This window comes from Acomys russatus, chromosome 29 (genome assembly GCF_903995435.1).
Source record: "Acomys russatus chromosome 29, mAcoRus1.1, whole genome shotgun sequence".
NCBI lineage: Eukaryota > Metazoa > Chordata > Mammalia > Rodentia > Muridae > Acomys > Acomys russatus.
In genome coordinates this window covers 39,013,431-39,153,255 of record NC_067165.1, presented here as the reverse complement: position 1 = coordinate 39,153,255, position 139,825 = coordinate 39,013,431, and the positions used below count along the sequence as shown (strand labels likewise).

Sequence of the window (139,825 nt, the reverse complement as noted above, 5' to 3'; positions counted from 1 at the left end):
CCTGTGAAAGGGTCATTTAACCCGGCCCGCAAAGGACCCATAGGTGAGAACCATTGCCATATGGGACTATGGCAAAGAATGTTAAAGCAGGCCAGTTAATGTGTTCCTCTGGCCTCCCTGTGCATGCTGGGTACACACACATGCACGTGTACCACATACACATAAGAAATAAAAATTAAATTCAAAATGAAAAGTAGCAGACATGGAAAGCCCCACACTCTTGGGCCTGAAGCCTTTCCACCATCTTAGGGAAGACATCATCTCAGCCAATGGTGGGTTGAACGAACCTTGTAAGTGGGAAACCAGGATCCAGAATTTGGGTCTGTACAGTTTGTAGTCTGGGATTTGATTTCATAACTATCCCTAGGGACACTGTGTGCTGCTGCAGGAGGTTTGGTGTCCCCAAAGCCACACATCCGAAAGGCTGGCATGGCAGTGATATGACTCTCAGGCTGGTCAGATAGGATATTGTGGAATGTTTAGGGATGGCTGTTTCTAATGTTTTTGCTGGGCTTTGTGGCACACACCTGAGGCAGAAGAATTGGGAGTTCAAGGCCATCACCAGCTACATATCAAGTCCAAGGCCAGCCAGCCTATATGAGACACTGTCTCCAAAATAAGAACCAGGGCTGGAGAGAAATCTCAGCCAGTGACACGCCTATTTTGAAAGCATCCACATAAAAGCCAGATTCATTGAGAGATCTTTTCTCAAAAAATAAAGGAGAAGCTGGTGAGATGGCTCACAAGGGAAATGCGCTTGCCACATGAACCTGGCAGCATGAGTTTGAGCCGTTGGCTCCATGTAACGGTGGAGAGAGGTGAATTCACAAGGTTGTCCTCTGACCTCTACTCAAGCACGTGCATGCATACATATATATGTCATGTACACAGCAATATTATTATATAAGAATTGAGTTTTGGGGGGGTTTTTTTTTTGTCGTTTTGTTTTTTGAGACAGGGTCTCACTATATAGACCTGGTTAGCTTGCAACTCACTATGTAGACCTCATTGGACTTGAATCCATAGAGGTCTACCTGCCTCTGCCTCCCAAGTACTGGGATAAAAGGCACATGGGTGCCACCGCCAGCGGTGGAGCATGGTGGCACAGGCTTTTAATCCCAGCACTCCAGAGGCAGAGGCAGAGGCAGGTGGATCTCTGTGAGTTCAAGGGCAGCCTGGTCTTGAGTTCCAGGAGAGCCAGGGCTACATAGTGAGACCTGTCTTAAAAACATCAAAGGGGGGCAGTATGCACCACCATGCTGAGATGCAATAATAGTTTTGGGTTTTTGTTTTGTTTTGTTTTTTTGAGACAGGGTTTCTTTGTGTAGCTAGCCTTGGCTGTCCTGTACTCACTTTGTAGTCCAGGCTGGCCTCGAACTCACAGCAATCTGCCTGCTTCTGCCTCCAGAGTGCTGGGATTAAAGGTGTGCGCCACCACACCCAGCTGCAATAATAGTTAAAAAGAAACAATAAGATGGACAGTAATCAAGTCAACCTCTGACCTCCATGCACATGTGCACATGCACCCACACAAAGGAAGGAAGGAAGGAAGAAGGAAGAAAGGCAATATTTTCTTTCTTTGTTAGAATATTCAGGTAACTGGAAGTTGGTAGTGGGGACAAGTTCCCAGGGCAGGAGTTGACTTGGGTCAGCTTTGCAGCAGTCTTGCTTCCATGAGGCAAGAGTGAGGGGGAAAGGAAGTGATGGTGAGCTAGTTTACATTGGTATGTAACAAGTCTCTAAGCTAAGGAGCTGAGTCTGCACTGCATGGCTGGGTGTCTGTGGCTTAGATACTGCTACAGTCATTGCAAGCCTGCTAGGGGGAATGTCCCTTCTCAAACTCTGGCCTGTGGCCCTTGAGGCCTCAGGTCCTTGCTGTCCTCTGGCAGTAGCCTGGAATGCCAGCGCCCTGCTCCCTAGCCTCTTTGTAGAAAAGCAATGGGCCCCCTTTAAGTTAAGCAAGAGAGCGAAAAGACGGAGGAGGGCAGAGTCCTGGAAGATACAGTCCTTTCACAACCTCATCCCGGAAGTGGCACCTGTCACCTTGTGCTGCGTTCCGCTGGTGTCTTTTGCCTCTGTTGAGGGTCTAAGGGAAGAGGAACTAAAACAAGGCCTGAGTACCAGAAGGGAAGAAAGAATACATGTAAAATAGTATGTGATCCAACTGACTCTAGCCTTGAAAAGTCTCCTTAGTGGCTGCATAGACAACATGCTGGCCATCTCCTGAGTCCACAGAGAGAAGCACCTTGGAGGAGACCCCTGGGAGAGAATGGGAGGCCAGTGCTGCCTCAGTTTCCTCAGGATTAGCCAACAGAGCATCATAAAGCACGGGGGGGCTGAAAATCACAGAAAGCTATCATCTCCGTCCCAGAGGCTGGAAACCTGAAATGAAGGTGCTCCCTCTGAAACACGTAAGAGAAGCACACGTCTTCCAGTTGCAAACTGTCCTTGGCTTCTGGCTGTACCGCGCCAACCTCTGATCTCTGACACTGCCACCTTCCCTCCGTGTCTTCTTCCTCTTTCCCTTACAAAGCCACCAGCAACACTGTGGCGCTCAAGAGCGTGTGTGTGTGTGTGTGTGCGCGCGCGCGCGCGTGCATGTGTGTGTGTGCATTGCGTGTGTGTGTGTGTGTGTGTGTGTGTGTGTGCGTGTGTGTGTGTGTGTGTGTGTGTGTAAAGGGGATAAGGTTTCACTGGACTTTCAGCTTCTGAACTCCTTGCTCCCTTGCTTCTACCACCCCAGTGCTAAGTTACAGGCTCACTTTATTTGGTGCTAGGAATGGAACCCAAGGCTTTCTTCATGTTAGGCAAGCAATCTACCCTCTGGGCAGCTTTCCCAGTCAGAAACCAGTCATAGTACATTGGGACCCCGCCCTGTGCCAGTAGTGATACCTATGGCGAGCTCTTTGCCTAATATGGCCTCATGCAGAGGCTCAGAGTATTAAGCTTTCCATGTGTCTTGGGGGTTATAATTAACCCCTAATGGGCACTATATAGGGAGGGCCCTTCCCATCTTCTGTCTCTTGCTGGAATAAACCTCGTCTTGACCAATGGCCATGGACTTTGCCGTGTCCTGCTCTGTGCCATCCAGGTGGTGGCTGGGTCTGGTCTTTTTGTAAGCCGGCTTGTCAATTTCTCCTCCCCTGGCAGGGCCAACTGAGAGGCGTCTCTGGTATGTGGGGTGGGGTGGATAGCAGCGGAAGTGCCACATCAGCCACAGCGGTTTGCTAGACAACCAGCAGGTGGGCAGGCAAAGCAGGTAGGAGTCAGCTTGAAGACACCGCCGTGTCCTAGCACCGAGTACACAGTGGGTACACACTGAGTCTTTAGAAAAATACTTTCTGGATGACTGCTTGCTCTCTGTAACTCTCCTGCCCAGCCCCCACTCCTTCTATACCCAAATGCCTCCCTACGGGTGGAGTCTCTCTCTGGATGAAGTGTGGAGGTTGTGACCTTCCCCTTCCCCCCCCTCCCCCCCCCATGTCTCCCCCCCCACACACACCTCCCTGTTTGCCCATAGAACCAGATCAGGAGCCCAGGGAGAAGAGGACTTGTGGGAAACTGGTACAGCTAAACAGTCCTACTGTGTAAACCAGGGCCACATCTGAAAGGTCCTGGCAGGAGGAAGAGAAGAGCCACTGGGCATGGTACCTGCTTGGGTGGTCCAGCCAAGGAGGATTCTAAGGGCTGCCTCATCGAGGGTGTGGTCCCTAGCAAAGGCTTAGTCACTAGGGAGTATCTCACTTTAGGCTTTCCTAAAGAGGAAATGGACTCAAACACAAGTGGGTTATTTTGGAGCTGAGGACAGGCGATGGCAACCAGGAGAGGGGGCCTGTGCAGGAAGGAAAGCGGGAAGTCAAAGACTGCTGCGGACAGCAGCTGCTCCTGTCCCCTCCCCACAGAGAACTCCAGACACTAGGAAAACCCGTGCTGCCTATGATGTTGGGAGGTTACCTGCCGTGGCTCCTAGAAGAGGTCACTTCCCAGTGCTTCCTGCTGCTGCTGGGGGAACCCTGTGTGCTCTGAACACCAGGGGGGGGTCCTTCCCCAAAAAGTGCAAGGCCAAGGCCGGGACTAGAGATGTGATTCAGCCTTTGTTCCATTCATCTAGCATGCAGACTGTCCTGGCTCAGTCTCAACTGCAGCACAAGCCAGGCGGGGTGGCCCACACTTATAATCACAGCACGCAAAGGTGGGGAGGCAGGAAAGTTAGAAGTTCAAAGTCATCCCCAGCTACGTAGGGAGTTTGAGACCAGCCTGGGCTACGTGAACCCTTGTACGCCTCCCCCACCCCACCCACACACACCGAATGGGCTTGGGACAGTAGCTTGGTTGATAAAGTGTTTGTGGCACAAAGATCTGAGTTTGACTAGAAGCACCCACATCACCCACATGTGCACACACTTACATACACACCATACACGCGCGCGCGCACACGCACACACACACCCACATACACAGACTTACACCCACACCACAGACAAGCTCAGGGTCCGCATCCAGCACACACAGCAGGAGAGGGGGAGCCACGGTCTCGTGATACCCACAGATCTGGGTTTGCTTTTAGGCATCTCCTGACATCCATCTCTATAGGATGGTTGGTCACTAGTGGACGGGACTGACGGGCTAAAGTCCGTGGATGGAAAGACCTCCAAGACAGAAAGAAGAGTTCCACAGTGACTTGAGACCAGAGGCCACGCTATTGCTTTGGCTCTGCTTTGGTGAGAAGAGAAACACCTTATATGTTTCCTTGCCACGCTCCATCCTCAGATAAAACTGTCACAGGGGACACAAAAAGAGGGACTCTGTGTCCTTGAGAGTCACATTCAGGGCAGGTGCATTCCAGCCAGTGCTGTGTACCTTTACCACTCAAGGCTGGGCAAAGCTGGCTTGCATTGCACATCCTCTTTAAGCGGTCCTCAGCTCTGAAGCCGTGGACTGAGCCTCCTCCAGTCTCTTCCACGAACACCTCTCTTCTAGAAGGATTCAGATGATAAGCATTGGTGGTGACAGAGTGCATGACAGCTTTTTTTTTGGGGGGGGGGGCTAAGGTTAATGACAAGCCAGAGGAAACTGAGGCCTGGTTCAGCTCGAAGAAGCATTAGGGAGGCTGGAGGTGTGTGTGTGTGTGTGTGTGTGTGTGTGTGTGTGTGTGTGTGTGTGTGTGTGTGATTTTTAAACATGTCCTGATTAGGAAGCTTTTTATCTGCTCACTCTGTTTTTTTTATTCATCTTTAAAAAGGGGTCACTACATCACGCTGGCCTTACACTCACCATCTTGTTTACCATCTTGTTTGCTTTCTGTTGCTATGCTAAAACACCATGACTGAAAGCCCTGGGGAGGGAAGAGCTTACATGGCTTATGTATCCCAAGGCAGGAACCGCGGGAGGCAGAGACTGAAGTACAGGTCACGGAGGGGTGCTGTTCACCGGCCTGCTCTCCTGCACCTTGCTTAGCTAGCTTTCCTATACAACCCAGAGCCACCAGGGGTGGCACCACCCTCAGTGGGCTGGGCCCTGCACAGCAATCACTACTCAAGAAAATGCCCCCCCCTTTGCCTACAGGCCAATTTGACTGAGTCAGTTTCTCAGTTAATGTCCCGTCTTCCCAGTCAATCCTGACCAACTCAAACTGCAGGTACAAAGACACAAGAAATCGACAGCTACCACGATGGACCCCTTGTCAGCTTGACACACAAATACATCACTATTAAATCATAACCTTTCTTTTCTCATTTATCTCCAAGATTATGTTAATACCACAGTATAAAACAGTCCCAATCTTTCAGATCCTTCAGAAGTTCAAGTTCCCTTTAAAAGCCCCAAATCTACCACTTACCAACTATATCTATTGACTTTTTTTTTTTTTTTTTTTTTTTTTTTTGGTTTTTCAAGACAGGGTTTCTCTGTGTAGCCTCGGCTGTCCTGGACTCCCTTTGTAGACCAGGCTGGCCTTGAACTCACAGCAATCTGCCTGCCTCTGCCTCCCGAGTGCTGGGATTAAAGGCGTGTGTTACCACGCCCGGCCTCAACCATTTTTTTTTTAATGTTACATACTTCTTATTCCAAGAGAGAAGAACTAGGGCACAGTTACAAGCAGATCAAAGCAAATTTTAAAAATTCAACAGTCTAAATAACTGTGTCTGATATCTGGGACTCACTCATGCTCTTCTGAGCTCCACAGGGCTTGGGCACCTCTGTTTCTCCGGCTGCATCATCTCTGGCTGCTCTTTTTTTTTTTTTTTTTAATTTTTAAAAATATTTTTATTTAATTTTAATTTATGTGTGTTGGTGTGAGGATGTCAGATCTTGGAGTTACAGACAGTTATGAGCTGCCATGTGGGTGCTGGGAGTTGAACCCGGGTCCTTTGGAAGAGCAGGCAGGGCTCTTAACCGCTGAGCCATCTCTCCAGCCTTCTGGCTGCTCTTATAATGGCTTCTCCATCCAAAGTTGTGAACGCTTTCTCAGCCTTCCCCAGGATGACACAGTCAAATCTGTCACAGAAGTGTTCCATTCCTGGTACCAACACTATGGCCAAAAGCAACATGAGGAGAGAAGGTTTTTATTTCACCTTACGACCCTCAGGTCACACTCCATCACTGAGGGGCATTAGGGCAGGAGCTGATGCGGAGGCCATGGAGGCATACTGCTTATTGGCTTGCTCCCCATGATTTGCTTTCTTATAACACCCAGAACCACCTGTCCAGGAGTGGCACAGCCCACAGTGGGCTAGGGCCTCCCCACATGAATTATTAATCAAGAAAATACTTCCCAGACTTGACTGCAAGTGAATTTGATGGAGACATTTTCTTGATTGAAGTCCTACTTCCCAGATGACCCTGTCCCAGGTCAAATTGACAAAAACAAAACAAAAACAAAAAACAAAAAACAAAAAAACGAAAAACAAAAAAAACCCCAACCAACCAAACAACAACAACAAAACCTAACCAGCATGCTCGCCATGTAACTGAGGAAGCCCAGAACTTCTGATCCTCTACCACCTGAGTTCTGGAAAGATAGGCACATGTAGCAAACCAGGTTCACATGGCATCAGGCATGAAACTCAGGGCTTCTGCACACTGGACAAGCATTTCAGCGACAGCCAGGTCCCCAGGCCCCATTCCAATTATTTTTATTATTTTTATTTATTTATTGTATTTATTTATTTGGTTTTTCGAGACAGGGTTTCTCTGTGTAGTCTTGGCTGTCCTGGACTCGCTTTGTAGACCAGGCTGGCCTCGAACTCACAGCAATCCACCTGCCTCTGCCTCCCGAGTGCTGGGATTAAAGGTGTGCGCCACCACAGCCCGGCTTTTTAAATTATTTTTATGAGTGTGTGTGTACATGTATGTGCACATGTGGGAGGGGCTGTGTGTCTGCCTGTATGTACATGTGTGTGAAGACGTGAAGACACTGCTCCAATTATTTTTTGTTTTATTAGTGTGCTGTGTATGTATATATGTATGTATATGGCAGGGGGGCTGTGTGTTTGGGTGTGTGTACATGTGTGTGAAGACCAGAGGTCGATGTTAGGTGCCTTCCTCAGGTGCTCTCTCGCTGAACATGGATCTCACCACTTCAGTTGGACTGGCTGGCTGGGAAGGAATATGTCTCCTGCCTCTGCCTCCTCAAAGCAGCCGCGTGCTGCTGGGAACCCAAACCCAGATCCTCGTGTAAATACCATCTGAGCTGTCTGTCTCTTCAGCCGCCCTGCTATGATTTTTTGGTGGTTTTTTTTTTTTTTTTTTGAGACAGACTTTCTCTGTGTGGCCCTGGCTGTCCTGGAACTCACTCTGTCGATTTGTAGGTTGGCCCCATATGCAGAGATCTGCCAGCCTCTGACTTCTGAATCTTCTGAAATTAAAGGCATGTGCCACCATCACCCAGCTCATTTTTTTTGTTGTTGTTGTTTTTTGTTTGTTTGTTTTTGTTTTTCGAGACAGGGTTTCTCTGTGTAGCCTTGACTGTCCTGGACTCACTTTGTAGTCCAGGCTGGCCTTGAACCTACAGTGATCTGCCTGCCTCTGCCTCCCGAGTGCTGGGATTAAAGGCGTGTGCCACCACGCCCGGCTCCACCCAGCTCATTTTTAATTTGTTTTTTTTTAATGTAGTTAGTGTTATTGGTGGGAGGGTGGGAGAGTGCTGGGCATTAAAACCCATGCAAGGCAAGTGCTCTGCAGCTGAGCCTCATGCCCAGCCCAGCCAAGAGGCTGGTTTTAAAGGATGTGCCCTGCAGTCCTTCCTTCTGGGAGCTCCGTGAGATGTCCCTCTAGGGTCATCTTTCCAGCAGGGCATTTGCTTAGAAAAAGCCAAGTACTGGGTGTAGCATGACCCACAGCCAAACAACTGATCCCTATTTACGGATGTGCCCTGTCTCCTGGAAAAACTCTGAAATCCCAGCTCTGTTTGGGAGCCTGAGTATTCTAGAATAAGTGTGCACACCTGAGCAGAGGATCGGGCTGCTGGCAAACATTGTCCTGAATGTGGATTTGCATGTGGGTTAGTGTACCCACTTGCTCCACCAGCAAGCCTAAGTCCTGGCTAGGAAGAGCACACTCGGGCTGTGGATAAGAGCCTGAGTCAGAACGTGGCTTTGCTGCTCACTAACTTCACGACTCTGAGCAAGGCACCACCTCTCTGTGCCTTGGTTTCCCTGCCTGCCAAAGAAAGGGTGCTCAGCTTCTCCTCAGAGTCACGACGATGGTCCCAGCTGAGGGAACTGCGTTAATGAAGTCTTTATCCACAACTGTTCTGGCTACTCATAGTCTCTCTGCAGCAGAGGCATTAGATGACTCACAGATGCTTGGAAAATAAGCTGCTCTTTAGACCTCACTTTAAAAAAAAATCGACATTACTCTCACTAGATATCCACAGCCACGAGTGCTCACAGGATTAAAAGGAGAAAGCACATGAAGAGCCATCTCCCAGCCCTCGCTCACTCCAGGAGACACTCTCCAGAGCCTAATGTGGCATCCACTCAGCTGTCCTCTCACGTCCCAGGACACCTGGCTTTTCTGAGTTTTCGTTTTCTCACCCAGAAAATGGAGGTGATCATAATCATGACAATACAGGTCATGGGGACCTTTGTCCCCATCACGTTCAAAGGACACGGGAACTCTGTGAGGGCGAGGCCAGCCTGGTCTACAAAGTGAGTTCCATGAGAGCCAGGTCTATGTAGAGAGACCCCCTGCCTCAAACCAAAATAACAAAACCAAAGTAAAATAAACATGACGGACTGATTGAAACTCGCAGAGACAATTTCTTTTCTAAAGCGAGGAGTATGCTGTGTTTATTAAACCGTGGAAAGTTTGTGCTCAAAGATAAGAGACAGTCTTGTAGAAAACAACAAAATAAAAATAAATAAATAAATAAATAAATAGGATCACTTCAAAAAAAGGGGTCCCAGAGTTGGGGAAAGAGCCCCAGGTGGAGTCAGAAGCCCATGTCTGCAGCCAGCTCTTCCTAAAACCGCTTCAGCACTGTGGAGGGAGAAGAGATTGGGGGGGATTTCAGACTTCTGAGTGAAACTGAGGCAAGATCTGGGCTTCCCTCACCACACCACACCCCCATCTATGGTGCCCAGATCATATTGACCTCTAAGGCTCTGGGAAAAGCTGTCTCCCTGGGCCTCAGTTTCTACTGTAAAGTGGGTTGGTTGTCCTCTTTGCCTTTGACGATCCAGTTTGGAGAAAATGGAGGGGAAATGCTCTGAACTCTTTGTGCCTTGGGAAGGGGTAGTCAGCAACAGGCAGTCTGCTCCTTGAGGAGGAACACATGGCCCCTCCAGTGGAAGGCAGGTGGTGGCTGTGAGGATGTGTACCATGTGGTAGTTCCTGACAGGCTGCCTTGGTCTTAAAGACTGTCAGCAAGGTGGAGGAGGCCATGCAAGTGTTTGGAGAGCAAACCTAGGGACCTCTAGCGGGGACCACGCATGGGGATGGGAGATGCTGTCTGCACGGAAGTGGCAAGGTAAGCACTCACCGTTACAGCCCAGACGACTGACGGAGCCGATCCGGTCTATCCTCTGCCCAAAGCAGCCTGAATTGTGCATCGCCTTGGAGTTTCGAAGTCTCTGCAGGACCTGGAGGGCTCTATCTTGAGACCCAAGGACTCCTTTGGGGGGAGCTTTTGTGGGGCCTTGCTTCTTCGGGAGCTGCACCTGAGCCATCTCCTCTGACTTTTCCCTCATTAGGTCCAGCAGTTTCTATGATGAAGTGGGGAGCCCAGACCTCAGAAACACGCGTCTGGGTCCCTCACCCCTCCATGGTGCCCATTGATTGGTTTAAGGGGATCTGGTACCCAATCTTGTTACTTTCTGATTTTTGCATGGTCGATTCCCAAAGAACATCGGGCCTTTTCATTGCAGTTGCCCCAAACCCTTCAGGCAGACCCCATCTATCCATGCAGACCCCCGGTGCTCACCTGCATCTTCAATTGTTCCGGAGACTGGCTAGGACTGCCCAGAGGGTGAGAGCCACCTCCCAGGGGTGACAGAGAAAGGAAGAGCAGGAGCAGAATCATCTGGGACAGCATCTTCCGGAGATCCATGCTGCAGAAGTGATGGGCCCCGGCCGCTGCTGCTACTGCTTGCTTGCTTCTGCACCTTGCTGTTCTTTCTCTCGTTCCACCTCCTGAAGCAGCGAGTGGTCTGACTTCTCCAGCAACGGTGCCTCTCTGCCTTTTATCCTGGGGCTGGGTGTCCAGCCAGCCCTTCTCATGGGGTAGGGGTGGGGCTATCTCTGATTTATCAGCCACATTCCTGCCTGCTGAGCTCAGGACCCGAGAATTCACCCCTCTGTGCCTCTGTGGAGTATTCGTTGTGGGTGGAGGCTGTGCAGAGCAGGCCTTGTATAGAAATGGGCTGGGCTAGGGTGGGAGTGTGCGGGGGACACTAACTCCCGTCCCTGTTTCCTGTTCCCTTCTTTTCATGCAACAAAACCTGAGGGCCTTTAACATCCTGCCCCACCCCTATGGGAAATGGCAGGAGAACCCCTGCTTTCCCAGCCTCCTTCTAGTGTGGGGCTTATGGGGTGACTCATTGAAAACACTCCCAGACAACACCCACCATCACCAGCCTCCCTGGGGAAGAGTGTCCTCAGAACGTGTAATAATCCAGAACCTGCCTGGCTTCCTAGCACCTAGCTGAAGTTTTGATTGCACCCTGGTAGCTGTCCGTGGTTCTGATCTCTACGAGGGACCTCCTCACAAACTCTCCGGCTCTCTCCTCAACTTATTTCCAGGCCAGAAGGATGGATATGGCTCACACAGCCCTCTGATACCCAACCTCCGCCCTCAAGACCTTGTGAAGAAGATTTCAGCGCAAGGATGCTCACTCTCCAACGCCAACTGATTGAAAGCTGGCACATGACAAGCAACTGCTGGAATTTTGACCCTCCTCCCACCCCTTCGGGAGGAGAGCTGATTAGGGTAGAATTTTGAGAGCCTGGCCCAGAGATGAGGTCATGTAGGAATGTGTCCTGGGGCATCTTCAGGTGCCAAAGTCTCTCCAACCGCTAGAGGAAAAGAAAGGGTACCTAGACACTAGAGGTGAGGGAAGGGTCTCTCCCCGGGGCTCTAATAGGATCACCCATGAATGACTTCTCCCTAACACACTAGCCTTTCATCTCAGATGATAACTCAGAGTCCAAGGACAGGAGGCCATGGCATACACACCCACGTGTGTGGCCAATGTCACTATCCTTTCTGCAGAATCTGTTAACAAGTGTCAGGATGGTTGAGGACGATGACCAGGAGTGGCAGTGGGTTAAGGTCGAGATGGAGGAAGGGGGCAGTTAGAAGATCATGACTCACATTTAGAGAAAACTGTCAAGCTTGGAGTGGAGTCTGGGCCTCTGGGACCCACGTTTGAATGCGCTTCCGTGATCTGACCCTGGGGAAACAGACTCCTAAGCAATTGCTTTTGAGGGCCAGAGATCCCTTCAGCTCAGCCTTCTTCCTTTTACATGCATTTGAGACATTGTCTCTCAGTGTTAGCCTTGGCTGTCCTGGACTTGCTTTATAGACCGGGCTGGCCTAGAACTCACAGCGATCCGCCTGCCTCTGCCTCCCAAGTGCTGGGATTAAAGGTGTGACCCACCACGCCTCACTCCAAAAAAGTCTTTAAGAGACTCCATCAGCTGGCACCTGGCCAACCTCTGGAAACCAAGTGGGAACCACACAACAGAGGCCTGCCAAACATCACATCTGGAGGATGTCTTCCTGATGAACTCTGTTCCTTTTGTTCTCTTTGTATGTAAAGATGCACTTACTGTTTTGTTTTGTATGTTTGTTTTGCCTGCATGTGTCTATGCGTACTGCGTGTGTGCCAGATGGTGAATTTTCTTTTGTTCTTTCTCTCTTTTTTTGGAGACAGGGTCTCATGTAGCCCAGGCTGGCCTTGAACTCACTGCATAGCTAAGGATAAACTTTACTTCCTACCCTCCTGCCTCTATCTCCCAAATGCTGAGATTACGGGTGTGCACCACCAAACTCAGTTTAATGCAGTGCTGGGCATGGACGCCAAGACATGTACATGTGAGGCAAGCACTCTATCACCTACAGGCCCCAGTCTGAGTGTCAAGTGCAGGGCCTCACACTGGCTGGACAAGCACACAGTGAGCTTCTGGACTTTGCTCTGAGTCTTTTTTTAATGTGTGTGAATGTTTTGCCTGCATGTAATGTTTGTGTACCACATATATGCTCGGTGCCTCCAGAGGTCAGAGAGGGTATTGGATCCCCTGGGCTGCAGTTACAGGTAGTTGTGAGCCATGATGCTGTGCTTGGAATTGACCCTGGGTCCTCAAGAAGAACAAACAGTGCTGAGCCATCTCTCCTGACCTCCACTGAGTCTTAACCCTGCCCTCTGTGGCTGTCTGTACCCATAGACGACAGTGGCAGCAGGCAGTGCCCAGACAATGCTTTTATGTGTTCTCTGCCCCCTAAAACGGTGTCTTGTTTTCTTTTTTGGGGGGTGGGCTTTGAGACAGGGTCTCTCTGTGTAGACCAGGCTGGCCTTTAACTCACAGCCTTCCACCAGCCTCTGCCTCCCGAGTGCTGGGGTTAAAGGCATGCGCCATCACTCCTGGCTTCTTCTTCTTCTTCTTCTTCTTCTTCTTCTTCTTCTTCTTCTTCTTCTTCTTCTTCTTCTCCTTCTCCTTCTTCTTCTCTTTTCTTTTTAAAAATTATTTTTATTTATTTTTATGTGCATTGGTGTTTTGCCTACATGCATGTCATGAGATCCCCTGCAACTGGAGTTACAAGCAATTGTGAGCTGCCATGTGGGTGCTGGGAATTGAACTGGGGTCCTCTGGAAGAGCAGCCAGTGCTCTTAACTGCTGAGCCATTTTTCCTTCCCCCTACCTATCTTTTTTGTTGTTGTTTTCAAGACATGGTTTCTCTGTTTTCTGTGTAGCTCTAGCTGTCCTGGAATTATTTCTGTAGACCAGGCTAGCCTTGAACTCACAGAGATCCACCTGCCTCTGCCTCCTGAGTGCTGGGGTTACAGTTGTGCACCTCCGTGCTTGGCTTAGAAAGCTTACTCTTCTAATCAAACTCCTGCAGAAAATAAGGCATTCACCAATGAATGGATTAACCTCCCAAGACCCTCCCTTCATTAGCATGTGCGTTTGGGGCTAAGCCTCTAACATATGGGGAGCACATTTAAACAGAATAGCCTATGCCATATGTTGGGGAAAACTTCATTTATTTACCCTCATTCCTTCCCTCTCTTCCCTCCCTCCCTTTCTTCCCATAGGATCTTATGTAACCCAGGCTGGCCTTGAACTTTCTATGCAGCCAAAGATGACTTTGAATGTCCAATCCTCAGGCTCTACCTTCCCTGTGCTGGGACTACAGACATACACTGTTACTCTTGGTTTATGTAGTACAGGGGATCTGATGCCCTGCATTTGACACTCAGGCTGGGGCTCTAGCTTAGTTAGTAGAGTGCTTACCTAGCATATTAAAGTCTTGGGTTCCATCCCCAGGGTGTTTTGTATGGCACGCAAGCACTCTGCCAACTGAGCCACGTCCTTGAACTTCAATGCCCCTCTTGTTACAGCTGCCACGCCTACTACCCCTGAGAAAATTCTCTTACTAGCCCCCAGAACAGAGCAGCTGAGATGGCCCTCCACCTGGGGGAAGACGAGAGTGTTTCAGGACATGGAGGTGGGGCAAAAAAGAACCAAGACAGTCACATGATCCCTCCAGGGACTCATCTCAGGGACTTATCACACATCCTCTGCTATGATGCAGAAGCGTGAGGGGTGACTCACGTGTGACTGTCTTCAGTTCTTGTGTCTGGTCGGAAGAGTCTGGCTGTGGCACTGGGTCAGGCTATGAGGAGCCCGCAACCCCTTTCCACTGGAGAGGCCGGAGGGGATTTGGAGGCTGTAAAAGGACCTGGGACAGGAAGCATCTGTCTGGCCTCCAGGTCCCTCCAGTTCAAACTCCAGCAGCTTGTCTCCCTGCAGGGTCAGGGAAGGTAGACATGGTCACTCAGAAATGAGCACTCCACAGGACATCTCTAGTAACTGTATGTATACTAGAAAGTTTCTCTCGACAAACATATATGAAAGCTTGCTCTATTGCCGGGCTATGAAGCAGCAGTGTACAAAAGAGAGGAAATCCCCATCTCGAGTGGCTTGCATTCCAGGAGTGAGGAAACAGCAACTGGCTAAATGCTGAAGTAGGTTCTTGCTGCGGCTGGGCTTGATAGCGCACGCCTTTAATCCCAGCACTTGGGAGGCAGAGGCAGGCGGATCGCTGCGAGTTCGAGGCCAGCCTGGTCTACAAAGCGAGTCCAAGGCAGGCAAGGCTACACAGAGAGACCCTGTCTCAAAAAACCAAAAAAAAAAAAAAAAAAAAAAAAAAAAGAAAAAGAAAAAGAAAAAAGAAACGATGCTGTGGGCTGGAGAGATGGCTCAGCGGTTAAGAGCACTGACTGCTCTTCCAGAGGCCCTGAGTTCAATTCCCAGCACCACATGGCAGCTTACATACACTGTAACTCCACGATCTGACATGCTCACAGAGACATACATGCAGGCAAAACATCAATGCACATAAAGAGAAAAGAAAGAAAGAAAGAATTGCTGCTGCTAAAAAACAAACAAACCAATAAAGCAGAAGAGAGAGTGCTGCCAGGGGTATGTGGAGGTAAGAATGGGAAAATCAGGCAGCACCTGACTAGGGTGGTGTTCAACCACTGTTTGCTGGAGATGAGGAGAAAGTGTCTCCAACAGAGAGAGTGATCAGTGCAAAGGCTCTGGGATGTGCCAAAAGCCCAAAGCCAAGGCGTTGGCCAGCTGTCCCCACCTCTCCAGCTCTGGAGGACACTTCCTTGCCTCCTCCAGGCTCTGGTAGCTCCAAGTGGTTCTTGGATTGGAGACACCTCACTCCCATCTCCGTCTTCATGTGGCCTTCTCTGTCTGTGTCTCCAAACGCCCTCTGTTTCTTTCATAAGCACACTCATACTGAGCTAGCTATAGAGTCACATGCCTACAATCTCAACACTCAAGAGGCTGAGGCAGGGGGGTTGCTGCCACACTGAGGCTAGCTTGGGCCACAAAGCAGGTTCAAGGTCAGCCTGGGCTACATAGTGAGATTGTCTCGACCCTTCAACCCACAAGGGCTGGTGCTGTAACTTAGTTGGCAGAGTGCTTACTGAGTGCAGAGTACTTACTGAGTACATGAGGCACTAGATTTGGTCCCTAGTGAGCAAATCCCAGGAATGGTAGTGCACAGCGGTGATCCCAGTACTTGGGATGTAGAGACTGAGCAATCAGGAGTTCAAGATCATTTTTGGCTACATAATGAGGCCAGCCTAGGCTATATTAAATTCTCTCAGGGGGAAAAAAAAGACAACTTTAATCAGATTTAGGGTCCACCTTATATCCAGGGTGACCTTACCTTCTGGTGCATTATTTTATTATATCTGCAAAGATAGTTCTTTCAAACGCAGTTCCATGTTCAAGTTCCATGGGTTAAGACATGCCTATATCTCAATGCAAGTGTGCACGACATGATGGCAAGCCAAACACGAGTGTTGGGAAGGAAGGAGAAAAACAGAGAGGGGGTACAGGAGAGAAGGAGAAAGCCAGCCAAGGAAGGGCCACATTCATGAATTACATGGGGGCACATGTGAGGACAGAGATGGTGAGTGGCTTACACATGAGAGATATTAATAGAGCCCTTGGAGGGAGGACACGCTGTGCTGGAAAGGGACCGCATAGAAACAGGGCTGGGTGTACCGGAAGGGGCCCTGTGGCAGCCCCATTATGGGAATAGGAGGTGCTGGCAGGGCGCCAATGGCCTTCTAAGCTGGCTCTTCTCCCACAGCCTTACTTCCCTATGAAGGCAGGACTTACGGCTCAGAGCAGGAACTCAAGTGTCTCTTACCCACCTGGCTGTGTCTTCCTGAGCAGTTGGTATCTGAAGGTGGACCTACCCACTCCCCATTTAAAGGGATATGTGGGGACAATGTAAGGGGCTGGGAAGGTGGCGCACGCCTTTAATCCCAGCACTTGGGAGGCAGAAGCAGGAGGATCCCTGTGAGTTTGAGGCCAGCCTGGTCTACAAAATGTGTCCAGGATAGCTTAGGCTAAACAGAGAGACCTTGTCTCAAAAAAAAAAAAAAAAAAAAAAAAAAAAAAAAAAAAAAGACTGCTTACTGCTAGCTGAACATGGTGGTGCACCCTTTTAATCCCAGCACTTGGGAGGCAGAAGCAGGAGGATCCCTGTGAGTTCAAGGCCAGCTTTGTCTACAAAGTGGATCTACGACAGCCAGGGCTGTTACACAGAGAAACCCTGCACCAAAACCGCAACAACAAAGAAAGAATGCTTACTGCTTTTCCAGATGACCTAAATTAGGTTCCCAGAATTCCCTGAATTATATTGGTTGGCTCAGAATCACTTGTAACTCTAGCTCCAGGGAATCTGGCACCTCCAGACTTTGCAGACATCTGTGCTCATATGTACATACTCACATGCATGTACATAATTTAAAATAATAAAATAAAATGTTAAAAAAAAAAAGAGTGTGGTGGTGCATGCCTTTAATCCCAGCACTTAGGAGGCAGAGGCAGATCTCTGTGAGTTCGAGGCCAGCCTGGTCTACAGAGTCCAGGACAGCCAAGATAACATAGATCAAAGGCATGTGCCATCACATCCAACTCTAAAATTATTTTATTTTAATTAACTCACACACACACACACACACACACAAAATCACACTGCCAAGTAGTGGTGCCACAGGCCTTTAATCCTGGCACTCGAGAGGCAGAGGCAGGCAGATCTCTGTGAATATGAGGCCAGCCTGGTCTACAGAGAGAATTCCAGAACAGCAGGGCTACACAAAGAAATGCTCTCTGTCTCTGTCTCTGTCTCTGTCTCTGTCTCTGTCTCTCTCTCTGTCTCTCTCTCTCTCTCTCTCATCACACACACACACATACATACACTAAGAAAACCACTCAAACACTTGTGCAATCATGAGCTGAATATATTTCAGTGAACTTCACCTAGGGTTTTACACTTATACCATCAGTTATGTTTTTATTCACCTATCAGTCATACGCACAAAACAGAAAAACTGACAGGAGCTGAAGCTAAAAAAAATACCCAGTTAACTTCATATGTTTTTTCATGACTCATGTCCTTCGGCTAATACCCCACGTTTCCTCGTCACCTAACCTTCTTCTTGCTTGGTCTCCTTCCTAAGTATTGCACTGTACCCACACCAAGCCCACTTAAATATATTTAATTAAAATAATTCTATACATAGGGGTGCTTTGTCTGCATGAATGTATGTGGACTATGTGAGTGCCAGGCTGGAGAGCACATCAGATCCCTGGGACTGGAGTGACACAGTTGTGAGCTGCCAATGAGGGCTTATGCTGGAAATCAAACTCAGGTTGCCTAGAGCAGCAGCCAGTGCTCCTAACTACTGAGCCATTTCTCTACTCCCCTGTTGTCTTAGGATTTTATTGTTGTGAAGAGATACCATGTCCAAGGCAAGCCTTTTTTTTTTTTTTTTTTTTTTAGACAGGGTTTCTCTGTGTAGCCTTGGCTGTCCTGGACTCATTTTGTAGACAAGCCTGGCCTTGAACTCAGAGATCCGCTGGTCTCTGCCTCCCGAGTGCTGGAATTAAAGGCGTGTGCTACCACGCCCAGCCAGCAAGTCTTATAAAACATTTTATTGGGGCTGGCCTACAGTTTTGGAGGTTTAGTCCATTATCATCAAGGCAGGAAGCATGGCAGCATCCAGACAGACACGTTGCTGGAGAGGGAGCGGAGAGTCCTACATCTTGATCTGCAGGCAGCAGAAGGAGACCGCGCATCACGCTAGGCATAGCTTGAACATATATGACCTCAAAGCCCTCCCCCACAGTGACACACTTCCTCCATCAAGGCCACGCCTCCTAATAGTGCCACTCTCTACAGCCAAGCATTCAAACACATGAGTCTATTGGGGCCTATACCACACCTATTTACATATGCTTTTAATAAAAGGGGAAAAAAAAAAAAAAGACAAAAGCAAACAAGCAAAAGTGAAGGGGATTTTAAAACTCATTCAGACAAAGAGCTCTTTTTAAAGCCCAAGGAGGCAAACATCTCTTCCACATTGTGTAGGCGGATTGCATCTCTTCCTCTCCTCATCCTTCCCTGGTGCAGATCAACACCAAGATTGTTCAGAAAAGCTCCAGAAACAAGCTAACATACCTGACATCTGGTGGCCGCTCACTTCCTGCAGGATTAAAGGACCAGTACCCAGATAGCATTCTTAGTTTGTATTATACTGGGACAGAGTAAAGCAGTTCCTTCCCCCCAAGGCCTCTCACAGCTGGCTTGGCACTCTGGCCCAATATCTAGGCTCAGAGCAGGGACATGACAGGCAGATGGCCCTGAGCTGGGAGGCTCTGCTGGCAGCTGCCTTTGGTAATGTCTCCCACCCAGGGAGTCAGTGAAGCCTGGATACATAGCTTGAATGAGATTTGCCCCCACAGGTTCTAACATGTGAAAGTTGGTGGAATTGCTTGGGAAGGATTAGAAATGATGGAGAAAGTATATTTCAGTTCTCTCTCTCTCTCTCTCCCCTCTCTCTCTCTCTCTCCCCTCTCTCTCTCTGTCTCTGCCTCATGGTTGTTCTCTCAACATGGAAGCTCTCGGCTGCTGCTCTAGCACCATGCTGCCATTCTTCCCACCATAATGGCCATAGACTAATTTTCTGAAACTGTAAGCAAGGCCTCAATGAACACTCTCTTTTATAAGTTGCCTTGGGAGCTGAGCGGTGGTGGCACACGCCTTTAATCCCAGCACTTGGGAGGCAGAGGCAAGTGGATCGCTGTGAGTTCGAGGCCAGCCTGTTCTACAAAGTGAGTCTAGGACAGCCAAGGCTACACAGAGAGACCCTGTCTTGAAGAAAGAAAAAAAGAAAGAAAGAAGGAAAGAAAGAAAGAAAGAAAGAAAGAGAAAAAATAAGTTGCCTTGGTCATGGTGTCTCTTCAGAGAAATAGAAAAGTAACTAAGAAGTTGGTACCAGGAGTGGGGTGTTGCTGTGACAGGTCTGATTATGCTGGGGGTTTGTTTTGTTTTGTTTTGTTTTGTTTGAAGAAATGTGGAAGACTTTGGAATTCTGGACTAGGAAAGCTGTTGAATGCTATAAACAAGGATTAATGAACCATCTCAGTAGAAGCTTTAAAGACAGCTGTTCTGAGGGCAATGTGGACTATGCAGGTCCAGCTCAAGATGTTTCAGAGGGAAACAACATTAGCAACTGGGTTACGGGCCATTTTTGTGACATTTTGGAAAGGAATATGGCTGGGTTTTGTCCTAAGAATATGCCTGTAGCTAAATTGAAGAATTTTGGACAAATTTTGTTGGAAGAACAGATTTCAAAAGTTGACTCTTTCTCGTGGTTGTTAGTCATCACTCTTATGCTGGCCTACAATGAAAATGAGCAAATAGAGCAAAAAGACATTTAAAATTTACAGTTTGAGGGAAAAATAAGCACCAAGAAATTTAATGTTGGAGCCAAGTCTTATCCTCAAAGAGACAATAAAGAAAGGCCAGCCGATGTGACATCAGTATCAGATCCCAAGCTTCCAACTTCCTAAAGGAATATGTTGCTCCTAAAACAAAAGAAAACGTAGTTAGCAACAAGAAAAATGTCAACAAATCAAAGCTTTTAAAATATAAGTCAAGGAGAGCATCCACGTGCTGCATGTGGATGGCAGCAGCATCCACGTGGTTCTGATTTTACAGTCATAAAAGCTACAAGAGGGAAAAGGTCGCAGTTAAAGAAAGATGCTGAGACCAGGTGTGTGACAGGAGAGTCCTTGCATCAAGGCCCCAGAAGGCTATTGCATGAAGCTGTGAAGGTGAAGCTTGGATTGTACTGGCCACCCAGGATGCTGGACATGCTAGAACCATAGGGACACCATACCTGCCAAGGAGAGCTGCAGACAAAGAGTGGAACCAGCCTGATAGAGAAATGTGTGGCAGTCAGCAAAGCCAGAAGGGAAGATCCGTCTAAGCCGTTGGACCTCAGAAATAGAGCTCCAAGATTTGGTATTTGCCTTGTGCATTTTTGCCTTGCTTTTGGACCAGCATTTCCTCACTATGCCCATTCTCCTCCCTTTCGGAATGATAATGTATTTTTGTGCCACTGTATGTTAGAAGTATATAATTTGCTTTTTGATTTTATAGGGGGTAACAAGCCTATGGGTGTCGGGGCAGGGGTTAGAATATGGTGGTTTGAATGAGAAAGGCCCCGTGGGCTCACATGTTTAAATGCTTGATTGGAAGTTGGTGAAACTGTTTGGGAAGGATTAGGAGGTATGGACCTGTTGGAATAAGTATATCATTGGGAGCTTGTTCGCTCCCTCTTTCTCTTCTTCTCCCTCTCCTTCTCCCTCTCCATCTCCCCCCCCTCTGCTTCATGGCTGTTGTATCAAAATCTAAGCTCTCAGATACTGTTCCAGCACCATGCCTGCCTGCCACCTGCTGTGCTCCCCACATTGAGGTCTTGAACAAATCCTCTGAAAGTGTAAGCAAGTCTCCAATATCTATCTATCTATCTTTCTTTCTTTTTTGAGACACTATCTCTCTGTGTAGCTTTAGCTGTCCTGGAACTCGATCTGTAGACCAGGCTGGCCTCAAACTCACAGAGATCCACCTGCCTCTGTCTACCAAGTGCTGGGATTTCAGGCATGCACCACCACCACAGTCTCTCTTTTATAAGTTGCCTTGTGTCCTTGTGTCTCTTCACAAAAAGAGATAAGTAACTAAGACACATGTGGCCCTGATTAACCTCTCACCTCTCTGTCCAGACCATGCCGTCTCCGACTTGAGTGGAGAAAAGGCCAGATCCTTTCTTCCTAGAGAGACACTGAGACAGTACCTTGGCCTGTGATCACACAGATGGTATGTCATCTGTGTCTTAAAAGCTGGAGGCCATCTGTCCAGACTAGAAAGATTAAAGGCAGGAAATGACTCTGAGAATGTTGTCTGTCCCATCGCAAGGAAGTCCTGCCTCCCCTCAAACCTGGCAGAGGCTCAGGGGTTGCCTTATCCAACTTCCTAAGAACCACTGGGGAGATGCGTTAGATATAGCCACCAAAGAGGCACCAAAATGCATCAGCGTCACACAAGAAAAGAAACCACGGGCTTTCTCTTGGAGTATTTTGACCAAGAGCAAGGCCAAGTCCAAATTCTCCACCTCTCTCCCTGTCTCTTCTATTTGCTTAGGTTGTATAGCTTCTGACTCATTTGTAGTCTGGGTCTAAATCTGTGCCCGTTGGGATGCCATCTCATCTGAATGCGTCTGTCCCTAACAAAGAGCTCTGCTCAACACGGAAAGCATCATGGGGGAAGGGATGGGGACATTGTACAGAAATCTTTAACAGTACTAGGAGGGATGGAACTTACTGACTCCAACTGACCCAGATGACAAACTCTGTGTGCTTTCAGCACTCATGGTGGGTGTCTATTGTACAAGGTTGCTTTCAAGTTGTTTGGTGTTTCCAGGAAGTTATTGGCATAGCACACACATATACACACATGCATTTCCACTCTAGGTCAGGGTAAGGAGGAGTGTAGAATTTAAGACTAAAGCTGTGGGGCCTGGAGAGATGGCTCAGAGGTTAAGAACACTGTCTGCTCTTTCAGAGGTCCTGAGTTCAATTCCCAGCAACTACATGGTGGCTCACAACCATCTATAATGAGATCTGGTGCCCTCTTCTAGCCTGCAGGCATAGATGCAGGCAGAACACTGTACACATAATAAATCTTTTTTAAAAAAAAGATTAAAGCTATGAATTACCTTAGATTGATTGCATGGGGAGACAAGGCAAGTAGGGTTGGCTGTTACATCGTTTTAAAGGCAGGTTAAGCAAACAGGTTGAGTACACAGCCGCACATCAGTCTTGCGTCTTAAGAAGCCTCTAGCTACGTTGGTATTTTGGCTGGGAGGTCCCTCTCCTAGAATCTCAGAAATATTTTCATAATAATGAACACCCGTGTTGAGACAGAGTGGCGACAAGGAAGATGAAAGAGACGTGAGGAGGAAAAGAAGCCCCTTCTCTCCAGGTGACTGGAGCAAAAACCATATTCCTGCCATCCCAGTACTCAGGGTGCTGAGACAAGAGGCTGCAAGTTCGAGGCCTGGATGACATAAGAGGCTCAAGACCAACCAGGCTATATAGTGAGACACTGTCCTTAAATAGTTAAGCATTTAAAATAAATATTTGTGATGTTTCAACCACCACATTTTGGGCAATTAGTCATAGCACCTAATCCAGAGAGTGGAGGAGAGAGACAGTGATGGAGAGGGCAGTGAAATGGGGGGGGGGGGGGAGTTTTTATTCCTTTGCCTGTCTAGCCACACTTCTTTTCTTTGCTCCCCAGCTGTTGGCAAGCATTGCTCACCCCTTTGTGGTTTGTGTATTTTCTTGCTTGTGAGAAAGGGTCTCATGTAGCCCAGGCTAGTCTCGAACTCCCTATGTAGTCCAGGATAACCTCCTGCTCCCACCTCCTAAGTGCTGGCATCATGGAGGGTACTATCATGTCTGGTTTTAAATTTGTCAGCTTTGTGAAACTGTGAACATGTTACAAAATCTCTGAAAAAAAAAAAAAAAAAAAAAAAAAAGGAGAATCACCAGCCCCTTCAGCTCATGATCACAGCCTCAGCCACCCAACCCTACTTTGTGAACGTTGGTTCTCCTCCGGTGTCCCTGGGGTATACACCTCCTTCTTGGGACCGGCTGGCCTTGCCTCCCTGGCAGTTGGGAGCTGGTGGTGTGGAGACCTTGTCTTCCCGGAGCTCCTGGCTGTCAACACCCGTGGAAGGCACAGCATTGCTGTGAACTCTGTCACTATAGCAGCTGATAAAGCACCACAGCCTGCAGGTCTGGAGCCTGGGCCTCCCACCCTGATAAGTCTGAGTTGTCAGCAAGTGTCAGCAAATGTCCACGCTGCTGTGTTCTTGCAGCCTCTCCTGCTACCCATTCTGCAGTCCAAGCTGCCTGTTTATGGCCAGTGCTGGACACCTTGAGGTGACCCTAGGGAGCCAGCAACAAGAGCAGGAAGAAGGCGGGAGAGAGTTTTCTTCTGCACTTCTTTTTTTTTAAGATTTATTATTTATACAGTATTCTGCCTCCATGTCACCAGATCTCATTATAGATGTTTGTGAGTCGCCATGTGGCTGCTGGGAATTGGACTCAGGACCTTTGGAAGAACAGCCAGTGCTCTTAACCTCTGAGTCATCTCTCCAGCCCCTCTTCTGCACTTCTTGCAAGGGTACACAATGGTGGAGACCCTGACATCCAGAGCCCCCCCCATTTCCTCTGTTCTCAGTAGGTACTCTTGTTGACTGTAGGGGGGGGGCTCAGCAGCCTTGGAGCAGCATGCCCACCCATTACTCCTATCACTACAGAAGAGGGGTCCTACCTATACCTACTAGGTAGAGGCCAAGGAAGTTGCTAAACACCTTACTCTGTATAGGGTAACCCCGCACTATAAGATAACAATCCAGCTCCCACTCTCTCTGCTCAGATAGAAACCTCCTGAGCTGCTTACAGGGGCTGGAGACTCGAAGCCACACTAGGGAGCCTGGCATGGATCAGGGTCAGGCTCTTTCCCCACCTGCAGGAGCAAAGGCAGGAACTTCTGAACCCTGTCGCCTTGAGGCCATGATCACTGGAGGAGAGATGCTGATTCTCTCTTGTGCTTCCTTAAGATGCTCCTGCTTAGCGTTCTGGGAGGAAAGTGAGTCTCAGAGCTGTTGCCTGGATCCCCCAATCCCTGTTACAGGTTGAACTGTGTCCCTTAGAAAAGAAGCTGGTGGGGCTAGAGAGATGGCTCAGTGGTTAAGAGCACTGTCTGCTCCTCCAAAGGACCCGGGTTCAATTCCCAGCACCCACACAGCAGCTCACGGCTGTCTGTAACTCCAGTTCCAAGGCATCTGACACCTACATACCAATGCACATAAAATAAAACTAAATAAAAAGTGAAAAAAGAAAAGAAAAGAAGCTTGTAGGCCGAGTGGTGGTGGTGGCGCACGCCTTTAATCCCAGCACTCGGGAGGCAGAGGCAGGTGGATCACTGTGAGTTCAAGGCCAGCCTGGACTACAAAACGAGTCCAGGACAGCCAAGATAACACAGAGAAATCCTGTCTGGGGTGGGGGTGGGGGTGAGAAGAAAAAAGAAAGAAAGAAAGAAAGAAAGAAAGAAAGAAAAAGAAAGAAGCTTGTCTTTAAAAAAAAAAAAAAAAAAAAAAAAAAGCCTGGCAATAGTAGCACATGCTTTTAATCCCAGCACTTGGGAGGCAGAGGTAAGTGGATCACTGTGAGTTCGAGGCCAGCCTGGTCTACAAAGTGAATCCAGGACAGTCAAGGCTACACAGAGAAACCCTGTCTCAAAAAACAAAAAACAATATATATATATATATATCATAAGAAAAGAAGCTCGTTGAAGTCCCACGCTGCAGTGCCATAGGATGTGACTTCATTTAGAGGCAAGGTCTGTAGAGAATTATCAAGGTAAAAGCGCAGTCATTAGAGGTGACCCCAATCGGACGTGACTGGCATTCTATAAGAGGGACATTTGGGGTCTGGGTGTGGTGACACACAGTTGTAATCAAAAGCTGTCCCTCAGCCTTTCAGGGATCAGAAAAGGCCAGCCAGCCTTTGTGGGGCTTCAGTGTAGCAAGAGCTGTGCCAAGCAATTTGCAGGTTTTTTGGTTTTTTGTTTTGTTTTGTTTTGTTTTTGTCTCATTTAATGTTCCTTTTTTTAAACTCCATGACTTCAGAGCTAGGGAGATGGCTCAGTGGGCAACTTGCTTACTGCATGGGGACCTGAGTTTGGATCCCCAGAACGAATATAAACAATCAGGCATGCCACTGTATGCCCCAGTACTCCAGAACCTGCCACAGGTGGGTCCCCAACGTTGCTGGCTTGACAGTCTAGCCAACCTGTGAACTCCCATTTCAGTGAAAGACCCTGAAGGCAGAGATTGATAGAGAAAGACAGGCGGTGTCGATGCATGGTCTTCACACGCACACAAATGGACTCAGACAGGTAGGCACACGGATATGTACACACATATCCACACACACAAACACTTGCCGGGCAGAGGTGGGAGGGTTAGGAGTTCAAGGTCAGCCTCTGCTAACATAGGACAGTTTGAGACCAGCTTAGATTACGTGAGGCACTGTCTGACAGACAAGGGGCTGGAGAGATGGCTCACTGCTTAAGACCACCGGCTGCTTTTCCAGAGGCCCCACGTTCAATTCCTAAAACCCACATGACAGCTCACAACCATCTGTAACTCTTGTCCCAGGGAAGCTGATGTCCTTTTCTGGGATCCAAGGGCACCTGCATTCACACATGCGCACAACTGCCTCCCCACATATATATGATTTTAAAAATTAAAATGAAGCTGGGCATGGTGGCTCCCGCCTGTAATCTCAGCACTCGGGAGGCAGAGGTAGGCAGATCTCTGTGAGTTCGAGGCCAGCCTGGTCTACAAATAGTGAGTCCAGGACAGCCAAAGCTACACAGAGAAACCCTGTCTCGAAAAAAAAAAACAAAACAAAAGGTTGAAATAAGACTGGAGAGATGGCTCAGAGGTTAAGAACACTGGCTGCTCTTCCAAAGGTCCTGAGTTCAATTCCCAGCAATCACATGGTGGCTCACAACCATCTAGAATGAGATCTGGTGCCCTTTTCTGGCCTGCAGGTATACATGCAGGCAGAACCACTTATACATAATTAATAAATAAATCTTTAAAACATTAAAATAAATATTTAAACAACAAGAGTATAAAAAGATAAAATAAAACAATTTGAAGGAAACATTTGGACATAAAGAAATGCAAGTAAACAGGAACAAGTCTGTGACAGTGACAGCAGAGGTCAGGTTGAGGTATCAGAGGCAGTGAAATGTTCTTCCTGATGTCGTTGGGGCAAACAGACTTCAGCCAACAGCAGAACCGGACAGCTACCAGGGTGGCCTAGGGCACAACCAGCTCCCCAGATGTCTCTCATTCTTTCTGGACTGGATGCCCCTACCCCAATTTGACAGGTCCTTTTACGCAAGGCTGTTGGCTTCCTGCTGAGGTCGCTGGGCACTGTTGGGGCTTCCCTTTGTACCTGCACAAATCTGTTCAACTGTAAGCCAGGCCAGTGAAGCAAGCACCCGCCAAGGCTAGGAGAAGGGGCAACTCCTGTGGCCCTGCAGCCAGTGGAGCCCAGAAGCGCTTGATTAAGGACACGACTCAGCCTCTAAGTAAGCCAGAATTCACATCCTGCCTCTACCGCACGCCAGCTGTGTATTTCTGGGTGGATCCCTCAGGGGCTTCTTGTTTCAAGCATCCCCGTTGGTAAGATAGAAATAAAAGCTATGGATGGTGTGGGTTCTGTTTTTGAGACTAGGTTTCATATAGCCCAGGCTGGCCTTCAACTTATATGTAGCTGAGGATGGCTTTGAACTTCTGATCCTACTGCCTCTCTACCCTCTAAGAACTGGGGTTACAGGCATGGGCCATCACACCCAGTTTGAGGTGCTGAGGATGCAACACAGAGCTTTGTTAGTGGTAGGCAAGCACGCTGCATGCTGAGGTACATTGCCCACCCCCCAGCCCCAAGTCATGGTTAAATGACATGAAACATGTGAACTTCTCAGAACATGCAGTAGTTCCCACTGTGCATTGCTATGTTGATGCCTTTACAGGTCACTGGGAGCCTCTGAGGGGCTTGGCTATTGATAGCCAGCTGTGACCCCTGGCTTCCACCTGTGCCCCACCCCCCACCATAGTGCTTCTCAGGACCATAGCTGGAGCCCAGAAGTCTTCAGCTACTGAGTCGGGGTGTTGCTGTCCACCCACAATGCTCCTCTTCACATAATTCTGGAGGAAGTCACATGGACAGGTCCCAGGCAGAAAGTGAAGTGTTGTCAGCAGCTGGGACACGTTCCTGGAATTCTTCAGCCCACCACCCACGGGAGACCCAGAGGAGCCTGCAAGTACTTGGACAAAAGCCAGAGAGTTGCAGCCATCATCAGGCAGGAAGGAAAGAACAGCAAATGGCCCAGTGCAGGTGACAGGTACGTGAGCACACAGGCGCCATCACTCTCCCATGTCTTGCCCAGATAGACACCACTCATCAAGCCTGGGGTATTCCTCTACCCACCCCATGTGTGTTCGCCAGCCTTGGTAGGGAAACAGTGCCATTGGGGAGGAAGGTCCCTGTGAGATGACAGGGAAGGGCTGAGCTCAGCCAAAGCCTACAGACACTACAGGAGTTCTGTACCCTATTGGAAGAAGGGGACTGAGGCCGGGCGTGGTGATGCATGCCTTTAATCCCAGCACTCGGGAGGCAGAGGCAGGTGGATCTCTGTGAGTTTGAAGCTAGCCTGGTCTACAAAGTGAGTCCAGGACAGCCAAGGCTAACACAGAGAGACCCTGTCTTGAAAAACCAAAAATAAAAAAAAGAAGGGGACTGTAGGCTCAATTTTCTTAACCAATATATTTTATTAACAACTTAGTGACCGAGCATATGTCACTTATAATCCAACTAACCAAAACAGTGGGAAATGAGGATTAATGGACACAATAACAAAACCTTAAGAATATCAGTTCCGAGGAACGATTCTCTGAGCGTGAGCCATAAGATTTCTTCCGCTGGAACCTGGGGTAACTAGAACCCAGAGCCTCAGCAGGAGCCAGAGCCCCAAAGCCTTCCCTCGAGCGGTTTTCTCTAGGAGCGTCTTAAAGTGCAGTGATGAACAGCCAAATCTATCCCAAGTCTTCAAAAGGCCCCTCCTCCACTTCTGGGCTCATTTATATATTTCCTCCCAGAGTCTGTTCATGGGATCTTTTCAGCTGGCAACAATTAAGCTCCTGCACGAGGTGGTTTGTCTTCTAGTGAATTAACCTCACCTGTTCTCTCACGAGACCGTTCCAATCCCGCACTTGGAATCCTAAAAGACAGGTTTATCTCTCCTTCAGGGGACCCAAAAGATTATTGTTTCCCAGAGTCTGTAAGTCAGGAAAGACCAGCAGGTACGGCAGCTCAAGCTGTGATCCCTGCACTCAGGAGCAGAAAGAGGAGCGACTGGCCAGCTCGGGCTACACGGTGAGTCCAAGCATGGATCACAGACCCTGTCTCACCCGAGCACACAGAAAGGACCAGATACTTTTTGTTGGTGGTATTTTGTTACTATGCTGATAACGAAAGTTGGCTCTCACAGTTAACTACCCAAACCCAGAAACCTGTGGTAAAGGGGGGCTGGGGGAGTTAAAAAGGCCCAAGGCATGCAACAAAGAAAACACGAAGTCATGTCTAGAAGAGTGACGCTATTTGCAGAGAACTGGCTTCTATTTATTGTAATGAAAAAGGAACTTGAACTTTAAAAAGACATATTTATAGCCGGGTGGTGGTGGCGCACACCTTTAATCCCAGCACTGGGGAGGCAGAGGCAGGCAGATAGCTGTGAGTTCGAGGTGAGCCTGGTCTACAAAGCGAGTCCAGGATAGTCAAGGCCACACAGAGAAACCCTGTCTCGAAAAAAACAAAACAAAACAAAACAAAACAAGACATATTTATTTTCATTTTATGTGTATGAGAGTTTTACCTGCATGTATGTAAGTATGTACCACATGCATTCAGTGGCCATAAGGGCCGGCAGGGTATACTAGAACCCTGGAACCATATAAAACTAGGGTTTCAGACAATTATAAGCATCCATGTGGGTGCTGGGAACCAAAGCCAGGTCCTTTGCAAGGGCAGCCAGTGCTCTTAAGCACAGAACCACCACTCCAGGCCCCTAAAAGGTATACTTTAGTTGAGTAATATAGTGTAAGAGGGGAGGGGGAGGGGGCTACAGGCATGTCCTGGTCAAAGGTGGGCTGGTATTCAAAATTGTCTGTGGTTCTGGGCCCTGGGAAGCTGAAAAGAGCCGTTTCTGGTATCGGGGCTGAGAGCTCTTGGTGTCTCACCCTGGAAGGTGACTTCATAAGGACTTCTCCACTGTCCTTTGCAGCCGGATCCCTGAGGTGACTGTGCCACAAGCCTTAATGGAGAGGATATGAACAAAGGACCCTTGTGTGACCGAGGTGAAGACGTAGGCCAGCCAGCCTCGGGATCCCAAACCCCTCCTGGTTCATCTCTAAGGCCAAAACGCCAGGTTCCAAGATGGCTGCCTCTTCCAAGCATCCGCCCCTCCTACTCGTTTACCCAGAATGGACCAGAAAGCACAAAGGACAGTCAAAAAAGGAAAAGCGCAGCCCGGAAGGTCAGTCCTGCACCCCCGCCTGCAGCTCTGCCCCCTTGCCTTTCCTGGCAGGGTGCACAGGGGAAGTGGTTGGAAACAGCCCCAGGGCTGGCCAGCGGAGACAGCCCCGTGACCACCACGTGACCGCAGGGAGGTGGATGGTCCCATTGGTCTTACAGGCTGACCTCATTGCCCAGGATCGCCAGAGAGCTTCCTGGGGTCACATTCCGCGCTGAAGAGCCCCTCTCTTAGACCTTGGTTGGCGCCAATGTCTTTTTAGGAACCAAGACTCTAATTTTAGTGTTCCGGCCTTTGACACCTTCTCGAAATAGCTCCCTGGTTTCACTCCTGTCCCTGCCTTTTCCTTGGAGGAGGTGAACCCCTTCATCCCCGTGATCCGAGCTGCTGTGTGGGCCCCAGGCCTTGTATGGGTCCCTCCTGTGTTATGTAGCTGGATGAAGAAGACCTGTCTTTGGCCAAGGGCAACAACTGGTACCATCTGGAGACCCGCTTCAGCCATCTTGGCCTGGCCTCAGTGAGTGCCCCCTCCCTCTTCCTCCCTGCCAGTCTCCCATTGTAAGGCAAATCACAAATTCAGGTCCCCAGAATCTAGACTTCAGGGCATCTGCCTGTAGGAGTTAGGGGTGAGTGGACCACTTGAGCTTGGGGAAAGGTACCTCCCCACCCCCTTTTTTTCCCAACACCCATATAGTGTCTCACCTGCCCTGAACAGTTGTTTTGGTATCAACTGCTTCCTGTTCATGGTTTAGTTTGATTCTCTCAACCCCCTAGAATTGTCCTCAAGGTCACTCGGCAGCCAAGGACGGAAGAAAGAATCTGAATTCAGGAAATATGAGCCCAGCCATTGTGGGTCACATGGAACTGATTTTATTCTATTTTATTTGGCTTTTTGAGACAGGGTCCTGGAACTCCCTTTGTAGACACGGCTGGCCTGGAACTCACAGCAATCTGCTTGCCTCTGCCTCCCGAGTGCTGGGGTTAAAGGTGTGGGTCACCATGCCTGGCCTGATTTTATTTTATTTTTATTTTTATTATTATTGTTGTTGTTGTTGTTTGGGTTTTCGAGACAAGGTCTCTGTGTAGCCTTGGCTGTCCTGGACTCACTTTGAAGACCAGGCTGGCCTCAAACTCACAGCGATCCACCTGCCTCTGCCTCCCGAGTACTGGGATTAAAGGTGTAGGCCACTAAAAAAAAAAAAAAAAAAAAGGTGTAGGCCACCATGCCCAGCTTGGCTTTATTTTATTTTATTTTTAATCTTTGTAATTTCCTTCCAATTTTCTTTGTCTCAGTCCCTTCACAAAGCACTTTCTAGCACAGAGCAGGCCAGAGGGGTGGCCTGAGATCTTAGCCCACTCAGCTGTACAGTTCTAATCTGGGGTGCATTCCCAGAAGGCTGTGGCTTAGCCAGGAAGTGGTGGGACTGAGAGAGAATCACTTGCAAGTCCGGCTACATGCAGGCAAAGGAGGTACATCCAGGAAACAGCGGGTTGGGGGGCTTCCCAGGCAGCAGCCCTGTTCCCTAGGTAATCAATGTCAGAACCCCGACCTCCTGACCCTCCTCGCTTTCGCAGTCCTGACGATAGAAACAGACACTCTGAGCAGGCTAGGCAAATGCTCAGCCACTGAGCCTCATACATAGCCCAGGAAAGGCTCCCTAAAGGGTATCCATCTGATGGAGTGATTGGTGGCTGGAAAAACGTGATTCAGCAGCTCCCAGGAACACAACTTGTTAGGAATCAAGTTCCGGATGATGGACACATCAGAAAGAGTAAAAGCTAGAGTGGGCCGTGCAGGCTCTTATTCTGCAGAGTCCAAACCCTTCAAGGGGCTCCCCCAGAAGACAGTGGGCAGTGGAGCAACCCCCTGGGGCCCCTCCAGTAGCGCTCTCTGTCTTGCCATCCAAGAGACTGACCACAGGGATCATGACAAGCAGAGTAGGGAGAGACAGAGGGGAAGTGGAGACGAGAAGAGGGCCAGGAAAGGTCAGCACCCTGTCCCTGCTATCCCACTTGACTCAGCCAAAGAAGAGCGTAACTCGGGACTTTGGGAAGCGTCTTCAAAAGTCTGGATTTTGTTTCCCATGTGGTTTGTTGTTTTTGTTTTGTTTTGTTTTTTTCAAGACAGGGTCTCTCTGTATAGCCTTGGCTGTCCTAGACTTGCTTTGTAGACCAGGCTGACCAGCCATGTGGTTTATTATCAGAGAGGATAATACTCTTCTGCAAAAAGTCCCGGCCCAACAGCTCCACAAGTGTTTCCCCACTTTCCTAAGCTGGTTCTTAGTGCCAGGAAGAGATCAAGCCAACACAGAGGGAGGAAAGCCTGGGAGCCACAGCAGGGCAAAACCGTAATTCTGTGGGATTGCAGCTCCAACATGCCTGCAGCACTCCTGCATTGAGAAATGCCAGCCAGTGACAAAGAGCACCTGACGCTCAATTGGGGGTTTTTGCAGGCATATCAAGGACACTGGGGCCCAGACGTGTGAGTAGCTCAGTGTGCTGGAGGGAGTGTCTCTCAGGAGAACGGGCCCATTTTGCCAGACACAGAAGTAGAACTAAGGAATTATGGAACACTTAAAAACAGTCTTATAGAAAAAATCTGATTTTGAAATGTTACTACAAGCCGGGTGTGGTGGTGCATGCCTTTAATCCCAGCACTCGGGAGGCAGAGGCAGGTGAATTGCTGTGAGTTTGAGGCCAGCCTGGACTACAAAGCAAGTCTAGGACAGCCAAGGCTACACAGAGAAACCTTGTCTTGAAAAACCAAAAACCAAAACAACAACAACAACAAAAAACCCAAAAACGAAATGTTACTGCAAAGGTTGAGGTCTGGGTGTGGATCCAGCATACTCAAGGCCCAAGGTTCCATCTCCATCACTAGAAAGATGAAAACAACTACAAACTTTAAAGCATTAAGTTTTCCAAATGAAACGTGTCTTCAGCTGCGCCCATCTGTGGCAAGAGATGAGAAGTAGCCTAAAGGAACATTATGCTTTTCTTGTTTAAAGAGCACATTGTCGGGCCGGGCGTGGTGGCACATGCCTTTAATCCCAGCACTTGGGAGGCAGAGTCAGGTGGATCACTGTGAGTTTGAGGCCAGCCTGGTCTACAAAGCGAGTCCAGGACAGCCAAGGCTAACACAGAGAAACCCTGTCTCAAAAACCAAAACCAAAACCAAAATCAATCTGGTTTCTCTCAGCTTCTGACTGAATTGCTCTGCTTGGCCTCAAACTAACTCCAGCAGTCTGTTCTAATCTTCTGGCTCCTTCTCATTCTCTGGCTCGCTCTCTCTTCAGTCTGTCTCTGTACAACTAGTCTGGCAAAAACTGCCTCCTCCCTCCCTCTCCCTCTGCACTGCTTTCTTCTACGTCCTCTCCGTTCTCTTGAGAGTTGGCCATATCCTATTCTGTCAAATCTTTCACCTTGTCTGCCTCTCAGTTAGACATCACTTTCAAACATGGCTGCTTCCCTCTACCAACTAACTTTACCTTCTCTGTTTGGGATTAAAGGTGTGTACCGAGGGCATGTCTGTATCCCAGCAGGATCACATAGACTTAGGTCTTCAGATGTGATCCCTTGCCCCAACAGCTATGTTCTGAATTTGAATTCCTCTACAAGCTAGGATGTCTTTTATTCCAAAGGGGGATGCTCCCTTCAGTCTATGCTGCCAAAGCCATTGGGTGAGGAGTGGCGTGGGTCCGCCTTCAGCACCAAACCCGACTTTTCCTCATCATCCTTGCTCCCTGCTTCAGCATCGTCACAAAAGCTGAGGGGAGATAAAGTTACTGAGGTGCTGATGGAGCACGTGACAGATGTCTCTGCAGCTCTGTAGATGGCCCCCATCCTGCAGGGCCACTGTGGAATGCAGAGAGGAATGGTGTCAATGGTGGATAGATTCCAGTGTCCAGCCTGCGGCTGCCTGCCTCTGAGGTCACACTCCATTCACAAGATTCCTGTGGCCCCTTGCCCCGTCCACATCCACAAGCTCCCTAGCCCTCCAAACCATACTCTCTCCACTGTCCTTGGGGTCCTGATACCCTCCCTTCCTGGACCGTAAGTTGGTTTACTGCAGACCTTATCTGTGAGCCAAATGTACCCCTTAATGTGGCCCCAAAAGAAGTGCAGTGGAACCATAGACAGCATTTGCCCACTTAGCCGTGGGTGGGGGTGGGGGGGAGTGGGCGGGGGCACAGCATCTCATTTCTCCATACCCAAGAAGGCGTGGGATGTCTGTTCAATGTCATCTGGAAAGGAACAGGACATGTCAACCAGGTAAGGAAAAGGCCTTCAGCGCCACCTGCTGGAGGTACAGTAGCAGCACTCTATAGGGGACGTCCCAAGGCTGTCCTGTGAGATGTGAGTAGGGACAGGGAGGGGACCAGGGGCTTCTCTGGAGGCCTATACTTGATTCTATAACTAGGCACGAATATTCTTCTTGTAGTAACCTCAGGAAGCTGAAGCTGGGAAGCTCAAAGCTTGAGCCTGGCCTTATAAATGTACTCGGCTTAGACTGGACAGCTGGTCATGGCAGCCACCTGCCACAATCATCTGCACCCATAGAATTTTGTATTACAAAAAATATTAGGGCCTGAGACTATAGCACAGTTGGTAGAGTGTTTGCCCCACATGCAGGAGACCCTGTGTCATAGTTTTATTTCTGTTGCTGTGGGAAAAAAAGTGCTCTTGGGGGTCGGGGGAAGCAGTCTGAGAGAGAAAAGACTTGCTTTAACTGAAACTTTCATCTTGAGCCCATTGTTACAGGGGAATCCAGAAAGGTGAACCAGCAAAGTCTCATCATATCCACAGTCAAGAGCAGAGAGAGACGGAGGCATGCGCACTGGGATCCCTTCCTCCGCACGTGTACAGTCCAGGGCCACACACCAGGGCGTGGTGCAGCCCACTTTCAAACTCAGTCCTCCCACATCAGGTAAGGCAGTCAAAGCTGTCCCCTGCCGACATGCCCCCAGGCCAGCCTGATTTAGACATCCCTCACTGAGATTCTTTCCCCCTTAACAGCTAGCAAACATACCCTGGGGTTGGAGACCACCAAGTGCAACCTCCACGTTTCACATGACAGGAAGGAGGTTCTACTTCCTATAGAAGACTCGGGTTTGATCCCTTGCACCTATGTTATAGGTAAGAACCATCCATAATCCCAGTTCCAGGGTCTGACACCCTTTTCTGGACTCTACAGGTACCAGATATCCATGTGGTGCACAGATATATGTGCAGGCAAAACACCCATACACACCTGGTGGTGGTGCACGCCTTTAATCCTGACACTTGGGAGGCAGAGGCAGGCAGATCTTTGTGAATTCAAGGCCAGCCTGGTCTACAGAGTGAGTTCCAGGACAGCCAAAGCTACACAGAGAAACCCTGTCTCAGCATACACACACACACACACACACACACACACACACACACACCACTCATATACATAAAATAAAAATAAATCATTAAAGAAGAAAACTACATTTCATTTTTCCTCCAAGGACCCTATCCCTCTATCTCTGCTCCTGTCTCTGTGGTTTAAGTGTGTGGTTCCATTCACACTACAGCAATAGATGTTTTCTAACTTATTCTGGGCTCAGAGACTCTCTGGGAGCCATTCTTTCCTCTTGTAGAGGAACCTGAAAAATGGAAGTGTATCTCTCAAGATGGAGAGAAATTGACTCGCAATGACAGCATTTGAGACCTTGGATCCAGCCCATGCCTGGAGTTGCATAGCGTTTTTCAGGAGCAGTGGCTAAAATGTCCTCTTTTCCGTGTAAGCGAAGTTGAACTGGGGTCCTCTTACTAGAACTGTGGTGCCTATAAATGGCAGGTACCACCTCTTCCTGCCCACAGCCTCAGGGTTGGGATGTGTCTTACACTAATGTGGCCATGCTTGCTTCTCTTCTTCAAAGTCAAAGGCAGCTCGTACACCTCTCCACCTTCTGTCTGTTTCATGGTGGCAGCTCCTGGCTGCCCTGGAAGGGATATAGTCTGGGCTTGGACTGGCCACCTGCAGCATACCAGGCTGCCCTTTGGACACTGGAATGCCTGCTCTGAAGGATCCAAAATGTTTTCCTAGTCCCCGTTGAAGAAAAGTAAGCCCACACTACTCACTCCTGAGAGTGGGGATCCTGAGGGGCTTCGGGCGTGAGAATGGAGTCAACACTAAAGAAGTATTTCTAGAATCAGTGAACAAGCCTTATCAGCCCCTACCTTACATATAGACAGAAGTCAGGATGACTCAGGGTCATAGAGAGCTCAAGAGCTTTTGAGATGCTTCTCTCTGGGAGCTGCATGGCTCTCTGTGTGAAGCCCATGGCCCCCTCTTAACACATCCCCATTTTAGCTTATGAACCTGACATAATTAAATATATATGAGGCCAAGGATGTAGCTCACTGTTAGAACATGGTCCAGATGAGGGCAATTGGAAGGATGCCCTGGGTGGGAGGCCAGCCCTGTCCTTGGTGCTGAAAACCATTGTTCACAAAGGTAGTCAGCTCCTAGCCCTGGGAGAACATTATAGGAAGCAACCTCTTGGCAGGATTTGTTTCGGTGGCTCAGTGGTTCCAGAATCTCTACCCACAGCCTCTGTACTTTCATGTTCAAATACTGCCTTCTGCCCCTTCTAGTGCATTCTGGGTGCTTCTCTGAGTAGCATTTGGGGGTCTCCCTTCGGGTTTAATAATAAAGACACAGGAAAAAAGAAAAAAGAGAGAGAGACAGCTGTATAGTACAAGGCTGTTAACCTGTTTGTGGAACAGTGTAGTGGAGGTAAACATGTTTTTGTTTTGATCCCAAGTGTGGGGCGTGAAACAGACTTGTGTGAGAGTGTGCGGTGTTTGTCTGCTGGAAACAGGCTTGTGAGAGGACAAGTGATGTTTTTGTACATGTTTTTTGTCAACTGATCAACATTCTAGCATGGACTCTGAGAGCATATATCTATCTCCAAAACAAGAGGCTTGGTTTTTTTAGTCTTGGCATCGTTTCCTATTGTTTGGATGTTCCCCCATCCACTTTGAGACGCTCCTAGAGAGAACTGCTCCAGAGACTGCTTCAAGGTTCCAGGTTCTGGCTGCTGCAGTTGCAGTCCCCTTTGCTGAATTGCTGGTTTGCTATTTAACAGGCCTACTGGAATCCCGACAATGAAGAGTGGAATAGTTCCAAGGAACTGAGTCTAAAAAAGTCTACTTCTCCTGTTCCCATAAGCCTCTTTTCTCTCCTATCGAAGGTAGGTGGGCTGGAAGGGAACCTCAAATAAAGTAGGTTTGGAAAAGATCGAAGCCTACAGCTACCCAACTAGCTCCACCCAAATCCCCAGCCCTGGTCCTGTCCTGCTTCCATCCCTCTGCCCCAGCTCAAGCCACCAGCTCTTTATTTAACAAAAGACAAATTCTTCTCATACAAATGCTATTAGCACAGTGGGTGATGTTCCACAGCTTACTCACTTTGAGCCAATTAGCAGCAGGACTTCACCCCATCCAACTCATAGTGTTTTTTGGCTAGATTGAGGGCTATGTGGTGACCTACCCCATGGCAGATTTTATTTATTTATTTATTTATTTATTTACTTACTTACTTATTTAAACTGTGATGGTCTCAGAGAATCCCCTGGCAGGTGAGGGAGTGACAAGGATTTATATATCCCTGCCAGCACAGCAGTTAACCATTGAGAATACAGGGACACACTTTCATAGTCATTTGATACAATATGTGTGGGAGTCGGTTATCACACCATCTCCCCTTTCGGTCCATGAAATGGCTCTATCCCTAATATCAGTAAACTATATACAATAAAAACAAATACAAGAACGATCAGGGTAAGAATCATATTTACAATGTCCTGTCCGTTTGTATTGGGCCACTTTGGAGAAAGTCCTCCACTACCTATTTTACCTTGGTGAGTCCAAAGTTGTGTAGAGGGTTGTGTCAAGTGAGCACGATGAGAGGTCCCTTCTAAGTTTGTGCTAGAAAACAACCAAAGGAAATTTAAGATCCTGAGCGTGTGACTATGATAATATTATCAAAACTCCACTGATTAAAATGTTAAGGCTCTGAACTTTTGAAATATTTTTTTGTTTTGTTTTGTTTTCGAAATAGGGTTTCTCTGTGTGGCCTTGTGTTGGCTCTGTTTTATTTTTAACAATTAGACTTTATTATACAATCTAACAATTTCATACAAGAAGGGAAAAGGGTGAAAGGGAAACAAGAGTAACCCTTTTGGGGTCTGTTTCAGGGGATGGATCCCCAGGTGTCTCTGGCCTGTATGTTGGTCTGGCTTGTAGGCTGGTCTCTCCTCAAATCTATGCCACTTGTTTTTAAAATTATCTATATTACCTGTAGGCCCAGCTAATAAGTAGTCAAGACACAGACACTTGTTATATTTTAAAATAGCCTTAGTTAACCTGGGGCAGGGCAGATATCAATCCTCTAAACTACCTCCCATAGTGGGGCAGGCATGGGATCCCTGCCTCAATCCTATGCCATCTGCTTCCAATAACTTTTATCAAATTACCTCCCATCCACAATCCCAAATACTTGTTAGTATTTTTTTTTTTTTTTATCTGGGCTGGATTCTCCATCCACGTCAGCCATGTGCTTCTCCACCACCTAACCCTTGGTGGCCTTCCTCTCTTCCCTTTGGGTTTTTCTTTTTCTTGGCTGTCTTTTTTTTTTTTTTTAGAATTCCTCTCTCTCCCCTCTGGCTTTTTTTTTTTGTTTGTTTGTTTTGGTTTTGGTTTTGGTTTTTTGAGACAGGGTTTCTCTGTGATAGCCTTGGATGTCCTGGATTCTAGACCAGGCTGGCCTCGAACTCACAGTGATCCGCCTGCCTCTGCCTCCCAAGTGCTGGGATTACAGGCGTGCGCTACCATGCCTGGTTAGGATGGCATTTTATTAAGCAAAAGGTTCCTTCACAGAGACAGCAGGTTGTAATTAGCATCAAAATACATCAAACAACCCCCCCCCCCAACAGCCTTGGCTGTCCTGGAACTAGCTCTGTAGACTAGGTTGGCCTCCAACTCACAAAGGTCCACCTGCCTCTGCCTCCTGAGTGCTGGGATTAAAGGTGTTTTTGTTAATCTGAGCAGATCTTCATCACCTTAAAACTGCATTATCATATACAATATAGGTTAAACAAGAGTTGAATCACAGCCGAGCATGGTGGCGCAAGCCTTTAATCCCAGCACTCGGGAGGCAGAGGCAGGCGGATCGCTTTGAGTTCCAGGCCAGCCTGGTCTACAAAGTGAGTCCAGGACAGCCAAGGCTACACAGAGAAACCCTGTCTTGAAAAACCAAACCAAAACAAAACAAAAAAAGAATTGAATCACATATACAGTATATTGTAACAAATATAACCTTACATTTGGATCATCACAGGCTACCCAGACAAACTCTGTCTCAAAAAACATTTTTTTGGATCATCATGTAAAAGTCTATACCAATCAAAAATATTTGAGGGGGCTGGAGAGATGGCTCAGCAGTTAAAAGCACTGTCTGCTCCTCTTCCTCCTCTTCTTCTCCCCCCCCCCCCACTCTACTTTCCACTTTTTGCCCAGATTTTGACTGTCAGAACTTTTTTTTTTTCAAGACAGGATTTCTCTGTGTAGCCTTGGCTGTCCTGGACTTGCTTTGTAGATCAGGCTGGCCTGGAGCTCACAGAGCTCCACCTGTCTCTGCCTCCCAAGTGCTCAGATTAAAGGTGTGTACCACTATGCCTGGTGCATTTCCTGTTTTTTAACATGGAAAAAAAATTCTTTTTTGTTTTAATCAATTAATAATTTATTTATTTTTGGTTTTTCGAGACAGGGTTTGTTTCTCTGTGTAGCCTTGGCTGTCCTGGACTTGTAGACCAGGCTGGCCTCAAACTCACAGTGATCCGCCTGCCTCTGCCTCCCAAGAAAATTTTCTTTTTTAATCTTGCATAGCTTGATCTTTCCTTCGGAGACTTCACTTTATTATATTCAAACTTAATAATTTTTCTTTCTATGACTGTCTATACTGAGTTTCCGTTCTTCATTGTCTATGCACATTGACAAAACATTTCTGCTTATTTTTGTTTCACTGCTTTCAAACTTACTACCTTATTTCTGCACTTAAGTTTCCCTAAACTCTGTTCTCTGCGGACTGCCCACTCTGAGCATACGAGGTCTGGGATTTCAGCTTCTCCTTCTTCAGCCCCCGTCTCCACTCCATGCTCCTGTATTGCGATCCTCTTGTCCCTTCGGAACTCATGTCTGGGTGCTCTCTTGGCTAGGGTGGTGATGTCCGCCCTTTGCCTGGATCTCGTGCCCTGGGTTAGTGTGCCAGATGTTTTGGGAGCTTCTGGGGGTCCTGCTGAGGGATTAATAATAAAGACGAGGGGGACATCTGTATAGTACAGGACTGTTGGCTTGTTTGCCGGGCAGTCCCTCAGCTACCCATGTAGCTCCACCCCACTTCCTTTCCTGCTCCTGTTCTGCTTCCATCCCACTGTCCCAGCTCCAGCAGCATCTTTTTTTAAATTTATTTTTATTATTATGTATACAGTGTTCTGCTTGCATGTATACCTACCGGCAAGACAGAAGAGGGCACCTGTAGGTGTATGTGTAGGCAGAGTACTGTATACATAATAATAAATAAATATTTTGAGAAAGCTGCATGGACTTGGTATTTTTGCTGAGGCCTAATTCCTTGACACCTGAGGGGTTTTGTTGTCCCCCAACTCCCGTTCCCCAAGACAGGGTTTCTCTGTAGCTCTGGATGTCCTGGAACTCACTCTGTAGACCAAGCTGGCCTCGAACTTAAGAGATCTACTTTACCTCTGCTGGGATGAAAGGCATCTATCACCACCACCACCAGGCTAATTGAGGGCTTTTGTTGCTGGAAACAGGGTTCTATGCTGTCCTGGCTATGCTGGAACTCAGGGTTAGGGTTAGATGTGTAGGCTGCAATTGCAATTGAGTTTTAAAACCATCTTGCTACACAGCCGGTGCTAGTTTGAACCACCGTCCATACCCCTTTCTCAGTTACCGAGTGCCAGGATTTCAGGCGTCCACTACTCTGCTTGTTTGCATTTGAGATCTTAACCTCCCAGCACCCTCTTCCCACATGAAGCCATTTTGGCGTAAACACCTGGGTGTGGGGACAGAGGATGTCTGGCTCTGGAACCTTGGGTGGTCTGGTACTTAAGTAGCAGAGCCTGGCTTCCAACTTGCTTCAGTCCTCCTGCATCTGTATCCTCAGAGTGCTACAGTTACAAGCGTGCCACCATAGGTGACATCTGTAAACGAGAGCTGTAATTTACAGGTACTAGTTTAATTTGAAGCCAACTCAAAATTTGTCATGTGTGTTTTATGTGTAATGGCTCAAATGGGCCACAGTAATTATACGGGTTCAGAGGATAACTTTTGAGAGTTGGTTCTCTTCTTCTGTCAAGTCATGAGGTTTGCAGGCCTCAAGCTCTCTATATGTAGGCACATATAAGAACACCCTTGGGTTTCCTGCCACTACTCCCCCAAGGCTGGGATTCCAGGCCTGCATCTAGCTACTAGCAGCTTCCACAACAGAACTTGCAGGGTTCATCACACTATAAACAACACCCTCCCTGTGTAGTCCCTGTTCTCTGCAAGAGGCAAGCTGGCCTGTATTCATGTCTCTGCACCCCTCAGTGCTGTGGACTGAAGCAATAAAAACCAGGGCTACCCACAACAGCCCTATCCCCTCATTTACTCTGGAGCAGCTGTTGTGGTACAGACACACAGATCCTTGGCAAGCAGGCCAGGCATCCTGGTGAGTCACAGAGTCAGGGAACCCGGGAAAACCACCAAACCCCAAGGATGGCAGCCCTCAGGAGAACGCCGCTGTCCCTGGGGTAACACTTCCCTCTCCTCCCACCCATCACCGACTCTTCTCTCCAGGTAGAAAACCCCGGGCTGGAGGCTCCAGACCCTTAGGACAGGACACCAGGGCAGGGAAGATGCTCCAGGCTCCATAGCAGCAGTCAACAGCCACATGAGAAAGCAGCTCACTGAGTGTACCCTGGAGACCACCCCAAAAATCTAGTGACGGGGAGGGTGTGATGAATGTGCCCAAGGGTTTAACCACACACAAACCAGTCATGGGAGTTTGAAAGACGTTTATTTAAAAAAGAACAAAAAGCTTTGGTATTTCAAAACCCAACAACCATCATCACTAGAAAGTTAACCACCTCTCCCAGGGACCCGAAGTAAAAAGCACAGACCCCAGTGGCTCAAATAGGAAAGAGGCAATGTGCAAACCAGGAGGGAGGGCAGGGGACTGCACCACACCAGGAGGGAGGGCAGGGGAACCGCACCACACCAGGAGGGAGGGCAGGGGAACCGCACCACACCAGGCAGGGCGGCCAGCTGGGTCGCAGGCCCAGCCTCCAGCCTGTGTGGGGCCTCTGGGTGCCAATGAGGTGGCAGGGATCGGTTGTTGTCACCAACAGTCCTGATCTAGGGTGGATGAAAAGCCACCCAGCAAAACTTCAACAAAAATAAATTAGAAATCCATTCAAGAAAGAACATGTTAAATTAGGGAAAGAACACAATTCTTCCTAACCAAGTCTTTAAAGAGGATCTATCTCCTGGACAGGAGAAAGGGGGGTGGAAGGAGCGGGCTCAACATCAAGTCTTCTCCTACAGGTTTGTTTTATTGACGGGAAAACTTACACAAGTCCTCGGCCCTCCTTCCCCTCCGGTGCAGACTCTTGTACCCACAAGCGCTTCTGAGTCACATCCCCCACAAGGCACAAAGGGTTGGTGCTTCCAAAGGCTCCCTGTTCATGCGGCAGCAGGATGCTCAGTGCTGGGTGTCTTGTGCAAACGGCGGCCGAGAGCGGGACTCGAGGTTCACTCAGACACTGGGATCTTCCTGCTCAACGAAACAAGAGGTCACTATTCACCACCGACCCACTGCCCAGCTACAGGAAAAGTCAGGCATGGCAGTGCACCCCATGATCCCAGCAGTTGGGACGTTGAGGCAAGAGGATCAGAGTTCAAGCCAGCCTCTACTACACAGCAAATTCAAGACCAGCCTAGGCTACATGAGGCCGGCTCAAAATAAACAAATATACTCACTGGCAGGGGAGCAGACCACAGGGACAATGTCTCAGAGCCAGCTAAACACACAGCTCCCGGCCCAGGGCTAGGCTAGAATTACTGTGTAGCGGCCCATGAACCTCCTTGGGTTGATGTGGCATGCTGCCTGGGGCTCTCTGGCATGGCAGTGAGGGACATGGGCAGTTCCTCAGGGAGGCAGTATGAGTTGTCTTCCCAAATGTATGTCGAACATATAAGAACATAGATGCCAAGCAAGAGCATGGGCAATAGCCTGCAGGACCCACCTTTTCTATCATAGCTGGCCAAAAGCTGGCTGCCCGGACGGCCTTCTCCACACTGCTTTCCGACCCAAGTCTCCATTGGTTCCCCCATCGTGAGGAACTCAGACCTGCCTCTGTCTGCTGCCTGCTCCTGAGGGCCAAGCACTGCTTTCCCTGAAAGCCTGGCCTTAAACCAGAGACCACAGAGCTTCTTGGTGGAGGAGGCGGTCCCATCTCCTGTGTGGGATCAGGGTTTCCTAAATGCTGGGGCACAGGTCCTGCCTGGTCTACTTCTCTGTCGCAATTGAGAAGAGGAGAGGGGGCAGGGAGGGCCTGGCTCTCCTGCTGCTGTAGGCTGACAAAATAACTGCATCACCCAAACCCACGACCTCTGACAGCAATGAACTTTGTTTTGTTTTTTTAAGTCTGTTTTGCCATGTAGCTCAGGTTGGTCTCAAATGCACAACCTTCATCCTTCAGCATCTGAATGCTGGGCCGGCAGGAGTACACCACCACAACCAGCTTGCTGTCAGGTGGACTCCTATTTTGATATTGGCAGCTGGGGGCACTGGCTTGGAAAGACTACCTAGCCTGTCCCATGGCCAGGTTACCCCTTTGGACATGACAGAATGGGAGAGGCTTGGGGCTTTAGGGGTTGAGGTGGCCTACCTTGCTCCTGAAGAGGGGCTTGGCTCCGGGCCCACAGTACTCATTATAGATGAGTTTAAAGAGGAAGAGGTGGAAGAGGGTGATGAGGGAGGCCACGCTGAACCAGAAGAGGAAGGGCAGGCCGGGATCCTGCTGGGCCATGTGCTCATCGTGGGCCAGGATGGCCTTAAGGTGCAGCGTGTGCCGCAGGTCCTGCAGGTGTGTGAGGTCAGTGGAGATGTACAGCAGAGGTGTGATGGGCTGTGTCACCATGACAGCGAAGGTGTGGCCCCCCGACTCTGAGGTCAGCTCCACTGGGTCATGGAGGCAGCCTGCCTCACAGGCGTAGATCTTGACGGGCTGGCCCCGGGACTCCACAGATACGTGCAGGTAGGGCTTGCCCTCGGCATCCACCAACACAGCCAGGTTGATGTGGTCATTCTTGTAGCGGATGCCATGCAGCGCATAGCTGTTGTGGAGCACCTCAGGGTCGGCCTGGAACTGCAGATGGTTTTCTGTGAACTGTAGCCCGCCGAAGCTGAGCACCATGCCTTGTAGGATGCCGGGAGCGCCAACCTTCACCAGCCCCTTGCAGCCACGCTTCTGCAGGGTCAGCTTCCACAGGTCAGCCAGCTGCAGGATCTGCAGCACTGAGGAGAGCTGGCCTGGCCACAGGTTCTCAGCGTGCATGGTGGCATGGCCGCTGAAGCAGTGGTCTTCGTAGTTGAGTGTCGCCTCCATCTGGTCTCGTTCCCTGTGGCTCAGAGAGGGGCTGAGCAGTGGGGCTGGGGAACAGGACAGCATGTAGTACAGCGTCAGGTTGACGGTCAGGCCAGACGGCGTGTGGGCATCCGTGATCTTCTTCATCTCCACACCTGTAACACCATGAAGGCTGCACATTAGGGCGGAAGGCCTGGCTGGAAGCAGAGGAGGTGGAACAAAGGGCAGGGCTATAGAAGGTGGAGCTTTGGGTCCAGTAATAAAAGAAAGTGGTTTGGTGCCCTGGGTATGGCAGAGTCATCCTGACTTCCTGAGATGGCAAATCTTCATTCAACTTAGTGGGACTTAGAATCACCACAGAAACACAACTCTGGGTACATCTATGGATGATTTTCTACATTAAATTGAGGTGACAGCCGGGTGTGGTGACACATAACTTGAATCCCAACACTCGGGAGGCAGAGGCAGGCAGATCACTGTGAGTTCGAGGTTAGCCTGGTCTACAAAGCAAGTCCAGGACAGCCAAGGCTAACACAGAGAGACCCTGTCTTGAAAAACCAAAACCAACCAAACAAAAAACAATAAATTAAGGTGACAAGAGCCACCTTAAACGTTTGTGGTCCCATACCATGGACTGGGGTCCAAGACTGAGGACAAGGAAACAGCAAGCTGAGTACCAGCATCCATCTCTCCCTACTTCCTGACTTGCAGATGCTTTGAGACCAGCCACCTCCTACTCCTGGTACCATGCCTTTCCCACTACTTTGAACTACAAGGCAAAATAAACTTCCCTCAGTAGTTGCTTTTGTCACAGTATGATGAAACTGGAGAGGGGCGGCCCAAGGTCGTTAGAAAACCACCCTCAGCTTACCCAGCTACTATACAAGACCGACCAGCAAATGACAGGCGGCCCGAGGCTGTGAAAAAGTTAAAGAGAATCCTGTAGATGCATTAGATTTGAGGAGGTTATTTTGTCTAAACAAAAGTGGCTGTTCAAGGCCGGCGGTGGCGCATGCCTGGAATCCCAGCACTCCGGGAGGCAGAGGCAGGCAGATCTCTGAGTTTGAGGCCAGCCTGGTCTACAAAGCATGTCCAGGACAGTCAAGGCTACACAGAGAAACCCTGTCACAAAAAATCTTTAAAAAAAAAAAAAAAAGTGCTGGAGATGGCTCGGAGGTTAAGCGCACTGACTGCTCTTGAGAGGTACTGAGTTCATGGTGGCTCAGAACCATCTAAATGTGATCTGACACCCTCCTCTGGCCTGAAGGTGTACATGCAGGCAGAGCTCTAAATACACAATAACAAATAAATAAATCTTTAAAATCTTTTTTAAAAGATTTAATGCCTGTTGTTAAAAACAACACTGTTCTGGATGTAATCAAGGACAAAACAACTTCAGTAGATAAGAGAAAAAACTCAGGAGAAACCAAAAAACAAATATTTGGGGAAATAAAATACTCATCTGAAGTAGACAGAGGAGGGAACTGGGTGAGAGAGGAGGTGAGGAGGGAACAAAGATAGAGATTAGGTGGCTGGAGAGATGGCTCAGAGGTTAAGGGCACTGACTGCTCCTCCAGAGGTCCTGAGTTCAGTTCCCAGCAACTACATGGTGGCTCACAACCATCTGTAATGTGATCTGATGCAGGTGTACATGCAAACAGAGTATTGTATACATAATAATAAATAAATAAATCTTTAAAAAAGATAGAGATTAGGTGTGGAAAAATGGTGGCTGGAAGAGAGAAGTGAAATCAGTGAGGGGGGAGTCATCTATGGGACAGGGGAGGCTCCATGGAACCTATGGTGATGCCGGGGGTGGGGTGGGGGGTTGGAGACTGAAGTAGCCACCTCCTGTAGTCAAGGGAGACTTCCAGTAGAGGGAGGGGGACATCAACCCCCACACAAAACCTTCAACACAGCCAATCAATGACTGGCCCATGAGCGTGTCCGCCACTGACACTGCCAATAATACTCCGCTATGCTTGCAGACATGAGGCTAACATATCGGTCACCTAGTGGCTTCACCCAGCAGCTGATGAAAGCAGATGCAGAGACCCACAGCCAAACATTAGGTGGAACTCAGGGAATCTCATGGAAGAGGAGGAATTGAAAGAACCAGAGAGGTCAAAGACACCTCAAGAAACCTTTAAAAAAAAAAAAAAAAACTAACCTGGACCCATAGGGGCCCACAGAAGCTGAACCATCAACCAGAGAGCATCCATGGGAGGGTTCTAGGTGCCCCCCTCCTGCCCTGATACGTAACAGATGTACAGCTTGGTCCCCATGTGGGACCTCTCACAGCAGGAGCAGGGCTGGCTCTCAATCTGTCACCTGCCTTTGGATCCTTTTCCCCTAAAGGACAACCACGTCTAGCCTCAGTAGAAGAAAATGGGTCCAGTCCTACATAGAGGGGAGGGGAGAGGGAGGGACTGGGATGTAAATTAATTTTAAAAAAAGAAAAAAAGATTGGTTTTCTTAAACCACATGTCTTTTTTTGGTTTGTTTTTGTTTTTTCAAGACACAGTTTCTCTGTGTAGCCTTGGCTGTCCTGGACTTGCTTTGTAGACCAGGCTGGCCTCAAACTCACAATGATCCACCTGCCTCTGCCTCCCAAGTGTAAACCACATGTCTTAATTCCATGTTAGAATGTTAGACTGTACATTGCCACACAGTCCACACCATCTTGGCCATTGGCTTTTGAGTTGGCTTTTTTGTTTGTTTTGAGACAGGGTTTATCTGTGTAACAACCTTGACTGTCCTGGACTTGCTTTGTAGAGCAGGCTGGCCTTGAACCCACAAAGATCAGCCTGCCTCTGCCTCCCAATGTTTTAGGTAAATTCAAATGGTTACTACAGTTCAAACGTGTTTTCTAAATCTCTAAGAGTTGGAGTGATTTGGAACTAAGATAAAAAATTTGAGTAGGGCAGTGGTAGCCCATGCCTTCAATCCCAGCAGAGATGGCAGATCTCTATAAATTAGTTGTTTTCTAAATTCTAGTTACAGTCAACAAGGTGGTGCCCACACCTTCAATCCTACCACCCAGGGATAAAACTCAGATACAGTTCTTACTTGGTATGTTTGCACACCAGAGAAACCACACACCACATTTACAGATTATTATAAAAACTCTCTCCAGGGTTACTAGAAAGGCAGCTAATTTCTGCCAGGGACAGGAACAAAGAGCAGCTTTTGTGATTGCCTGTAAGCTCATCTCTGTGCATGCTAACCTGACCAATACTGAACCAGATTATACCCTAATTAGAGAGATCACATTTACTGTCGAATTGGCAACTAGGGACTCTTCAACAAAGCAAAAAGAAGTCCGCCAACAGTTGCCTGTTGGCTTCTACTGCAAATGGTTTCCATATACAGTAAATAAATATTCTCTCTTTGAGAAACAAATCTGGACATTTTATGTAGCATGGAGAGCTTTTGGCTTTATTTTAATTTTTTTTTTTTTTCAGACAGGGTTTCTTTGTGTAACAGCTGTGGCTGTCCTAGACTCACTTTGTAGACCAGGTTGGCCTCGAAGTCAGAGATCTGCCTGTCTCTGTCTCCCGAGTGCTGGGATTACAGGCGTGCGCCACCATGCCTGGCTCAGAACCTTATATTCATTGTCAACTACCCTAGGGTCATAAGGGCGTGCCACGCAATGATGGATTGGGTCTACTCATAGGCTTAGCCATGGGAGGAAAAGTGTAACTGGTACCTGTCTGAATTCCTTCATGACCAGGATGTGGTAGCAAAACGGCCTGGGCCTTCCCTCATGGAGGAAATAGCTCAGTTGCCTACAATCCTTCCCTAAACCACTGAACTCCTCCCTACTGAACAGGCACCTACAGAACTGTGGGGACCCACGGAATGGTCACAACATTTGGCTAACATGTGGTTCAGTGGTGGTTCATCAACCACTTATGAAACCAAAGAAATGGAATATCAGCCTATAGAACAGGGGCTGGAATGGCCAGTACTGAGGACGAACCCACAAAACCAGTGCAGCACTGTCGTCTCTAAGACAAACAACTAGAAAAGCAAAAGGAAATCCCTTCTCCCCGTCATATGCAATGGTACAGCTATATGGTTATCAAAAGAGAAAACCGCTGGCAGATCAGTGTGGACGGGATCCGTCATGGGAGGAATGAATGGGCATGACAAACTTACCAAAGACATAAAATTATATGTAGCTCATACAGGCAAGACAGACAAAATGTCTGAAAATAATGAAAGAGTGGACAAATTAGCGACCTGTTTAATTAAGACTAGAATATGGAGCCAGGCATGGTGGTGCACACCTTTAATCTCAGCGCTCGGGAGGCAGAGGCAGGCGGATCGCTGTGAGTTCAAGGCCAGCCTGGTCTACAAAGCAAGTCCAGGACAGCCAAGGCTACACAGAGAAACCCTGTCTCGAAAAACCAAAAAAAAAAAAAAAAAAAAAAAAAAAAAAAAAAAGACTAGAATATGAAAAATTTCCAGGGAACAAATTGAGACTAAATCAGGCCAGGGTGTGGTGGCATATACCTTTAATCCCAGCACCCAGGAGGCAGAGGCAGGGGGATTGCTGTGAGTTCGAGGCCAGCTTGGTCTACAAAGTGAGTCTGGGACAGCCAAGGCTACACAGAGAAACCCTGTCTCAAAAAACCAAAAAGAAAAAAAAGAGAGAATAAATCAGCAAGAATGATAACCGTTTACCCCAACTCTAAAAAATAAGGGGAAATAGACAACCAAATTAAACCAGGACAACCCTATGAGAACAAGTATTCTAAGGAATCCATAGCCAGGCAGTGGGCCACACCTTTAATCCCAGCAGGGAGGCAGAGGCAGGCACATAAGAATCACTGTGATCTAAATTAAAGACGCTTGTACAAGGCAGGCCGAAGTCCAGTGAATGTCCCTTTGTGACCTAAAAATCAATACCCTTAAACCTTGAATTTATATATAAAGAGAAAGGGGAATATAGGTATATTTATCCACACATGCTAAGGTTTATTTAGCTTCAAATTTTCGAAAGAAAATGTTTTTAAAATTTCAATTGAAAGATAATACTTTTTCTGCTGCCATAAAACATTTCGCCCTAGCTGGGCATGGTAGCACATGCCTTTAATCCCAACATTTGGGAGGCAGAGGCAGGCAGACTGCTGTGAGTTCAAAGCCAGCCTGGCTTACAAAGTGAGTCTAGGACAGCCAAAGGCTATACAGAGAAACCCTGTCTTGAAAAACCTACCAAAAAAGATTTATCTTTCCTTTTTATTTAGACAAAAGGGGGGAAATGTTGCAGGGTACTTGATCACACCATAAATCCCAAAATTGTGTTGATTACTGGAAAAACCTGCTTCTAGTTGTGGTATAGCTCAGTCCTAGCACACACCTTTAAACCAAGATAGGATTAAATAAAATCAACCATAGGTCAAGAGGCAGAACAAGCAACCAGGTGATAGGGAGTGAACATAATAATAAAAAAAAAAAAACCTAGAGAGTAGGAGGAAGTCAGAGGCCAGGCATGGTGGCCCACATCTTTAATCCCAAAACTCAGGAGGCAGAGGCAGGATTGCTGTGATCTGGAGGTCAGCCTGGTCTACCAGGCAAGGCCAGGATAGCCAACGCTACACAGAGAAACCCTGTCTTGAAACACCCCCCCCCCAAAAAAAAGAGGAAGTCAGAAGGATGGATAGAGAGGCCCAGGAAGTAGAAAGGGGGCGTTCAGTTTGAGGGGTTTTTTGAGACAGCATGGAAAAGGCTCTGGCTTTTGGGGACATCGGTTGAGGAAGAAGTCAGGCGGGTACTTTCTCTGCCTCTCTGAGCAGGTTTTCACCCCAGCATTTGGCTCCCAAGTCAACAATTGAGATTTTGTTAAAAACAAACATCTCTGTAGAGAGAATATCTTGTGTATTGTATGGATCCATCACCTATAGTTAAAATGGCTTACAGAAAAGGGTAGAATAGCTAGGCACAGTGTGGCACACGCTTTTAATCCCAGCACTTGGGAGGCAGAGGCAGGTGGATTGTTGTCAGTTTGAGGCCAGCCTGGTCTACAGAGTGAGTTCTAGGGCAGCCACAGCTGTTACACAGAGAAACCCTATCTCAAAAAACCAGAAAAATCAAATCAAATAAAAAATAAATAAATAGCTCATTAAGTTATGAGCTAATCAGGAAAAGCCTAGCTGTATGGCCTAGGTATCTGTAAATATATTTTGAGTCTGAGTTGTTATTCTGGGAGCTTGGGGCTGGGAGGGAAAAACACACAACATGTCTCATGTGACCTTGTGTGACCTCCTGCCCCTCACCAAGGCTTCCCCTAGATAGCTCCAAGCATCTGTTCACAACCCCAGATCAGGGAGCTGTCCACCAGATCTCACTTCCCACAGCCAAACCATGGCCCAATAGTCCTCCCTCCAGAATTATCAAGACCCAGGTGTCTCCCTCCTCTTTCCCTTGGGCTCCCCAGGAACCTCTTCCCCTGCCCAAGCACCCACTTTGCCCCTCAGTCTATACTCTGCAGATTCCCACCTTCCCATCTCAGAATGAACTCATCCATCTTCAAGGCTTCAGCGTTCACATCACCTTGTTCCTGCATCACTAGGCTTAAACCCAGGCAGAGTGCCCTCTTCCTTGTCACATGACTGGCTGCTTCTTACCACTCTATCCAGGAGCAGAGTGGCAGCGCTCCCACGTGCACTGCCAGCGCTCCCACGTGCACTGCCCTACTCGTACATAGCACTTCCCAGAGTCGCCTCGCATAAGGTGTTCTCGGCCCTGTCTTCCTCCGGGGCCGACTAAGGCAAGCATTGCGTGAACTAGAGCTCCTTGGCTCACTTGTCCAACAGCCTCTGGCAAAAGCGTTTGCTGAATAGATAGATACCTCTTGACTGAACTAAACTCTCTCTGCAGAACCACACATGAGTGCTGATAACTGTAACCCTGAAAACCAAAACTCAGTACTGAGGATTGCATTGGCTTGTCTTCAACAGTTGAAGGAAACGTTTTTGTTTGACATGCATTGGAAGAAACCTCCAGCATTCCGGTTTAATAGCTACAGTCACAATGGAAAGATGAATCTCAGTCTCAAACATCAAAAAAACTGAGGCCAGACCCAAGCAGGTTGTGGTGGTCAAAGCAGAGTGTCTGGGGATCTCTCCCTAATGGTCTCTTCTTTGCAAATTGACTCCTTCTAGCAGGGCATGGTGGCGCACACCTTTAATCCCAGCACTTGGGAGGCAGAGGCAGGCGGATCGCTGTGAGTTCGAGGCCAACCTGGTCTACAAAGCGAGTCCAGGACAGTCAAGGCTACACTGAGAAACTCTGTCTCGTCGAAAAACAAAAACAAAACAAAACAAGCAAAAACAAAACAAAATTTAAAAAACCCCAAAACCAAATTGACTCCTTTGACTTACAAAACAAAACCTCCACCTGTGCACAGGTCAGGCCTCAAAGCCAAGCCACAGACAATAAAACTGAACCTTTACACTCAAATCTTCATTTAAAACCTCATAAACGGGCAGGAGAGATGGCTCAGAGGTTAAGAGCACTGTCTGCTCTTCCAAAGGTCCTGAGTTCAATTTCCAGCAACCACATGGTGGCTCACAACCATCTATAATGTGATCTAATGGCCTCTTCTGGCTTTCAAACACTGTATACATAATAAATAAAATCTTTAAAAAAAAAACAAACCCACAAACTTAGAAGGCTCAGAAAGTTAAGGCCACAGAGGCAAGGCCCTACAGCTTCAAAGAGGCTAAGAAAAGAGTGCACACCAAGGCAAGTTCCAACTCTCTCTGTGACTACTACAGAGCCCGGGGGACATCTCTAAAGTGGACTGTACACACACAGGGTGCCGAGCGGAGACTGCACCAAGGCCTTCCTTACCCGGGCTGAACAGCTGGGCCCAGAGGAGCTTGTGATCTTGAAGCAGCTCCGAGGCAGGCATTTCCAACAGCTCCAACATTTCCTTCCTCGCCAAGTCCTGCAGCACTTTGAGCTCCTTGGTTCCTTTGCTTTTGAGCACCTGGGGGTGGATGGGACCAGAGACATGCACCACCCACAGCACTGTCTCGTCCAGCTGTGTCTTGGGAGCCACCTGCAGCCGGTTCACTAACTTCTTAGAGGCCACCACTACCAGGTGCACCAGCCCCGACGGAAGGGGTGTGGACCGGCCAGAGTAGAGGAGAAACTGATGATCTCCGACCTTCTCCAGAGTGCTGGTGAAGGACTTGGGGGGGACTGGGGCCGTGGTTGGCCCCACAGTCTGCAACGCGGCCACGCGCTCCGTGGGGTTGTTGAGCTGGATGCGCTGCAGATAGACGTGGGGTCGGCCTCGGTGAGCCAGGAAGTCCTCCTGCAGTAGCACGCAGTCACGGCCCGACCCCGCAGAGAGCCCAGAGGCCGAGGCGGGCCCGGGGACACCAGCGGCAGGGCCCGAGCCCGGAGTCCCCAGCTGGAGGCAGCGCACCCGGCGGAGCAGGCCTTCCCGCAGCAGCAGCACCGCCTCTCCGGCCTCAGCCAGCACATTCAGCGGGCGTAGCTGCACGAAGGGCACGAAGTCCGGCGTCACTGCAGGCTCCCGCTCACCGGGCGTCACCCACAGCCGGTTGTAGGCGGCGTCCAGAGCCAGAAAGCCGTTGGCCACTAGGGCTGGCACCCCGGGGCCCAGCGGCACCGCCTCGCCGCGATCGCGCAGGCCGCGCCACGCGCGAGTGGCCGCCTCCAGGCAGGCAGACGGCTCGGCGGCGCCGGGTTCGCTGCGAGACCACGACGGCAGGTGCAGGCCGCCCGCCGCCCGCCGCGCCCCGGGGCTCGCGAACCACAGGAGGAGCAGCAGGAGGCCGAGCAGGCAGAGGAGGCGGCGGGCCCAGCTGCTCGACAGCAGCCCCGGCAGCCCCTTCAGGCGCTGCTGCAGCCACATCGGGCCCGCCGCCCAGCCTGCCCGCCCGGCCGCCGCCGCTCACACCCCGGCCCGCGTCGCCGCGCCCACCTCGACTCCCACCGCAACCACCCGGGCAGCCACCGCCACCACTTCCTTCTTCTTCTTAGTTGCCTCCTAGCCGTCAAACGCTGCCGGCCGTAAAGTGTCGCCGACTGCTTTGCGACAGATGGAAAAGAGGTCGGGGGCGGGATTTGGAGGAGAGGCGGAGTCTCTCTGAGGGCGTGGTCAAGTGGGGCGGGGCGAGGGGAGGTAGAAGGAGGTGGGGGGTTGGCAGGCCTCCAAGACTCTTTCCCTCCCCCTCCCCCAAAAAAATAAGAAAAAAGAAGGGAGGGAGGGAGAGCGAGCGAGCGAGAAAGCCAAACCCAACCTAACATGTGTTGCTCCTCATTTGCTGCTAATGGTTTCAACAGCCCTAAAGTTAAAATAAAAGCACACTGTTTCTATAAAAACTATTCCTAACCGAATAAAGAAAAGACATACGGGTAAATGGAAGGAAGGGAGAAAGGAAATGGAGGGAGAAAGGAAGGAAGAAGAGTAGCCACAGAAAAATTATTTTCTGACCAGTACACCAAAGTGAGACATTAAGTTCAACCTGGGACCGCCTGTTTCTTGAGTGCACCATGTCGGTTTTTTGTTTTGGTTTGTTTGTTTGATGTCCACCTTGAGTTTTAACTCATTAAGTAACATGAAACGTTAAAATTTTGGCAAGGCCCGCTGCATCCATCTGGGGAAAAGATTCAGTTGGCGCCCTGCAGCAGACAATGGGCGATTGTTTCCACTTTGGATTCTGGGTAATCCAGACAGAGCCAGACAGGCAGTGCAAAATCACAGTTGACAATTCAGCGGTCACTTGAGGTGGCTTCTCTTGGGCTAAGTAGACAGAAAACTGTTTGCGGAGATTGTGAGCCAGTGTCCCACTGGAAGAATGTTCATCCTGTTTTGACTTTATTTGATTTTTGTTTATTTATCTTTGAGACACGGTCTCTCTTGTGTTGTACAGACTAGACTTCAAACAACTCCTGGGCCCAAGAGATCTTCCTTTTTCAGCACCTCCAGTTTCTAGGATTAAAGGCACATGTCCAACTTTCACTAATTTTTATTTTCACACAAAAAAACCAATACCAAGAACTGGATGGTAGCGGCACATGCCTGTAGCCCCAGCACTTGGGAGACAGGGGCAGGTGGATCTCTGAGTTAGAGGCCAACCTGGTCCACAGAGTGAGTTCCAGGACAGCCAGGCTACACAGAGAAATCCTGTCTTGAAAAACAAAACAAAACAAACAAGACAAAATAAACCCCCCCCCCCAAAGGGGAGGAAAACAAAAATGAACGCCAGGCCTAGTGGCACATGCCTTTAATCCCAGCACTTGGGAGGCAGAGGCAGGTGGATCTCCATGAGTTCTAGGCCAGCCTGGACTACAGAGCAAGTTCCAGGACAGCCAGAGCTGCTGGACAGAGAAACCCTGTCTCGAAAAACAAAACAAAACAAACAAAAACCAAAGATTGGGCTGGCAGGATGGTTCAGCAGGTAAAAACACTTGTCACCAAGGTGATGACCCGAGTTCTGTACCCAGGACCCACTATGCATAGCGTTGTATGTCCAAGTCAGAAGATGGTGTGAGATCCCTGCAGCTGGAGCTACAGGCACTCATGAGCTGCCTGGTGTGGGATGCAAGCCTCTTCACTGCCGAACCATCTCTCCAGCCCCTCTTTTTAATTAAAAAAAAATATATATATATTGTGTGTGCATGTGAGCATGGTGGTGTGTGTGTGTGTGTGTGTGTGTGTGTGTGTGTGTGTGTGTGTGTGTGTTCTTAGTACACACGGTCAGAGGACAATTCTGGCAAGTCAGCTCTTCCCTTGTCCTTTACATGACTTCCAGGAGTTGCACTCAGAGTGCCAGGCCTTTGAAGCAAGCAAGATTTACTTGTTTGCCCTCCATTCTAATTTTTGAGACAATGTTACTGAACTCAGAGTTCCTGGATTTTTTTTTTGTTTGTTTGTTTGTTTTGTTTTTCGAGACAGGGTCTCTCTGTGTAGCCTTGGCTGTCCTAGACTCACTTTGTTGACCAGGCTGGCCTTGAACTCACAGCGATCCGCCTGCCTCTGCCTCCCAAGTGCTGGGATTAAAGGCATGCGCCACCACCGCCCAGCCCAGAGTTCCTGGATTTGACTAGACGTGATTGGCCAGCAAGCCCTAGAGATCCTCCTGTCTCTCCCTCCCCAGTACCTCCCTGCACACCTCTGGGTCTAGCTTTTAACTAAGAGCTAGAGACCAAACTCAGGTCCTCCACTGAGCTGTCATCCTAGCCACTGTGAGTATCTCTGCTACTAATACTGCTGTGATTGAAGTATGTCTCAGCCTAATTCTGTGCAGGTTTCTTGGTTCATCAAGACAGCTTCCTAGGTTAAAGGCGTAATTATTACATGTACCCTTAACTTCTTGCCATCCTCAAATATCCCAAGGCCTGGGAGTGTCCCCAGGCAAGAGTCAGCCATATAGCCACAAGCTGGGGACTTGATAGGTTCTACCCTTGGCCTGACCCCTGCTAGCAAGTCAACTGACCTCCATGGACCTCAGTTTCTGGACCCACAAAATAGGTATCATAAGATAAAATAGGTTTGCTCTGAGACTTGTGCCTGAAGCTTTTTTTTTTTTTTTTAAAGATTTATTCATTAATACATATACAGTTCTCTACCTGCAGGACAGAAGAGGGCATCAGATCACATTATAGATGGTTGTGAGCCACCATGTGGTTGCTGGGAATTGAACTCAGGACCTCTGGAAGAGCAGGTGGTGCTCTTAACCTCTGAGCCATCTCTCTAGCCCCTTGTGCTTGAAGTTTTAACACAGTGCCTGCTTTATAATGAAGCATTCATTATTTAGTTTATTTCTTTATTAATTTTTGTTGTTTTTCTTGTTTGGTTGTTGTTGTTGTTTTGAGACAGGGTTTCTCTGTGTAACAGCCCTTACTGCCCCAAAATTGCTCTTTAGACCAGGCTGGCCTCGAACCCACAGAGATCTGCCTGCTTCTGCCTCCTGAATGCTGGGATTAAAGGCGTGCGCCACCACTGCCTGGCCTCATTATTTAGTTTAGCACCAAGGACTCATCATGCCTCCTGATGACCTAGCCCTGGTGCAAGCAATGTATTTGCTTCTAGGATATTCCTCTAGTCTATTTGCTTACAGATAAATATGTGATTTTTGTTTTGTTTTGTTTTGTTTTTTTGCCCAGAAATTATAGTATACCCTGTAAATCTTCATGTTACTTGTTTTACTTAAAGAAAAACAAAATTGAGAAACTTCTACTATTCTACCGGGGCTAATGCGGGTGGGAATATGACCATTCCACTGAGGCTGTGGCTTATCCTCAGACCAGCAAAGGAAAGGGTGTGTGTGTGGGGGAGAGGGGGCAGAGGGGGACATGGGGAGAGGGGCGGGGAGAGAACAGGAGGTATGTGTGGGGGGAGGAAGAACAGGAGGAAAATGCACACATAACTTCCCTCATCCTACAGTTGTACAGCATTTTCGTAAAAGAGTACTGTGCCTTTAACAGTCCACAGCACGTGTTGCACGTACTAGAGACACTAGAAGCAACATCTGGGTAGCAGCCACCACCTCTGCTTAAAGAGACAGGCCATCCTAGATGAAGCCTGGACCCGGTTCAAGTTCTGGCAACAGTTTCTGGTGAAACAAACAGGAAATAGATACCAGAAGAGTACAGCCAGGCTTCGCATAGTGAGTTCTTCCTCCGGAAGAGGCAGGCAGTCTCAAAACTGATCCCTCTTTTAATTTAGACTGTGGAGACTGCCCAGGAATGTTTTCTATCTGGGGTATATCACTGTTGGGAGTCTCCTTGGGCTCGGAGAAATAGGCAGTTCGAACTGGGAACTGTCTGATGCTTCCTTGCTGTAGTCCCACACCAGGTGTGTGATGCCAAGCAGATGATGCTTCTCTGAGCCTCAGTATCTCATTTTGCAAATAAGAAACTACCTAACTACAAAGGGAATTAGGAGCACGCAGTGAGAGACTTGAGAACCGAGCCAGCCGACACAGGCTGACTGGGTCTTCCTCCTTTAAGGTTTGGAATCTCAGTCCCCAGCCTTCTGAAACCCAAGCGCCCCGCGGATGCTTGGCGCTGTCCTCAGCTGCAGCAGCGCCCAACCTCGGGTCCCAGGTAGAAAGCAAATGTTCCAAGGTTCTGCCCTGGTCTCTTCCTCAGGTTTGTTTTTGGACCTTGAGCTTGCTGCTGGGCAGTCCTGGGCCTCACGTCTACAATCTATGAGAGTGAATAAATCTCTGCATGATGAGACAAACTCCAGTTTTCAAGCCTGTTCTCATTTCCTGTAAAGGACACATGTCCTTCGATGGTACAAACATTGTACATCTTTCTCAAGAAAACAGAGGAACAAGGAAAGAAGAACTGAAGCCGAGCGTGGTGGCTCACGCCTTTAATTCCAGTACTTGGGAGGCAGAGGCAGGCAGATGCATGGGAGTTCGAGGCCAGCCTGGTCTACAAAGTGAGTCCAGGATGGCTAAGATAACATAGAGAAACAAACAACAACAAAAAAAAAAAACCAACCAACCAAACAAACAAAAACAGCTAGCTACATGGCTGCGCATGTCTTATTCCTGATCTTGCTTCCACGTCCTTGAATATGACACCTGGCCTTTCCCTTCCGTCTCTTTTCCTTTATTTTTCTGACAAGAGTCTGGCTATGCATCTCAGGCTGGCTTTGGACAACGGAGCTCTGACTTCTCCTACCTTCTGAGTGCTAGGATTTAGGCACGCCCCACCCTACCCCACCCAGCATTGTTTTTATCTATCCACAAGGCAGGGAATCTGTGTTTACAGTCTTCCCCACTTAGCAGCCTGTGGATATGTGTTTTCTTTTCTTTTTCTTTTTTTTTTTTTTTGAGACAGGGTTTCTCTGTGTAGCCTTGGCTGTCCTGGACTCGCTTTGTAGACTAGGCTGGCCTCGAACTCACAGCGATCCACCTGCCTCTGCCTCCCGAGTGCTGGGATTAAAGGCGTGCGCCACCACGCCCGGCTCGATATGTGTTTTCTTCCTCACATAGCAGAATCTGTGAAGAACCACCTCTCCACAACCCCTGGTTCCTTCAGGCTCCTTCCCCGGGCCCTGCCCTAGAGTATGATCTGTGGGAAAGAGGCTCCAGGGTCCCCGCTTGAGCTCTTCCACAGCGGGATTTTGTCCAGATGCGTTGGTGCTTGCCCGACATCTGGACCAGGAGCCCTTGCTCCAGAAACCTTTGATCAGTTTTTTACTTTGGATGTCTGTGAAAAGGACCTAATTTTTTTTTCCCACTTCATCCATCCACTCCCCATCCGTCACCCCCACCCCATCTACCCACTTAAACTATCTCCATCCCTCTACCCACCCACCTACCCACCCACCCACTCACCGATCCATCTATCCACTTCCACCTCCCATCCATTCCACAATTAGCTGCTGCAGCAAGAATTTCCTTGACTTCTTTCAGATTTCCCTCCTTGGGGCAGAAAGACAAATTAAGTGATTCCCTTTTGGGAGCTGGGGCTAGACTTTCTATAGGTGTCAATCCCTGTATCCAACCCAGGCTCAAAGCCTCACCTCTGGAGTTTGAAGAAGGCATAAAGAAAAAGAAAATTATAAGAGCTAATTCTTAAGTGCCCTACAGATCCCAGTAAATATTAAGCCCCATTCTTCTAGACATCGTGGCCTCATCTTCCAACCCCACTTCTTCCTCTGGATAACATTGCAGCCCTTGAAGAGCGTGGGAGGGCCGGCAACAGGACCCAGGGGCCATAGTGACCAGCCCCTAGCCGAGCATCTGCAGGTCTAGGCAGGAAAACCCTTCCCCGGGGCGGGCGGAGGAGTGCGCGGCAACGCCCCCAGGGCGGGTCCAAGTGCGTGGCAGCCCCGGCCAGCCCCGTCGCGAAGTTTCCAGTTCTTCTGTGTCTCAGTGCCGGCGGATCGTCCCCAGACCCGGTTATGCGGTCTCTGCTGCTCCTGGCCCCGCTGGCCTGGCTCCTTCTGGCCCAAGCGAAGGACGACGCCAAGCTGGAGGGTGAGGGCGCGGCTGGGGAGCGGTGTCGGGCCGCCTCGCCGTGGACCGGGGTGTCCAGGCGACCTGGGTTGTGAGGGCGGGGGAGCTGAGTTATGGTCATCTGTCCACTTGCCCGCGGGTGACCCCGACAGATCACTTCCTCTCCTGGGGATAGCCGCGATTCCTGCTTTGCTGTGGGCAGGAGAGGAGACAGCCGAAGTACACCCCCCACCACCACCCTATTCAGCCCTCAGAGGAACTCATGCTAACAATTCCCATAAGAAGCAAGGCTCCTGTTTATCGTGCGCTACCGGCTGCCGCTTGGCCTCACCGGTTAAGCTCCTTTGCTACGCTGGAAGTGGTCCTTATGTTTTCCCCACTTTCCAGCTTCACAAACTGAAGCACCAGAGTTGATTGGTTTCCCCAAGGGCACACAGAGCTTGGGGGCATTGGAAGTGGTTTCATCTCCTGCCTCTCTGGGTGTGTCTGGTTCCAGAGCCCAGGTCTGAGCTCCTGTTATCTTTAGGGTGTGAGGGTTTGGAGTAAAAGAGGTAAGAGTGGAGCTGGGAGTGCTCTATCCCAGGTGGGCTGGACGCCCTGCCAAGTGTTCATTCTGTTATTCCAAGGGCTACTGGATTCCTAACTGTGTCCCACTATCCTGAGTGGATACTCACGTCCTCCCAGCCCTTGCGAGACTAGACCACTCCCAGCACTGCTGTCTGGGCTGAACTACCCCCTCCCTCCCCCAGGGGCAGACTGTGGACCATCTAGATGAACAAAACCAACCGGGCCAAATTCTCCAGGGCATCCTGTTCCAGACATCCTGTTCCCATCTGCCCATCCTTCTAGAGGGCATGGGAACATGGCCACCTGGCCATGGTGGCTGGTAGGAGAGTGGGCAAACCTGGTGGGTGGGAGAAGCAGCCCTGTTGGTAAGAGGATTTGCCTAGCTTGCATGCAGCCTAGGATTTGATCCCCAGCGCCTCATAAACTGAACAGGCTTCTGTGTGCCTATAGCCCAGGACTCAGGGAGGTTGAGGCAGGATCATCGCAAACTCAAGGTCATCCCCAGTTAAATAAAAAGAGTTGAGTAGAGTCAAGGCTACACGAGACCCTGATTGAGAGAGACAGACAGAAGGACACAGTGAATAAAGGAACCTAGCTTTAATGGCCTAAGGCCCATGTGCTGGAAGCCACAGATTTTTGTATGCCTGCCGTATCTGTGCTGTGTTATACACGGGGTCACACACCTCCCACTAGTAACAACGGTGAGGCACAGTCTCTGAGAAGCGCGGCATTATTCTAGAACTCAATGCAGGGTAGCCAACACGCCCCATTCCTAGAGATCACGAGAGGTGCCTCACATGAGGCCAGTCCCTGAGTCCCCTTAAAGTCAAGGCGCTGGGCATTTTCTCTTCAGGCTCAGAGCTGCTAGTTCTTCTGGAAGGTCTAATCCGGCAGAGTAGGAAGACAAACAAGAGAGTAAAGTCTGACTACAGGGTTGGTCCTGGGTGCACTCACCAGCGGGAGCCTGGAGCCAGGAGCCTCTCCATCTCAGCCTCTCCTGCTTCCGCTGTTGCGTGCCTGCCCTACTGCTCCTCACTACCCCAGTTAGAACAACCTCAGCTGCCGCCTAGGAAGCCCTGAGCTGGGAGTCAGAGCCGGACCCTGATGACGTCACGGTCCTTCATCCTGACCCAGCAGGGCTGGGGGCACACAGCTCCCTCTCTCTCAGAAGGGTGGGCCTCTGTGCCCCGAATGGAGGCATCCCCTGACGGATCCTGTCACTTCAGATACTCACTGCATCCTCACAGTGATTTCTGAAAGTGGGCTCCTTTATCCACAGTTCCTGTGGTGCCATTGAGGAAACTGAGGCATAGGGAAGGCCGAACTGCTCGCTGAGCCTTCTGTCCTCACCACTATGCCTCTTCTGTCTCCCTTTCAATCTCTGAAGGCTTGGGTCACAGTTTGTCCATCTGGGGAAATCAATGCTGGACTTTGGGCAGCAGGTGGGAGGGGTGAGCTTTCAGGGTGCCAGGCCCATGTGGCTCTGGGGCCTGTTGAGCAGACAAAATGGGCGGTGGCAGGGGGGCGTTGGGTCTGGGGATGGGGTGGGGGTGGGGATAGTACCACGGTGTAACCCAAAGTGTTGACATTGTGGGTGGCTCAGAGCTCTGCTGGGTAGTGGACTGGAGAGGGTACCTGCGCTGGGGGAGCCTGGAGAAGCCCCACTAATTCTGGATTCTATCTTTAGTCCGATGTTCCACCATACTGGGTGCTGTGGCAGGTTAGGAGTGTGGGTGTGGCTGGGCCTGGTGCCACATACACCTTTCATCCCAGCAGAGGCAGGTGGCTGTCTGAATTGTGAGTTCCTGCCCGCCTATGACACTCTTCCTACCCCTGTTTTGGTAAGAGAGCCTCAGAGCTGGCGACGGTCTCCTCACCTGCAGGAAGACTTAGCTTTTCAGCCAAGAGTTGGAGGCAGCCTTTCCTCTCAGTGAACTGCAGCTTTCTCCTCTGGAGCTCCAGGGTCCAGTGGGGCGGTTACTCCTCCCCAGCTCCCCGCTCCTGCCCACGCCCCTGAGCCCACCCTACTGGGTCCTGCTAGTCCCTTCTTGATTGGCCCTCTGGCCCTGAACCCTTGCTACAGGGGCAGCCTTCTGCCTATGTAGCCTCAGCCAGCTTGGAAGAGCTGGCTCTCTTTGTTCTCTCAGCTCAAACTCCTGAGGTAGGGGAAGGGGGGATGTCTTACCTGCCTGCCGCTGGCTGGCCTGGCTGGTTTTAGTTGTTGTTGTTTATTTGTTTGGTTTGTTTTTGAGTGGGTGGGTGTGTGTTCCATTCACTTAGGTAAAGGGGAGTTCTGGATGCAGAGGAGCCATAACAACCACTGAACAGTGCAGGCTTGTCTCCTGGCATCCAAGGCAGAAGTCCCAGTGGGAATCGCAGGGATTGATAGTGGGGAAGAGGAAGGGTGCTTTTATGCCTGGCTCTGGGATTCCTGCAAGAAGGGCAGAAGCCCCAAGATGCTGGCTGAGGAAGAGCATACACAAACCACAGAATGAGTCCACCCTCTGGCCGCTCAGAGCCATGAAAACTGGACAAGGCATTCCTTCACCAGCCGTACCCACTGGCTTCTACCAGTGTGTGCCAAGTGTCTGGCAGCCCTGGAAGGCTGCCGCTTTATTGTCCCTGCTGCATAGGGGAAAACAGAGCCCTGTAGAGGCCAGGGATTTACCTTAAGTCACACAGTTTTTTGTTTTTTGTTTTTGTTTTTCAAGACAGGGTCTCTCGTGTAGCCTTGGCTGTCCTGGACTTGCTTTGAAGACCAGGCTGGGCTCGAACTCACAGCGATCTGCCTGCCTCTGCCTCCCAAGTGCTGGGATCTAAGCAGGCAGGCCAGCTCCCAACCCTCACTGCTCAGGGATTAGAGCCTCACAGGGTGGGTCTAGAGGAGCTGCTGGGGGCTCCCACAGGTGCTGTCTTGGGAATTGCTTCTAGCACGCTCTTTTGCAGAGGTGAAGTCACATTGCAGAGCTGGGAGTGGGCCCCTTGTTGAGAAGGTATTCACAAAGCCAGGCATGCTGAGTGTGGTGGTGCATGCTGGGAGTCTCAGCCTTTGGGAGTGGAGGTAGGAAGATGAAGAGACAGGCTCAAGGGCGACTTTGTTACCTCTTGAGCTTGGGTCACATGAGAACCCTTTTCAAAGCAAGAGAAAGAGAGACAGAGACACGAAAGATGGTACCACCTGCTGTGGCCACTGACATGGATGGATGGATGGATGGGGGATTTCAAGTTTGTTTCCACTCCAGGCAGCCTGAACGGCATTGGGAGCGTCCACCATGCAGGCTTAGAGAGGACCAGAGTGGATGGTCTTAATGCATGGGTAGAGAACAAGCAACCTCTGAACCCTGCATTTGTGATCACTCAGGTTAATGCCCAACACTGCCTGGAGCCATCCTCCATGGTCAGCGCTCAGGGCATCCTCCCCTTCTACCACCCCCGCCGCCCTCGTGTGATGGCTGCACCCTCTAAAACCAGAGACTTCGTTTCACAAGGCAGGGTGCACCCACCCACCAGTACTGCCTACATGTCTGTCGGTTTTCATATACAGGGGGCCTACGGATGGAATCAGGAGACAGGGGTCATTTCCCAGCTCTGTCCTTAGGCCACTGGATGGCTCTTGGCACAGCCTGAGCCCTTGGCTGTAGTGGTGTGATGAAGAAGTCCACTGTTCGAGACTCGGGCCCTCCTTTCAGCTCACCGTGCCCTTGTCTGTCCACAGACAACCTTTTGGTCCTCACTGTGGCCACAAAAGAGACTGAGGGCTTCCGACGCTTCAAGCGATCTGCTCAGTTCTTCAACTACAAGATCCAGGTAAGAGGGGCTGGAGAGATGGCTCAGAGGTTAAGAGCACTGCCTGCTGTTCCAAAGGTCCTGAGTTCAATTCCCAGCAACCACATATAGTGAGATCTGGTGCCCTCTTCTGGCATGCAGGCATATATGAAGGTGAAACACTGTATACTTAAATAAATAAATCTTAAAAGATTCAGGTAAGAGCTTCCTGGGTAAGGCAGAAACAGTGTATGGGGTATGGTATGTGGGTGGTGGGGCTCCAGGGGCTAGGGTCTCTCCTTCCTGCAGTTAGGGCACTTGGGACAGACTCAGGTGCCCAGAGGAAGCTTCCGGAGGTTGAAGAGCAAGCAAGAGTTAGGATGAAGGGTGGAGTGTGAGCACATTCTAGAAGGTGAGGGAGAAGGAGAGTGGAGGCTAGAGAGATACATGGATGGTAGCATGGAGCGGCCTCCCAGGGAAGGCTAGTATATGGCAGGACCTGGGTTTCCCACAATGCCCTGGGACATCTTGGAGACCCTCTTGGGCAGTTTCTGGGCCCAGCCCTCCCTCAGTAGACCATTCTGAGTACTTCTCCATCAGGCACTACGTTGGGCACTGGGGACAGAGGCAACAGTGGCCTCATCATGGCCTACATGGAGCTAGGTATGAAGCCAGGAAGAAAGTATATCAGCTTTATATTTCTATCTCCAGAGACAGGCTCTCTCCCTTGTGGTAAGGTGACTATAGCCCTAGACTCCTGCACCCTGACTTTTCTTTTCTTTTTTTTTGGTTTTTCGAGACAGGGTTTCTCTGTGTAGCCTTGGCCATCCTGGACTCACTTTGTAGACCAGGCTGGCCTCGAACTCACAGCGATCCGCCTGCCTCTGCCTCCCGAGTGCTGGGATTAAAGGCGTGCACCACCACACCTGGCTTCCGACTTTTCAACCTTAGCTGATCATGACAGCCTTGCCTTAATTTTAACACAACAGTTCCCAGGGAAGACTCTGATAGGCCATGTTTGGGTCACATGATCAAAGTTCTAGCCTTGCAAAGTGCCAGGAGGAGTGTGGTGTAGTGATTAGTTATGCGTGGTCACATGACCACCTCTGGCATCATCCGTTATGGTTTCCCTACGTCGGGCTGAAAGGAAACAAAGATGCTCACTGCCCTAACTTGGAGGAAGAAAAATTCTCAACCAAAAGCTGGAACCTCTCTCTCTGCAGTCCCTGGGCCTGGGGGAGGACTGGAGCGTGGACGCGGGATCCTCCGCAGGTGGAGGACAGAAGGTTCGGCTGCTGAAGAAAGCTCTGGAAAAGCATGCGGACAAGGAAGATCTGGTTATTCTTTTCATTGACAGGTGGGTGTGCTGGAAATTCCTGCTTGGCTCCTGGGAGTGGAGGGTGCTGTTGGAGGGGGTGGGAGTCCAAAATAAGACCTTTCCTGGATCTCACGTGCAAGGGAGGCTTCCTTCAGCTAAGCTTATCTTAGTCAGGAGACCCCAGGATGTGTCTCTCTCATGTAGGCCAATACTCCTCTCAGTGAAGAGATGGGAGACGCGAGCTGCAGAAGATGCCGGATGAGCCATGTTCTTTTTTTTTTTTTTTTTTTGATTTTTCGAGACAGGGTTTCTCTGTGTAGCCTTGGCTGTCCTGGACCTGCTTTGTAGACCAGACCAGGCTGGCCTCGAACTCACAGCGATCCACCTGCCTCTGCCTCCTGAGTGCTGGGATTTATAGGCCCCACCACGCCCAGCTGAGCCATGTTCTAATACGACAAGGGCATGGGGTCCTAGGGTCTCTGCCCAGTGTGGGCCTGGAGATGTGGGAGACTGCAGCAGGTGGGATGTGTGTTTGCAGATCTGTCTCCCAGACGGTGGCTGGTATAAGATGGGGGGGGGGGCTCCTGATCCCTGGGTCCCGTGGGTGCCCTCTCTGGATCTGCTTCAACTTCTCCTCGCTTTGGCCACAGTTATGACGTGGTGTTTGCCTCGGGGCCTCGGGAACTGTTGAAGAAGTTCCAGCAGGCCAAGAGCCGCGTGGTCTTCTCAGCTGAGGAACTCATCTACCCGGACCGGAGACTGGAGGTCAAGTATCCCACAGTCTCTGATGGCAAGAGGTTCCTGGGCTCTGGAGGTAAGAGGCGAGGTTGTGTGCAGGGTGAGGGCGCCAGTGCCGGACATCGCTGTGGGCCATGGCTTCTAAATGCATAGTGTTTCAAAGAGAGCCTCGGAGGGGCGTCCTGCTCACCTTACTGAAGGGCCATCCAGCTGTACTGGGAAACTGTCTCACCCCTGACTGCATTTTCCACATCATTTCTGTTCCCCAAATATCTCTAGAGCCCAGTAGGCCGTGGGCTATGTGAGTTCTTGTGTCAAAAATAAAAATAAAAAATAAAAAATAAAAAAATAAACAGAGACAGGACTACTGAAATTGCTCAGTGGGTATAGCTTCTTGCTGTTGAGCCTGACAATTTGTGTTTGAGCCTCAGAACCCACATGATGGAAAGAGAGAAGCCATACACACAAACCTATACACACAAACACACTCACACACACACCCCCAACACTCACACATGCCATACGTTCACTCTCTCACACACCCTTAACACACCCCTGCTCACACCCCCAACTCACCTCTCCCATTCCCATACACTCCCATACACTCAGATACACACACACACACACATACACGTGTAAAATTACAAACAACAACAAAAAACCAGGGCAGGGTTGTAGCTCAGTTGGTAGAATGCTTGCCTGGCGTGTACGAAGCCCTGGGTTCCGTGGCTAGCACTGATAGGCTGTATGGCGCTCCACACCTGTAGTCTCTGTCACACACCTGCAGTGTCAGAGTTGGAGACGTGCTGGCAGGAGGTTCATAAGGTCATTCTTAGTAACTAATAAGGGAAAGCCAGGCAGAGCTATGTGAGACCTCTTCTCGAAAACAATGAACACCTCTGTATCTGCCTTTTCAGGCCTTGCACCCACTACCACCTGGGCCTCCCCGTTTCCTGGCGCTGGCCCTCTGTCATCGGCTTGTAACTGTTCTGACGCTTCGGCCCTCTTTGGCCCTTGGCCCTTTCTAGCGCTTTCTTTCAGAGACTAGAGCCCACAGGCCCCTCCCTACCTCAGGACTGAGCTAGTCACACTGGCCCACAGAGCTAACCCAGTTGCCATGGCCTAGTGGGGGACGGGGTGGGGGGGCTCTAGCCCAGGGGTCATGTGTCCTGTTTCGCTCCTGAGCTTTCCCTGCTTGCCAGGGCTCAGACCCTGGAGTGCTGTGTGACATTTTTTTTCAGCCTCTCCTCTCCTCTGACCCAGGTTTCTCAGATGGCTATAGAAAAGGGGGTCCAAGCTTGAATCCTTCCACATCTGCTCTCTAGGGGGCCTAGCACTAAGTGGGTGCATCTTAGGGGGCCCCATTGATCTTGGGAGGGCTCAGCTGGTGGCAGTAGCTAGCTTGTATTCCCACTTCCCCTCGGTCAGAAGAGAAGAGGCAAGTTTTATGAGTAGAGCAGTGGGTGGCGGCTGGGGATGGAAGAAGCCAGCTCAGAGGCTGGAAGCTAAGTGTCTGTCTCTGTCCCCTCTGCCACTCCAGGCTTCATTGGTTATGCCCCCAACCTCAGCAAAATGGTGGCCGAGTGGGAGGGCCAAGACAGTGACAGTGACCAGCTTTTTTACACCAAGATCTTCTTGGACCCAGAAAAGAGGGTAAGAGGTGGCGGTGGGTGAGCTGGGGAGAGGGGTCTGGGGAGTCCTGACCCTGGATCCCACTGGCCAGGACGCACTAGGGACAGCCCTCTGGATTGGAGCCACTCACTGGGTCGCTATCTCAGTCCATTTGGGCTGCTATGACAAGCTGCCATAGACTTGGGAGGCTTTTAAATAGCATGGCCTTTGCTCACTGTTCTGGAGTAATGGGTGCACCATGGTTGGTTAAAGCAAAGCCTGACCCGTGGCTCAGTAGGTAAAGGTGTTTGCTGACAAGCACAATGACTCTTCACTCTTCCACATGGTGGAAGTACAGAGCAAGCTTCCCGGAAGTTGTCCTTTGACCTCCATATCTGCACTGTGGCGCGCACACCCACCCAAGCATAAGCATGTACACAATAAGGAAATGCGTGGGACTGGAGAGGCGGCCTAGTGGATAAGAGCATTTGCTGCTGTTGCAGAGGACCCAGGTTCTGTTCCCGGCACCCACATGATGGTTCACAGTTGTCTGTATTCTACATACAGGGGATCTGATGCCCTCTTTCGATCCCTGTGGGTACATGTGCATGTCATGCTTATGTATGTTGCAGGCAAAACACTCAAACATATAAAAAAACAAATGTTAAAAATAAATAAATAAGGGCTGGAGAGATGGCTCAGTGGTTAAGAGCACCGTCTGCTCTTCCAGAGGTCCTGAGTTCAATTCCCACAACCACCTATAATGTGATCTGATTCCTTCTTCTGCAGATAAAGCACTCATATACAATAAATAAATAAATCTTTTAAAAAATAAATAAATAAATAAAAAGCCAGGCCTGATGGTGTGTCTGTAATCCCAGTGTGTGGGAGACTGAGACTGGAGGATCATGAATTTGAGGCTAGCCTGGGCTACATAGCTCAGACCAGCCTTTACATTCTAAGAGTCTCCTTTCCAAAACCAAAAATTAATGTATTAAGGAATGAAAAGCAGAACTGTTAGCATTTCTCACAGGAGTGTTGTGAAGATCTGATCCATATATGTACGTAGGAACCTGGGACTGGAGACTGACACATAGTAACATCATGGCTCAGCCTGTGCGGTCACGTGGCTAGCATCCTTCCGGTAGAACCAGCTGCTTCCTTAGGTTCCTTCCGGTCTGGAGACTTCCAGGTTCTCTGTGATAGAGACAGGATGTAGTGGGCTGGCCCAGTGTGGGGACAGCCTCCCCGTGCTGGACATCCTGGGGTCCTGCTCTTGGCTGGGACCCGTCCCTGCTGCATCCCATGCCCTCTTTCCTGCAGGAGCAAATCAATATCAGCCTGGACCACCGCTGCCGAATCTTCCAGAACCTGGACGGAGCCTTGGGTGAGCAGTAGCACTGGGAGGGGGCGTGGGGTCGGGGAGGAGGGAGTGAAGCTTGAAGAGGAAGGGGAGCTGAGGTGGGAGGCCCGAGGAGCAGGGCGGAAGGAGTTGAGGCTTCCTGTCAGGGCTGGAACCAAAGAAGGAAAGCCAAGTGGCTCCTCCTTGGTCATTGTGCTGGGCTGTTGTCAGCCTCCTGCCCAGGTTCCCAGAGACCCTCCAGATGTTGTGTCTCTTGGAAGGTGGGAGAAGGGCAGCTGTTTGGTTTAGGAGGAGGCAGTGACATCCATGGCAGGCACCTGGCACTTGATTCTGCCCTGCATTGGCATGTCAGCATGAGTGACCCTTGACCTTGGGCCCAAGGCTGGTGATGACTTTGCTAGGGGGTCTTCCTGATTGACCACATGTTATACATACCCCTCCCAGGGCTGCCTTTTGTGTCTGGAGCTGTCCCTCCCCCGCTCCACTTCCAGCTCTGAGTCACAGCACTAAGGACAGGGGTCAGTATGGCCCCTGTCCTCCTTCCATGTTGTTGTGTCAAGTGCTTGCTGGCCACACAGATACCCCATGAAAAAGGAATGTTAGGGCCAGTGAGGTGGCTCAGTGGGTAAAGGCGCTTGCTGCCAAGCCTGAGGCCCTGAGTTCGAGCTCCTGAACACACACAGTTGAAAGAGAGAACTGACTTTGGGAAATTGCTCTCTGACCTCCACATATATACACTAAATAAATAAATGGAATTTTAAATTTTAATTAAAATTTTCGCAACAGGTGTTCTCAGTGCAGCCCTTGTCTTGGAACTTTCTCTGAGGCCAAACAGGCCTTGAACTCAGAGATCTGCCTGCAAAGATTAAAGGCATGGGCTATCATGCCTGGCTGAATGTAATCTTTAAAGAACATGCCTCGGAAGACAGTTCAATAGTTTGGAAGTCTCCCAGAAGATAGGAGTCTGGTTCCCAGCACCCATGTCAGGCAGTAGCCCACAGCCGCCTGGAACTCCACCTTCAGGGGAGCTGATGCCAATGGCATCCTTGGGCTCCTGCACTCACATGCATAGACACACAGACACACACACAGACAGACAGACAGTCAGACACACACACACACACGAATAAAAATAAGGACTGGAGGGACGGGCGTGGTGACGCATGCCTTTAATCCCAGCACTCGGGAGGCAGAGTCAGGCGGATCACTGTGAGTTCAAGGCCAGCCTGGTCTACAAAGTGAGTCCAGGACAGCCAAGGCTACACAGAGAAACCCTGTCTCGGGGGAAAAAAAAAAAAAAAAAAAAAAAAAAAAGGACTGGAGAGATGGCTCAGAGGTTAAGAGCACGGGCTGTTCTTCCAAAGGTTCTGAGTTCAATTCCCAGCAACCACATGGTGGCTCACAACCATCTGTAAAGAGATTTGATGCCCTCTTCTGGCCTGCTGGCTCACATGCAGGCAGAATACTGCATAAATAATAAATAAATAAATCTCAAATAATAATAATAATAATAAATCTTTAAAAGGAAAGGAAGGAATTTACAGATGGGAAAACTGAGGCTTAGAAGGGTGAGGTGCGTTTAGCCCAGCTATAGCCTATGAGCCCCCCAGCCCTGGCCCCCCTGCCACTGTGCTTTCTGACCCGCAGATGAAGTCGTACTCAAGTTTGAAATGGGTCACGTGAGAGCACGGAATCTGGCCTATGACACTCTCCCAGTGGTCATCCATGGCAACGGGCCCACCAAGGTAGGCAGGTTCTTAGCGTTGGGGTTATGTGGGAGGAAGCCGGAATCCCAGTTTTCCTCCTGTGACTGCACCTGGGGCTTGTGCCAGTGTTTGGGCTCCTCTGATACAGGCTTTATGTTGTGGTGGGCAGTGGTGCCCTGTCCGTCCCCGCTGGACCACAGACCTATAAGAAGCCTCTATCCCCATCTAGGCATCGAGGCGGGCCCAGGAAATCATCTTCTGCTATTTCAATATGGCAGGCATTTACTCACTGGGCGGACATGTGCTGGATGCTTGGCTCAGGGACCAATCTGTCACAGATAGGAGAGTGGCCGCACTTACGATGCTGTGGAAAGGGCTGATGCTGGGTGGGGACAGCAGGCCCCTGGTCCCAGAGGACTGGTTTGTGGCTCATAGCGTATTTGTCTGTCACCAGTTTTAGAATCCCATGGGCAGGAAAGGAAAGAGAGCCGGGGGAGGGTCATGTGGGAAATGCAGATCTGTGGCTGGGGATGTAACTCAGGGGTAGAGTGCTGGCCTAGCAGGCTTGAGGCCCTGGGCATGGTAGTGCACAGCTATAATCCCTGAACTCAGGAATTTAAAGTCATCCTTGGCTACAAGGTGAGTTCAAGGCTAGCCTGGACTACTTGAGACTTCCCCACCCCCACCCCCCAAAAAAAGACAAAAACAAAACAAAACAAAACAAAAAAACCAAACCAAACCAAACCAAAATCCCAAAAGACAGAAGAAAAAGAAAAATTCAGCTCTTGGTACCACCAAGCTCTGCTGCCTGGACTGCCGTGAAGACAAGTCCCTAGGAATCTGGGTTTTTATAAGCCCCCAGCTCCTTTGGCAGCCAGGATGCTCCTCTTGGTCACAGAGCGTTTTCTCCCAAGACCCTGAAAGATGGCAGGCAGGGAGACAGGATTTGCTAGTTTGTGGGATATGGCTGCCTTGTCTCCTTTCCAACCCCACATCTGACTCCCAACAGCTGCAGCTGAACTACCTGGGTAACTACATCCCTCGATTCTGGACCTTCGAGACGGGCTGCACCGTGTGTGATGAGGGCCTGCGAAGTCTCAAGGGCATTGGGGTGAGGCCAGGCTAAGAGGGACGACTGAGGGCAGTCCCGTGGGATGGGAGGAAGGGGTCAGGGCGGTCTTGAGTGGAATGGTGCTTTGGTGAGAGGTGGTTTATTTCTGCCTATGGGGCATCCAAGTGCCTCTTCTAGGAGGCTCCTCCAGGCGTACAGGCTCCAGCTTCCTTGCTGATGTCCGAGTCTGTTTTCTTTTTTTTAGCACTTCATACTCCTAAGGCCTCTTCCTATGATGTGAGCCCTTGTCATTTATGGTCCAGACACCAGCCAGGATCTGGTGTCATGCTATCCACTGGCCTTGTTAGGTGCCTGGGGTCTGGTTGTAGCTTTCTTTATTTTTCTTTCTTTCTTTCAATTATTTATTTATTTATTTATTTATTTTTGGTTTGATTTTTGAGACAGGATCTCTCTGTGTAGCCTTGGCTGTCCTGGACTCGCTTTGTAGACCAGGCCAGCCTCGAACTCACAATGATCCATCCACCTTCCTCTGCCTCCCAAGTGCTGGGATTAAAGGCGTGCGCCACCACAGCCTGGTCTGGTTGTAGCTTTCTTTTTTTTTTTTTTTTTTTTCGAGACAGGGTTTCACTGTGTAGCCTTGGCCATCCTGGACTCACTTTGTAGACCAGGCTGGCCTCGAACTCACAGCGATCCGCCTGCCTCTGCCTCCCGAGTGCTGGGATTAAAGGCGTGCGCCACCATGCCCGGCTGGTTGTAGCCATGTGTCCTGCCAGCCCCATGCCTGCATGGCCCGCTTTGATGTTCTGCGACCCGGGCATCTAGCCTCTCGAGGCCAGGGGCTTGGTAGCAGGCAGTGACTAGACTCCGCTTGACTTCTGCTCCGTCCTTCCCTCTACAGGATGAAGCTCTCCCCATCGTCCTGGTCGGTGTGTTCATTGAGCAGCCCACGCCATTCCTTTCCCTGTTTTTCCGGCGGCTGCTGCGCCTACAATATCCCCAGACACGGATGCGGCTCTTTATTCATAACCAAGTGAGTAGAAGCTGCCGAAGTGGGGAGTGGGCTGTGTCCCCACATCACTAGGCTGACTAGGTCAGGTGCACCGTGCTTATGTCCCAGTAACACTGCTTTGCTTGGCTGTGTGACCTTAAACTCACTTCTGTTTTCTCAGTAATTACATTGAGGTCAGAATTGTGTTAACCACATAGAACTTCTTCAAGCGTTGAACAACTTGACCTGTGAAGTGCATAGAAGAGTGGGAGGGTTGGGAGGAGCAGTCTAGCTACCGAGGAGGCTGAGGTTCGAGGTTTACAAGTTCAAGGCCAGCCTGGCCACATAGTGAACCTGTCCCTCTTCCCTAAAAAAGTTTTATAGCCAGGCATGGTGGTGCATGCCTTTAATCTCAGCACTCAGGAGGTAGAGGCTGGTGGATTGCTGTGAGTTGGAGGCCAGCCTGGTCTACAAAGTAAGTCCAGGACAGCCAAGGCTAACACAGAAAGACCCTGTCTCGAAAAACAAAACAAAACAAAAAAAAAGTTTTATAAAGGGATAGGTAGTTTAGTTGTAGCATGCTTGCCTAGTATGTGTGGGCCCTGGATTCTAAATATTTTAATTTTTAAAATTGTGTGTGTGTGTGTGTGTGTGTGTGTGTGCACGTGAGCACAGGTACCCATGGAGGCCAGATGGCAGTGTTGGGTCCCCTGAACCTGGAGTTGCCGGTAGTTGTAAACCATCTGACGTGGGTGCTGGGAACCAAGCACGCTCAAGTCTTCTGGAACAACATCAGGCACTTGTTTATTTGTTTGTTTGGTTATTTATTTATTTAAGTTAGTTTGTTTTGGTGTTTTGAGACAGGGTTTCTCTGTGTATTCTTGGCTGGCCTGGACTCACTTTGTAGACCAGGCTGGCCTCGAACTCACAGAGATCCCCCGGCCTGCCTCTGCCTCCCAAATGCTGGGATTAAGGGCACTGGGATTAAAGGTGTGTACCACCACTCCAGCTCAGCAAGCACACTTAATGGTTGAGCAGTTCTGAGTCCCTAGGTTTCCTCTGTAATAGGAGGGGGGAAAAGGCTGCATGCAGTGGGTACCGTTGTGTCTTCGTTACCTGCTTGTTGCTGTGACAGAACATCATGATCAAGACAACTTATCAAATGGATTGGCCTTATGGTTCTGGAAGGTTGGAATCCATGATGGCGGATGAAGGCATGGTGGCAGGAACAGCGGAGCGCTCACATGTGGAATCATGAGCAGCAGGCAGGGAAGAGAGAGCACTAAGAGTGACAGAAAGCTTTTGAAACCTCAAAGACACACCTCCTCAGCAAGGCCACGCCTCCTAATCCTTCCCAAACAGTTCCACCGACTGGAGGTTCAAACATAGGAACGTATGGGCGCCATTTTCATTCAAGCCACCACGCCTTGACTTTGGTCATTTTTGTTTGCTGTCTCCTTGGCGCTTGTAGGTTTGATTGCGTGACAATCAAGTTGGTTTCCATTGCTTTAGCAGCTTCAGGGGAAATGAGTCAAGTCCTGAGCCCTGAGCTCTGGGGAGCACTCCCCTAGCTAGGTAAAGCCTGCTTTCAGTTGCTTTGCCGTGTCTATGACTAGCCAAATCTTACCCAGTCTAAGGGGCCTTTGTTCCGAGTTCTGCTCAGCTGCACAGCTTATCTGCGTCTCCCCTGTATACCTTCCAGGTGTAACAAGATGCCTAGTTCCAGGGACCCACAGTCTCCCTTTCAGCTTGGCTCCCTGCCTCACTCACTCACACTCACCCCCAGTCTATGTCAGGTCCCTACAGACTGAAAGGCAGTGGGACATGCCTCCCAAGGATAGTGTTTGTAGATGGTGACGTGACACCACAGTGTCAATAGGCTGGACATCCCTGCTTAGAATTGAGACTGAAAAGTCCTGTTCTCTCCACGTCCCCAGGTGCAGACTGTCATAGATGTGTCCATATCCCCTTGTACATTGGTTAACACCACATGCCAAAGATCGTCAGAGTTTCTGGATGTGGGGTCTTTGGGAGGAGGGGCTGTCCTGGAGACAGGTCTGTGAAGAGGCCTATGGGGCAGGGCCTGGCCAGGGAAGGGCACCCTGAGAGAGATGCAGGTGGCAGGAGTGTTCCAGAGATGGAGCATCCTCTGGCAAGTGACATGGGTGCTGTGTTTGCCAGGACCTGTATCTTCATCGGCACCTTGCCTTCCCACCCCCCTCCCTAACCCCCCCAACTCCCCCTACCCCTCCCAGGAGCAGCACCACAAGCTTCAGGTAGAGCAGTTCCTGACAGAGCACGGCAGCAAGTACCAGTCTGTGAAGCTAGTGGGTCCTGAGGTGCGCATGGCCAACGCGGATGCCAGGAACATGGGCGCGTGAGTCGATCGCTGGGTTCTCCACATTGAGTGATGGCAGTGGGAGCAGCAGGCATTCAGAAGGCCCTGTGGTCTGGGTTTCAGGACTCTCCTCTGTGAAATGAGGAAGTAGTGTTGTAAGATTATTAATATTGGGGCTGGAGAGATGGCTCAGTGGTTAAGAGCACTGCCTGCTCTTCCAAAGGTCCGGGGTTCGATTCCCAGTTACCCGCATGGCAGCTCACAACTGTCTTTGACTTCAAGATCTGACACCCTCACACCAGCACAGATAAATTAAATATTAAAAAAATATTATTAATATTGTGTTATAATTTTAGCATAATTAGCAGGTCCTTCTTTTTTTTTTTTTCTGAGACAGGGTTTCTCTGTGTAGCCTTGGCTGTCCTGGATTCGCATTGTAGACCAGGCTGGCCTCGAACTCACAGTGATCCACCTGCCTCTGCCTCCCGAGTGCTGGGATTAAAGGCGTGCGCCACCACCACCCAGTAATTAGCGGTTACTTCTTAACCGGCTATGTACCCAAATAACCACACAGAGAGACTAGGATATATTTAATTAGCCTAGAGCACAGTACTGAGCAATAATTAATTCCATCTCAAACCTCCAAAATAGTCTAGATTCCTCCCAGTCACATTCCCCACATTATACTTGTTTTTTTGCTCATCTCCTAGGTCCAGTTTATTTCTCTTGATTGTTTCCTCGTCCTCTCCATGGACATTCCTCCTGTCCTTCCTCTCTTCCTTCTCCCCTCACTGGACCAGGATGTCCCACCCTATTCTCTGTGTTGCTCCTCATTGGTTAGTTGGTTTTTATTGACGACACAGAGAACAAATAGTAGCATGTTTACACAAACTTGAGACAGGAGATACTTAGAATAACCATTACAATGCAGTGTCCGGATTTAAACCAGGTAGTGGAGTAGAGAAATCAGCATTTGAATGAACAAAGGTAAACTGTACACCATCCACAGGAACACTGTGCCAACAAAGTAGTCTCTGTCAGGACAACTTAGCTGCTCCCAGGCAATGTCATGTGGGTTTAGGAAACAAATTAGGGAAAGAGGAAAGGCTGGAGGGCTAGACGTAGATCAAGGCTGACAGAGAAACAACCTCTTGACATTTTGTTTTATTATAAAAAATATGGTAACTGAGTAAATGCCATATAAACTGGCCATGGTAGCGCACACCTGAAATCTCAGGCAGAAGGGTCAGGAATTGAAGGTCATCCTCAGTTACACAGCTGGCTTAAGGCCATCTTGGGCTACAGGCGGTTTCAAAGAATAAAAATTGCTGTCTCAGTCTGGGGCTGGCAAACTTCCTATAAGGGACCGGTTGGTAATTGCCACTGCCAGTCATGTAGGAGGCCTCCACCACTGTTGCTGAGCTGCCTGCCATCGCAGCATAAGGATGGCCACCAATGTATAATGAATGAATGAGACTGTGCTGCAGAAAGATTTTATTTAGGGACACTGAAATTTGGCTGCCTCAAAGGAAGGCATAATTGTCTTTTGATTTCCAACCCCCCTTCCTAGTCATTTAAGAACAGAAAAACATTCTTAGCTTCTGGGTGGAGCAAATCTGGCAGGCAGGAAGCTTCCACACTTGTTGAACAAAAGGGACATTTTAAGGACATTGGGTTTTTTTGTTTTTGTTTTTGTTTTTTTGCGTTTTTGAGGCAGGCTTTCATACAGCCCAGTCTGGCCTTGAACTCATTGTGTATCCAAAGCATACCTAGTGGCGTGCTCTTTTATTTATTCATTTATTTTTAATGTGAGGGTACTAGAAATAAACCCAGGACCTTATACATGCCAAGCACGTGCCCTGCCATTGCTGGATACCCCCAGCTTCCATTGATGCTGAGTTGCTAGTTGCTCTCAAGAAAGAAAGTGCTGGGCCCTATCTGGTGGGCTGTGCCTCTCCTAGATCAAGGCTTTGCCATTGCCACGTCCTCAGTCTGAGACTCAGGAGCCTGGGGTCTGGGTATTAGAGCTGAGGGGGACCACCTTTGAGGTCCCAGTCTCCTCCTGAGTTCCCATGAATTCTCAGGCCCTTTTCCTGATACATCAAAAAGCCAAACTATAATGATGACAGGTGTGGCATCTTCTGGGGAGTCTCTGGGACCAGCCTGAGATATTGTGATGGCCTCTCCCTTCCTCTCCCCTTCATCCCTTTTCCTCTCACAGAGACCTGTGCCGCCAGGACCAGACTTGTACCTACTACTTCAGCATGGATGCTGACGTGGCTCTGACTGAGCCGGACAGCCTACGGCTCTTGATTGAGCAAAACAAGTAAGACCGTGGGTGGTCCCCTAAGCAAAACCTGGTCAGAGGGGAAGCCCCTTGATGTTCGTTCTTCCCTTCTTCTTGAGCCTCTCACCCTGACAACCCCAAAGGCTGACAGAATGGCACCTTGCTGGGTCTGTCCCCAGCATAGAAGGATTTTGGTTCCTTTGAGCCTGGCCTGCCCTACTACCCAGCATGCAAATGACAGGTTTCCAGGCCTCTCCCCTTCCTCATCCTCAGACTGGTCTTCCCCTGTCCCCCTCCTTAGGAATGTCATTGCACCCCTCGTGACCCGCCATGGGAGGCTCTGGTCCAACTTCTGGGGGGCACTGAGTGCAGATGGGTACTACGCCCGCTCTGAGGACTACGTGGATATTGTGCAGGGCCGGCGTGTGTGAGTACCAATTACCTTCTTCATCTCTTCTCCTGGGTTTGTGGTACCTCCCTGCCTTGAATTCCTGTCCCACTTGCCCTCTGGTCATCACTGAACCTCAAGCAAAGAGGGCTAGAGTCAGATGGACACAGAGAGGAGTTCCTGGAAGTTGTCTTGGAGGACACAGCCCCGTTGAGTTTAGGAGTTAGCTCAGCCGTAGAATATTTGCAAGGTTCCGACTCCCCGGCACCGAAACAAAATAAAACGGGCAGATCAGATCTGGCAAGGTGGCTCAGTGAGTAAAGGCGCCTTTGGCAAGCTAGCAGTGTGAGTTTGAGTGCCCAGACCTCCATGGTGGAGGGAGAGACCAGTTCCAAAACGCTGTCCTCTCATCCGCACCCATGCGCTGTGGCTCATACATGCACATGCACATGCAAGTACACAGAACAAAATAAAAACACATTAAACAAACCTGACTAACACCCTCAAATGAATATGGTGCCCCCACCCCCCCAAAAACACCAGCTGAGACCTCAAGTTCAATAAAGTCAACTACTGATCCTGCTTCTCCATCTCCCAAGTCCTGGGGTTACAGATATGTGCTGCCACACCCATTTTATTTTATTTTATTTTTGGTTTTTTGAGATAGGGTCTCTCTGTATAGCCTTGGCTGTTCTGTCCTGGACTCACTTTGTAGACCAGGCTGGCCTTGAACTCACAGGGATCCACCAGCCTCTGCCTCCCAAGTGCTGGGATTGAAGGCGTGCGCCACCACGCCCGGCTTTTGTTTTGTTTTTCAAGACAGGGTTTCTCTGTGTAGCCTTGGCTGTCCTGGACTCTCTTTGTAGACCAGGCTGGCCTCGAACTCACAGAGATCCACTTGCCTCTGGCTCCCTGAGTGCTGGGATTACAGGCGTGAACCACCGCACATGGCTCTTATTTATAATTTTGATATAGCCTTTTTTTCCCAGCTCCAGGCTCCCCAGCCTCTGAGCCCCCCGGCTCGCCCACGACCCTGTCATCTCCTTTCTCTCCCTCAGCGGCGTCTGGAACGTGCCTTACATTTCCAACGTCTACCTGATCAAGGGCAGTGCTCTGAGGGCGGAGCTGCAGCACGCAGACCTGTTCCACTACAGCAAGCTGGATCCTGACATGAGTTTCTGTGCCAATGTCCGGCAGCAGGTCAGTGGGGCTTTTGGGGGTGGGTGGGTCCTTGTGCCAGGGGTGTGGTCCTTCAGCCTTGGCCGGCACACTGGGCCGTCTCTTGTCACTGTAAGCCCAGGAGCTTCTGAGGCTCTGGGTGTGAGGCTGGTCCTCGGGTCTGCGGGGACCAGTTGGGCCACTGTTTATATGTACTTTTTGTTTGTTTTGTTGGTGTCTCAAGGTAGGGCTTTTAGCCTACAGTAGACTTGAACTCCTGATCCTCCTGCTTCAGTCTCCCAAGTCCTGGTATTACACAAGTGTGCAAGCACACCCGGTGTACTTATTATTTGGATACAGCTGAAGGGAAACTAGACTCCTCACCTCAATGTAGTCTCGGAAATGTGTCCAAGAGACGTTCACATGTCTTCAAGTCTCACCTCATATCTCTTGGGTTTGGTTTTTTTTTTAAAGATTTATTTATTAAGTATGCAATGTTGTCTGCTTGTAGGCCAGAAGAGGGCATCAGATTACATTATAGATGGTTGTGACCCACCATGTGTGCGTGTGTGTGTGTATGTGTGTGTGTGTGTGTGTGTGTTATTTTGAGACAGGGTCATGATCCATCTGCTTCTGCTTCCTGAGTGCTTGGATGAAAAAACATAAGCCACGTGCTGTGACACCCACCTCCCACTGTATCGCTTTCTTTTTTTTTTTTGGTTTTTTGAGACAAGGTTTCTCTTTGTAGACTAGGCTGGTCTCAAACTCATGGCGATCTGCCTGCCTCTGCCTCCCGAGTGCTGGGATTAAAGGCGTGCGCCACCACGCCTGGCCTTTCTTTCTTTCTTTCTTTTTTTTTTTAGTGTTGGATCAAATAGAGTGTGCTGAGTGTCTCACTCAACAATGAGTTTTTTCCTCTCTGTGTGTGTGTGTGTATGTGTTTGTGTGGGTTGGGGGTGGCACATGTATCCCATGGTGTGTATGTGGAGATGAGGAAACTTGTGGGGTTGATTTTTCTCTTTGCACCTTTACATGGGTCCCCAGGATTGCACTCGGTTGTCGGGTTTTTATTGTCTCGCCAGGCCTGACGTATGTGTTTTGATGTGACATCATGGCTAGGTTCCCCCCCCCACCTCTCCCCATTCCTCCCCTCCAGCCCCCCCAACCCCGTGATCAGCAACGACAGGAGCGCAGCCCTTGGGAGTGTTCTTGCTTACGAGCTTAAACAAGAAAGGGAGAGGGAGTCCTTTTTTTTTTTTTTTTTTTTGTATTCAGTCCTCTAGGAAGCCTTCTCTGATTGCATCTCCAGCGTGGGGCTGGGCTGGGTGCTGGGGGACACACACATACACGGTGGAGGACTGCGCTGCCCCGTCCTGGGTGTGCAGGGCAAGGAAGCTTTCCTATCCACCAACTCTCCGTAGGAGGTGTTCATGTTCCTGACCAACCGGCATACCTTTGGCCACCTGCTGTCCCTGGATAACTACCAGACCACCCACCTACATAACGATCTCTGGGAGGTGTTCAGCAACCCTGAGGTGAGACCTGGGTGGGCGGGCCTGGGCTGGAAGTCAAAGAGACTCCAGCTGATGGATCTCCTGATGGACAGGAGACTTCATGACCTGGTCTCCACAGGTCCCCACCCACCTCCAGGCCTGTTCTAGTGCAGAGGGGGCCGTAGACACATCGCCATCTAGTGGAGGGAACTATGACTTCATTGAGGCTTTTTAAGCTTTGGGCCTCACTTCTTTTGGCTCTAAAAATGTGTCTTTCCCTGGCTTGGCTTATCCCCTGAGGAAGCAGCAGTTGTGACAGTGTGCAACACTATACCTAAGTACTAGGGCGTGTAGCTGACTTGGGCCTATACACAGACACTTGCACACACATGTACATACAGGTGCAAATGTGAGAGCCTGTGAATCCAGACAGGACTCTCACAGGCAGCAGGCACATGTGACTTGCCTCTGGCGAGTTCCTACCTACTCATGTTTTGAGGGGCCTACAGGCTGGAGACTCTTTGGGAGCCACTTGAGGCAACAGCAGCTGACTCAGGCCAGGCCTGGGAACCCCATTCCATCTTGCGTTCTCTACAGGACTGGAAAGAGAAGTACATTCACGAGAATTACACCAAGGCGCTGGCGGGGAAGCTGGTGGAGACGGTAGGGGGTTCATAGCCCACACTTGTTCCTGTGGAAGTGCATGAGGGTGGAGCTTGAATGTGGCGGGGTGGGGGAGGAGAGGCACTCTTCTGTCTGTCTGTCTGTCTGCCTGCCTGCCTGCTCTGGCAGTGTTTGGGGGTGGATTGGCCTCTCCCCCAGCAGCACTTTCCAGCTGAGGTCTGTAAGTCCTTTGACAAGATGGACGAATCTGAATCTGCGTGGCAAGCCTGTAATCGCAGAACTCAAGAGCATTGAGGCAGAAGGATCAAAAAGTTCAAGGAGGAGGAGAGGACCGTTGCCAAATGCAGCCTCTGAGCCAAGAATGTGGGCTGGAGGCTGTGTGTGTGTGTGTGTGTGTGTGTGTCCCACCCCCGCCCCGCCCCCCTGTAGTCTCCGCCCGAGGTGGACACTCTCCCATGGGTGATGCTGGTAGCTGTGGCTGTAACATTGGCTGGAAAGTCTGTCTGATCTCTGTCCTTTTTTGGCCCTTCGCGCAGTCTAACCGGCATGCGCTGAGCCCTCACTCCCCGGGGACACTCAGAGAATTCCCCGGGGATCAGGGAGCTGTCTGGGGAGACTCAAGAGGAGCCTCCCTCCTACCCCCTGCCCTGGGGCATCCCACAGTTTCAGGAGGACATGGTGCTGTCACTCTGGACTCCTGTGATGGAGTCTTCATTCCTCCCAGCCTTGTCCGGATGTGTACTGGTTCCCCATCTTCACGGAGGCGGCCTGTGATGAGCTGGTGGAGGAGATGGAGCACTTTGGCCAGTGGTCCCTGGGTGATAACAAGGTATCACAGACATCCTTGCCCAGGTTCTCTTTCTGTGCTCTACTCTTGACTACCTAGCCGGTCTGCCCAGGACTCTATTTTCAGGATGCAGGCAGACAAGGATGTAAGGTTTCGGAACTGGGTATGTTGGACTTCCAAGCCGACATTGCCAGTTGTGTGGCTTTGAGCTGCCTTAAAGCGAGGTTCTGAGTTTTCATTTCCTGCCTTGTTATTTGAATGCTTCAGCTTCGTGCCCCCAGGCAAGCATGTGGAAATGGGGAGAAATGAGCCAACGGAGGATGAAGGGAAGGGCATTGGGTACCAGGTTCACGTTCATCAGCCATCTGATGCAAGCGGCATGATGAACGCTTGCTCTCAGAAGGAGTCCCTTGCCTACACGTGACTTGGGACCTTTTGGCATTGCCTTTAAAAATGCATGAGTTCCCAGATCTGTGAGCCTCCAATTGGCAAGTCTGCTGCTTCTAGTTACCTGCTTAAACTAGGTAGTTAGGTGTCTGGGAAGATCTCCAGAACTTCATGCTTTAGTGACAGGGACAGTCCATAGACCCCAAAGCCTCAGTGAATGGTGGCCCCTGTTTCTGTGTAGTACTAAGGGGCTTAAAAACAACAGTGGCAGAGCACCTGCTTGGTGTTTGCAAGATTCTGGGTTCAGTTCTCAGCACCAAGACAACACCCCAAGAGCACCCATTTATTATCTCCTAGTTTCTGAGGGTCAGGAGCCAGGCATGCCTTATCTGGGTCTACTGCTCAGGAGCTCACAGAGCTGCCGTGCAGGGGGTCTGCTGGAGCTGTTCTTCCTCAGTGGATTGGGTTCAACGCTGCTATCATAGCAAGTCAGTTCCCTGAAGCTGGAGAGCTCGGGCAGCTGGGTTCTCCAAGGCCGGCAGGAGCTGGGACCTGTCTGCCCAGGATTCTCTGTGGAAAGGCTGCCTGATAGATCTGAGCCCCCAGGGTAACCTCTCAGTTGATTAACCCAAAATCAATGGATCAGAGAAGCAGAGGCAGAGGCAGGTGGATCACTGTGAGTTCGAGGCCAGTCTGGTCTACAAAGTGAGTCCAGCACAGTCAAGGCCACACAGAGAAACCCTGTCTCAACAAACAAACAAACAAACAAAACAAACACAAAACAAAAAAACCCAATGGATGGATGAAGACTTTAAGGACATCTGCAACCCTCCACCCCCCACCCCCGCCCACCTTTGTCGTATAATGTCCTATCCTGTACTAAGGGTATTAGGGCATGGGAGTCTGGGTGCCATATTAGCGTCTCTTTCCATGGTCACTTCCAGGACACCCGTATCCAGGGTGGCTATGAAAACGTGCCCACCATTGACATCCATATGAACCAGATCACCTTCGAGCGGGAGTGGCACAAGTTCCTGGTGGAGTACATCGCCCCCATGACAGAGAAGCTCTACCCTGGCTACTACACCCGGGTGGGTATGCCTGGGGGCCGCAGGGTGGGGATGGTGGGCACAGTCTCAGTTTTAGGGGGAGGCTAGACATTTTGTTCTCCAAGGAAGAGAAATATCTCCACCCCATTAAGTGAGGTATGGGGAGAGAGAGAGAGAGAGAGAGAGAGAGAGAGAGAGAGAGAGAGAGAGAGAAGGAGGGAGAGAGAGAGAGTGTTTATAGACACAGAACCGCCAGATGGGGCCTTGAGGCATCCATGGATCTAGCATGCTGCCCTAGGCTCTGACTGTGCCTCTTGTGAATCTTGCCTTTGTTACTTACTTATTTATTGGCCCAGGGAATTGAACATAGGGCCTTTCATGTCTAGACAGTCATTTTACCAGAGTCACATTCCCATTTTTTTTTTTTTTTAATTTTAGGATTTATTTATTTATTTAAAGATCTCTGCAGGCCAGAAGAGGGCACCAGATCTCAGTTTTAGATGGTTGTGAGCCACCACATGGTTGCTGTGAATTGAACTCAGGACCTCTGGAAGAACAGACAGTGCTCTTAACCTCTGAGCCATCTCTCCAGCCCATTGTTGCTGTCTTTTGGGACAGTGTCTCTCTATGCAGAGCAGGCTGGCCTTGAACCTGAGATGATGCTCATTGCTTCGCCTTCCAAGAGCAGGAATTACAGGTGTGAACCACCAAGCTTTAATCCTGGTTCCCCTTTTTGCGTTTTATTTTGAGACATGGTCTCACTAACTTGCTCAAGTTGATCTTGAACTCAGTTTGTAGCCCAGGCAGGTCTAGAACTTTAGACTCCCCTGCCTCAGCTTCCTGAGTAACTTGGATTATAGGTGTGCACCGCCTGGTTAAGCTTTCTATACCTTTATTTGTTTGTTTGTAAATGTATTCAGTTTTTTTTTGTTTTTAAATTTTATTTTTGCCAGGCGTAGTGGTGCATGCCTTTAATCCCAGCACTTGGGAGGCAGAGGCAGGTGGATCTTTGTGAGTTAAAGGCCAGCCTGGTCTACAATTGAGTTTAGGACAGCCAAGGCTACACAGAGAAACCCTGTCTTGAAAAACCAAAAAATAAAAAATAATTTATTTTAAATTAAATGTAGATGTGTATAGTTGCATATGAATGCTTGAGGGGCCCAAAAGGCGGTGTTGGATCCTCTGGGACTGGAGTTACAGATAGCTGTGAGCTACCATGTGGGTGCTGGTTACTTATCCTGGGTCTTTTGCAAGAGAATCAAGTGCTCTTAACCACTGAGCCTGTTCTTTTTTTTTTTTTTTTTTTCCTCTGTATCTTTAAACCTTACTGTCATTATCCCTCTAGTCCACAAAAGAAGCCATGCAGCTGGCTCCGAGGCCATTAACATCCCCTACTGTCTTTTCGTTTGTTTTTTCTTTATTTTTTTGTTTTTGTTTGTTTGTTTTTGAGACAAGGTTTCTCCGTGTAGCCCTGGATGTCCTGAAACTCTCTCTCGCTCTCTCTGTAGACCAGGCTGGCCTCGAACTCACAGAGATCCACCTGCCTCTGCCTCCTGAGTGCTGGGATTAAAGGCGTGTGCCACCACCACCCTGTCTTTTTCTTTCTTTTTTTTTTTTTTTTTTTTTTTTTGGTTTTTTGAGACAGGGTTTCTCTGTGTAGCCTTGGCCATCCTGGACTCACTTTGTAGACCAGGCTGGCCTCGAATTCACAGCGATCCGCCTGCCTCTGCCTCCCGAGTGCTGGGATTAAAGGCGTGCGCCACCACGCCCGGCCACACCCTGTCTTTTTCGTGGCATCATTTACAAGTCTGTCTTCATACGTCCCAAGCAAACACTCCATCCGCTGAGCTACGTTCTCCCCTCCTTTTTTGCCCCCCCCCTTTTTTTTTGGCCTTATGAGACAGAGTCTTTCTGTATAGCCCAAGCTTAGTTAGAACTTGCTATGTAGGCCAAGCTAGACTTGAAGCAATTCTCCCGCCTCACAGGCATGCCTCCCCTTTTCTTTTTCTTCTAACTTTACGTGCATGAATGTTTTGCCTACATGTATGTCTGCTCCCCACGGGTGTTCAGTGCCCGCGGAGTACAGAGAGGTTGTCGGGTCCTCTGGGACTGGACTAGAGCAGCTGATGTCTGTGAGTCACCATGTGGGTGCTGGGAATGGAGCCCCAGTCCTCTGGAAGAGCACACCTTCTCTGGGGCACCTGGGCCCTATTCTCAGGGAATCGGCAGTCTATATGGCGGCCACAGAAAAGGTAAACAGAGTCCCATTCTTTCCTGTTCTCACTCTGCCTTTCTTTCCTTCCTCTCTCGTCCCATCCCCACCTCCCCACCCCCCCCCCCTCTCCCTCTCCCTCTCTCCTTACATTCTTCCTGAGTCTCTCTGAACTAGCTGCTGTTCCAGGCCATGGAGGACATAAGCAGTCCCACCCTCTGAGAGTGAACACCGCAGCGGATTAGTTGGGCCCTCGCTATACACTCTGTCTCTCCTTGGCCCTCTACAGCCTCTCTTGACTGATGTAGGCCTTCTTGTTCCCTGCTCCGTCACAGGCCCAGTTTGATCTAGCCTTTGTTGTCCGCTACAAACCCGACGAGCAGCCTTCGTTGATGCCCCACCATGATGCCTCTACCTTCACCATCAACATAGCCCTGAACAGAGTCGGGGAAGACTATGAGGTGAGCTAGGGCCTCAGGCCACAGAGGCAGGCCTTGGGAAGAGCCCAGGCTCTGGTGAGCAAAACCCAGTGATTATGACAGCGGATCCTGGGGCTCAGGGAAAAATGGTGCCAAGTATGTGTGGAGGGCTTCCTGGGAGAGTGGGGGTGAAGGCACAACTCGGCAGGAGGAAAGGTCCACAGGAAGCAGAGCACAAACTCCAGGGAGTCTGGGCAGTGGTTCCGCATCCTGCCTTCTTCCCCAGTAGCCTTGTGTCCTGTAGCAGGTTTTTTTGGGCCTCTCTGTTTCATTTCTGTCTTCGTGTGAGTTGTGAGAGCAAATGAGGGGACCCAGGTCATGGCTCATCAGAAACCCCAGTAAACACTCACTGACTGGCAGGCACTGGTGAGGGAGCTTGGGCTCTCCTCATGAGAAGGAAGAAGGCTTCTCTAGGAGTGTGGGGATCGTTAGCCTTGCTGTGGGGCACACAGTTATGGCTGAAAGAAAGCCAGGGAAACCAAGAAGGCATTGTAGTCCAGAGCCATTCTAAGGTCCTCAGCCATGCCTCCACGTAGGGCCAGTTAATGAGCTAGCTTGGGCCTCCATCCACTCCTTACTAATTTTAAAAAAAAAATTGTGTCGAGAGATGGCCTCACCATGTAGACCAGGCTGACCTCAAACTCACAGAGATCTGCCTGACTCTGTCTCCTGAGTGTCGGGATTAAAGGTGGGTGCCACCAAGCCTGGCTGCAACTTTTTCTTTTTTTAGTTCTTCTGGACTTGGCCCTAGAGTAGGCACTATGAAGGACACCCATACAGACAGCTGGGTTGGGATTGGAGAGGAGGCTGTGTGGCTGTTAGTGATTAGCTATCACGTACAGATCACTGGGCTCACTCACCCAGGCACCGCATAAAATCAGGCATGGTGACGCTCACTTGTCATCTCAGCACTTAGGAGATGGAGGCAAGATCTTCAAGGTCATCTTCAGCTACATAGCCAGGTCGAGGCCAGCCTGGGCTACATGAGACTCTGACTTCAAAACTAAACCCACCAGCAGCCGTTGTTATGGTTAGCCCACCAGAGAGGACCACTCAGACACAGTTTATAGCTAATTGAAAACTGGTTGGGACCACACCCAAGTGTCCAGAACATTTGGGTATTTTTTGTTTGGGTTTGGGTCCTCCCCACCCCCACCCGAGACAGAGCTCCCCTTGCTATTCTGGAGCTAGCTCGGTAGACCAGGCTGGCCTTGAACTTAGAGATCCACCTGACTCTGACCCCCCCCCCCCCCCCCCCCCCAAGCACTGGGATTAAAGGCGTGCACCACCATGCCAGGTATGAGAATTTGAGGTGTTTTTGTTTTTGTTTTGTTTTGGTTTGGTTTTTGGTTTTTCAAGACAGGGTTTCTCTGTGTAACCTTGGCTGTCCTGCACTCACTTTGTAGACCAGGCTGGCCTCAAATTCATATTGACCCACCTACCTCTGCCTCCCAAGTGCTGGGATTATAGGCATGCACCAGCATGCCTGGTGAGCCCCTGGCTTTTAGAAAGCCAAATGAAACACATTAACAGGGAAGCAATATAGCCCTAAGCCATGAGTTCTCAACCAGGAACAGTTTTGACTCCTGGGGAGCATTAGCGATGCCTGAAGACATTTTGAAGTGTCAGACTCTGAGGTTGCTAGGGACATCTAGTGTGACTAGAGGCCATAATTACCCAGGACATCCCAGGCAACAAAGTATCTGTAGTTCTAGGAATAAGTAATTTGGCCACTGGAACCAAGGGTTCTCGCTTCCTAAGCAAGTGGCCTCCTGCTGAGCCACACTTGGCAAGCAGTGCTAAGCTATATGTATGAATGTTATATATAGTGTGTGTATATATATATATATTGTGTGTGTGTGTGTGTGTGTGTGTGTGTGTGTGTATATATATATATATATAGTGTTTGTTTTTCAGATATGGTCTCATGTAGCCCTGGTTGGCCTCAAACTTGCTATGAAGCTGAGGCTGGCCTTGAACTCGTTCATCTTCCTCCACCTTTTGAGTGCTGGGATTACAGGCCCCTACCACACCTGGCTAAGCTCTTTGTGTATACTCCTTATCTCTGTCAGCTAGCTATAGAAGCGGAGCCTGAGGTTTAGGGGAGTCCCAAACTTAGAAAAGGGTGAAGGGCCGGGTGTGGTGGCGCATTCCTTTAATCCCAGCACTTGGGAGGCAGAGGCAGGCGGATCGCTGTGAGTTCGAGGCCAGCCTGGTCTACAAAGTGAGTCCAGGATGGCCAAGGCTACACAGAGAAACCTTGTCTCGGAAAAAAACAAAAAACAAAAAACAACAACAACAACAAAAAAAAAGGTGAGATGGAACGTGACCTTTTGCCCGGGGCTGCCTGACTCTGAGCTCAGCCTCTGCATCTCCCTGGTGTCTTTTGCTGGCAGTGAGTGACTGTCACTCCGCAAGCAAGGCATCCTCAGACCCTAGTGCTGATAGGCTCCTTGGCTGTGATAGGACTGAGGATTGAGAGCTGTGGGGACCGGGGAGGAAAATAGGGAAAAACTAATGGATGCTTCCTCTCTCCCAGGGTGGAGGTTGTCGATTTCTGCGCTACAACTGCTCCGTGAGAGCCCCAAGGAAGGGCTGGGCCCTCATGCACCCCGGGAGGCTCACACACTACCACGAGGGCCTTCCCACCACCAAGGGCACCCGCTACATTGCTGTGTCCTTCGTCGATCCCTAACTGGCCCGTGCCTGCTTCTGTTAGACCTATCTCTTCGTTGACAACCACTGCCCAGCAGCCCCTGAGGCCTCTGGGTCCTGAGGAACCCAGCCTAACCTCTGATTCCTGAATTCCTGTTGCTCTTGAAGCTACCAGTTGGAAGGATCGGGTGCTGGCCAGAGATGGGGCACCCCTCCAAGACTGGGGCCGCCAATGGTGCTCCCTCCCAGCAGTCTCAGGAGACTTTCGTCCTGGAGTTCCCAGCCCTCCCTCTCCCTCTGACTTTGTCCAGGGTCAGACTTCTGTGGGGGCTGCCGGGGATACTGCAGACTCACACGCTATGCTCAGAGTACCTCACCTCTAGAAGAGCTAGGTCCCAGGATTCTCTTTGAAGTTTCAGTGCCACCAAGATCTGGGTCAACCCACCTCCCCCCCCCGCCCCCCCGCCCACCTCCATCCTTGAACCCAGAGTAGTGTTGTTGCCTTCCTTTCCAGGTTTTTAATCACCAGAGCAAACAGGTGCCCCTGTTGAGACTGCAGCTCAGAAATCCTCCCAGGGGCGCAGGAAAGACATCATCTGTGCCACAGCTTTCTTCTCTACTGACCCTGCTTGGGGGAGGGGCTTGATATGTCCACACTGTACTGGGTCACCCTGTCCCGATGCCTCTGGAGACAGGGACAGAGTTCTATTAAATGTTGCTCAGACCACTGTATGAAGGTGTCTGGTGTGGGCCAGCGTGCACGTGACCGGCAGACATCTTCAGGGAGGGTTGTGAGAGCCTGTGGCTGGAAGGACAGGTGGCCAGTGGACTCTAGGACTCATTTTTCTCAAACCCAGTGTCTTGTGGCCTCTGGGATGCATTTTTTTTTCTTCTGGGTTTTTTTGTTTTGTTTTGATTTTTTTTTTTTTTTTTTTTTGAGACAAGGTCTCTCTGTGTAGCTTTGGCTATCCCAGACTCACTTTGTAGACCAGGCTGGCCTCAGACTCACAGCGATCTGCCTGCCTCTGCCTCCCAAGTGCTGGGATTATAGGCGTGGGCTACCGCACCCAGCCTAGGATGCATTTTTGTATTCTAAAACCCTACTATGAACCAGGCACTGACTGGGTCATGTTGTTTCAATTGCCGAGACCTGTGCTACCTGTCACTGCCTTCAGACTTTTGCCAGCTCTTCCTGCAGCCGTGAAAATGAAATAAAGACCATGGCGTCCTGGGCACACTGGTCTGGCTATGCTTCAGGGCTTTTTAAAATAAGATTTAATATCTCTGTAGCCCAGGTAGGATTCCAACTCAGGATCCTCCTGTTTGAACCCCAAGATTTGGCATTACAGACATGCTACCACCACTCGCTGCTAAGAGCTACCATCTGTCTGTCTCTTGATGTAAGCTGGCCATGGTGCAAGTCAGGCCCTCAGCACATCGCTCTCCTGGGAAAGGGCTATTTCTTCTTCACAGGTGGAGAAATAATTGTTGGCTTAGGGACATAGCAAGTAAGCGGTAGGAACAGGGATTTGAATATGGGTTCTGTGATTGAAGCAATCAAATCCTTGTCCTGAGGGATTGTCGTCGGTGGTTCTAAGGTAGAAAGAAACTTAAACGTGCTCCACTGTAGACTGTGATAAATGTCAAACATCACAACGGCTGTAAGAACAAGGCAGTGTAGGAGCAGTAGGAGGTAGCCAGCCAAGTATAAGCCGTTGCTCTAATGTATGTGATTTTTGCCTCCCAGGAAACCTTACCCCACATCTGAGGCACTTTTTGTTCTCTGTGTAGCCTTGGCTGTCCTGGACTAACTTTGTAGACCAGGCTGGCCTCGAGCTCACAGTGATCTGTCTCTGCCTCCAGAGTGCTGGGATTAAAGGTGTGCACCACCACACCCAGCCCCCATCCTGCTTTCTTATACAACCTAGGGCCACCTGCCTGAAGATAGCAAGCCTATACTGAGCTGTCAATCAAGAAAATCTGAGGCTGGAGAGATGGCTTGGAGGTTAAGAGAACTGGCTCTTCTCCCAAAGGTCCTGAGTTCAATTCCCAGCAACCACATGGTGGTTCACATCCATCTATAGTGAGATCTCGTACCCTCTTCTGGTGTACAGGCACACATGCTGTATAAATAATAAATAAATCTTAAAAAAACAAAAGACTCCCCAAGCCTGCCTTCAGACCAATCTTTTTTTTTTTTTTTTTTTTTTTTTTTTGTTTTTTCGAGACAGGGTTTCTCTGTGTAGCCTTGGCCATCCTGGACTCACTTTGTAGACCAGGCTGGCCTCGAACTCACAGCAATCCGCCTGCCTCTGCCTCCCGAGTGCTGGGATTAAAGGTGTGCACCACCATGCCCGGCTCCTTCAGACCAATCTTATGGAGGTATTTTCTCAACTAAGATTTCCTTTGTTCAGATGATTCTAGCTTGTATCGACCTGACAAACAAAAACTGACCCAGAACCTACCATGTAAAGGGTAGAAAGAAAGAACTAACTCTACACATGTACCCCCACATACATCATGAATGAGCACATACACAACACACACACACAATGCACACACACACACACACCTCACATACGCAATAATAATAATTTGAAAAGAACAATGTATGCCTTTTAAAGATTTATTTATTATTTATACAGTATTCTGCCTGAATGTGACCCAGCAGGTCAGAAGAGGGCACCAGATCTCATTCTAGATGGTTGTGAGTCACCATGTGGTTGCTAGGAATGGAACTCAGGACCCTTGGAAGAGCACCCAGTTACGATGGCTCTTAATCTCCAAGCCATCTCTCCAGCACCCCCACCTTTTATTTTTATGTGTTTATGTATTTATGTATTTTGGTTTTCTTGAAACAGGGTTTCTCTGTGTGCATCCCTGCTGTCCTGGACTCTCTTTGTAGACCAGGCTGGCCTCGAACTCACAGAGATCCACCTTCCTCTTGCTTCCTAAGTGCTGGGATTAAAGGCGTGCGCTACCATGCCTAGCCTGTGCATGCCTTTTTAAAAACTGTTGAGTTTTGTTCATTTGTGGCAAAGTTCCCTGTGTAGCCTAGGCTGGCCTCTCACTTGTACCCCTCCTCCCTCAGCCTCCTGAGTGCTGGGAGAACAGAAAGGAACCACTCTGTCCTTTCTCAGGTTGTTTCTGGTTATGAATGTAATTCACACACACCATGGAAAAGTCCATCAAAATAGGAATAAAGGCTGTAAGAAAGGCCTCCTGCAGTTGGACCCCAGCACTGCCTGGGCCCATCTTTAGTGGCAGCCAGCAGTACTGGAGGAACTTTGTCATTGAGGGGTTAAAGAGAAGGCCTCACAGTGTGGAATTCTAGTGCAGAGGGGTTGGGGATTTAGCTCAGTGGTAGAGCGCTTGCCTAGCAAAGCACAAGGCCCTGGGTTTGGTCCTCAGCTCTGGAAAAAAAAAGAGAGAGGCCCAGGTGGAGGGTGAGATTAGAAGCCTGGGCATGGGTTTAGAAGTTTCTTCTCCTGCCTAGGATGGGGTGAGAGCATAGACCAAAGCTTGCAAGGACGCAGCAGGAGAGGATGAATGGAGAGGAGAGATTTTAAGGCAAGATCCTCCAGGCCTCTGGCTTCCGTTGTAAGATTCTTCTGCCAAAGGGAAAGGAAACGGAGTTCACAGTTTTGTGCTCAGATAATTCCCTGGGGAGGCTGGAGATGATGAAGGAGGAGGAGGAGCCAGACTCAGAGCGGCTAAGACTGCACACTATACCCCAAGGCAAGGGCTGGGTGTGACCATCCAGGTCGCAGTCAGCCATTACAAACAGGAGGCTGCCCTACGGGCCATGACTACAGGGCAGCTCCCCTGACTCACCGCCCTGGAGACTCTTAACTAGAGAGCTGATTTACCTCTGAGGTGGTTTGCAGCATGACTCTACCCTGGCTACAGGGCAGTGCCAACCAGTAGAAAACACGAGAGCTAGGTGTGGTCATGAATGGCTTCAGTCTTAGCCTTTGGGAGGGCTGGAGGAAGATCATCCGATCAGGGCTAGTTTGGGCTACAGAGTCGGAAGCCTCCCTCAAAACCAACCAACCAGAAGCAATGCAGTGTGTACCACAAATGCAGGCCACTCGAGTAATTTAAAACATTCAACTAGCCATATGATATGCTTTGGAAGATTTTGTTTTTATTGTTTTGATTTAATGTGTATGAGTTCCTGCCTGCATGTATGAAAGTGTACCACACATGTGCTTGGTTTCCCTGGAGGACAGACAAGGACACTGGATTAGTTACAGATGGTTGTGAGCTGATATGTTTTGAGTGTTGGGTTGTCTGTAAAAGGCATCTCTCTAGGCCCCAGACATGTTTGTTTATTGTGGGTGGGTGGATGCATGCCATGACGCATGTGTGGAGGTCAGAGGACAGCTTTTCAGGAGTAAATTCTTTCCTTCCACCATGTGAGTTCCCAGAGATGGAATTCAAATCAGAAGGTTTGGTAGCAGCCATCTTTACCCAATGAGCCATTTCGCAGCCTCCACTATTAGCTATATTTTTAGAAGTAAAAATAAACGGGAATTTAATTAAGATAATGTTTTTCATTTAGTCCAGTTTATCCAAAGCCTTAACATGTTATCAATATAATTTTTTCAAGACAGGGTTTCTCTGTGTAGCCTTGGCTGTCCTAGACTCACTTGTAGATCAGGCTGGCCTTGAATTCACAGTGGTCCACCTGCCTCTGCCTCCCGAGTGCTGGGATTAAAGGCTTGCACCACCAAACCCGGGTAGTTTGCACTTCTTTTATTTTAAGCATTGGAGCAAGTCTCAGTTTGCAGTAGCTGCATTTCAGGGCCTCAATAGCTACAAATGGCTGGCCCGTGATATTACAAAGGCCAGGCTTGGAACCCTCTCAGTTTGGTGTTGTCTACTGTATCCTAGTTCCTGGAACAAAATGATGGGCCAGTGAGTGACATGTGAAGGTGGGTAATCATGCCTCAAGTGTCCTGGGACTATTGTGAAAATTAAGAAATTACAAGTTAGATACCCAGCTCAGTGATAGGCTGTTTTGACTGTCTCAAAGGCAACTGAAGGACAATTACTTCACTCTAACGGTCTATTTCCTTTGAAGACGCTTCTTTCGGATTACGAAATTCAAGTCTGGATTTCAAAGCTGACAGGTGTTACAGGGTCAAGTTCTGGAGCAACAAACAAAAGCGCACGCAAACCTCTAATCCCACAACTTTGTCGCGTTTCCCCCGTTCTGCCCTCAGCCCCTCCCTGCCCCCTCCACCGGGCTGGCACCCCTCCCCCCACCCCCGCCCAAGTTTGACAGCTCGAGGCTCCACCCGGCCCCGCCCTACCGGGCGCGGGTCCAAACTACAACTCCCATGGCGCACTGGGAGCCCCACCCCAAAGATTGCGTCATCTACACAGGACGTGGGACGGTTACCAAGCACGCGGAGGCTCATTTTTGGAGCGTGGAGTCCTTGGATGCTGTCACACAGGAGTGGTAGGATTGAAGTGACTACGTTCCTAGGCCACCGGCTCTTCGGGGCTACGGAGGAGGAAGTGACAAGCGCAGGCCCCTCCCCTCCCGCTTTTCTCGGTGTGGCGCCGGCTAGTGACGTTGTGGGTGTGATGGCCGCCGCGAGGCCGGGAAGGTGAAGGTGAGAGGGCGAGCGCGCCGGGGTGGTGGAACCGGCAGGCCCCCGCCGGGAGAGTCCTGAGCCACCCGGCTTAGGACGCTGGGGCCCCCTGGGGCTCTGGCTCTGGCTCGGGTCACACGGGCGTTTCCCGTGCTCCGGCCTCGCCGCCAGGCCCTCCTCGGCTCTGGGGTGGGGGCGGGCCTCAGGGCCCAGGGCTGGGAAGTGGGCTCCTCGAAGCTCCCGGCATCCCTGGTCTTCCCAGCCCTCCTCTGGTCGCATTCATGACCCGTGCCTCTTTTTCTTTTTTCTTTCTTTCTTTTTTTGCCCTCAATTTTTAAGGACCCAGTTCTCTCTCTACCCCACTTATGGAGGAGGTCGGTTTACTTGGAGGACTTCTTATGGCACCGTTAAGACCCTCCAGGGTTGGAGCTATTCTAATCCGGCTCCGACCCTAGCACCTAACACATTGAAAAGCCACAGAAAACACTGAAAAAATATAGCTGTTTGGGATGCAGAAAGGCAAGGCTGCCGGCCTCCATCTCTTGTAATACTTCCTGTTAGTTTCCTTTCCCAATCATCTCCCTCTCTCCAGAAAAAAGACTCTTGATTGCCCCCTTCTTGTCTTAAAGTTGGAAAACACAAAGTGAGCTTTGGGGGGTCACAGCTAGTGTGTGTTGGTCCTTTGGCTTGGCCACCTGACTCTGTACGCGTCTTCCCAGTTCTCTGGGCCCGAGTTTTAACTTCAGAGGTATTCCCACTCACCTGGGATACCCGGGGTTTCATCAGGTCCACTTCTTTTCCTTTCTCTTCCACACCTAGTTGGCAGTTTCCCAGCCCTCAGGGCCAAGCCTTGCCTTGATGATTTAGCTCCCTCGTGTCTCTCTCTCTCTCTCTCTCTCTCTCTCTCTCTCTCTCTCTCTCTCTCTCTCTCTCTCTCTCTCTCTCTCTCCTGCTTGTGCCTTTGCAAGGTCCTCACTGGTGCCTTGCACTAGCACGTGGCTAAGGAAGATGTGTGTTCGTGCCTGCCTTGTGTTCTTATTGTTGTCTTCCCCCTCCCCCTCTGCCCTTCCCCACCTGCTCCTGAAGCGCCTCAGTGAGTAAGCCTTCCCTCAGGGATGAGTTGGTTTGGCTTGAACACCTGATTAGACATGATTTGTATATCAGGTGGTTTTTTGTATTTTTGTTTGTTTGTTTGTTTGTTTTTCCCTTCCTGGTTGTCTATTGACCTCTCCTTTTTCCTTTCCAAAAGTTGGGACAGGTGGAGTCAACACCCATCAGTAGCCAACCTGAATCAGGACAGAAGAGACCTCAAGTTCTTTTCATCTTTTTGACTCCAGCCATGTCCACGATGCCCACCCTGTGAAGGTCTCTTAACCAGCTAAAAAGTAAGTGGAAGCTGTGGTTTTGGGCACCATGGATCTGGGTTGAGAGCAAATGAGTGTGTCCTTGCTGGCTTTCGGGTGGCCAGGCTCTTGGAATGGATCCTGATGCACAGTGCTGGTGCCTTCTGACTGAAGAAGCTACTGTGACTCCTTTTCTACTTCCATGGGGATTTCACTAGTTGACAGTTCAAAACACAGATCTGTCTCCTGGAGTCCCCGAGGAATGAGTCTCTTTCCCTTGTTTGTTTGTCCCTGTGCTGGCTCTTTTCCACCCGCCTCTGATTGGCAGAGGTTGGCTCCTTATGGTGGCTCTGAGAGTGCTGTGACCTTTACCCTGTATACTCTTGTGTTTCAACTTCTCAGCTTCTCCTCTGCTCCAGCTGTGCCAGCAGACGCTCTCTGGACCTATTTTGTTTTCTCTGCTAGGAGTTGCTGTGCATAAAACTGGGTAAGGAGGTGATGTGGACTCAGGGACCACACCTGGGATCCAAACACCTTGCACCGAATTGTGTGCTGCTCTGCAAACACCTAATACTCCCCCACTAATGACCTAGGGTGAGGCTGAGCTTCCGACTGCTTTCAAGTGCTCTACTGGTTTCTGTTCAGAATTGGGTTTGTTTTTGATCTTAAGTCAGTGTGCTATTACTGTGCGCTTGCAGCTTGTGAGGGAAAGGAGAAGACTGCCAGATAACGAGCCTTTCCCTGAAGTTTTATTCTATTTTATTTTATCTATATAAATATAAATACATATATAAATGTATGTATTTATATAAATTTTTATTTATTTTTAATTTTTAGTTTTTGGTTTTTCAAGACACGGTTTTTCTGTGTCTCCTTGGCTGTCCTGAGCTCTCTTTGTAGACCAGGCTGACCTCGAACTTGCAGAGATCCACCTGCCTCTGCCACCGGAGTGCTGGGATTAAAGGCGTGCGCCACCGCGCCTGGTGACCCTTATAGTTTTAAAGCGTGTTAGAGGTTTCTTCCAGATCGTTCTTCTCTTTCTTTCAAGACAGGCAGAGTCACGTGAAACCCAGGCTGGCCTCAAACTCCCTGATAACTGAGGATGACCATAAGCTCTTTTTTTCTCGTTCTTTTTTCCAGATTTATTTATTTTGTGTGCATGTGTGGCACAGTGCACAGTGCACATGTGGAGGTCAGACAACTTGTAGGAATTTGTTCTCTTACCATGTGGGTTCACAGGATTGGATTTAGGTTGTTAGGTGGGGCAGCAAGAACCTTCATCGTTGGCTAAGTCATCCCTCCATCTCTCTTGTCTCCACCTCCCAAGTGCTGGGGATACAGTTGTGCATCACCAGGCTCAGCTAAGAAGTGTCTTCATTGAATAAATTGCTCCATGCTGATCAAGTCCAGTGAGCTGTGTTCAAGTCTACCTTCCTCTCCAGGTCTCTGCCACATTCGTGTGCACAGAAATCATTTGGCTATGTAGTGTTTTACATATCAATGTCCACGTGGACCTTTTTTTTCCCCTTTTTTCTTCAAGACTGGGTCTCTCTGTGTAGCCTTGGCTGTCCTGGACTCACTTTGTAGACCAGGCTGGCCTCGAACTCCCAGCTCACATGGAACTTTTTTTGCATGGACCATTGGATGCTAGAGTTCTGAGGATTACTTTTGGGGAAATGGTGCTGTTAAATGCTCCAAATTCGGGAGCACTTTGAGGGTGTTACAGAAATTCTGAGGGTGCTATTTAGTGTAACTGATATTGGAACTGGACCCTTTGGTCTAGCTATGCTTAGGGGACAGGTCCCACATGCCTGCAGCGAGCTCTGTGGTAAAGTGAGGCCTATCAGGGCTTTCTAGAAGAGGAGCAGGAAGTTGGCTTCCTCCCACCACCCTGGGAGGATAGAGAACTGGCAGGCAAAGCTCCAGATAGTGAAGGCTCTTTGAGGGCTTTTGTGTGTGTGTTTAGCAAATTCGGCACTTTAGAGCACATGGATAAGTGCAGTTTGCTCTTTGGAAGGATTAGATTTCAGAATCTGAAGCCATCATGACTGGCTGAGCTCCAGGTACTCAGCTGGAAACTGCTTTTCAGGAAAAAGTGGATTTGGGTATTCAGGGATGGAAGGTTTTATTTAGATTGCTTCCCTGGGGTGGGGTGGGGGTGGGCATTCACTACAGGGCAGTCTGTACCTCTCACAGTTGGTCCCTGGGGTGGGGTGGGGTGGGCATTCACTACAGGGCAGTCTGTACCTCTCACAGTTGGTCCCTGGGGTGGGGTGGGGTGGGCATTCACTACAGGGCAGTCTGTACCTCTCACAGGTGGTCCCTGGGGTGGCGTGGGGTGGGCATTCACTACAGGGCAGTCTGTACCTCTCACAGTTGGTCCCTGGGGTGGCGTGGGGTGGGCATTCACTGCAGGGCAGTCTGTACCTCTCACAGTTGGTCCCTGGGGTGGGGTGGGGTGGGCATTCACTACAGGGCAGTCTGTACCTCTCACAGTTGTGGACCAGGAAAGTGCTCTCAAGACTGGCTTTCTAGGAGCGCAGCACCTTTTTATTTTATTTTATTTCTTTGGTTTTTTGAGACAGGGTTTCTCTGTGTAGCTATGACTGTCCTGGATTCACTTTGTAGACCAGGCTGGCCTTGAACTCACAGCGATCCACCTGCCTCTGCCTCCCAAGTGCTGGGTTTAAAGGCGTGCATTACCACCACCCGGCGTGATTTTAAAAACAATTCAAACTAAAAATCTGGTAAGGTTGTGAGCCTGTCCTCTGTGTAGGATGACTTTTGAGTTACTACTAGGAGGAAAGTAAGAGTACTGCAAAATGGGTAGGAAAGGAGAGTGGCCTCTACACAGAAAGCAAGGTCAGATGCAGACACTTCGCCTGGCAATTAGCAGGGCCAGAGGAATTGGAGCTTGGAGCCAGCTGTGGGAGGTTGCTGTAGGCCTAGGACTTGTAGCTGCAGGTGTGAAGTCAGGCCGCTCCCAGCCAGCCCTTAACCTCCAGCCACTTGGCTTCTTCTAGCGTGCATGCTCTTGACTCTTGCCTTCACCAGACACTAACACCTCTTTGTTTGTTTGTATCCCTGGGCTTGAAGACAATGACCTGTACCCTAGGTGCACCCACTTCTAAAAGCCCAGCTGCTATTAGGGAACTTTTTTCCTTCAAGCAAGTCACTTGTGGCCTGGGCACTACTTATCTTTTCCAACTGACCTGTTTACTCCATTTCCATGGTAACTGGGTTGGGGAGTACAGGATGTGTTGGTAGGATTATTCACCCACATTGCTTCCTGGCATTGGAGCCTGGGTTGCTGGGTGGTCATGGGGAGAGTCTTGTGATCTGGCTGTTTATTATTGCTGGGACCTTTGAGCCGTGACTGTGCTGAGCATGTTGCCTGTGCCATCATCTCTGGCCATCTTACAGTTTACGCCATATCTTATTCATCAAATATGAAGAAACCAAAGTTTCTTCATGAATGAGAGGCTTGAATTTATGCAGGAATAACACAAGGACTCTCGCTGTGCACTGTGTGTGCAACCTCACCACATCCTACACTCTTTCCCTCCCCCTTCCCTTCCCTGTTCTTCTCTTCTGCCAGCCCCACCTGACTTCAGGGCACTCTTCCTTTGCTTTGTTGAGTTATTTTATTGCCAGTGCCAGCTCTTGTCTTTCCTAGTTGAGAAGCTGGGTGTGGTGACAAAGCCCACTTGGGAGATAGAGCAGGAGGAACAGAAGTTCAAGGCCTCCATGAGACCATGTTTTACCCACCCCCGCTGCACACACACACACACACACACACATCCCTCCCCACAAGAAAGAAGGAGAAATGTAAACAGCAGTGTGCTCATTTCTTTCCCCTGGCTCCCACAGAATCTGTAACACTACAAAACATTTGTTGGTTTGAGCAGCACTGGCTCGTTCTCAACTCTGTGGACCAGCCTTTTTTGCCTCCTTGAAGGTGGCCTTTCTCAGAGACCCAGCTTCAGCACTCAGACTTGCTGTACTTTCCCTCAGGACCTTGTGCTGTGGCTTTTAACATCACTGTTGGGTTATCTTGTGTGCTCAGTCATGCACAAGTGCTGATGGGGTGGAGGCTTGATGGTGACATGGGTAGAGTGGCCGTGCACAGAGTGACATGTTCCCCTCATCCTGGGAGGGCCTTTTTCTTCTCGTGGCCCAGGTCTGTAGGCTCTGCTGGGGAAGTGGTCACTCCATGGTTGGAACTTGAGAGGCCCTTCCAGGGCTCCACTTGGTCATCCACACCCAGGAGACATTGTGGTATAAGATTTGACTTTAGACCACAGATCTCTACGACTGTGGAGTCCAGTGTCATGGCTTCTGTGAAGATGTGTGAAATTGAGAAAAAGACACACAAGATAGGCTAGCAGAAAGTACAATATTGAGCGTTGTCACAAAATGGTATAGGGATTCTGTTTCCAAATAGGCTTCTGTCACACACTACCATAGGAGGAGCTGATAGTCTGTTGTTGTTGCTGTCCTTTATTTGTTCATTTGAAGCAGAGTCTCTTGTAGCCCAGACTGACCATAAACTCTCCGTGTAGTCACAGCCAGCCTTGAACTCCTGATCTTTTGTCTTCAGTTCCCAAGTGCTGGAATCTCAGGCATGTGTTTCCATGCATGCCTCAGTACATTTCTTTCTTTCTTTCTTTCTTTTTTAAGTTTAAAAGTAGATCTCTCAACCACCCACAGCCTTGGCTGGGGTAGAGGCTACTTTCTGCCACCGGGGTGCCTTGACCGGAGCTGGGGCCTTGGGTTTGGCCTCCTATGTGGCACACGGTGCCCAATTTCCAGATGCCTCCAGGAAGGAACTCGTTGACAAGGCCAACAAACACCACTTTTTGCAGTCTGGCCCTCTGGGCAGGGTCACTGCCAGCTTCTGGAATCTTACTCTGCACCAGCTTTTACTATCAGGCTCTGAGTGGAGACACTAGCATCTAGCCTGTGGGTCCTGTTGGAGGGAGCCTGCTAATCTTGGGATGGCTTGTCCAGTCCTGGCCTTTCTGGGTAGTTGGATACAGAGGGAGATGTTGAACCAGAAGGAAATTAAAAGAAAAAGCGTAGATCTCTCTTGCTTGAGGCTCACTTGTCCTTGTCTCTCCTTACTAAGCAAGCAAATAAAAAACACTGTTAGGAATGAGGACCACTGTGTTCCTGCAGCACAGAGTGGCCATGGAAGGGTGTGGGTTAACCTGACCTTGAATGCATTTTGCTTTCACTGGCTGCTGCTCTCTTAGGTTGATGCTGTTGGCTCTCTTTCTTAACAATTAAACTTTATTATACAACCCAACTAGCTTGCACAAAAGAGAAAAAAGGTTAAAAGGAAAAAGGAGTGAACCTTCCCGTGTCCGTTCCATGGGACCGGTCCCTAGGTGTCTCTGGCCTGTGCCCTGGTTGCTGGTCCGGCCTGTTCGCTGATCCTCTTCCCAATCCACATTCGCTCAAGCCCGGTCTGACCCTGCTGCTCCTCTCTGTCCCCTCCGCTTGCCTGTCTGTCACGTGCAAGGGGTGGTCTCCTTCTCCCATTGAGGGTCAATTAGAAAAACAATAGTCCAGGTAGAGTCCCCCAGGTCCAGGATGGCTCTAGCCAGTCTATCTCAAGGTTAATCTCAGGGAGTATCCGAGGTGTGTCCAAGGGCAAAGCCTGCCAAGACTGCTTTCACCTGTGATAAAGCTTACAGTCCCTCCCACATGATGCTGTCTAGGAGACAGGCTGATTGTGTGATCTCAAGCTGGAGAGACGGCTCAGAGGTTAAGAGCACTGGCTGCTTTTCCAAAGGTCTTGAGTTCAATTCCCAGCAACCACATGGTGGCTCACAACCATCTACAGTGAGATCTGATGCCCTCTTCTGTTGTGTAGGCCCACATGTAGGCAGAACACTGTGTACATAATAAATAAATCTTTAAAAAAAAAAAAAAGATTTCTCCTCTCTCTGAGGTACTAGTCGGTGTTGAACAGGCAAGGCAGGGATTGCTAGCACCATGCCTGTCTCATGGCTCTAACAGCCGGCATTTGTGAACCCACACAGTGTGACATGGAGAACTCCCTTCCTATGTAAGATGTCCAGACCTTGTTTCCCTTGAGTGAGTCTGCAGCACCCCATATTCTTGGTGTCCCAGTTCTCTTCCCACCTCTGTCCCCCAGCAGCATGGCCGAACACTAAATGTGCCTGTACTCATACAGTCTGGGTTCCCTTACAGCGAGATGTCCCTGCTCTTTTCTCGATGCAACTCCATCGTCACTGTCAAGAAGGATAAGCGACACATGGCTGAGGTGAATGCGTCTCCACTCAAGCACTTTGTCACTGCCAAGAAAAAGATCAATGGCATCTTTGAGCAGCTGGGAGCCTACATCCAGGAGAGTGCCAGCTTCCTTGAAGGTGAGAGCTGGGCTCCTGCCCAGGCAGGCCCTATGGCAGGTTTGAGTAGCAGGATTTAGGGCCCCAATAGCCCTGCAAGTGTGTCATTGCCCTCCTCTGTGCTCTGCTTGGGTCTCTGTGGATTCTGAGTACCAGGAAGATTAGGCTCAAAAGCTCTGAACTATAAGTTAAGAATTCCCTCTTTTGGGCTGGAGAGACGCTCAGAGGTTAAGAGCACTGACTGCTCTTCTAAAGGTCCTGAGTTCGATTCCTAGCAACCACATGGTGGCTCACAGCCATCCATAATGAGATCTGGTGCCCTCTTCTGGCTGACACAAAACCCATGCTCCGTCTCTAGCACATGCATAGGCGTGGTGGCGCATGCCTGTAATCCAGCTCTTGGGAGACTCCAGTGGGAAGAGCAAGACTTCAAGGTCTTGGCTGCTAGTGAATTTGAGGTCAGCTTGAGCTTTGTGAAAACTTGCCTCCAAAACCCAACCAAACACAAAAATCAAATGGCAAGTAGAGTGAGATTTGAGAGTTACCTGACACCTGAGTGTCAGAGTGACTGAGCTGCCTTTGCCTCAGTGTCTCTGATACCACAACCCAGGACTTTTATTTGGCCTAGTTATAGCTGCCATAGCATCAAGCACTGTTGAGTGTTGATTATTCTGGACAGGGTGTCCTGGTTGGCTATTTTTAGATTGGCAGAAGAAGTGCCAGTAGGAAACTCATGTCTCTCTGCCTTTTCTCCAGTTGCTAATTTAAGCATAGCCTCTGTCAGTGGAGGACTGCTTCCCAGTGCCCCTGTCTGTCTGAGAGCAGCTCCAGCCACTAGCTATCTCAGGCTCCCTTTAGAAGGGTCCCTTGGTGACATGTAGGTCTGGAGCTTGTCTGTAGAGACTCATCCTGAGCCTCCTCTGTCTTTGGTTTCCTTGTGTGTGAAAGAGGGGTTCATATGAGACTAAGACTTTCAGGTTTACCCACAGAAACAGACAGACCCGGCAGTGGTGCCACAGGGTTGACCCCTCGCTCGGGTGGACCAGCTCTCTAGCCTGCTCATTGTCTCACATGGGCAAGCTGGTACGTGATGCCCCATTAAAGAACCATGTTCAGTTTTGTGAACCTGCCTGTGCCCTGCCCTGTGCATGTGGCTTAAGGAAAAAGTAATGTCCTCTCAGTAGACAGGTTTGACCCTGAGTCTTATAGTATGGTTGAGGTTGAGCTGACTGCAGACCACAGCCTGTTTAGTGAGCAGTGGCTCTGCCCTGCATTCCCAGAGCCCGGCCTTCCTCTGCCCTGAGTCATTCACTTACATGACCTTGTGGACAGGTAGATGTTTCAGGAAGCTGTCATGTCATGGGTCTTTGATGTGTCTTTTTGTGAAAATATGAGGCCCTTGTTTATTGGCGACATGGAAGGAAAGAGGCTGAGTGTTTGTAGCTGTGTTTGTGATTGCTCTGGTCATGGGAGACGATGCTTCCCACCCAGACAAATAATGAGAGGTAGTCAGCCTGCAGGCACTTTTCAGTGGAGCTATGTGCCTGAGAGCCTGTGTCCTCCTATGGGCATTGCAGAGGTCATGCCTATGTGCCCATATAAGGGAGGAATGTTGGTGCATCTGGGGCGGGGTGACTGGGGGTGGGGCAGGGCATGCTGGCTGGGTCACTTCCTTTCATGGCACTAACTAGAGGGAAAGCTCACTAGGTAGTCTCTGCCATGCCACTTGTCATACTCCAGATGCTTTGGAGGAGTGTTCTTGGGACTGGAGTGTTTTGGCAGGAGTGTTCCTGCCAGCCTGGTAATTTGCAAGAGTTTGCTGCAGGACCAAACACCCATCTGCCTGCCAGATAGCTGAGGCACTGGTTGATGAAAGTGTGAGGCAGGGTCTTGCTCAGTTCCATCTTCCTTTTTTTTTTTTTTTTTTTTTTCTGTTTGTTGGTTTCTTTGTTTTGTTTTGTTTTGGTTTTTTTTTTGAGACAGGGTTTCTCTCTGTGTAGCCTTGGTTGGTCTAGACTCTTCTCTGTAGACCAGACTGGCCTTGAACTCACAGAAATCCTCCTACCTCTGCATTCTGAGTGCTGGAATTAAAGGCGTACACCCCGATTCACCTCAGTCCCATCTTCTATAGTGATTTTTTTTTTAATCCATCTGCCTGTCAAGGTCATTGGGAAAACACAACAAAGTATCTAAGCACCCATTCACTCAGCCAATGATGGTGCACCTGCTGGTCCAGCAATCATAGAGTAGATAATGCAGACAGGTGAGTTAGCCAGTTCCATTGGCTTGTGTGAGTGCACAGACAGGGTCCTGCTCAGGTGGCAGTGGGGCCAGGGAAGGCTTCCTGGGCCTGTGCTATCCAAGTGAGCCACATTACTCCACAGCAGTAGAACATCAGGTGAATTGGGGTGTGTAGCAACAAGCAAAGCTTAAAGGGAGAGGAGGCTGGTGAGTTTGAGGAGCTGTTATGGTGGAGTTAAAAGTGGGGGCTGGAAAGAGGCTATATGCTAGAGAGGAACAGCTAGGCCTTGGCCAGGTCAAGAAGGGCCTCTTAATGTAACATGCAACATGGGGTGGGGAAGGAAGGCCCATTTGAGCCATACTGCCTGGTTCAAATTATATATCATATGCATGACAAAGATCAAATGAGACCATGTTTGAAAACTGATTAGAAGCCAGGCGTGGTAGCGCATGCCTTTAATTCCAGCACTTGGGAGGCAGAGGCAGGTGGATTGCTGTGAGTTCAAGGCCAGCCTTGTCTACAAAATGAGTCCAGGACAGCCAAGGTTACACAGAGAAACCTTGTCTTAAAATCCCTCCCCCCCCCCAAAATTGAAAACTGACTAGAAGCCTGGCAAGATGGCTCAGTGAGTAAAGACACTTGCCTCTCCCATCCCTGACAACCCAAATTCAATCCCTGAGACCTACATGGTACAAGAAGAAAACCCATTCCTTCAAGTTGTCCTCTGACCTCCACATGAATGTTGTGGCATATGCATGCCACACAATAAATAAATAAGTTATTAAATAAATAAATAAAATGTAATTTTATTTTTATTTGTTTGTTTATTTTTAGTTTTTCGAGACAGGGTTTCTCTGTAATAGTCCTGGCTGTCCTGGACTCGCTTTGTAGACCAGAGGAACTCACAGATCCATCTGCCTCTGCCTCCCAGAGTTCTGGCAATAAAGGCGTGCACTACCACACCTGGCTTAAAATGTAATTTTAAAAAAGTGACTATAACAGTGCCTAGGATGGGGCCAGGTGGAGCCCAGTGGGATAGGGCCGGAGAGATGGCTCAAGGGTTAAGGACATTGGCTGCACTGGACTCAGGTGAAGCACCCATATGGTGGTTCACAGCCACCAGCAGCCCAGGGTGTAGGGAATCTGATGCCTTTGTCAAACCTCCAAGGGCACAGGTGTGGCATACATACATACACGAAGAGAACACACTGATAAACACAAACATAAATAAATAAAATGGAAAAAGAAAATGGGACTATGGAGATGACTCAGCAGATGAAGGCAAGAGCAAACCCGATGGCCTGAGTCAGATTCATGGAACACAGATAAAACAGAAGGAGAGATCGGGCTCTAAAAACTTGTCCTCTGACCTCACATGTACTGTGGCACATAAAACCCCTTCCATCGTGCACACTTATGCACACAACACTTTTTTAAAAGAAAAAGTACTTAAGTAAGGAGTCAGTGTTCAGGTTCACCCAGCACTCTGCATTTGAACTCAGTTCACACTTAGACACCTTCTGAGAGAACATGCAGCATAGTCTGGGTAGCATACTCTCCAGTCTGCTCATAGCTGCCACACAGTAGGGCCACACTAGTGAATCTGTCAACAGAGGTTGCCTTGTGTTGGAGAGTGAGGCCTTGGAACAAGGGAGGCTGTCACTCTGGAGCTCCTCTGGCCATGCACTGACCCATTGCCATCTTCCCTCCAGACACCCACAGGAATGCAGAACTGGACCCAGTTACCACAGAAGAGCAGGTCCTGGATGTCAAAGGGTACCTGTCCAAGGTCAGGGGCATCAGTGAGGTGCTGGCCAGGCGGCACATGAAGGTGGCATTTTTTGGCCGGTGAGTACTTTGAAGTCTTCCTTGCTTCTCTTTTCCTGGCCCGGGATGGGGGTGGGGTAGCTGCAAGTGAGGAGGGAGGCCTGCCCTTCTGGGGAGCAGTGGCATTTCTGAGTTCATATGCTCCTTTTGATTTTATTTATATATTTATTTATTTTTAAGGAAACTACTTTGGGGGCAGTTTGAGACAGGGTTTCTCTGTGTAACCCTGGCTGTCACCTTGTAGACCAGGCTGGGCTTGAATTCAAAGAGATCCACCTGCCTCTGCTTTCTGAGTGCTAGGGTTAAAGGCATGAGCCACTGCTGCCTGACTAGAACTTTTTTTTTTAATTACATTTTTATTTATTGTTGGGAATGTGTGAAGGTCAAGAGTGAGTTCTCGCCTATCTAATGAGTCCTGGCATCAAACTCAAGTTGTCTGGATTCGCAGCAAGTGTCTTTACCCACTGAGCCATCTCACCAGCCCTTTTTTATTTTTAAATCATAATACTTAGCATAAAAAATCTTCATGGAAGTTGCTAGAGATGGAGCCCAGGGCCTAACACATGCTGAGCTGTGTGTCTGCCACTGAGCTGTGTCCAGCTCCTGGATGAGCCATTGAAAGTATGTGTCCCTAGTGAGATGTTGATGATGCACGCTGGGCAGCGAGTCCCCAGAGCCTTTCCCCTGTAGAATAGTGGTGGCTTGCTGACTACCACTCAGCCCGGCCCTTGGCAACCATTATTCTGGCCTCAAGCCTGCTGTTGTGGTCCTCCTGCCTCGGCCTCCTGAGTGTTGGCATTTGCTTATATGTAACCCTAACCAGGAAGCCTAGGATGGATTAAGAACTTATTATTCTAGATGCCACTTACATGAACTCATATTAGTATTTTTTTAGAGGTTGTTTGTTTGAGACTGGATCTGTCTATGTAGCCCTGCTCTGTAAACCAGGCAGGTCTCAAATCTCAGAGATTCTCTTGCCACTGGTTTCTGAGTGCTAAGGTTAAAAGACATCCAATGCCACATCCAGCAGTTACTGACTTGTCTCAGCTCAGTGACCTCATAGGTGGTAGTCCATGTTGTAGCATGTGTCAGAACTTGCTGTGTGTGTGTGTGTGTGTGTGTGTGTGTGTGTGTGTGTGTGTGTGTGTGTGTGTGTGTGTGCGCGCGCGCCACCACCACCTGGCAGGTTCTTGGTTTTTATTCATTTTTGTTTGGGTTTGTTTTGGTTTTTGGAGATGGGGCCCTTATTCTGCTGCGCTAACTGGGCTTCAGCTCCCATGCTCTGGCGACCTGCCTCAGTCTAAGTGCTGGAACCTCCATGCTGGGCTCCTGCTGTGGTTTGATTTTTTTTCATTTCTATAATGCAAATTTGACTTGCCTTTCCTTAAGTTGGGCTGCTTTTCATGTGTTGATTGGCCTATTATATATTGAGGAGAAATGTCTATTCCTTAACTAGGTTGTTCTTTTGGTTACTGCTACATTGTAGGAGCTTTTAGATATACTGGTAGGTTTCCTTTAAAGGCTTATTTAGTTTTCACTATGTTTATGGGTATGTACACATAAGTACAGGCCAGTGGTATCAGATTCCACTGGAGCTGGAGTTACAGGCAGCTGTGGGCTGCCCAGCATAGGTGTTGAGAACTGACCCTGGGTCCTCTGCAAGAGCAGTGTATGCTCTTGACCACTGAACCAGTGGGTGGCAACCCCTTTGGGACTTGAATGACCCTTCCTCAGGGGTCGCCTAAGACCATCGGAGAGCACAGATATTTACATTACTATGCACAACAGTAGCAAAATTACAGTTATGAAGCAGCAATGAAAATAATTTGGAGGTCACCACAACCTGAGGACTGTATTGAAGAGTCACACAGCATTAGGAAGGCTGAGAACTACAGCACTGAGCCATCTGCCTCTGCAGCCCTTTAGCCAGCCAGTCCCTAGGTTTCCTTTTCACTCTGTCAGTTATGGCCGTTGGTATTATATTTGATGTAGTCTAATCATGGACTTGGACTTTTCCCTATCATGTGGTGTCATGTCTAAGCAGTAACTGCTCTTTGTTTTAGGAGTTTCAAGTGTAATAAGGAGACTCAGGTGCTAAAAACATTCAGCACCCACGGCTGGGGTGTGTCTCAGTTGCTAAGTGCTTGCCTCTATGCATGAAGCCCTGGCCCCAGCTTGATGGCACACATACCTACAATCCCAGCACTGTGGAGGTGGCAGCAAGGGGATTGGGAGTTTAAAGTCATCCTCCTTAAGGAGTTTGAAGCTAGCTTGTGTCAAAAACGAAATTAAAATTGTACACGAGCTAACAGTCTTGAGATAAGGTGGATGCCTGGTTCACAGTGGTAGTGTACAGTGGGTGCTGTCTCAAGTCCTGTCCCTGAGAACTCAGGATCTCAAGTGTGCCTTCAGCCTCTTTGGCCTGTTGGTTCTTCATTCTTTCCTGAAAGGTGTGACCTGGCCGTCAGCTGGGGGCTAGTGCCTGCCCATGTCACTGGGCACCTGGGAATTGGTGGCTCTGAAGCTGTGTGCTGTGGGGACTGACATGCAGAGTGAGAGTGAGTGTTGAGCACTGAAGCTAGGAGTGCACAGGTCTGCAGGAAGCAGAGTATAGAAAGGGGTGTGCCAGGTAGAACGCTAAAGGAATCTTCCCTTTGGCCTGGACCTGGTGAGCCTGAGAAGTGGAGCATCACGTGTGAGGAGGAGCATAGTGAAAAAATAGCCTCCCAGCAGGCCCCGCGTGGGGAAGCAAGGACTTGGACAGGACCTCTGGTCTAGAGAGGAGGCAGTCTCCGTGGATGCTTAAGGAGTGATGCTGGACTGTGAGACAGGTCACATGTCTATACCAGCCCCTGCTCTATACCAGCTGCCTGCAAGTTGGTCTGAAGTGATGAGCACAAAACAGGGTCAGGCTGAGAGCTATTTGTCTGACCATTTTCATAAACACAGAGCCCTCCTTTTCAGTGTTGCCTGGGTACCATTGACATGACAGAGAACAAAATGCCGGAGCCCTAGGCGGGACACTACAGTGTTACAGCCCAGACTCTGCTTATGACCTTACTGTTGTTTCATCCTAGGACGAGCAATGGGAAGAGCACCGTGATCAATGCCATGCTCTGGGACAAAGTTCTGCCATCTGGGATTGGTCACACCACCAATTGCTTCCTGCGGGTTGGGGGCACAGATGGCCATGAGGCTTTCCTCCTCACTGAGGGCTCGGAAGAGAAGAAGAGCGTCAAGGTGGGTGCTGGTCGGCCAATTCTGTCTTGGGTGCTACTGAGTGCAGTCTTGACTTGGAACAGCGTGCATCAGTGTCACAAGACTCACCTAACCTCCATGCTCATGAGCTTTGTGGAGGATTGTGAGAATGTTGGGAGGCTCAGAAAAGTGGGGCACCAAGATGAAGGGCCCAGCTTGAGAGTGAGAGGCAGAGTGAGCTGGCTGACCTGTGCACTAAGCAGGGAGGGGAGCACATATGTTCTTCCTGGGCTTGCCAGCATGGCGTGGTTCCTGAGTGTGCCCTGGGATTTTCATGCAGTGGCCAGCCACAGGTGCACTCATTTCCTGAGAGGCAGCTGTGCTCTGCTTGCAGCCAGGTGCACCTTTGGATTCATAGGGAGTTAACCACTGCAGAACAAACTGAGCTTCAGGGTGATGTTGGAGAAAGAGACAGAGCTGGGCGTGGTGGCACATGCCTTTAAACCCAGCACTCAGGAGGCAGAGGCAGGTGGATCGCCATGAGTTCGAGGCCAGCCTGGTCTACAAAGCAAAAGAGGGCATGCAGAAAATTGGCTCTGACTGACACATGCAGTGCAAGAAAGGGTGCTGGAGAGGTGCTCCTCTGTTAAGAGTGCTTGCTGCTCTTTCCGAGGACACAAGTTCAGTTCCCAGCACTGTTAGGTATCTCACAGTGTCTTGTAACTCCAGTTCCAAGGCATCTAACACCCTTTTCTGGCCTCAGTGTACACCTATACACACACATGCATGCAGAAAAAGAATGAATCGTTAGAAAAATCTGTTATTTTATGTGTATAAACGTCTGCCTACTGTGTGTACCGCATAGGTGCCTGCTGTACACAGAGTCTATCCCAGAGGGTGTTGGATCCCCTGGAACTGGAGTTACAGTTGTGAGCTGCCGTGTAGGTGCTGGGAAATGAATCCAGCTTCTCTGGAAGAGCAGCCAGTGCTCTTAGCCACAGAACCATTTCTCTAGCCCTTGAATTTTTTTTATTTTTTTATTTTTTTAAAGGAAAAGGAGTAGCTAGTCGGTCAGCCATCCCAGGCTGCCGTGTTGTAGCAGGTAGCACAGGAGCTCTCCTAGCTGATGACACTTCTTGGCCTGGTATTTATATCCTTCTACCATCAGACTGTGAACCAGCTGGCCCATGCCCTCCATCAGGATGAGCAGCTGCATGCAGGCAGCCTGGTGAGTGTGATGTGGCCCAACTCCAAGTGTCCACTTCTGAAAGATGACCTCGTGCTGATGGACAGGTGAGACGGGAGCGACTTTCCTAGAAGCCCAGTCAGAGGGTACCAAATCTCCATTTCTAGGTGATTCCAGTTCAGGCTCCCCATGTCCTCTCTTTGCTCTGTTTAAGTCCTGGTGCCTTTCTGACAGCTCATCCAAATCTTTGTGCCTCTTGGATTTCTTCCAGGGGCCTGGCTACTTATTGTGCCCATTGGCATCAGTACCCTGCAGATGTCCCGAGAGTTGGCTGTTTGAGAGATAGGAGGGGCACCGAGAAGTAGGGGAGACCCTATGTGTCAGGCATTCCAGGCCAGTGTGGGGGTTTGGAGGCACCTACTTGTTCTATAAAACAAGGCCTTGGGAGACTTGTGCAAGCAGATTTAGGCTCCTTGCTCCCTTAGTTCCTTTCCTTCTGGACACCAAAGATCAACACTGTGAAAAGATTGTAGGCTGAGACAGTTTAGGAATATGGCTAATCGCTCTGTTTGCCTTTGCCTGAAACGCCCTTGGCAGACTGGGCCTTATCGGTCCTGGGGACATTGGCTCTGGGAAAGCTGGTGGCTCTAGAACAGTGTGTGTGTGTTAGGTAGCGTATGTGGTCATTTTGTTCCTCCTCTTGAAGGAATGCTTTGTCCCTGCCTTTTGGACACATTACACCCACCAAAAAATACAGTACTGTGGCCTTGAGCTGGACTCAGATACAGATTTGAAGGTTGGGCGTAGTGGTACATGCCTATAACTGCATCTCTAGAGATGGAGGCAGAAGGTCAGGGGTTTAAGGTCAGTCTTTGTTACATGAGACCCCCTCTCAACTCAACAAAGGAAGAAGTTCAAAACCTGACTTCAATTGTATATCTCTATTGAAAACTGCACCTTACTATGTTTTCATAAAATTGATAGGTACTGCCAGGTATTGTGGCACACATCTTTAATCCCAGCACTAGGGAGGCAGAGGCAGGCATATCTCTGAATTCTAGGACAACCAGGGCTACAAAGAGAAACCCTGTCTCAAAAAAAAAAAAAAAGGTGCTAAAACCAAGACAAGGAATGGGAAGTGAAGATCCCCAGTGAGGGTGGCTTGGCTCCCTCCTTCCTCTGCTTTGCCTGGCCTCTTTGCAAGTCCCAGGGCTGTTCACACTGGGGCCCATGTCCTGTGCTTGACCATGCTGGTTTACACCTGTCACCACCAGCCCTGGGATCGATGTCACCACGGAGCTGGACAGCTGGATTGATAAGTTTTGCCTGGATGCTGATGTGTTTGTGCTGGTGGCCAACTCAGAGTCCACGCTGATGCAGACGGTAACCCTTGCTCCACTCTGTTCCTGGGCCTGCTGGGCAGGTGGCTGGCGGGGCCTGAGCTAGCAGGCCCCTCCTTCACCAAGTTCCTGTTCTTGTTTAGGAGAAGCAGTTCTTCCACAAAGTGAGCGAGCGTCTCTCCCGGCCCAACATCTTCATCCTGAACAACCGCTGGGACGCGTCTGCCTCAGAGCCTGAGTACATGGAGGAGGTGGGTGTCTCGGGCAGTTTGGAGACTGCCTTGAGCCTTGAACACTAGCCACTCGGATCTGCATGTGTCCAACTCAGACCTGATGACTTAATCATCCCTTCCCCTCCGTTCACATTTCTTTCTTTTCCTTGATTTCTCCTAGGGCAAAAGAACATCCCTGCCATGTTTATTTTTGTCTTTTTCTTTTTGCTTGGGCCAATAACTCAGGTTCTCATACAAAAGCTCAGTATATACAGAAACAGGCTTTAGAAAGACATTTGGGAAAGAAGCTTAACAAGAATGAAGGATAGGTGGGTCTCAGCACAACTCCCAACTCCAATTTGTGTGAAATAAAAGAAAAGGGATTTGTGTGAGTCCAAATGTGGCTGAGGCGTGACAGTGAAGCTTTGGTTGTAATCCTGTCTCCACACCTGGGGAACATGGGATCCGCTCACAATGCCTGACACATGGTGATGTCTATAGAGGCTCTTTTTGTTGTTATTATTTTCAAGACTGGGTTTATCTATGGCCCTGGATGTTCTAGAACTCTGTAGACCAGGCTAGCCTTGGCTGCCTTTGCCTCCCAAGTGCTGGGATTAAAGGCATGCTCCTCCACCCTCCACCTGTCTATGGAGGCTCTTAACCCTTTTACGTTCTACCAGTCCGCTTTAGCGTGTGGAGCTGGGACTGTCCACGGGTGCCTCTTTGTTGTATAAATCAAGGTTCTAGAAGTCTCCCCCCCCCATTTTTTTGTTTGTTTGTTTTTGTTTTGTTTTGTTGTAGAAGTCTTAGCTTGTCGGTATAGAGCCATTTTAGCTCCTTTCCCTCTGGGACACCAAAGAACATTACTAGGCTGATTTTTAAAACCTGAGGCAATCTGGGGCCTGTTCTGTGCCTCAGGAGCCCCAGAGGGGAGCTGAGGAGGCTGATGGCTCCGGAGCAGAGATGGTGGGTGACCTTTCATTGTGTAATTCTTTATCCCTTTTGCTTGATGAGCTATGTGGGTCGGGTTTCCCCATCCCTGCCCTGCTCATGCACACCTGTCTGCCTGGGCCCAGGTGCGGCGGCAGCACATGGAACGCTGCACCAGCTTTCTGGTGGATGAGCTGGGCGTGGTGGATCGAGCTCAGGCTGGGGACCGGATCTTCTTCGTGTCTGCCAAGGAGGTGCTCAGTGCCAGGGTCCAGAAAGCCCAGGGCATGCCAGAAGGAGGTAACCACGGGACTGACATCCTCTTTTTTCTGGGTATTTGAAATGCTGAGTCTCTTAGTGGGTCTGTTGGTGGAAATTGGTCTGGTAGTGAGATGCAGAGCAGAGCCTGCAGGGAGGTCCTTGCTCCTTGAGTCACTTAGGAGATAGGAGGTACCTCTGGGCATGTCTTTGAGGGCCTTTCCAGAGAGGATGCATAGGAGGGATGGCTCATCCTGAGTGAGCTGCAGCATCCCATGGGCTGGGTTCCAGACTGAGTGAAAAGGAGGAGGCCAGCTGAGCACCAGCATCCCTTCTAGTTTCTTTGCCCAGTGAGGTATGGGCAAGAGCCTCAAGCCTGCTGCCATCCCTTCCCTTCCATGACCTGCTGTGTCCCCTTAGACTGAGCCAGAATAAGCCTTCCTTCTTCTCTCTTTTTGTTTTGTTTTGTTTTTCGAAACAAGGTTTCTCTGTGTAGCCTTGACTGACTGTCCTGGACTCGCTTTGTAGACCAGGCTGGCCTCAAACTCACAGCGATCCACCTGCCTCTGCCTCCCGAGTGCCTTCTTCTCTTGAGCTGCTTCTTACCAGGTGTTCTTGGTCACAGGGCTAGAAAAGTAAACCAGAGGGGATTTCCCCGTTTTCCTCTCAGTGAGGAGCTGTTTCCTCACTAACACTGCCATTCTCCTAGGGGGCGCTCTTGCGGAAGGATTTCAAGTGAGGATGTTTGAATTTCAGAATTTTGAGAGGCGATTTGAGGTAAGTCTTTGATTCTGGTATATGGCAATTCTGTCTTTCCACGCTCTCTCTAGCCCTGTCCCTGGCATGAAAGCCACCGCCTAGCCCTTGGAGGTAAGGGGCCCACCTCCCTCAGTACGCCTGTCTGTTGCAGGAGTGCATTTCCCAGTCTGCAGTAAAGACCAAGTTTGAACAGCACACAGTACGGGCCAAGCAGATTGCAGAGGCTGTTCGTCTCATCATGGATTCCTTGCACATTGCAGCTCAGGAGCAGCGGTGAGAGCCCAGTAAAGCAGAAGGGCTGCTGGGAAATTATGGTTCTGTGTATTTTGCCTTGGGCAGCTGAGGCATGCCTGTGATCAGATCCTTTGTGCTGAGCTGGGCCCATAGACTCACACCCAGGCCATATCGGATCCACTTAGTAACCTGCTCAGGAGGCCTCTTGCTGTGTGATTACCCCACCCAGCCTGGACAGGAAGGGAGGGCTCTTGTTAGAGGTCTTGCCCTTTGCATTTGCTTGTTTTAATTTTCCTCAGTACAGGGCTCGGAACTGAGGCCTTGCACCAGCTAGAGAAGCACTGGCCAGCTGAGCTGCAGCCCTGGCCCAGGCCTTTCCCATCCCAGGATGCCACATCCAGCCTGCACCACGTTTCTTTTGTAGACAGGGTTTCATTGTACATCTCTGGCTGGCCCAGAACTCTCTGTGTAGACCAGCTAGCCTTGAACTCAGGGGTCTGCCCACCCCGCCTCAGGAACACTGAGACTACAGGTGTGTTCAGTTGGCAGAGTGCTTACCTAAGATGCAGGAGCCCCTGAGCTCAATCCCTGGCGCCTGAATGTGGGTTCCACCACCTCTCACCCACCCCCACCCTGACACACTGGGTGTGGTAGTGACAACCTGTAATCCCAGCACTCTAGAGGTGATAGCAGAAGGATCAGAAGGTCATTGTCATTCTTGGGTATGTAGTAAGTTTGAGGCCAGCCTAGGAGATATGGGATCCTGTCTCAAAAAGACAAAAAGAAAAAAAAAAAAAAATTGAGAAATTTAAAATATAGAAAAGCACAGAGATCATCTATAAACAATTCATGTTGATTGGAGACACTCAACAGTATTGGCCCTAAGTTAAAACAGAGCAGAAAAGGAGTTAAGTAACCTTGCTTCTGTGGTCCCACCCACTCCTCAGGGGTGATGGTGAGTATATACGGTCCTACTACCCAAGATTAAAAGTACTTCTTGGGGAAAATGTGAAAAGACTGTAGGGTGCCCAGCACATGCCACACGTGTTCAAGCATGGTGTTACCTGTGTTGACATGGCATCTGCTTTTTTGCTGCTCAGCCTGGTTTCTTAGTTCTTCTTGGGACACTTGGCATGGGTATTGGGAACTGAACAAGTGCCCTCACCCAGGTATCCAGTTTGTCATGGGTGCTCTCCAGAGCATCTGCTGCTCTTGCCTGGACGACCTCCCATTCCCATAGCTGAGACAAGGCCATTTCCCCTAGGTGTCTGGTAATGTTTCTTTTTTATTTCATTTCCCAATTATTGGACAAGGGAACATTCTTTCATTGTTATTTTGTTGAAAAAGTTTTCACACCATTATTTTTGATTATGCGTCTATGGCACAGCACAAGTGTAGAGGTCAGGGGACAACTTTGTAGAATCAGATCTGTCCTTCCACCTTTACCTGGCTAGGGTCTGAATTCAAGTCATCAGGCTTGCACAACAAGCGTTTGACCTGATGAGCCATCTTGCTGGCCTGTCAAGCATTCTTTCCCTGGTATTAGTTAGCAGAACTATTTCTACCCGCCCCCCCTCCACCTTAGCCCCCGCTCTTCTCTGTCACTACCCCTCCTCCTAATGGAATTCTGAGGCATGAGTGGCTGTGTCCTGCCTGCCTCCAACACCCTGTTCAGGAGCTGTGGCCTGGCTGAGCTACCCAGCTCCCTTGGCTCCTCTGTGCGGGCCATGTGGGGACATGTGTTTCTGAGAGGTGCTTTTTCTCTCTCAGGGTTTATTGTCTGGAAATGCGGGAAGAGCGGCAAGACAGGCTAAGGTTTATTGACAAGCAGCTGGAGCTCTTGGCTCAAGACTATAAGCTTCGAATTAAGCAGATGACAGAGGAAGTGGAAAGGCAGGTGAGAATGAAGAGAAAGCTCTGTGGGGAGGCTTGGACTCAGAGAAAAGTCAAGCTCAGTGGCAGCAATGCCAAGAGCAAGAACTGCTCATCCAAGCGGGGGTGGGGGTGGGGGAGTGCTTCCTCAGCTTTATAGGAAGCTTCCTTTGGCCCTAATTCAAAATACAGTTTCCCCTGGGGCTCTTTCCAGGCCTATTTTAATGCCCATTTTCTACCTCTGTGCTTCAAGTCAAGAGGAGCTGGGGAGACTGGAGTGGGGGGTGGAAGATGTGCAGTTCACTACAGTCTCCCCTGCAGAAGCTAACTGCACCCTCCCTTGGCCACAGGTGTCCACAGCCATGGCTGAAGAGATCAGGCGCCTCTCTGTGCTGGTTGATGAGTACCAGATGGACTTCCACCCATCCCCAGTTGTCCTCAAGGTTTATAAGAATGTGAGTGAAACAGCAGTGTGCTCTTGGTGGGAAAGGCAGCTCAGTCTTAGCTGGCCTGTCTCAGAGTCCCTGAGTGGAAGTGACAGCCAGGGGCACAAGGCCCAGGCTTCCTCTGCGTCTCTGGTCAGCTGGCTGGGCAGGGCAGGGTGGGTACCCCCAGATACTCCTGCTGATGGTGCCTCTTCTCTTCACCTCCCTTTTCTGGAGGCAGGAACTGCACCGCCACATAGAGGAAGGCCTGGGCCGGAACATGTCTGACCGCTGCTCCACAGCCATCGCCAGTTCACTGCAGACTATGCAGCAGGACATGATAGGTTAGTGCCACAAGGGACCATGGGATCTGTGGGGTTGCCATGGCCAAGCTGAGACAATCTAAAGACAGGGCTGGAGTGAGAGCTCACTCTGTTAAGAGTGTGTCCTTGTGTCAGAAGGCTCACAATTGTCTGAACTTCAGATCCGTCCAGGAGCTCCTATGCTTCTGACCTCTGTGTGCTCCTACACCCATGTGCGTGTGCGCGTGCGCGCGCATACACACACACACACACACACACACACACACACACACACACACACACACACACACACACACACACACACACACACACCATCACCAAAAGTAATAAGTCCACTAGGGTGACCGTTCCTTACCTGTGACCTTTGGCAGTGGTTTAACTTACTACCATTGGGTTCTGGGTGTGTGTTCTGAGTTCATTCTGGGATGGACTTGGGGAACCTATGCTTGGGTCACCATATGGGACGACCTACAAGCTGAGACCTTGGCATGACTACTGGCAGCTTTGGGAAGGTGATCTGTCAGCCATTTCACCAGCTAGCCACCTGGGTGTAGTCTCTGCTCAGAGCAGCAGCGTCTCTAGCAGCTGATGGGGACTTTGTGCCTGAGGCTGGGCCTTGGTGTGGCACAGATCTGACTGATGCACTCTCTTCCTGCTTGTGCCCCTGACAGATGGCTTGAAGCCCCTTCTTCCTGTGTCTGTGCGCAATCAGATAGACATGCTTGTCCCTCGCCAGTGCTTCTCCCTCAGCTATGACCTGAACTGTGACAAGCTGTGCGCTGACTTTCAGGAGGACATTGAGTTCCACTTCTCGCTTGGATGGACTATGTTGGTGAACAGGTTCCTGGGCCCCAAGAACAGCCGCCGGGCCTTGATGGGCTACAGTGATCAGGCAAGAAGCTCCTTTCCCCAGGGTATCATTGGAGACCATCCTGCCACCAGATGCATCAATCAGTCTGCTATGGGGGTCCCTAAGGCAGAAGCTATGTAGGTCACTGGTCAGCATTGCTGCCATTATCAACTTGGCCTTGTCCTAATTTCAAATGCTGAGAGGTGGCCAGGTGATGGTGGCACACTTCTTTAATCCCAGCAACTTGGGAGGCGTAGGCAGGTGGATCTCTGTGCATTCGAGGCCAGGTAGGGCTACACAAAGAAACCCTGTCTTGAAAAACCAAAAATGGAAATGCTGTATGTCTTCTTAAGGCTTGTTTGTGTGCGTTCTTCAGAACAGACTGCTAGGGGGAAAGGGTTTGCCTGGTGTACAAGAGCTTTGGGTTTGATCCATAACACTATAGGGGGGAAAGGGAATTTTGTTTTGTTTTGTTTCCGAGACAGGGTTTCTCTGTGTACCCTTGCTGCCCTGGACTCGCTTTGTAGACTGGGCTGGCCTCACAGTGATCCACCTGCCTCTACCTCCGTGAGTGCTGGGATCAAAGGTGTGTGCACCACTGCCCTGCTGGGAAAAGGGAATTTAAAAATACTTATCTACAAAGCACCGCTTTAACATTTAGAATAAAAAATAATTTGAGAAGATGTTAGAGTAAGAAAACAGCAGGAGCTGGAGAGATGGCTCAGGGTTGAGAGTGCTTGTGGAGCCTGCAGCGGACACAGGTTCCATTCTCAGCTTTCAGTGATGGTTCCCAACGGTGCTTAGCTCTAGTCCAAGGCCTCCCGTGCCTCTTGACCACATACACCAGGCACACGTGGGACAAAAGCAAAACACCCATATATGGGGGATTGAAACAAGGTCTCTTTGTGTGGCCTTGCCTGTCCTGGAACTCACTCTGTAGACCAGGCTGGCCTTAAATTCACAGAGATCTGTCTGCCTCTGTCTCCCGAGTAGTGGGATTAAAAGCGTGTGCCACCATGCCTGGCTAATAGGTAAAACTAAAAGTTGAAACAAGACATCACCACTTTAAATTTTAAAATAAAAAGTGTATCAGGGACTGAGGAGATGTCTTGGTGGGCACAAACACTCTTATTCCAAAGTTGGCTTGACAGCTTGGCTGAGACAGAGAGCTTCCAGTGCATTGAGAAGCCCTGTTTTAAGGCAGAAAGCAGGAGAGGAGGATACCTGACATTTTGTTCTAGTTTCTGCATGTGAGTGCATAGAAATAGACACATACAGACTCAAATGTATAACACACACACACACACACACACACACACACACACACACACACACACACTCACTCACAATGCTTGAATTACTACTTTTATTACAGGTCCTGTGCTGACACAAACCCCATGGCCAGGCTACATCATGTGGCATGCCCACAGTGCTCATCTCAGGCTGGCTGGTTTTAGGAAGCAGCCATCCCACTGTGGTGCATACAAAGCTCATTTTCCCTCTTCTGCCTCTTGGGAATGGGAGAGCTGCTTAGTCCCTGCCCTACTTTGTCTAGTCTTGAGGGTCGCTGAGGGTGTGCTTGAATGACAGACTTGCAACGTTCTTCTTGTTCTCTCTTCAGGTTCAACGTCCTGTCCCTCTGACACCTGCCAACCCCAGTATGCCCCCGCTGCCGCAGGGCTCCCTCACCCAGGAGGAGCTCATGGTCTCCATGGTTACTGGCCTGGCCTCTCTGACATCCAGGACCTCCATGGGCATTCTCGTGGTCGGAGGAGTGGTCAGTGATACCTGCTTTGGGGAGGGGCCACTGGGGCTCAGTGAGTGTTGTCTGCCCTGGGGACCTGTGTGGCTAGAGCTCATTCACATAGTCATTCCACTGAGATATCACTCAGCTAACAGGATGTTTTCCCATTTTCTGGATATGGCTCACAGAAACCCAGAGCTAGTGTGAACTCTCCCCGTCTGACACTGAGGCCTCTTCTTCAACAGCAAATAGGGAACAGGGAGCAACTAAAGGTCTAAAAGGAGGAGGCCCACCTGGCCCCTTGACCTTCCCTCTCCTGCCTCTGGATGGCGCTGACCCAAGCCAGCAGGCTGTCCTCTGGTTTCTGTGGGGCTCACCTTGTTCTGACTCAATACTTTTCTGCCACAGTCCCTCACATCTGAGGTCCCTGATGGTGTTGGCAAGCTCTCATGCTCTTTTGTAGACTATGGAGAGGCAGAGTGATGGCAGAGTGTGACTGTCACAAGCACTGTCAGGAGTTGCTTTCCCAGCATGTAGTACAAGCTGGATCAGCCAAGGCCCCTTCCCCAGACTGAGCTAGTGGCCTAGAAGAGGCATGGTCTGCAGCACTGGCCCTTGACAGACCCTTCAATAACATCTGTTTACTTAGCTAAACAGCCTGTGCATTAACCTCCCACCACATTCCTTCTTTGTGAATGAAGAAATTTAGAAGTAAACTGGCCCAAGTTCATACAGCCAGGATGATGGGTGACATGAAAGCTTTGATGCTGAGCTCCAAGCCCCATTCTGTGACTAGACTACAGCTGTGAGGAGCGATGGGGAATTCTGCTTCTTGTTGCCATCACAATAAGCTATTGCTTTGGATCATCTGTGTTTCTCTTTAAGAAGCCTGTTTCTCAGGTTGGGGCTGAAGCTCAGCAGGAAAGAGCTTGCCTAACATGTGCCAGGCCCTGTATTCTATCCCATCATTAAAAAACAAAACAAAACAAAACAAAAAGCCCTCACCTAGATCAGGATAGTGGTCCTAACCGTAAGTTATGTCCTGTGGCCAACACCTAGTTTCCCTCACTTCCAGATGGAGTCCTGGATAGTCCCTGTCCTCTTAGCCTCCGTGGGGTCCAAATTGACCATGCATCTTTACAGGTGTGGAAAGCAGTGGGCTGGAGACTCATTGCCCTCTCCTTTGGACTATATGGCCTCCTGTATGTCTATGAGCGGCTGACCTGGACCACCAAGGCCAAGGAGAGGGCTTTCAAGCGCCAGTTTGTGGAATATGCCAGTGAAAAGCTGCAGCTCATTATCAGTTACACTGGCTCTAACTGCAGCCATCAAGTCCAGCAGTGAGTTGCCCCGGGCCCTGAGGGAGGGCACCCCAATAGGTGGGCTCTCCTCACCTCCCTTTCAGCCTGGCCTGAAGCTAGCATCATAAGCCCCAGGACTTTGGCAGGGTAGTGCCAGCTTTGTGTCCAGGGATGACAGAGGGGTCCAAGGCTGAGGTCAGGTAAGCCTCCATTGTTCCAGCAGGGGAAGATAGTCTGAAAATGAAGGAAATTTTAAAGGTGGAAATGTAGCTCAGTTGGCAGAGTGCTTGCCTAGCACGCATGATGCCCTGGGCTTGATGCCCTTGTCATGCAGACCAGGCATTTATGTCTTACACCTGTAATCCCAGGACTCAGGAGGATCACCTCTGGGTGTACAGGGAGTTTGGAGCCAGCTTGGGCTGCCTGAGACTCTGTCGCTAAGTAAATCTCTATCTTGGAACAGAGAGAAGGCAGGTAGTTGTGCTGCTCTGTGCTGCCTCTCTCTGTCTTTGTCTCTCAGATCTCAGACGAGATAGGCCAGCATAGTCTCAAACTCAGGCCAGTCTTCTGGCTTCAGCCTCACGAGTCCTGGATTGCAGGCATGGCCTGCCGTGCTTGTTCTGTTTGAGTGTCCTCTAATTGTGGTGTGGCAGGCCCTCTGCACTAGCTTCCCCCTTACTCCTGTGGCTGTGAGCTGGGTGTTTGATTGGTATGTACTTTCTCAATGCCTCTGTTGGTAGACAGCTTGCCTTCCATGCATCCAGGCCTGAGTTAATCCCTAGCAACACACGCGCACACACGCACGCGCGCGCGCGCACACACACACACACACGCACGCACGCGCGCACCCACAAGGACACTGAGACTTCGAGATGAGATGAGTTCCTTTCCTTGCTACTTAGCTGATGAGCATCAGAGTCAGGATCCTGCCTCTCGTGTCCAGGTTAGGTTAACCGCTGGACTTCTGTGCCTCCTGCGCTGATACCCAGTGTCTTTGGTGTGAGCATGAGGAACTGTTGTGGTTTTAGCAGAGATGGAAAGGATCCCAAAAAGCAGGCCTGCAGGCTAGAGCACATGGGATGGGCTCAGTTGCTCCCTTGTGATGGGTGGATTAGTCACCAATAGGACCCTGCCTAAACAACTTGATGTGTCCAATTGATCCTACCCCTGTCCCCTCAGGGAATTGTCAGGGACATTTGCTCATCTGTGCCAGCAAGTTGACATCACCCGAGATAATCTGGAACAGGAAATTGCTGCCATGAACAAGAAAGTCGAGGCTCTGGATTCACTTCAAAGCAAAGCCAAATTGCTCAGGTGAGTGACCTAGTAGCCAAGCTGGGGCAGTTGGGGCTTGTCTGCCATCTGGTGTCTCCAGTGTAGACACCAGGAGCTCTTTAGGGATTTAGTGCTCTTGCGAAATGTTTGCCAGGCTCTGTGGGGGACAGTGCTAGTGCTGGAAGCTTGCTGCACAGTGGCTCCTCAAGGATGGGGAATGACCAAGACAGTGTTGTGACGCTGTAGCTCACGGCTTGCCTTCCTCTGAAGCGCAGGGCCTTAGCACTTGGCACAGCTGTCCCAGCCAGTTTTTGTTGTCCCTGGAGGAGTGAGTCATCAGCTCTTTTCTTTCTTTCTTTTTTTGTTTTTGTTTTGTTTTGTTTGAGGCAGGATCTGTTTGTAGCCCTGGCTGGCCCAGAACTTGCGATGTGAATGAGGCTACTCTCAAACTCACTGAGATCCATCTACCTGTTCTTTTCCTTAGTGCTGGCATTAAAGGTGTGTGCCACCATGCCCACCTTAGCTCTGCTTTCTAATAGGAAAGTTGGTAGCTGTGGGAGCTGAGTCCTTTGTCTGGAGCTACACAGGAAATGGCCAGATGGAACTTGGGGTACAGGTGGCCTGCACTTTGGTTCTCCTTGCCCTCTGTGAGATTTGCTACCCATGTCCACTCTGAGCCCAGGATCAGGGGTGCATAGCACCAGGTCTCCTCAGGAGCAGGCTTGCTGGTCTCTGTAGAACTCAGAAGTTTTCTGGGAGGAGGATCAGTTAGAGGAGCCACATTCTGGGTTCTGGCCCTGTACTCCCTCAGCTTGCCTGTGTCCTGCGGCTTCCATCTGTGAGATGACTGAGATGACACTGTAATGTCATGACAGCCACAGCACAGCTGAAGGTAGAAGTACTCTGTGTGCTGAGTCCTCGGCCTGCTCAGGCTGTGATAACATCAGCTCGTGGGGACCTGGGCTTCCTGCCCCCACCTCTGATGTCAGAGGCCCACGGGGGCAGAGCTGGTGAAGAGGTACTCAGAGGCTTTCAGCTCTAGCCTGGATGGGTCAGTGGACTTTCCCTCCTTTGTCTGGCCTGTGCAGATGTGCCCCTCCTCCCTCCTGCCCATTACCAAGAACAGACTGCTCACCCACTGGGGCTGCTTGTAGTCACAAAGACAGCTGAGCTAGCACCCAACCCATTACCTGTCAATCAAGAAAGCTAGCTTCCAGGCATTGGGATCCCAAACTAGAAAAACCTAAAACCAGTTCACTCCTGTAATCTAAGCACATGGGAGGCTGAAGCAGGAGGATGGCTGTGAGTTCCAGGCCAGCCTGGGCTACGTAGTGAGATCCTATCTCAACCAACCTCTTTTTTTAAAAAAAGTCTGGCTCTGTCCCATGAGCTTGTGACCTCCTTTTCCTCGTCTGCAAAATGGGAAAGTGCTACAAAAGGATTAAATAAAGGGTCAGACAGGCTACTATGACCTGTCACGGCAGCCATCTGTACAGAGCAATCTTGTGTTTGCAGGAATAAAGCTGGCTGGCTAGACAGCGAACTCAACATGTTCACACACCAGTACCTGCAGCCCAGCAGATAGTGGGCAGCCAGGGCGGACCTGCACTGAGAAGAGGCAGGCCCATGCCTCCCATCAGCTCCAGTCCTTGGCCACTGCAGAGAGAAGGAAAGCACCCACTGTCTCGTACCATTCTCAGCCCTTCAGCGCCAGTCACTCCCTACCCTGCAGGAAGACAGCTCGGCACCAAGGAGTCCTGCATGCCTGTGTCTGCTCATCATGTGCATTGGATAAGGTCTCCTGAAAATGGCACCCTGCAGAACGACTGTTGGGAGCCCTCACGGGCACCGGCAGACACTCCCACTTTCTCCAGCCTGAGCACAGCTGCAGAGAGAGACAATGTTGGGGGTGACTGGCTCCCCAGAAGAATTCAGGATAGTTCTGGAACGGCCAAGTTTGTCTCAGAAGGACTTGTATTTTGTGTTTGGCCCTCAGCTTTAGCACTTTCTCCCACTTGCAGAGTCGTTCAGTTGTGCTTGGTGGTCAGGCTCAGCACGCCCTGGCCTGTAGACTCAGGCAGCTCTTATGGGAAGCTGGGGACCTCTGCCTGCTGGAGCAGAGGGGGATGGCTCAGGAGGAGAACTAGGGCAATCTGCCATGGTGGTGCTGTTGGTGTGTGGCATCTCCCTTCTTGCCACTGAGGCCCTTATTCTTACTTCAGCTCTTGGCCTGTTAGTCCTGACTTATTAGTGAGAACAGGTTTGCCACAGGTGGTTTAAGGATGTAGCAGGAAGCATGGAGGAAGATGGGCGGCCTGGGATGGCTGAAGAAGGCGTCCCTGGAGAAGACCTAGGACTGAGGGGCTCACAAGGCTGGGAGGCTCATGTCATTAACCCCAGCTCATCCCCACCTTGCTGCAAGGTCCCTGTGGCCACCATTCCCTGTTCTGTATCCTCTGCTAATGGCTGCGGCTGGCCACAAAACAACATGAGAAGCCGGGCAGCCATTTTCCTACAGCTGTGACCCTTCAGCCGCTGCCTCTGACCCTGAAGCCTCCTGCTGCTGCTCAGCCTCGTAACTCTGACCTTCTCCTTGTTGCGTGCTGAAGCTGTTAATGGTCAGAGTCAGGAAGATTCGGTCACTGTCGTTGAGTGTCTGGGAAAAGCAGTTTCAGGGTGATGCTGCCTTTTTAGAACAGGTAGAGAGGCTCGGAGAGAAATCATTGGGCTCCAACCCTTCCCAGAAGCCCACAGCCAGGGCCTTCCTGGGGGACACTGTCCTGCTGGTTGGGTGCCCCATGGCCATATCCTCTCCTGCACATGTGCTCACCTGCCCCTCAGTCTACCCTGCTTGCTGCGACAGTGATGGTCTTGGCCAAGAATGGAAAGAGGCTGTGAGTGTATTGCCAGGCTGGACAGATGGGTCACCTCAGTAGGTCAGGGCAAATCAGTGTCACATAATCCCAGTGAATGTTCTTTTTTGGGAGGAAAAAAACAGAATAAACACCAATTATTTTTCAGTGTAGCCCCTGAGTAATAGATGAAAATTTGAGCTTAATAAATAAAAGTTCCATTTATATCACCAGGGAGAGCCAGTACCTGAGAGACGTTTAGCAGAGCACTTTAGTTTCTTGCTGCTAACTGTTGTGTGATCTTTGCTGGGCCACAAAAGGCGCCTGACACAGTGAGTTTGCTTCTGATATATTTAAGGTGATGCACCTGCCTGAGTTACCTGTATCTCTGCTGATCATATTGGAAACTAAAATAAAGCCCCATTGTGACCCTGTGTGAGCTCTCTGCCTGGCAGGGAAGAAGGTCTGAGAAGAAAGGACATGGCCAGCCTCCTAGGGCCTGGAGTGACTCCTGTACAGAGAGTTCTCTGTAACTGCACACATTCACTTTTCGTGTAAAACACGAGTGAGTCAGCAGCCTCCCCACTTTGCCTTCTGAGAACTTGGCCTGTGACCTTTCTTGTTTGAAGGGCTTTGGGAGTAGAAGAGGCCATTGGTGGGTTCTCCTTGCCTTCTGCATGTGTCCTTTTAACTGAGGTTGTACCCTCACCCACCAACTTTTCTGCCTCAGAAACTGAGCTCAACTGATGGTGACTGTATCCGCTCAGATTCCCAGGCCACAAATGTCACACATACTGTTCCTGATCTGCCACTTTCTGTCTAAATATCTGAGACCCTGACATCTTCCTCCTCCATTCACAGCTGCCCGGGTTGATGCGAGTACCAATTCCTACCCTGTTCCTCTCCTACACTTGCCTCTTAAGACCTTCAGCACATGCCACACCCCAAGCATCCGGAGCCCATCCAGGGTGGAGGTCCAAGTTCTCGTGTGGTTCCTCAGATCCAGCCGTCTCTCCCTGTCCCCTCTGCTTGTCTACAGGTGCCTCTGTCCTTCCTCACCCTGAACCGATCCCCTTACCCGTGCATAAGACAGGATATGCATGTGTTACAGAACAGTCATCCCACAGGACAGGGTGTGTGTCTGCCCTGCTAGAGCGGGCTCTGGAAGGGCTGTTCTGGTCTCTGAGGAGAGCAATTCTGTTCACATTTTTATCAGTCCAGGACTTTGCGGGGAGCTCAAGTGCTCCTGGAAACCTGTGGGTGGACCGAGTTCTAGGACATTCAAGTGTGTGTATGCTGAGAATTCAGCCCCTTTGTGGAAACTAAAGTTCAGAGAAATAAGACTAGCTGCTATCCTAACATCTTGGGCTGATAGGGGAGAGGAGGGAAGGCTAGAGCCAGCCTGTGCACTCAAATCTTAATTTCCCCAAGCCCATCAGCTTTCAAATGTGCCCTTTATTTTCCCCTCCGCTAGAAACACATGATCTAGTACGTGTGTGTGTGTGTGAACCAAGTTTACCAAGTGGAGGGGGGGTTCTGTTTGCAGTCTGCTGCTGCTGCTGTCCCACTGGGTGTTGGCTCACAAAGAAAGGTCTTCTAGATCTTTCCTCAGACCACACTCTGAGTTAATTCTCAGGCAAGGCCAGATTCATCCCTGCTTCATCAGCTCACTGGAAAGTGAGGAGAACCAAGGGTATGGGGGTTTTAACTGTCCAGTGACAGGGTGCCAGCAAAGCAAAGTCCAGGCCAGCCACACTGCTGCATAGTGACTCTTGTACTTAAAACAAAGAAAAAAAGAGTTTTATTTTGTTCTGAGGTAGGGTCTCATTATGTACCCCTTGGCTGGCCTAGAGCTCACTATATAGACCAGACTAGTCTTGAACTCAGAAATTTGCCTGCCTCTGCCTCCTGGGTGCTCAGGTTAAAGGCCTGTACCCACCACGTCCTGCTGTTTTTATTTTGTGTATGGCGATTCCACCTGCATGAATGTCTGTACATCGTGTGTATCGAGTGCCTGCAGAGGCCAGAAGAGCGTGCAGGATCCACAAGCACACAAAGATTCAACAGATGTAAGCAGTTGGCCTAGTAAATAATGACTACAGGCTTCCGAGCCAGGCATGGTGGTGCACATGTGTAACTCATGGCACTTGGGAGGACCAGAGGTCTAAAGAGACATTTGGCTATGTAGTAAATTACAAATCTAGGTCAAGGCCCTGTCTCTGAGGGTGAGAGAATCCCTGCAATTGATTTGCCCAATGTACAGGAGGCTCTAGGTTTGATTCCCAATACTCCGACAAAAATTCCTGCCTGAGCCAGATGGTGGTGGCACATGCCTTTAATCTCAGCACTCAGGAGGCAGAGGCAGGTGGGTCTCTGTGAGTTTGAGGCCAGCCTGGTCTAAAAAAGACTCCAGGACAGCCAGGACTACAAGAGAAACCCTGTCTCGAAAAGCAAGGGGGGGGGGGGAAGCCAACCTTTATGGAGCTTGTCTGTGAATAAGAGCCAAGATCAATTCCTTAAATGTCAAGAGGTCAGAAGATAAGTGTGTAAGGAAGGTGTGGAAAGGTAAGAAGATGGTGTGGTCGGAGGAGATCTTAGGTAACACCTGAATACAGCCTGGGGAGTGAAATCTGTAAAATGAATTAATCATTCTGTATATATGAACACAGGAAATTAGTACGGCAGCAGCGTTTTCTTTAACCCCACTAGCTTCCAAAATAATAGACACAAGAGACTATGATTTATTATTAAGCTGGAGGCACTATGCTGGGCTGATTCTGAGCTATTCTAATCCGACTGTCCTTAAAACCCACATAAAAGCCAACCATTCGCCAATGCCTGTCACTTGCCAATCTGATGGCTCGCGGGCAGCTTCTGCTCCATCAATCTGTCCTCATGGCCACGTGCTCACGCTCCATTCTCCCCACGGGGACTTCTTCCTCGCCTCCTGCCATCTCTTCTGCCTCTCTTCCCCTCCTCCTGGTCTCTAGACCCCAAGGCCAGGAACCTAAGCTCCGCCTACCTCTCCTGCCCCGTCATAGGCTTCAGCATCTTCATTATCCAATCAGAGATAACCGGGGAACATTCCTTATATCACATTGGTACAGGAGATTGTTTAACATTCATAACAATGCCTGTGGCAGGGCAGTAACTTGATCTCAGGGCAAGACACTCCCCACTTCAGTTCAATAAAAGGATATATATATATATATATATATATATATATATATATATATATATATATATATATAATAAACTATATACAGTAAGATCAATTATGAGATAATCAGGAAAACCATATATAAAAGTTACATGCATAGTGCTTAGTTTATATGTATTGGCAATTTAGGAGAAAATACTATCTAAACTATTTTGGTGAGTCTAAAGTTCTAAACCTAATCCAATCTCTATCATATCTTGTATCTATCAGCCTAAAAACATCTAGACTGTAAAACATCTCCTTAACTCCCAAGCAACTGAGCTTAATTGTAAAACTATAGTCTTCAACCTCATCAGACTTGAGAAGGAATAAAATTAAATGAGTAAGCAGGAAGTACAGGTAAGCAGCTTCCAAAACAAAAATAAATATAACAGAGACAGTTCGCTGCCTGGACAGTCACCTAAAATCTTCATATACCATTGGAGTCTCTGACTTGACTTTATCTTTGCTGTCAGTTGGAAGGTGGCACCCACATTGAGGTGGGCTTTCCCCCCGTCAATCACTGCCTCACATGTCAATCCTTTGTCAACCCGCCCCCAGACAGTGTTGGCATTTCTTCAGTCAAGTTGACACCAAAGGTAACTTTCAGAGCATTTTCTTTTCTCTTCTTTCCCTTTCCTCCCCACCTTCTTTCTTTGTTTTTGGAGACAGGGTTTCTCTGTGTAACAAGCCCTCATTTTGTAGACCAGGCTGAACTCAGAATGAACTAACAGAGGCCTGCCTGCCTCTGCCTCCTGAGTATTGGGGTTAAAGACATGTGCCACCATGCCCAGCACCTTTCCTCTCTTTATGAGTTCATCTGTGTATCTCTCTCTCTCTCCATACACACACACACACACACACACACACACACACACACACACACATATATATACACACATGTATATATATACATATATATGTATGTATGTGTGTATATTATATAGTCCAGGCTGGCCTTGAACTCACAAAGATCCACTTGCTTTTTGAGTGTTAGGATTAAAAGCATGTGTCACTGTGACTTTTGGTTTTATTTAGCTTCAAATTCATGATCCTTTTGCCTCTGTTGTCCTGTCCAGTGCCACCACACCCACATAATACATTGGACTTTCTCAAATGTTACAAGACCACAAGAAAAAAGATTGCAATACCTTCCATGTCCAACCCCTAAGAAAGGGGGACCGGATGCTTTGACCTCTTGTCTACTAACGTGACACAGTGTATTGTTTTTTTGTTTTGAGACAGCTTCCTGCTCTATAGCCCTGTCTGTCCCACAGGCTGGCCTTGAGCTCACAAAGATGCCTGCCTCTTGCCTACTTACTGAGTGCTTGGGATCAAAGGTGTGGGCTACCACACCCATGGAGTTGCATTGATTTAAGTGCTCTGGCAAGGCACTTCATCTCTGCTGCATGAGTTTTTTTCTCCCCCTCCACCTCACCCCCAGTATTGCGCATAGAATAGAAATTGTTATGCCCAGATCATGAGACCATCAGAAGTCTGAAGTTGTGTGCAAAAGCAAAGAGCCTTTATTCTGCAGAGATCCAGTGCACTGGTGTCCCTACCTATGCAAAGCAAGATGGCAAAAAGCCCAAAGTTGAACATGTAGGCTTTTTTATAGGTCATCAAGGGAGGTATCAAGGCGGGCTAGGTAATATTTACCTCTTTTGGCACAGATCAGGAGCAAGGGTACAAGTACGTCTGGGATTGGTTAGGGCTCAGGTAGGCTAGGGGCTCTCTGAATTGGTTCAAACCAGCCTAAACTGGTAGGTGTTCCTGAGGCTACTGACTCCAGTAAGGAGTTAGGGGTTCTTCAAACTGGTAGCTAAGCAATCTTATCTTCCTCAGGCCAGGGTTCCTGGCTGCTCCTGACTGGTTGGCCAAGGACTATGGCTTTTTCAGGAATTTTTTTTTTTTTTTTTTTTTTAAGACAGGGTTTCTCTGTATAGCCTTGGCTGTCCTGGACTCGCTTTTTTTTTTTTGAGGCAGGGTTTCTCTGTGTAGCCTTGGCTATCCTGGACTCACTTTGTAGACCAGGCTGGCCTCAAACTCAGTGATCCGCCTGCCTCTGCCTCCTGAGTGCTGGGATTAAAGGCGTGCGGCACCACACCTGGCTAGGAATTTGTTTACAAGACTCTGACAGAAACTCCTGCCTCGTCACCAGAGTGACATTTGTACAATCACTGAGCCCTTCAGTACTTGCAGCCTAAAATATGTATCATTACATTGGCTTGTTGAATGAAGCCAGTGAGACCAAACAGGCTCCTTACCGTAGACTCCACAATATTTATTTCAAGAGTCCTCCAAGGCTATGAGAAACACAGTGCCCTTGAGAATACCTAAAGAAAAACACTTACCCAGCACCACACAAACTTGGTGTACTGGAACACATCTGTAATCCCAGCACTAGGGGAGGTAGAGGCTGCAGGGTTAAAAAGGAGTTGGGAAGATTCCTCATGACACAGTGAGTTTGAGGCCAGCCTGTACTACATTAAATTTTGGCTGAAATCTTACAGGATCTATATATTGTAATTTTCCCCCTGACTTCTCTCCCTCAGTCCCCACCCTATTAAATCTTTGCCTCCGAACTCAGGACCTCTGGAAGAGCAGACAGTGTTGTTAACCTCTGAGCCATCTCTCCAATGCGATTTTTCTCTCTTTAAAAAAAAAAAAAAAAAAAAAAAAAAAAAAAAGAGCCGGGCGTGGATGTGTACACCTTTAGTCCCAGGACTCGGGAGGCAGAGGCAGGCGGATCTCTGCGTTTGAGGCCAGCCAGGTCTACAAAATAAGTCCAGGACAGTCAAAGCTACACAGAGAAACCTTGAAAGCCGGGACGCTTTGCCTAGGTCCACCCATCCTCAACCACTCGCAGCTTCACATCAGGAAATTGCGTAGCCGGGCCACTGACCAATCAGAACCTGTCCTCCTAGTAGCCATGCCATTATGTAAAGTTGGAGTTGGTAGACTTGGCATTATCAGTTAACCAATCGGTAGTGAGGCCCTACTAAGTCCCACCCCCAAATTGAAACTGCCGCTTCCGGATGCGAAATAAACGTTTGTCTGAAGTCCTGGCTCTTCCAATTGGCCAATCAAGACAGCGGCGGAGGCCCCGCATCTGCGTTACAAAGGGGCAGAAGAGGCGGAACCCCGGACTGCTGGGAACCTCGGCGTCAGGGTGGAGAGCGATCAAGACTCTTCCTCCAAGGAGGCCGCTGGTCTTGGGACCAGAGAGGTGTGCCTACGTCCGGCTAGACGGGTAGAGAAGGGCCAAGCGCCCAGACCCGGTGTGCACCGTGTGGGTGCGCGTTGAGTGAGAGGCTGCGGTCTGCTCTGCTCGCCCCCTGCATCGTGCACCCAGACCCAAGCCCCCGGGGCCATGTGGGACGACAAGGCTGGGAAAGGGCCGGCGGGGTCTGGTGCTGGTGGAGGAGTCCAAGCCTGGGGCTGTGAGAGAGGTGGGAAGCGCCACTCTGCACTGCGATCATCTCTTCCAGAAGAAAAAGAAGTGTCCCTAAGCTGAACTTATGAGGGACCAAAGCTGGCTGGAGAAGGAGGAGGTTTCCCAGGATCTTACCAACTCTGTCAGGGCCAGGCTTTCCTAAGTGCAGACCCCTAATCGGGAGTCTTATTTCAACATAGGCCTATTTGCCCCAGAGCACAGCCAATAGAGCAGAGAAATGATTCCACTCAAATGCGGCTGTGTGAACTAATGAATGTACTGGAGTTACTATGGCAACTTTTATGACCCAAAGGCAGCTGCATCACTGACACCGCCCCCCCCCCCCCATGCATGGCTTCTGATTTACCCCTGCCCTAGGAGGAGCAACCTTGAGGAGGGGGCTTCTCCTAACAGGAGGGAGATGTTTGAATGTCAGGGGAAATAGCCACTGCCCAGCAACAAGGAACCTACTTTTTGGAAAAAAAAAAAAATTTATTTATTATGTATACAGTGTTCTGCCTGCACACCCGAAGAGGGCACCAGATCTCATTACAGGTGGTTGTGAGGCACCACATGGTTGCTGGGAATTGAACTCAGGACCTCTGGAAGAGCAGAGAGTGCTCTTAACCTCTGAGCCATCTCTCCAGCCCAGGAACCTACTTTTGATACTCACTTTTTTGTTGTTGTTTTGTTTGTTTTTGTTTTTCGAGACAGGGTTTCTCTGTGTGTAGCCCTAGCTGTCCTGGACTCACTTTGTAGACCAGGCTGGCCTCAAACTCACAGGGATCTACCTGCCTCTACCTCCCGAGTGCTGGGATTGAAGGCTTTTGATAACTTAATAGCTGTGCAACCTTGCGGTACATGTGCAGAGAAGAGGTTTGGTGCTGCAGGTCCTGGGTTCAATGCTAGCACTGGCTAACACAAGTTACTAAGCTTTGACTTAGCATTGGAGTAATTTCTGTATGATAAAGGAATCAGATTAACTTGAAAAACAAACAAGCAAACCAAAAAACTATTTTATTTGTTTTAATTCATTTATTTATTGTTTGTGAGTACTTTATATGCAGAAGAGGGCATCAGATCACATTATAGATGGCTGTGAGCTACCATGTGGTTGCTGGGAATTGAACTCAGGACCTCACGGCGCTCTTAACCACTGAGCCTTCTCTCCAGCCCCCATTTTCTTATTGGTGTGTGGGCATGGGCAAGCACACGCCATGATACATATATGAAGCTAAGAAGACAATCTGAGGGAGTCAGTTCTCTTCTTCCACCATGTAGGCCCTGAGAATTGAACTCAGATTGTTAAGCTTGGCAGCAAGCACCTTTAGCCATTACGCCGTCTCCCAGGCCCCAGGAATCAGATTACATAGGGAAGGTCCAGTGGGAGTCTTAGTCTCTTGGCGGGCTAGGAAGCACACCTTAGCAGGGTTAATAGTGATGGACTTTAATTTTTTTTATTTTTTTATTTTTTGGTTTTTCGAGACAGGGTCTCTCTGTGTAGCCTTGGCTGTCCTGGACTCGCATTGTAGACGAGGCTGGCCTCGAACTCACAGCGATCCACTTGCCTCTGCCTCCCGAGTGCTGGGACTAAAGGTGTGCACCACTACTCCCTGCGTGATGGACTTTTATTGAGTGCTGTACTAAGGGTTTAACACACGCTGCCCAGTGTCGGACCCCTTGACAGCCTGGTAGGGTAAGCACTATGCTACCCTATTTAGCAGGTGAGGACCAGAGGCACCGAGAGGTTAAGTAACCAGGGTGAGGCCACAGAACTAAGGAGGATCCCAGTGATGCTTTTTTTTTTTTTTTTTTTTTTTTTTTTTTTTTTTTTTGGTTTTTCGAGACAGGGTTTCTCTGTGTACCCTTGGCCATCCTGGACTCACTTTGTAGACCAGGCTGGCCTCGAACTCAAAGCGATCCGCCTGCCTCTGCCTCCCGAGTGCTGGGATTAAAGGCGTGCGCCACCACGCCCGGCCTCCCAGTGATGCTTTGAATCCAGGCTTGTTCGACATAGTCCTCCTCCTTACCTTTCGTCCTTGCTGTTTTGATGTCAGGTGGAACCTAGCCTGGGCACCTCCTGTGAAGAAACGACAACCCAGAGCCGGTGACCTTGCTGTGAGAGGCGGTGGCCCATGCCCAAGAAGGCGGAGACTCAAGACCCCCTTCAGCTTCGGCTGCTCAGTGTGGAGCTGCTGAAGCAGCTGTGGGCCGGCCATGATGCCATGTGTCGGTCGGTGGCCAGAGCAGTGTCAGAGGTGGGTGGCCATCTTGGTAATGGCCAGGTAGAGGCAAAGACCACCTATCTCTTGTGACTATGTTCAAACCTCCAGGGTCAACTTTATCCTATGCACCCATTTCACTGATAGTGTAGAGTAGGGCGAGGATAAGACTGGCCTGGGACACTCCAAGACCACAGCAGGGTAAAGACCTATGTGTCCAGAGCAGGCCAGAGTAGCTGGGCAGTGGCCAGCCTGCTGCTTGGGTAACCTGACCCTATTTCTTGCAGTCAAACCTGGACTGTAGCAGCAACAGCGGCAACTTAGAAAAGCCACTGTCCCAAGAGACTTCTTCCACTTCCTCACTGGCCCCCAGCTCACAGGACAGAAGACACGCGTGGGACCCACTGGACAGTCCTCGAGATGACATGTTTGATATGTCCTGGGACGGCAAGGCTAGCTCCAGGGCGGACTCTCTCCCACCTGCCATATGCCAACACCCGGAAGCCCAGGATGGACTGGGGTCCCCCTCAGAGCCATTGCTAGCCACTGAAGGTCTGAAGGGGCCAATGCCTTTGACAGGACCAAAAGGTCTGGGGCCTCACAAGACACAGGCCCCAAGGTCTGGCCTGTCACAACCAAGCAGGCCGTCTAAGGTAAGCCAGAGTTCCCAGAAATCACAGGGAGCTTTCTTGAGCCACCGTTTCCCTGATAAACTCTTCCTGGAAAAGCTTCTCCTGGAGGGGTTACAGCTTCCAGAGGGTTCAGTGTGACGTGCCCAGTAACTGCTATTAGTTCTTAGTCAGCACTTTGGGAAGAAGGAGGCGAGGCTTGTTGAACAGGTAGAAAGACTGAGGCTGGCGCTCCGGCTTGTTCAAAGCCACAACCCAAGTGGAGCCAAACTTACCTTTTTTGAGTTCCCCAGCCGAGGCTGGCGTCTAAGTTTAAGGGCTCCTGAAATGGGACCTCCTCTGGGCCAGGCCCGATGGTCTAGCCTGTACCCTCCTTGTCTACTTCCTCAGCCCAAAGTGACCTTCTCCCAGGAGCCTGCAGTATCTGAGAGCAGCTGGCGATCCCAGTCGTACCTGGGCTCTGACTGGATTACAGGTGAGGGGTAGGGTTGGACTAAGCTCAGTCTGGACACCCATGAAGGTGCTCTGTATTTGAGCATTGGTGGAGGCCAGGCTCCTGTCCTCCCTTCATCCTCTTCCGCCTCGGTACTGTCAACTGCGTGTTAGAACGCATGGGGCAGAAACGTTGCCATTTCAGCTTTTCCTTGTTAACTTTAACCATGGATGTGCGTGTTTACGTCCGAGCATGGTGTGCATGCCTGGTGCCTGTGGAGGCCAGAAGGGGGCCTCAGAGGCTGGAATTGGAGTGACAGACGGTTGTGAGCCACCTTGCGGGTGCTGGGAACTGAAGCTCTGCAAAAGCAGCCGGTTTTCTGTTTGTTTCTTTGTTTAGACAGGGTCTCTCTGTATAGCCCTGGCTGCCCTGGAATTCCCTCTATAGACCAGTCTAGTCCAGAACTCAGACCCACCTGCTTTTGCCTCCTCAGTGCTGGGACTAAACACATGCACTACCACTCCAGCCCCACCTTAGCATCTTAGTTTTTTGTTTTTATTATTATTATTATTATTATTATTATTTTTTTTTTTTTTGAGTCAGGGTCTTTCTACATAGCACTGGCTGTCCTGAAACTCCCTAAATAGAACAGGCTTCCTGGAACTCACAGAGATCCCCTAGCCTCTGCCTCCTGAGTGCTAAGATTAAAGGTGTATGCCACTTCACCTCACTTTAAAAATAATTTTTTTTTTAAGCCGGGCATGGTGGCGCACGTCGTTAATCCCAGTACTTGTGAGGCAGAGCCAGTCGGAACGCTGTGAGTTCGAGGCCAGCCTGGTCTACAAAGCGAGTCCAGGGCAGCCAAGGCTACACAGAGAAACCCTGTCTCAAAAAACAAACAAACAAAATAATAATAATAATAATTTTTTAGACACACACACACAAAATAATAAAATGTAATTTTTAAAAGTATCTTAGTCTCACATCCATAACCAAGGTCCTGGTTTCTATTTCCCCCTTCCTGTGTGTAGCTCCTCTTCCTCTGTCTCTGTAAATGGCAACCTTGTGGACCTAGTAAGTCAGGCTATGCTCTTGGGCCCAGCCTTGATTCTGCCTGCCTTTACATATTGCATGTCCGGGAGCTGGGCGTGGTGGCACACACCTGTATTCCCAGCGCTCGGGAGGCAGAGGTAGGTGGATCTCTGTGAGTTCGAGGCCAGCCTGGTCTACTAAGTGAGTCCAGGACAGCCAGGGCTACACAGAGAAACCCTGTCTCAAAAAAACAAAACCAAAAAATCAACACATATTGCATGTCCTGACCACAGTACAATCGCTAGTACTTCCTTAGTATATTTCTAGAGTCCATGACTTCTCTCTAGCTGCCCTCCCCACAAACCTGCCCACCCACCCCCCATAGCCCCCACCCCCACTTTCCTTCACCTCTTAGCCTTGAGGTCGAATCCTATAAAAACATGGCCAACCTGATTTTGACACTCTTTGTCCCCAGATCATCTCAGACTCCCAGCCTTGTCTCTCCACCCTCACCCCTCACTGTGCCCTGGCCATGCTCCCCTCCTGACTGTTCCTCACACATGCCAAGAGCCTGCCTGTCCCAGGGTTTTTGCCCATGTTTTCATCACCTACGGGGTATTCTTTTTATTTGTTTTTGTGACTTCCTTGGTCTGTGATCTGGTCACTGTGTCAGACTTCTCTTGGAACCTCTGCCCTGTGACACTCAGCCACCTGGCTCTGGCCTCCAGCTTCCTAGAATCTATCTTTCTTTTAAGATTTATTTATTTATTATGTATATACTGCTCTGCCTGTACATACACTTGGAGGCCAGAAGAGGGCACCAGATCACATTATAGATAGTTGTGAGCCACGATGTAGTTGCTGGGAATTGAACTCAGGACCTCTGGAAAAGCAGTCAGTGCTCTTAACCGCTGAGCCATCTCTCCAGCCCTCGGTGTTGAATCTGTCATCCTTCAGAATGCAGCCTCCTCAGAGTGGGAGCCTCGTCCAGCTTCCTGCTCTTCCCCAGCTAACAGGGCTGTAAGCCAGATGCATGCACATAATCTCTGCACTGGGAGGCAGTAGCAAAAGTGTTGAGTCGGGGGCCAGCCTGGGCTACATGAGACCTTGTCTCTAAAACAAAAGTACGCGCCAGGTGGTGGTGGCACGCAACCATTAATGAACCACAGCACTCAGGGAGGCAGAGGCAGATGGATCTCCTCCGAGTTCGAGGCCAGCCTGGTCTACAAAGTGAGTTCAGGACAGCCAAGGCTACACAGAGAAACCCTGTGTCAAAAAGCAAAACAAAACAAGCTAAGCAGGGCATGGAGGCACACACCTTTAATCCTAGCCCTGAAGAGGTAGGGGGAGTTCAGTCACTGTGAGTTCAAGGCCAGTCTGGTCTATAGAGAGCGAGTTTCAGGGCAGCCAGGGCTACGTAGTTACTGTCTCTCAAGTGAAATAAGTGTGTGAGCGTGCTGACTAGAGCAGGGCAGGTTCACACTCAAACACAGCTGCCACTCACAGAGGGTCACTCGTCCTAGGAGCGATGTGGGGCCCCTGCCCGTCTAGACTCAGCTCACCCACTGGTGCTTTGCTCATCCCAGGGTCCCTAGACAGTTGCTCTCCAGTCACCAGGAAACCCGAGGCCTTCTTCTCTATGCTGCAGAGGTTTCGAGAAACCAACAAAGACGATTGTGTTTGCAGCTCCCCCGAGTAAGCAGGGGTGCACGGGGCATGCCTAGGGTGGTTGGGGGGACTCCACCACTCACCCTGCTCACCTCTCTCTCCACCCCCAGAGCTGTGTTCCCAGGTCTACAGGAAAGCAGTGGTGTGGAAGAGGACCACGAATGTGAGTGTACACTTGCACCAGGTCACTCCGAGCTGGGAACTCGGGGAGGTGGGGCAGTCTGGTATCTGAACAGTGTGGGACCCATCCTATCCTGAGACTTTGGTTGGCCCTAGGTCCTGCCCTCTGTCACCACCTCTGTCCAGAAGTTGTCAAATGGCCAGGTATAGCTCTCCCCCTGGAGGACATGCCTCCCTGAACTTAGGTGCGGACCTAAGTCTTTGGGAGGAAAGTGGCTGTAAAATACTGGCTCAGAGTGACTCCTCAGTGAATGGTGTAGCTTGTATGACTATGGACAGCCTGCAGCCCTGGCACCAAATTCCCTGGCTTAGTGAGACTGCTGTATCATGGGACTCACAGGTGTGTACTGTTACCGGGTCAACCGACGCCTGTTTCCTGTGCCGGTGGATCTGGGTGCCCCTTGCCGTCTTTGTGGGACACCCCGGGACCAGAGGGGCCCTGAGACTCTGGAGGAGCCCGCGCAAGTCAGGTGAGTGGGATATCGAGAGCATTGGGATCCCAGGGGTCCCCAGTGAATAGTTTCAGCTAGGATGGGGTGCAGAATGTGGCCCCTGATGATTTTGGCGCTCTGCCCTCTTACCCAGGGTGAGCATCCCCCTATCCATCCTGGACCCTCCACACCGATATCGAATTCATAGACGGAAGAGCTTTGATGCATCTGACACTCTGGCTCTGCCTCGGGTAAGCTGCCTGCCCTAACAGGGAAAAGGCAAGGGTATATGGGGCCAGGATCCTGAGCTAGCTTTGAGGAGAGAGCTTGCTCCAAGGCGGGTGCAGGCTTTGGCCTTCACCTGTGTAGATGTGGCACCTGTCCCCAACATGGTATCTACGATGGGTGTCTACATGGGCCCTGTTCACTGAGGTCTTGGGCACCACATGCATAGCTCTTAGGAGGGCTGTTCCCCAGAGCCACAGCAGCCACTGTCTAACCCTAGCCCTACACAGGCCACAGAGGCAGAGTGGAGCTGGTGGGAGGGTTGGATTTGAACTCAGACCTTTCTGTGTCCCATTTCCTAGTCAGGATGGGAGTCAAAGGGTGTTCTGCCTACGCCTGGTGGAGGACAGAGTAGCTGTAATTGGGAGAAGAGAAGAGGGAAAAGACCCTTTGGCTCCCATATAAAGTGGGTAGAAAGGGGCCCACCTTAGTATTGGGGTCCTGAGAGTGGCTTGGTGAAGTCATGCAACTTGAGTGTTCAGGGGCAACTCCAGTGTGGGAAGGACTCCACTAATATCCAAATCCTCTCCTATCTTGGGGAGTGTTGGGGTGGCCAGGTCAACAGGGACAGAGATTGGGGTGTCTAGGGTAACCAGTGGGTAGATGGAGCTGCCCCCTTCCTCTGCAAGGGAGGACATTGTGGCTGCTCAGAGTTTTTTTTCCCAAAGGTACAGCTGGCAGATGCCTTTAACCTTTGCTCTTCACAGCACTGTCTGCTGGGCTGGGACATCCTCCCTCCAAAGTCTGAGAAAAGATCTGTCCCCAAGAGCCTGGACCTCTGGTCTTCTGTCTCCTGTGGATCGCAGCGCCGGCATCTGTCCACCACCAGCCCATCCCTCCTGGTAGGGTCCAGCCTGGGGTGGGAAAGTATCCAGGTGGGGTAGGTCCCGTCAAGATGGGGAGCCCTCCAACTTGGACACTCCTGGGCACCTGCTTCAGTCTAACCTAGAAGGTGGCCCCCACTGGCAGGTGCAGGAGGGGCTGAGGGTGGTGCCACCTATCCCCTAGTGACCCCTAATATGTTCCTATTCATCTGTCCCTTAGTAGCTCCCCAACACCTCCCCATTTACCTTGCAGGCCTTGCCAGCACAGGTCCCACCACCGATCTGGTCAGAGCCTCAGGCTCTCCAGCCCAGTCCATCCCACTAGATTGACTACCACGAAGGGACAGTATTCTGCTAGCCCCCTCAGCTTCCCCTGAGGATGTCGCACCTGAGAGCTGGAAGCCCTCAAGATGAGGCTGAAACCTGACAAGATGCCAAGTGGCTCTGCTGTCTCTCCTGGATCGGGCAGATGAGAGGGTCCAGGTCTGGCCCGTCTACCTCCCCGGGGTCTAGAAAGTAGGGACTCTAGGGTAGAGGGGAGGAAGAGCTGTGACTAGTGTGTGAATAAAGCTCAGGGCCCTACACTTCCTGTCCCAGTGGAAGCCTGTCTTTCCTGATGGTGATGGTCCCCTCGATGTCCAGGTGTCCTGGTCTCAGCTGGGCTCACTTTGCCTAAAGGAGACACTGGCTACCCGGAGGAGGACACCCATCCCTGGGAGTGTGACCTGTCTGTGTTTTGCATTAGGGTCTCACACAGCCCAGGCTGGCCTGGAACTCATAATGTAGCAAAGGATGACCTTGAACTTCTTATCCTTCTGCCTCCACCTCTCGAATATTAGGGTTACGGGCATGTACTGGACCCTGCTCTGGATTCTAGCTTTTCCTGTAGCTCTCAGATCTAGACAGATGGCTGTCTACCAG

The 139,825-nt window shown here is 49.8% G+C and overlaps 5 protein-coding genes across 9 annotated transcripts; 3 read left to right on the top strand and 2 right to left on the bottom strand.

Annotated features, from left to right (window-relative positions):
- Positions 1–9,255: 9,255 nt before the first annotated feature.
- Positions 9,256–10,583, bottom strand: Nppb (natriuretic peptide B). The gene is made up of 3 exons (XM_051171428.1): positions 10,424–10,583; positions 9,983–10,205; positions 9,256–9,480 (listed from the first exon to the last, which is right to left on the bottom strand). The coding sequence occupies exons 1-3, from the start codon at positions 10,547–10,549 to the stop codon at positions 9,464–9,466; spliced, it is 366 nt and encodes a 121-aa protein (XP_051027385.1). The 5' UTR covers positions 10,550–10,583; the 3' UTR covers positions 9,256–9,463.
- A 31,311-nt stretch (positions 10,584–41,894) lies between these two features.
- On the bottom strand, positions 41,895–53,512 carry Kiaa2013 (KIAA2013 ortholog). The gene is made up of 3 exons (XM_051171549.1): positions 52,324–53,512; positions 43,765–44,618; positions 41,895–42,647 (listed from the first exon to the last, which is right to left on the bottom strand). The coding sequence occupies exons 1-3, from the start codon at positions 53,357–53,359 to the stop codon at positions 42,630–42,632; spliced, it is 1,908 nt and encodes a 635-aa protein (XP_051027506.1). The 5' UTR covers positions 53,360–53,512; the 3' UTR covers positions 41,895–42,629.
- Positions 53,513–59,282: 5,770 nt separating this feature from the next.
- Plod1 (procollagen-lysine,2-oxoglutarate 5-dioxygenase 1) lies at positions 59,283–88,703 on the top strand. The gene is made up of 19 exons (XM_051171494.1): positions 59,283–59,450; positions 63,712–63,803; positions 64,985–65,118; positions 65,730–65,893; positions 67,358–67,470; positions 68,752–68,815; positions 70,439–70,536; positions 71,507–71,608; positions 72,468–72,599; positions 74,813–74,934; positions 77,117–77,221; positions 77,484–77,609; positions 78,629–78,770; positions 80,150–80,263; positions 80,819–80,884; positions 81,570–81,674; positions 82,964–83,110; positions 85,616–85,741; positions 88,299–88,703. The coding sequence occupies exons 1-19, from the start codon at positions 59,375–59,377 to the stop codon at positions 88,452–88,454; spliced, it is 2,184 nt and encodes a 727-aa protein (XP_051027451.1). The 5' UTR covers positions 59,283–59,374; the 3' UTR covers positions 88,455–88,703.
- A 5,142-nt stretch (positions 88,704–93,845) lies between these two features.
- On the top strand, positions 93,846–123,858 carry Mfn2 (mitofusin 2). Of its 5 annotated transcripts, none has more exons than XM_051170971.1 (20): positions 93,846–94,038; positions 95,267–95,402; positions 95,763–95,847; positions 101,580–101,758; positions 105,692–105,827; positions 108,884–109,046; positions 110,173–110,297; positions 111,465–111,573; positions 111,674–111,781; positions 112,819–112,972; positions 113,640–113,707; positions 113,841–113,962; positions 115,694–115,820; positions 116,146–116,250; positions 116,462–116,564; positions 117,215–117,435; positions 119,015–119,170; positions 120,281–120,477; positions 121,618–121,752; positions 123,229–123,858. In XM_051170971.1, exons 4-20 carry the CDS (start codon positions 101,584–101,586, stop codon positions 123,296–123,298), a joined length of 2,274 nt encoding a protein of 757 aa, XP_051026928.1. In that variant the 5' UTR covers positions 93,846–94,038; positions 95,267–95,402; positions 95,763–95,847; positions 101,580–101,583; the 3' UTR covers positions 123,299–123,858. The 5 variants fall into 5 exon arrangements, with proteins under 5 accessions (XP_051026928.1, XP_051026929.1, XP_051026932.1 ...); XM_051170975.1 differs by lacking the exon at positions 93,846–94,038 and adding an exon at positions 94,370–94,391; XM_051170974.1 differs by lacking the exon at positions 93,846–94,038 and adding an exon at positions 94,979–95,110.
- A 6,925-nt stretch (positions 123,859–130,783) lies between these two features.
- Miip (migration and invasion inhibitory protein) lies at positions 130,784–139,519 on the top strand. Its single transcript, XM_051171758.1, has 10 exons — positions 130,784–130,993; positions 133,258–133,458; positions 133,710–134,075; positions 134,442–134,526; positions 137,103–137,211; positions 137,295–137,347; positions 137,705–137,834; positions 137,950–138,046; positions 138,788–138,922; positions 139,158–139,519. Exons 2-10 carry the CDS (start codon positions 133,336–133,338, stop codon positions 139,227–139,229), a joined length of 1,170 nt encoding a protein of 389 aa, XP_051027715.1. The 5' UTR covers positions 130,784–130,993; positions 133,258–133,335; the 3' UTR covers positions 139,230–139,519.
- The last annotated feature ends 306 nt before the right edge of the window (positions 139,520–139,825 follow it).

Excerpts from the sequence above, each read along its gene's own strand:
- Nppb (XM_051171428.1), bottom strand. The coding sequence starts at position 10,549 with ATGGATCTCCGGAAGATGCTGTCCCAGATGATTCTGCTCCTGCTCTTC. Across the intron at positions 10,206-10,423 it reads CGGAACAATTGAAGATGCAG|AAACTGCTGGACCTAATGAG; the intron begins GTGAGCACCGGG and ends ACTTCATCATAG.
- Kiaa2013 (XM_051171549.1), bottom strand. The coding sequence starts at position 53,359 with ATGTGGCTGCAGCAGCGCCTGAAGGGGCTGCCGGGGCTGCTGTCGAGC. Across the intron at positions 44,619-52,323 it reads GGCCCAGCTGTTCAGCCCGG|GTGTGGAGATGAAGAAGATC; the intron begins GTAAGGAAGGCC and ends ATGGTGTTACAG.
- Plod1 (XM_051171494.1), top strand. The coding sequence starts at position 59,375 with ATGCGGTCTCTGCTGCTCCTGGCCCCGCTGGCCTGGCTCCTTCTGGCC. Across the intron at positions 59,451-63,711 it reads GGACGACGCCAAGCTGGAGG|ACAACCTTTTGGTCCTCACT; the intron begins GTGAGGGCGCGG and ends GTCTGTCCACAG. Across the intron at positions 81,675-82,963 it reads GGTCCCTGGGTGATAACAAG|GACACCCGTATCCAGGGTGG; the intron begins GTATCACAGACA and ends GGTCACTTCCAG.
- Mfn2 (XM_051170972.1), top strand. The coding sequence starts at position 101,584 with ATGTCCCTGCTCTTTTCTCGATGCAACTCCATCGTCACTGTCAAGAAG. Across the intron at positions 109,047-110,172 it reads AAGAGAAGAAGAGCGTCAAG|ACTGTGAACCAGCTGGCCCA; the intron begins GTGGGTGCTGGT and ends TTCTACCATCAG. Across the intron at positions 115,821-116,145 it reads CAGAGGAAGTGGAAAGGCAG|GTGTCCACAGCCATGGCTGA; the intron begins GTGAGAATGAAG and ends CCTTGGCCACAG.
- Miip (XM_051171758.1), top strand. The coding sequence starts at position 133,336 with ATGCCCAAGAAGGCGGAGACTCAAGACCCCCTTCAGCTTCGGCTGCTC. Across the intron at positions 133,459-133,709 it reads TGGCCAGAGCAGTGTCAGAG|TCAAACCTGGACTGTAGCAG; the intron begins GTGGGTGGCCAT and ends TATTTCTTGCAG. Across the intron at positions 134,527-137,102 it reads GGGCTCTGACTGGATTACAG|GGTCCCTAGACAGTTGCTCT; the intron begins GTGAGGGGTAGG and ends TGCTCATCCCAG.